Genomic DNA, 113,358 nt, shown 5'->3' with positions numbered 1-113,358 from the left:
GGGGCCGCAGCCCGCGGTGGCCGGGGCTGCCTTGCGGCCGCGCTCCTCGTCCTACCCGCGGAGCGCACACGGAGGAGCTGCTCCCGCTGCCCCGGCGGGACGTTTCTGCCCCGGCTCGGGCGTGTACCGCGGGAAGGACGTGCTCGGCTTGGCTCTAAACCCCGAGCGGCCGCGGCAGCAAGTTGGCAGCTGGTGAGAGAAGGGAAAAAATGTCTCGTTTTCAAGCAGGGTTGATCATCACCGGCAGAGATCAGAGGAGATCGTTTCCCCTGTGGAAAGATCACTCAATTGATCAATATTATTTATCAGGTTCCTAAACCTGTCAATAGGAACGGTGCTTTTTTAACACAGGATGAACGGTGCTTTTTTAACACAAGGACAAAGATAAGGTCTGCAATTCCTTATAACCAACAAGCGCTTAAAGCTGCTCAGTACCTGAGCTGACCTTACTTGTTATAATGCCTGACTTCTGTGCCAAAGTTGGAAACAGTAGCCAGGAATTGAAAACACCAATGGTGAAATACATTTTTGTGAATCAAATTGCAGCCTGAATTGTGGAAAGCATTTAAACTTGCTCACTGTTCAACTTCTTGCAAACACTACTGTGCTGGAAAGGCATGCATGAATAAAACTGGATCTTGCTTTTCTGGCAGGAAAAAAAATACCAGCTCAGTCTTGTGTGAATCAACACAAATGTGGGTCATCAGTCCAAGCTATGAGGACATAGTGATCATCAGAGAGCAGCAGTGGATTCAGCCTTCCTAGAGTTAAACTAAAGTTTAGTTTTAGAGAAGTGGTGTTAGACAGAGGACAACAAAGCATCATTAGCAAAAATGTGAAAATAAAAGCTGCAAAGTTCTCTGAGACAACATAATTAGAAGAAAAAAAAAAAAGAGAGAAAGATTATAGTGGAAGAAAGTGGAAAGTATTTGGAAATGATGTGATTTCAGATGCAAGATGAATAATATAGTTCTCATTCAGTACAGAACAGGATACCTAAAAGAGAGTCCTTAAATACAAGAGCAAAGAAATACTGGAAAAGCAAAATGAAAGAGAAGTAGAGGAAAGCAGACCAAACACTGAAGGGCGAAATAAATCCTGAAGACGTAGTGAATAAAGTGCTGCTATGATAAACAGATACAGAGTCAGCTGTCAAATGATGAATACCTGGGTGGAAATTTCTCAGCAAGAAGTCAGCAAGTTGAAAGCCAAGATAGGAGAAAACTTACAGGGGAAATAGAAGAGCATTTTAGTAAAGTCCTCTTCACTCCAGTCTTAACTCAGTACTGATTCACTGACTTCTGAGCCTAAGGAACTTGCCGCTAAGTGTGCATGTTACTTGCATGTGAAATGCCAAATAATGTTACTCTGTTCGTCACACTATAGGAAAGCACAGAGCATATCTCTATGCATGGACAGATAAGTGACTTAAAGCAGCAGGTAGCTGGAAAAGACAAGAGCTGCCATGGATACTCTTTCTGCTGCTTCTTGCTGCTGTAGTTAATAGCACCCATCCAGAAGAGGTTTATGAACCTTTGATCTGGACTGTACTGATGATATTGCAGCAGGGAATGGTATCTTCAAAAAGCTTTGAACTAAGAGAGACAGTCTTGCCCTGGCAAAACATGGAGGCTCAGCATGTGTTGTGTGAAATTATGTAACTGCATCATCCTGTGGAAGAGTTTTACCAAATTTTGCCAAAAAAAAAGAAAAAAAAAGAAAGGCAAGGCAGTGCAGGAAGGGCAGAGAGGTCAACCTCAAATTCAGAAAACAAGTGAAAAATGCAAATGTAAGAATTTGGCTTTTTCATAGCTTTGATAGTTAATTTCTGCTTTGTTTCCTCAAGTCTCTATGCTAAAACAAAGGTCTGATTTCTTTACAGATAGGTTTTTATTTGTGGGAGACACTGCACTTGTGTGAAATTACTACGGTGAAATTAATAAGGTGCAAGGTTTTATATGGTACTGTAAAATGAGGAATGGACTTAGATTTTTAGAGAAAAAGGTGAAGAGTATGGGACAGGTGCATCATAAATGAGACAGAAGTCCAGTGGAAAACAGATTATGTTCTCATACTTAAAACCAATAAGTTAATCATATACATAAAACCTATTTCTGTGGTTGTCCTGGGGTTATTTGTATCTTCTTTTCAATTAGGTAAGTATTCTATGAAGGCAACCATTTTGATCACTACAAAATGTAAAACATGAGATCAGTTAGACATACTTACATAACTTGGTAGTCCTTATGTTCTTGCACTGGCTGCCAAATACTTTAAACTATAGGAAGCTCATCCAGCAATGAGGTCATTTAAAGATTTAGATAGTCATGATAAAATAACAAGCTCAGTGGTTTAAATCTTCTGTTCACACATTAAATATGACTTAAATCTGTGTCAACAATCATTCAGATTGGATCTGAATGGATTTTCACTGAAAAGGCAAAACATTCTCCACAAATGCAAAGCAAACTTTGTACCAAATTCCCATTGCTTCTCCATTTTCAAGATAGAAGCTACCTGAGTAGTTAAATGATGAGCAGTGAGCAATAAGAACAGATTTCTGTAGAGACTAACTACAGACTGATCTGTAACTACAGAATAACTACTCCGACCAATCTTGTATTTTCTATCTGAGGCAATTGCTCCCTACACTATTTTATTGCCTCACACTCTTGCTTATATTATTACCATAATAATCAGCGAGGCAGGAAAGTGATGTTATTCCTTTTTTCTTTCTTTCTTTTTACAGATGGAAAACTAGGACACAGAAAGAGACTAAGGATTTGGCAAACAAACTGATTACTGTACAGTACATGTAGGTTGTGAACTTTCAGTATTTATTAGCTGTCCATAGGATTTTTACTCATTAGTGAGTGCATGCTAGCTTACCAAGTCTTTTCTCCCTGCTGTGGGGTAAGTATGTGCTGTGCTTACACATAGGAGTTAATATTCTTTATGGATGAGCTCTGCTTTTAAAGCTGTTACATCATTTAGCTATCAGGCATTAATTACACTAACTAATTGAAAGGAATACAGTACTGTTTCAGGAATATTATGGGTTTTTTTGCATACTTTTGTTTGACAAAGAACAGATAGCTGTTTGTTGAACAGCTGTCAGCAGCCAGTTTGCTGTAGGTTCATGTCCTTGCTTCCTCTTCAGTAACTGACTGCCCTGCTTACTAAATGGACTTCTCCTGAAGAAGGGATCCACTGTCTGTTTACTCTAGGCAGAGTTCAGTCTCCTTAAAATTAACCTCCACAGATCAGGAAGACTTCAGCACTAAAAAATAAAAGCTAATGAAAAACTGTGCTGTGCTAAAGGAGAAGTTCAAGCTCTGAGTCCTCAGTTTGGAATACCCTCTGTGAATTTTCTGCTGGATATGGATTTCAGCTTTTTTCCCATTCTAGATATGTGAAAGCACAGGAACTGGCCCCTTCTTTGGATTTCTGGAGCTTACAAAAAGATTGCTACAACCCATGTGCACATAAAACTGTATAGTTAGGTGGGCCTAAGTCAGATGTGACACATATTCATTGTGTAGTCAAATTGTGCATGTAAAGCCTAAGCAAAATGGGTAAATGCACTCAAAGTAGCTGTCTAAAGGATCTGTCTGTCAGATGCATACTTGGATAACTGTCCGGTGCAGCTTGCAGAAGATACCGCTAAGACTGATCTTAAAAGTGCAGCCAATGTTGTCCTGATTGTTATTTAAAGTCCATTAAATCTTTACTATATAAAGTGTCGCATCTTTTTCATACTTTCATCAAAAATGGTGGTTATGATAGCTTTAAAAGAAAATCATGCAAGGTAGTCTTTGTTCAGTATTTCAAATGCTGAGTGAAGGTTTACCTTTTCTGAGGTGAAATCTTGTGCCTTTTCTGTGTTGAACTATACTTTCACCCATATATAGTTTCCTTGAAATAATTTGCTTGGATTGCTGATAAAATAAAATGCTATATGGTTAGGGATAATAAAGTGCAGCCCTGACAAAAAGCTGCTGCAGTGTGACATACGTCAGTGATCACTGAGTAGTTGTTCATATTTGTACATCAAACGTATATTTTAATATAAACAGGTTCAGAGGGGAAAACAACAGCAGAATGGAACAGAGTTTATAGACCAGCTACTAACAGGAGGAAAGAGAAGATCTGCTGCCTAAAAAGGAAAAAAAAAAGTGCTGCATATTCGGGTCCTCAATCAGTGTGAATGGCATTAACAAAGGATTCATCTGCATGGATTAAATGGATTATCACAGCTGCCTGGTGAGTTTTGCAGGGCACTAAAATTTTTAACTACAGTCACTGAGATACATTCTTAGCCATCAGTTTACACCAAAAAACAGCTAAATGATTTGCAGACTGTCGTAAATTTGATAAACATGCAAGGTAGTTTATCTCATTCATTCTTGCTTCTGGGCCTAACAGTTTTACCATTTAAATTTCAGGTATGACATTAATAATAGAAAACAGAAACTTTAGCTCAGTGAATCTGTTTGAAGAGGAGAGATGTTAGTACCTTCTAGTGATAAGATGTTTGGGGAGGAAGAACTAATGACAAACTCAAACCAGAATGTCTGTTCCCAGTAATTTGCAGATGAGGGAGAGTTGTTACAAGGGATGAAGAAAACAACTTTCAAGGCATGAGATGGAAATACTTACCAGCCATGGCAGGAGTTCTTTCTGGAGGAAAGCCAGGCTAAAGAAGATGGGTCACTGCAGTCAGGCGTATTCAAAGATTGTTTTGTGGGCCCAACTCTTTAGTTTTCCTTCTATCAGATCTTTGCGTGCCTTCTGGAACCAGGGTCTTTAAGACTGTGAAATTAAGTTTTTCTACCTGGGAGCCTGGCCTAGCAAACGTACCGTGCTTGAACCAGACACTGATGGATTGCTAGGTAGTCATCAATCATATTAATATGCCTGAACTGTTTCCCGTGTCTTTTTCATGTTTGATTTTTGCAAACCCAGTCTGCTTGTGATTCAGGGATTCCCCAGTATAGCAGCTTTCCATCCTAGTCATCTCCCCAAAGCAGCTGTTCTTGCCTTTTTTTTTTTTTTTTTTCACTTAGCTACTTGCAAGTGTCTTGCCTCTAAAGGTCTTACGATGATTTGAGTACGCAGAGAACATCTGTCTGCATTCAGGAAACAGGGATTTTGAAATAATAGAGGACATTTGACAATCTGGCAAACACGTGCCTGCCATACCTATTTAAAAAAAAAAAAAAAGACTTCAGCCTAGTGCATCAACAACATTATTGAATTTCCATTTAAATTGGCAAGAGTTCCATGAAAAATTGTCATTTTCTTGAATAAAGAATATCTTGCACCTGGCCAGTGTTAACAGTGGAAAAAATATTTATAGCGACTGTCTGCAGGTTCAGGAGGTTAAGAGAAAACATTGCCTCATAAATTAATTACAGTCACACCATGGACCGGTTCTCCATTACTTACTTGAATTGTTCCCAGGTAGCTAAATCCTTTCTACACCACCACACTTGATATATTAAGAAGGGAACTACCAAAATTAGCAAGAACTCAGTGGCTACCAGTCCTTTGACACCAGTAACGCCTGCAGCAATGGAGACTGTTCCTGTCTCAGTTTCTGGGTAATGTGGTCTCAGCTTCAGATACGGGGCTAGTTGGCAGCCCTTAGTGTAGCTGCAGTGCTGTTGCTCCTCATCTCGTGCTATAACTACTGTACCCCACCAATCACTACTTTTTTTTTTTTTTCCTCATTAGTGCATACCTCTCCCTATCTCATTCATTCTAGTTTGCATAGTATTTTTTTATTTGTTAAACTGCAAGCCCACTAAACCAGTTTTTCCAAAGGATGCATTTCCTTTATTTTCCCACTGGGCAGGTTATAATACTGCCAGTAAATCTATCAGGCACAAGGTCATTAACAATAATGCATATGCCAAAATCCAAGAATTTTGCTTATATCTTCTCTATCTTCCCTCTTCCTTTGCTCTGTTTTCATTTAGTTATCTATTTAGAGCCTAGATTCTCTATACAGAAAGCATTAGACTCATTTCTCTATACAGAAAGCATTATTACGTAAAACTGCTCTGGGATCATGCCACTATTCTGAGTGTCAAGATGCTCCCCTTTTCCTTCCCTCACTCCAGCCTTCGTTTTATTATCGCTCTCCTTTTGGGGCTTATGCAGCTCCCCTGCTGTCTGTTGTGGGGCAGATACCTGTCTGGAAGGGTTGCTCTCTGGCCAGTCTTAATTCTGAAACTGGGGTATGTTGTGAGGGGGAAATTACAGAAGGGCTTTTACATAGTCTTAGGCATCCCTGTCTATTTACTGTCAGTTTCACATATCCAAAACCCATAAAATGGTGATGCATAGGCCAACCATTTCTTGATGAAAAGTAGTTCCATTTGTAATTGTACTTGTTTAGCAAGTAAGTCCTGTTTGGACTTATCAGATTATCAGATGTACACTCTCCTCACTTTTCAGAGGATACATTTTTTGAAGGTTGGATACCAAAAGTTTAATGTTAATTTAGTTTTTTCCTCTTTTAAATCAGGTGGCTGCTGATTGTTTTTTCAGCACAAGAAATTGATGGGGTAAGTGATACAGATATTTACTTTGGAGCATTGATAAATGGGATTTACGGTTCAAACAAGTTCAAACATTATATACACCAAAATACTGTATAGTTGTCTAGCAAAACTGTGCTGTTTCAGTATTTCTGCACTTCTTTCATTTCTGTTCTTATTGCTAAGCTACCCATCTCCCATGCCCTACCTATTTCCTAATTAAACCATTTTGTAATCATCATCTTTGGATTCACTTTATTTTTTTTCCCTAACTTTGGCATCTTTCAATATCCTTTCAATAGCTTTATATTAATTGTATATTGTATATACTATATATATTAATTGTATATTTTGCTTATTTTAGCTTTCAAGCCTTTTTAAGTTAAACTTGATCTTAAATATCTCTATACATTCACATTTCTCTGAAGCCACAGTTTCATATATAATGTATTCTCAATATCTACTTCACCTTCCTCCCTATACTGTCCTCCATATTACCTTGATGTTTGCAACACCCTCACTGAAGCGTTGAGACTGTCCTCTTTACTTCTTTCAAATATTGATTAAAAACCTCTTGCCACCCTGCCACCGGCCCCCCACCAAGTCACTCATCCACTCCTTGCGGTGGCCTTACACAGCAAAATGGGTCACAGCTACCAATCTCTCCGCACTTGGCAAGTAGAGGGCTTTTCAAGTAATTTACTTCACCCTCTGCCATTATTTTGCCTCTATGAGCTCCACTAGTCTTTTTATGCAATATTAAATACACACACGATATTCATAAAGAGCACCAGCAGTGTCTGTCCTGTCTCCTACTAATAACTGGCTTACAGAAGAAGCTGAACCTTCATTACTAGAACCCATCTCTCATGCCTTGAACAATGTTAGAAAAGGCTCTTGGGGATTTTTTTGTTGTTGTTCCTCAAGTATTCTCAGCTGCATTATCTATGAAAGTGATAAGCCTGTATTATTTCTAAGGACATTATTTAATTATCTGCAGTTTGATGTTAATATCTTAGAAAAGATTTTAAAAATTGTAAGAAAGAAAAGCCTATGATTTCCCTCAAAGCTATAGAACAAGATTTTTGTCACATTTCAGAAGAGAATGAGCTTGCAAAATCTTTGGTTGTCATTTGATACAGACACTGAGAATCTGCACAAATCATTCCATGTTACATTTGCTAAAAGTTAAAAAACGAGCAATGATAAAGGTGGCATACTTACCTTTTTGAAAATGAGCATACAAGCAGCATACCAAATCTGTACATACATTTTGATAAGTAGTTATAAACAGCAATTTCAAATAACTGTGTGACTCTAGTTGTTACAGCAAATTAATTATAATGGTTGCAGAAGCAGTTTGCTTTAGTGTCTGTTGTGACTACTGTGATATTTGCTTTTTTAGTAGCAATGTCGATGGTGGAATCTGCTTTTTAAAATATTTTTTTTCCTAAAAGAACAAAGAAAAACAACATACCTCTTATTGGAAACTTGCATTCCATTGACATTCCAGTAGAGATAAGATTTTAATAACTAGGTGAGGGACTACTGTCGAGCACATTAATAATGTCATGGGAAATCCAGTATGTGAAAGAGAAGCAGTCAGTGAGAGACCATCATAAACTCTTGTTCTGAGGTTTGGGAGTACTAGATATTCTAAAAATATTGTAGATAGAAAGAACAGAGTTTTCCCTCTTTATCTAATATTTGTTGGTGTCTTTCTCCTTGAGAAATTGAAGAACCTACTGTGTTCTGCTAAACATTAAAACCGGTAACAAAACAATGTTGACCTTGATAAAAATGAAATCTGCATTGAACAACTATTTTCTTGCTATCACTGTTTATTAGTTTGCTGAAATTATTTCTAAATCTTTTAAATTCTTGTCATCCTTTTTAAAACTATTTTGAGCATTTTCACTCTAAATTATATTGGAAAAATAATACAACATTCCAACCTAAAAAAATTTACAAATATATAATGTGTGGATAACTAGTATGTGTTTAACTAGTATGTTACTAGTATGTGTTCCCAATACTAGTCATTGGGAAGTTGAAAAGAGTAATAAAAATGTAAATAACACAGAGAGACAAAATGATTAAGGTTGGAAGGGACCTCCAGAGATCATCTAGTGAAATCCCCCTGTTCCATCAGGGACAAACAGAGCACGGGGCACAGGATCACAGCCAGATGGGTTTGGAAGATCTCCAGAGAAGGAGAATCCACAACCTCCCTGGGCAGCCTGGGCAGAGTGGGAATGGGAACATTGCAGGCGACTTCGGCCACATCCCTCCTGCTGATGCCAAGAGGTGTCCGAGTTGGTGCCCAGGGCTTGGCTGCCGCTGCGTCCGGAAACCCTCTGGCTCAGAGGGGAGCTTAGCAGCTCTCCCTGCCTAGCCCTGGCACACTGAAACCTACCCATGACCTAAGTATTGGTATTTACCTACGATAGACATCCAAAGCTTTGATCTATTTCACCTTTAAAACACAGCAAAATAAATCTACTTAATTTACATTTTCTAGTATTTTAGGTTTTCCTCAGGTATATTTTTTTCCTCTCCTTTCTAATTTGTGAAATAAAATAGTCACTTCCTTGCTATTAAGAGCACAATGAGAAGAAGTTATATTATGATAATAAGTAAATTAGTGGTAGGCAATGCATAACTCCACTATGCACTCCTCCCCTCCCCCCAATTAGTATAACAAGAGTTAAATATAAGGCCTTATTTGCTGAGTAGTCATCCTGACATCTTGATGTGCTGCCTGTTTTACTGTTTATCGCTTTATCTTACTTAATGTCCTAACCTAATGGCAATGGTTATGAGTAATAACAATTTATGAGTAATAACAGTTTCAATTCCAATTTTGTTAAAATATTTCTAGATATCACCTATTTTCATATTTATACTTAAGTGTAATATTTAGCTTCACTAAATGAAACAGTTAATATCTTGCACATCATGCTTTTGCTTATTGTTTCTGTTTTTAAAGAATGTTTATGCTGATAAGATGTCTAGTGAGATTTTTAGTAGTAGTGTTCTATTAATCAAGCATTGAAAAAGTTTCATATGATACTAATAGACAACTTCTAACCCGTTCAACCTAAATAAACATCAGCATAGCAAATAGGGGCTTTCTGGATTGCCACCAAGGATGCTGAGGCACCATCACATTTCACATCTCAGAGAAGCAAAACTTTGAAGATTTGCTGCTTCTTCTGTATCACTAATATGAGCAACAGGCAGATGATGTGTTGTGGTACTGCGATTCACCGTCCCTTGGCCCCGTGGCTTGTGAAACGAAGAGCAAGCTTAGCGTGCGAGCACAGCCTGGAGGCTCCAGTCGTGATCTGTGCTGCTAGAGCTCCTCAGAGCAGGAGAGGTGGGTCTGGGGGCTGCAGAAAAGCACCCTGGCCACCTCCCAGCAGGAGAGGGAGGGCATTTCTTGTGCCCTGTGCTCTCCACTGCCAGACCAGAAGACCTCCTGGAACGTAGCTCTTTGCCTACACTCCTGACATAGCACATACCCACACCACACTCCCAGGTGAGGGTTACAGGCACATGTTGTGAAATAACAAACTGCACAAATCACCACTGTTCCTAGCAGGAGGCAGCAGGTTTGCCAGCTTGAAAGCATGGGCATCACTCCTCTAAGATAATGGTTTTTCTCTCAGATCAAAACTATCCTTTCTTTATTGTGTCGAGGTGCTATACTGTAACCTGAGGATTGCTGCTCAGCCAAGTTTCTTGTGCAGCAGGAAACTGCCCTGTGTCTGTGCAAGGATAACCATATTTTTTATCTTAAATAAAATCATTTTTAGACAGTGTTTGTACAGATCAAAAGCTTTAGGTTGTACCTTATTTCTATGCAAATTAATAGTCTCAATTCTGATATCATTCTGACAGATTCCACAAAGTATGTTTAGTTCTGTGATAGGTTTACTTAAACAACAATTTCTTCCTAGTATTTTACCCTTCCAAGAATACCCAGCAACTTAAAGAAAACTAATGAACTAATGAATAAAGAAAACTTTATCATGTGATAAGGTATTTGCTGTCTGTTGCATATTAATAAATTCATCAACTTTTGATTTTTAGGGCGAATACGCATATATCGACCATTGTGGGGGACAGGATTGTTCAGTTTGTCGGTGCTTTCCAGAAAAAGGATCAAGAGTAAGTGATAAATAGAACCACTGATAACTGTTACTGTAAACACTGCTTTGTACTCATCACTCTTCTTTCAGATCCATATGTCTGGTGACCAAAAATAAGTGAAAATGAATGAGTCTATATATAGCAAGTTAGCATAATTCTGTCATTGCTATTTATCACTGAAATACAGCAATGGTCAAAGTCAAGACCAATTGCAGGCAGGTTTGCTAGTAATTAGGTGTATAATAATCTCTGTTGCTTTCATGTTGTTGTAAAGGAGAAGATTCTCTGAGATTAACCTGGTGGTTAGAGAAAGGTTAAGGTGTATTAAATTAGATATATTAAGATGTATTAAATTAATCTGTTTTAGTTTTCTCCCAATAAAATATTTTTGCTTTTTAGCAGTTTTATGAGAACTTAGGTATTTCCTGTTTTATGTCATTTTGAAACAGCTTATTATTTATTTACTAGCTTAATGCACTAAACAGAAAACAAATCTGAATTGTCATTGCCTTATAAATAATTATCAAGTATGAAATTAAGCTTAGGCACTTCTCTTATAATACACTACAACTAGTTCTGCATATTCCCTGTCTTGATGTTCCCTTGTCCACTTGCAAAAAGTAGATACCATCTCTTGGAAGTGGTGTGTACATTGCTATTTATCGATTTAAATTTGATCCATCTGTAACTTTTTTATGTACTGACAGTTCTTTCTCAAAATATGTGTATCTATATAGTAATAGCAAATTAATTTTGTGTCCTATGAGGAAAGGGGTTATTAGACACCTTAAATGATCAACAAAAAAAAATAAGAAAGTAGTTAGTGGAAGAAATTGCTTTTGTTCAAAGCAGTAATATTAGAGTTTAGGGCTAGAAAATTTAACCACTGGATCAGTATTGAGAAGTTCTGCATGTGTTTGTGTCTAGCCTGAGGAAATGGCCACAGAAGCAGGACACACCTTTTGCCTCCTGTGCCTCTGCTTGCTGCAGTCAGCTGCATGCTTTGCTGTGTCATGATCACTGCCTGGGTGTCCTTGGATACTATCCTAATCCTCCAGGATTATGTCTATATGAAAGTCCCTTGTGGTGTAGAATTTTCATAATACAGGGCCTAGGATGTGTCTATCTGTAACACTGTGTTAACAAAGGGGCATCCCAGGAAAAGTATTTTGGCTAACAGGGTCATAGTGTCTTTCAGCACTACTGAATAGACTGATCTGGATACCAAAAAACCCTAATCTGAAGTGTCATGTAAAAACAACTGACTTTGAAACTGGAGGACAAAAAATGGAAGGTGAAATTTCTCACAAATGTAGTTCTCTTTGTATAGCCTGGAAGTTCTGAACTGCATGCCTATATTCAGTCAATAATTAGTACTCATAGCACTCTGAGCTGTCCTCTCCACCGCAGTTAAACAGAGCTATAGTTTACTACTGAGCTATAGTTTACTATTTACTACATTACTTCCAAAGATTTGGATCCAAGTGCCAGATAGGCATTCTGTAGAATAATAAATATTTTAAAAATAAATTCAGAGCAGTTGAGAACATTTAAATCTGGGAATTGTACTCAGTCCTGAAACAGCACTGAAATAGAAATACACACTGATGGATGCGATATTTTCAATGTAACCTGAATTTATATTCCATACAATTGTTACCATTCATCAAAATGCTAGGGGTAAAAGGACTTATTATCCAGTATATGTAATATGGCTTAAAAAACTTTGCCTCAGATTCTTAGAAATATTTTCAGTATTAATGCATGCCAATGAGTTCTCATACATAGGGATTGATCAACCTTTTCTTTTTGCAGCCTATAACAATGCTCATTTCTGAATTCGGCTGGGATCTGTCTGCACTTTGATACACTAACTTTGCTTCCTAGCTTTTGTGGAGGCTACCCATTACGAAATAAAATACAAGTTTATCTTACTGTTAGCTTTCTAGAACACAAAATAATGTTTTATCTATGTTTTAGTCTGATTTCTGCTGCCAGGCTGGTTCCTCAGAGGTTTCCAGTCTTCTTCAGGCCTCTCTTTGAAGTGCAAGAAATAGATGGACATTGAAAGCCTCTGTCATTGTACAGTGTGCAAGCTTAAAATTTCAGTAAGGTGCAGATTATTAATCTTCTCTGTAAAGAACCTGAGAAGGTGCAGGAGCTGCAGTTGGCAATACTTCGTTGCTCTGTACTTACTTTTAAGTAGTTAGCTAGCTGTCAAAGCAGCATATTTCAACCCATTGCCAGTAGTCACTTCCCCTGCATCCTTCTCAAACTTAGGAAAAGGGAACTTTTAGACAAGTCAGATACCTTTCTGCCTTCTGATAAAACACGGTTTTATAGCTTCATAGTTAGAGAGCACTCATCTGCTGAAGGATTCACTTTGTCAGCAGACTGTGAACTAAGTTTTCTAGTTTCATTTAAGGGATTTTTGTTGACTTACAAAATACTATGACAGGTATTTGATGACACTGCCCTATACAGATTTTAGACTGTTGCCTTTTTAAGCTTTCAGAGGAAACATTGCTCCCTGGAACTTTAACTAAGAAAGTTCACAAGTAATTTATTTTTTCCATGTTTGGAGTAGACTTCCTTAACTTCTGTCCCCTAAAATGGCCAGAGGCTGGATAATAAGAGAATAGGAAGCTAAAGCTGGGCTTGTAAATATTTTTAAGTTTGTGAGTAAGCAGAAGAGCTGTCAGAAGCGTATGTCAGAACAAACTTGGAAGTTTCCATAGGAAAGTAGGACTTCAGGTCTTGCCCCGGTATCTTTGGCATAGTACATAATGAGCTTCCTACACCCCCCTTTTTTTTTTGCATGCAGTTTAAGTATGATTAAAGCTGTGATTACCAGGAAAGCATAAAAATATTGTGCAGCCAACTGTAAATGTAATGGAAATAGAGAGTTTAGGTCTTATTTCTCCATATGAATATCTTTTACAAGGTCAACGTAGGAAATAATTTTTACTGAAAGAGGACAGGATAATTCAGGCTGTAGCTAGAGAAGGGATGATCACTGAAGAGCTGGTAGCCGTAGCTGAATGATGAGAAAGTAGTTGGAAGGAAAGCTGAATGATGAGAAAGTAGGTTGGAAGGAAAGTAGGAACAAATATCTGAACTTCTATTCAGTATTTTGTTTATAACCAAGCATATGTATGCATTGATTGCTATACCTGTTTTTAGAAGAGCTTGTGTACCTGCTTATTTCCCTCACCCTTAGGTAACACTCTTCCATAGAATAAACAGACTTGTATTGGTATTCATTAGCAAGAAACCACTGTCTGAAAAACATCCTCGTGAATATTCGTAGTAGCGTATCCCATTCTAATAGCATTACTGTTAGACATATCACAATAGAAGATCAACTTGTATTTAATTAGCAATACAGCCTTGTTGGAATTGTTTTTGAATTATGCTATTTATCTCATGATTTTATATCAGAATTTGAAGGTACTCTTTCTGCCTTTGAACTTTGTTAAACTGTGTTAAGTCTCTTTGCATGTATTGTGTGCCATTATACATATTAATTTAAGAAGTAGGGAGCAATTAATGAGGAAAAAGTCATAAGTGGGAGTATACAAACCATTGAACATGCTTTGCCAGTTCTGAACAGCTGAGACTTCTTCCTACCCCTTCTCTCCCACTCAAGATGTGTGATGTTTGGAGAGGTAAGGGCAGCCCATTTTATTAAATGAAGAAAAATTCTTTTTATTCTTCCATTTTGCTCTCCTACAGTCCTTGATTTTAATTTCCTTCTGATATTTCGCCCATCTGGTGGTGAAACCTTTCTTATATTTTTGCTCTGTTCTCTAATTCAGTTCCTTGATAACTCCTACAGTGCCTTATCAGAGGCATTCAGAAATGCTTGATGCTCTAACAGAATTTATATAGTTAAAAAGTTTGCAGTTAGCACTAATGGATTATAAACCTGTCCTGTGCCGACCCTAGAGTTTTATCCCATTCAATTCTTTGGCTTTGTTGATAGAGTTAAGTAGATTTAGAAAGCAAGCGTCTATTCATGACCCGACCTGATCTAGCTTCTGCTATGAGATCATGTGAAATGCCTGGACCAAAGTGAACAGCAAATATAACTCAGCAGGACTGATGCTCATTCTTTTGCCTATAAAGTGAACAGCCTGTTTTCACACTAGTTTAAAAATTGTCCTTGATACAATATAAGAGAGAACCTAGCAAACCTATCAAGAAGTTCTTGCATTTGGGGGTATATGAATTACAAGGAATAAACATTCATGCAAGATACTGAATCAATTTTTTTTCCAAACTAAGTTAGAAAGTCAGCCGATGTGTATACATCAGGGTAGTGAGGGAAAAATAGTGAAGTTAAACTCTGTGGTGGGTTGGTCCTTTGACATCCCTGCTCTTACCCCATTCTGATTACAGATCCTGCGCATTAACCGAGTCCAACTTAAAGAACTGTATAAATTCATTTAAGATTCACTAACTGGAAAATTGTGCAAGTTCTGTCCGTTTTCAGGACCAAGAGGCATTTATTGAACCATGCTTATTTCCATGCTAATATGCTATTAAAATGTTTTGTATATAGAACATAAATGTCAATTTGCTATTCATATGAAATATCCAACATTGCATTTGATTTTCCAAACAGCATACTAGGAAGCAAATACATAAAACTCATTTTTGACCACAAAAACACATGTTTTAGCTGAATCTACTATCAGGGGTACAGCTCAAATTTGCTTCCCACTATTTGCTTCATACTCTTGGATCCTTTTTCTGAATTTCTGAAGCTAGTTATACATTTCTGAAGTGTTTCTATCGTATTTCAGAGAGATTAACTGAGAAGCCTGCAACAACAGTCCTAAAGAAACTGGGCCCCTAGGCCTATATCTGAAGCAGAACACAAGTCTACAAATGGCCATTAGACAGTTCTCTGGGTTCAGGAGTTCATTTTTAAACTGGTAGAGATTGAAGCCTCTTTACCTGGATATGGAGTTAGGAACCAGATCACTCTAGTTGTTCACTGTAAAGTTTCTTTGAAGCTGTTGTTTTTCATACATGACCACCCAGAACACCTGTAAATTAGCATTTTTCATATTAGATATGATTCATAATTTCCCAAAAGCTTTATGATAATTTCTTGTTTCGTATTGAAAGATCTTATTTCATATGTTCCTTCCTCAGTAATTTTGCTATATAGTTTTTAAATATAGTAAATGTTTTAAATACAGTAAATATACATAATAATATATAGTTTAAATATAGTAAATATGATTAAATATATGTTAAATATAGTTTTTCCTCAGTTGCTGGAAATTGGCAGCCTTACACACACGGAACAAGACTGAGGGATTACAAAGCTCTACAAAACCAATCATTTTCATAGATCTATGTGACACAAATATTGCCAATCAGTAACTTTTTTTCCCCTCCACACAGAATCAGGAGTAGATTTGATTTTGTTAGTAAATCTGATGTTAATTATTTGTCGTCTAAAATGCTCCATTTGCAGCTCTCTGCTTTCAGCCATTAACAGTTCTTAAGTTTCAGTGCCAAATTCTCACTCGATTTTCTAACACAATAGTGACCCCCACTGGCTTATTGGAAGCTTTTTCTCTTCAACGTTTCACAGAGTTAAAAACAAAACCAAGGACCCTGAAAAAGGCTTTCAGCTCTTCCCTGGGTAAAATTTACAAATAAGGTGCTGATGCAATTCACATGCAGAGGCCAGTCAAGCTTTGAAGCTTACTGTTGCATTTAGCCAACTCAAAAATCTGTCTACAGGAAGAAGTTACATAATATTTAAATGTCATTAAGTGATCTGTTGTTTATGGACATACTGCTCCATATAAATATATGCTATATATTAAAATATATGCTATATATTAAAATAAACTTGTTACCATTTAACTCACAGTCAAAAAAAATAAGAGAATGGGTTTAATGCCAAATAGCTGTATATTTTCTCATCTGTAACTCATGTTCATAAAGTTAATATTTAGAAGATAGTTTTGGGAACATTGACTTAAATTTATTTTGGTCCTAGTCCTCCATAGCTACAGGGAAGGAGGAGCAGACGCCCTCCAGCCTCTGGAAGCTGAGCTTGCGCTCTGGGATAGACTCACTCTTCCCAAAGTGGAGAGGAAGTGGGTGGAGCTAAGAAGAGGAGCAAGTGCTCCCATCCCACTGAGCAAATTACCCCCCAAAATAGGTCTGCAAATGCCTTTGTGTGTTCTCCCCTCTTGCCCCCATATTACTCTGGTTCTTTCCCTTTTTCCTGCTGCCCTGCTAATATAAGGGCAACTCTGGTTGCACACCAATGAAAAAATTCTGCATTCATTCACAATGAGAAAGGGCACTATATTATTCACCTAGAACCCAGTTCTGTGGAGTTGCCAAGTTTTTTCATTTTTGTGTAAATAGAAAGTAAATGCAATTACACATCATTTAAATATTCACATAGACTATAACCTATGGCACTGTTCTAACTGAGAGGAATAGCTGAGCTTCTTTCGACTGCATTAGCACCGAGAAGAGAGTCACGGGATTTAGTCCAGTAACATCAACCAAAACTTCCCACTGATCTGTGAGTTTTTGGACAATTTCCTTCTTTTCCACCTGCCCCCACCCGTCATTTCCAATTTAAGATTCTTTTAAAATATCTGATTTTTAGGTAATTACTACTCATAGCACTCTAAAAATCAGGTGCTCTTAGGTGTCTCGCTTCAGGGCAACCAAAATGAGGAGTCATTCCAAATAACCTTGGCTGTTGGCCCCTCTAAACAGTATTAAATGCTTTGCTGCATGATTATGAAGTATTTGCAATCTTAGTCTTAGGAAGCATGCTTAATTAAAAAAAATACAGTCTTGTTTTGTCTAAAGTCAGTTTCTTAATGCAGGTCAAGCCCAGGAGATGCTAAAAAAACAGACTGTATTCTTCGCATGGGTAGTTCCTGACCTAGACAATTAACAAGGCAGTGAAATCCTAAAGGAATTTATTGGCATCAGATGGTAGAGCAGGCATAATATTCTGTCCATTTTAACTGAGTTAATTTGTCATTTTCACATGAGCATGACTACCTTCATCCTCTTTATTTGGACAGCTGTCCTTTACAGTGGTAGTCACATCGGATGGGCACAAATAATAGATGTGATAATAGATGTTATGACATGGTATCAGTTTGGTCTTTACAAAGTCATTATCAGTCATTATCAGTCTTTGAGCTGAAAGAAAGAGAGACAATCCACCGGCTTCACATGGCATGCTAAAGTTGTATCAGCTGTCAAATCTATTGTGAATTCTGGATTCAGTGAATCTGTTTTTATTTTGACTTCACTACCTCCTATTGAAGACATAACCCTGGAGTCAATTAAATACACAAGGTGGAAACTATCTTAAGACTTTTTATCTACCTAAAGGACCACTTGTCCTGGAGGTGTTCATTGATTAATTGTAGAGGTAGATTGTAGAGATAGACCTCTAATTATAGAGGTAGATTAATTGTAGAGGTAGATTAGAATTCATGCAGCACAAAACTCAGGTTTTGAGTACTGTGAAAAATCAAATGTCTTCAACTGTGTAAAGAATATAACATTATTTGAAAGTTTTCTTTCTACTCTTGAAAGCAGAGCATGCACAATATAAATTAAAAATATGTTACCACCAAAGCTTCATGTCAAGAAAATGCACTGTTGATGCTTAGATATTTGTGAAAAATAGCTAATGCCTTTATTTTTTTTTTCCTCCTCCTGTTTTCTGTGTTTTCTGTAGTAACAGCTAATTCAGTATGAGAAACAGTAGTTCTGGTGGAAATAATGGTTGAAACAGTTGTATTTTACTATGTTATTAGTCTCATTTGTTTTGTTTTCTTATACTCAAAATTAAGCTATCATAAAAATGGTCTATTTTTTCTTTTTTCCTCCCCTCTGATCCATTGAAAAGCTTCACTAGCTGTATTAGGAGTTCTTAGAAGACTAAATAGACTTTTACAACAGGGGTGTGCAAAGCCCTGCTGAAACTCCCATCCACAAGCTGTGGTTGTTCATGGAAGCAAACGTTCAAATTCAGTAACAACACCCAGACTAACTTGGACGTTGTTAAAAGGATTCAGAATCAGCAGAATCTACTGCCACTAGCTGCCAATTTGCATAATATTTTACACTATTCACATTAGAATAACCAGAAAATAATAACTGTTGCTGAAGACAACTTGCTGATTCTGCCCTGGATTTTTTTGCATGACATTCCTGGAGGCAGAATCAATGTTTAAGTGAGAACCAGAAAAGACTGAGTTACACTGGATATATTTCATAGTCCTCTCTAATTATTTGCAAGAGTAGGACTACATGTCCTAGTCCATGGACTAAACTCCTAATGGCTTCAGGGCCATTAGCGATCCAGACATGTCTCCTGTATTGCCTACACCAATAACGTTTCTATACCAAGCATTACAGTGTAATTTACTCCAAGCTATCTCCAAGCTAATTTGACAGAATGAATGATTCATCCCATACCTTTCTTAACTTCATGCTCAAAATATCAAGTACTGTTTTTATCATATTAAAAAAAAAATAGAAAATAAAAAAAGGAAAATTGTAGAATTACAAGAAGACTTAGATAAGTTCAGTCATTTAAAATGTTTACTCTGAGGGTAATCCAGCTTATTGCTTCCAAGTAATTTGACTAGCAAAGCCAACAGTGCTGTCTACAAACCTTTGATTTCTGACATGTTGTTTTTCTTCAACCTATTCATAGAAATGAATGTATTATCCACTATTTTAGTGAATGGAGATAGTCCTGAAAAAATTGGTAGTGCCCTGAGTAGTCTTAGAGCCATGTGCTTTTCTCTGGAAAGCATAGGGCTCAGTTTTGCTCTTTTAGTAAGCTAATTCTGAAGAGGAAAACAAAATGCTCTTCAAATGAAAGACAAAACAAGTTAGGGTGAAACAAATACATAGAAGTGCTAAAAAAAAAAAAAAAAGACTTGTAAATACATAGTATTTGTAGGGTTATTAGTAAAATAAGCCTACAAAATCCTACTAAATAGAAAAATCAGTAAAAAATGATATAATAGAATGGTTGGTATGGTAACGCAAGTACAGATACTCTAGAGTTACATACAGATAAATGAGATTCTGCACCCTCTTTTTAATATATGTAATCCAAGCCATTAGAACTGATACTTTTCATAAACATGCTTGGTCATAACTACCTTTCTTCCTGTTGGAAACTTTGAAACTTTTAAAATGAGGCATTAAAATCTGGGAGAGATGACAGAAGATATTTGAGCTAAAAACTTACAGTATGATTTGAAAGGGTGAACTTTCTCAAATTGTTCTAATGTCTATAAAGCCCTTCTGCCTAAAACGAACCACCACTTCTGTCGTGGCAAAAATGTGAAGTGGTATCCTAGGCTTGCAGAAGGTGCTACTTACCTATGGAAAAACTGCAGGTCTTCCTGGCTCTCCCAAGTATGTATCTCTGAGGTGATGTTGAAGACCTGATTTGTGTGAAAATGAACTACCATTCCAAGGAAGAATGTAGATTAGAAGTTGTGGTCCTGTAATATCTAATGCATGCAACAGACCGCAGTCTGTACAGCAAACTACCTCAGCTCCTGAGTATGTGTGCATCACAAGCCCTCTGTTCTCCCTAGAGTCATCTCCAAAACACTCTGAGATTTACAGCATTATTCACTTTCTTCTTTGGATTCTTTTCAGGGTCAGCCTGGAGAGCTGGGAGCTCAAGGTCCCATTGGATCCTTGGGATCTATAGGACCGGCTGGTCTGCCAGGTGAAAAAGGCCAGAGAGGTGAGACTGGGCAACCTGGGCCAGCTGGAGAAAAAGGTGATAAGGTAGGAAACACCACAGACAGTTCTTTTGGACGCATGCTGTATGCTATAGTAAATAGTGCTAAGTTAAAAAATGAACCTGAATGTTCAAAAAAGCAATTGCCAAACCTTGCTCTTGCTCACATAAAATTGTCACTGAAATCAATTACAGTTTCTTGGAAAAAAAATATGTGGGGGATATACGATCTATTAGAATTGTCTAGAGAATAAATAAAATGAAAGAGATCAGACTCTAATTGGCACACACAGTATCATCCTTACTAAGCTCAGCAAGGGCTGTGGAAGGAACATGGAGCTTGGGAGAAGAGTATGGAGCTTGTAAAGCAGCGCTGTCCACTAAGCAAAATGTGTTTGCCACTTATTCTGTGATGGGAGTATAAGTCCTCACCTTGTATATTAGTACAATACCTCCACTTTGCCCCTGGTGCTTTGCATCTGTTTAAACGGTCAGTGTCTGTCATTCATGAAATGTAAGCCCTTCTGCTCTACTAACAGAAAATGCCCTGCTGGTATTGCCAGAACATGAGCAGAGTTGGGAAATGACCTATATAATTATGTTATAGGTTACAACCCTAAGCTTTGTGTAGTTTTACTGTCTGTAGAAAATGAATTTGAGCCCGAGACTTTGACATTTTACCATGTGTATTTGTATAACAACTGAGTAGTCTCATGCTAAGGCTGTGTACCTTTTGTCAGATATTTACTTCTGATTACAATCCAGAGTTTGATTCATACTGCAAACAAGACTGTTTCTTGCTTCTCGCTAATATACTGTCACATATTACTGCTTTTCATTCTTTTTAAGAGTTAATAGCCTCAACAGCTTTATTTTTCCATGTCACCTATTTTTTAGGGTCCAACAGGAGTCCCGGGATTTCCTGGCTTAAATGGTGTTCCTGTATGTATTGAGTGAACATTGTTTTATAAAAATTTATACAAAAATAAGAGTCTTATAAGACTTTAAAAGAGTGGCCTGTAAAGTCATAGCAACTCCTCTAATAATGTATTCAAAAAATTGGTAGGTATTATACCTATTATTATCATCTACAGCATTATAGAGTTTGCAAAAAAGTAAAATATGGTATTAACAATTGTATTTATTAATAATAATAAACTCTACAAAACCCCTGTAGAGTAAGTAAATCATTTTCATGGAAAGAGTGGTAGTGAAGGCAGCGACTGGCCTAAGTTCATAGAGCACATAAGTGTCAGACCTAGGGTTAAAAATTCTGACAGTATTTTCTCAGGCTCTGTAGCAGGCTGCTTTTTTTAGCCTTAATTCCAAAAATATCCCCAATTGTGTATCACCAACACCAGTAACGCCAACAAGAGCTTTTCAGACAAAAAATACTTTCCTGATGATTTTCCAACAACAACAAAAATTTGGGGGAATTTATTTTTTCCTTACCAAAATTTTAAACTCTGTCATAGTTATATTTTTCACATGGAAAGAACATTCTAAGGGAATTTACCTCACTGTTTCTAGTAAGTAAGGTCTCATTTGCAGTACAATTGAGTATTGGATATCCAGTCTGGATATTGGTTAATTTATGCTAGGTTAAAAAAAAAAAATCAGTTACTCAATTCTGAAATGGACAGTTATGTTTCCCTACAGTCATAGTAAGCTTGATTCAAGCTTTATTCTGTTTTTCATTATTTTGAAAAATACAAGATCCAGATTCTTCACCTCTTTTACACACACACACACACACACACACACACACACAATTTCTCTTGGTCACAACAGAAAACAATTCTAATCTAAAATGTATAAAGTCGGGAAAACTGTGAGATGTCCTCTGTTGCTCTGGTAGAGAATATTTGTCTCTAAACTGTTGAGTAAAAAAGTAGTTCCCTATGTATAATGTTGTAGCTGTAACCAGTATTAAACTGTCTGTCAGGGATTACCAGGAAGCGAAGGACCCCCAGGTAAACGTGGTTTGGATGGCTGCAATGGCTCAAGAGGAGATCCAGGCTTCCCAGGCGAAAATGGATACATTGGACCAAGAGGTCATTATGTATGTTACAAGAATTTTTACTGTTTATTGATGATGTATATATGTATTTCCTCTCCAAAATAACATGCCTTAAAATGAAAGGAGTTTTAATTATGGCACTAGCTTTATGGATGTGGATGCTTGGCTTCATCTGCTCTATGAGGATATTTTTCTCTACTGCACCCTTAAGTTTCATACACCTTTCATTCTCACTAAACCTAAAGGGAATATAGGACGCTTGATAGCTTGATAGCTATAACCTTGAATGTCAAATAAAGTTCTTTTATCCTTAAAGTATATTGGTCTAATTTAAGAGTTAAATTCTGCTTTATTTCCCTACACATAACCATACCAAAGCCAGTAACATTGAGAAGGAATAGCTCAAAACCATTGTACCATTTGAAAAATCTTCAAAGTATTAATAGTAGGGATCTAATAGTAGGGATCCTAGTAGAGGATCCAAGTCCTCTAATCTGAGAGGACTCAGCAGTTAGTTGAAGCCTCAGCAAGTATAAATCTGCAGCAATTGAAGATTTTCAGTGGTAGATAACACAACAGATCAAGAGATCTCCTCCAGACCTGTAGTCTTAAAACTGTAAGTGGCCACGTGCCGCTTCTCGTGTGTACCTGCTCATGGCTGCTGTGTGCATAGCCAGCCTTGCCTGGGTGTTGATCTGAACACAGAGATCTTTCTAGTTAAAATGTTTAAAATTAGCACTTCCATATTGGTCACTTTTCCTGTTAAAATGGGAAGCATTTTAAAATTGTTTAAATATGTACGCTGGCAATCCCTTACTAATGAAGGTAAAAACCACAAAGTAATATCTGCAAATGATAAAAATTGCCATAGCTCCAAAGAAATTGTTCTGTACAATTTCTAGTCTCTAGTCTGTGACTTTTTGCAAAAACAGGTTTTAGTTCTGAATGATTAATATAGCTCATTAGTTGGTTTAGAAGCTTCCCTAAAATTTTCTAAATAAAGAAAAAGAAAAAAAAGCCACCTGTGCAGATTAATGAAAGTCCAATAGGTTTACTAGAAACTAAACAACACAGTTAGGGCTGATTCAGCCCTAGGTAATCAAGAACTGTTCAAAGGGTGAGATAAGATGACATTATCAAAATACAAAATATACCAAAAAAAAAGCATTTCCAGTCTTGGACCTACAATAGTCTATCAAACTCATAACCTGATAAAAAAAAAAAAACATGATAATCTGATGTGTTACACCTCAGAAGGTAACTTCTTTATCCTCCAAAATGGTAAAATAGCTTCTGCTCACTTTTCCTCATTTACTGGATCTTTCAGAATGAAATTAGCCTTTAACTAAAGTAGGCACAGTTACAAAAAAAAAAAAGGAAAGTGAGACACTGGACAAATTATAGCCTAAATCCGCCAACTCCGGGAACATGCTTTTTGGCAGACCTAGAAAAGTGTTTGCAACTTGAAAAGGAATGAAGATGCAATAGGCATGTAGCCTTGCATATCCACACTAAAACTCCAATGCAAATTAATTTAGCTGCCCAGAAAAACAAGACATTGTAACCATATTTGCTCATGTACAAGAATGTCATTCCAACCTCACTCTGCAAATTGCCTGTTTTAAAATCAATTTGTTGCACTAAGTATCAGCTTGACTGTATATTACAGCTAATATATTTTATTTCCTACTTAAAAATTTGTCTCTCATAACTTTATGTAATGCTACATACATACGTCAGCTTTACTTCTGTTATCTTTAACAATCTGAGCATTTACTTCATGGGTAACTGAATAGAACAGGGTTTCTATTTGTAAGACCTTTTAAGTCACGTAGAGGCTAACAAACTGAATCTCCTGAAGAGGTTTGATTATGTAAGAGATGATATGTAAAGTGTGTTTAGAAACATGAGTTAAATAATGCAAAGACAAATACATGTTTTCCTGTGTTGCAGCTGTTTGACCTCTAATGTGTACACAGGCTACTATAGATATATGCAGCTGCAGGCAGCTGCAACTCCCTTCTCCTCATTGTTGCATTCCAGGGGTAAAGACTTTACAGATTTTATTCTGAATCAGGATTTAAACAGTCACCATAAATATCAGCAAAAAAATACATCTTTAAAGGGGTTAAATTCTGTGGATAACAGTACTGAGTTTATTGAAGCCAACAGCTAATTGGCTATAGATTCCAACTAGTTATACTTGCTACACTTGGATTTCTTGCGCATTACCTAGTGATATGTGGACACCAGAAGAACACAACCAAGGGAAGTATCAATAAGTCTCTGCTCTTAGAGACTAGAGCATAATGTTTGACAAGACTTTTTTTTTTTTTTTTTTTTTTTTTTTTCCTCTCCTCTTCCTATTTTTAAAGGGCTATCCGGGACAAAAAGGAGAAAAAGGAAATTCAGTATATCTTTCTCATTTTGGAAAAGGACCTCCTGTGAGTATGTGATTAAAAACTATATATATCTTAAAGAAAAATATATGGCACATTTAAATATTTCCAAAAATAAACTGTTACACTATTGAACTGTTTGATAAAGCTTGCTGTAGTCAAGATTAATGCAAATATACAGCAATATCAGATGGCTTAAGAGCTTAAAAATTATAAAGCTAAAATTAAAAGTCAAACATTATCATCATTAATTTGTTAAACAACTATCATTTCAGGGAGACAGAGGTGATCCTGGACCTCCTGGCATGCCTGTAAGTACAGTTGGCAGGACCCGTACATACATTTTGGATATAATAAAGCAATAGTGGGATTTCTCCGTGCCTTTCTTAAGTAGCAATATTCAAGAGCACAGTACCACAAAAATTCAGTTCCTATAGATTGCCCCCATGGCCAATTCTTTTGCTTAATGAAAACAGCAAAACTGGACATTGCCCACAATGCTGCCCTGTGGTTTGGGCCAAGCAGTGGCAAGGCATTGGGTAGCTGGTACCCCTAATATACTCAGTTTGTCAAATATTTGACTTTTGAAATTCAAGATGCTTTTGAAGAATGTGTTGGCGTCAGTTGGTATCTTTGCAGTCTTCCAAGAACACATAGTATTTTACCATATTTTGGCCATGAAAATATGTCAGGTGTAGGAGAGAGGATTTAATGTGGTTAGTGAGCTCTTTCAGACTTACACTCTTATGGCTCTGGGATTCCCTTTTTAAGTCCTTCATAGAGATATTAATTAATGAGCTCTATCAAGTCCCTACTCTCTAGCACAGTTGCTAAGAAGGTATTCCTAACCAGGTATTTGCTCAGCACATTGGTATTGTATAGTTTTGCATTGCTCAGTATCTGTACAATACCATCCAAAAACTAGTGCCATGAGATTGCAGGAGAGGAATAAACTTCAGAGCCAAGGATACCTGGGTGGAAATAATTCAGGTGTTTTAGAGAAACTACTTTTGTGAAGAAAGGGAAAAGCTTTAGGTATTTTCACAAGCAAGTCTTTTGTTTTGTCATCTTTTTCAGGGACCTAGAGGATCAAGAGGTAGCACAGGCCCACCTGGATACCCAGGCCAACCAGGCTTGCCTGTAAGATCACCACAGTTACATAAGCTCTTATTTTCAGGATATGCATGAATTGTAGTCTACTGCTGTTAGAACCTGTTTTAATGTAAAAAGAGAGTTTTTTTCCTTACCTTGTGAGCTTGGAAGTATGAGAATTGGGGTATCTGTTGTTCTTTCCCATACTTACATGAACGTGTTTGATCCTGGAAGCTGGTGGTGCTCTCTCCTTTATTCCCTTTCCCCAAAGCCATCTTGGGAGACAGGAAAGGGGGGAGCCACAGTTCAGCCCTTCTGAAAGTAGCAACCAGGTGAGGAAAATTACAGGTTGAGAGGTGTATCCCAGGTGGAGATTCTAACTCTGTGTGATGCTGTCAATTAAGTATAATTTTCAAAGTAAAACTGTCTTTTTATATGAGGCATCCTAACTTTTCTTCACTTTCTTTTAAAGGGTGCACCAGGTTTCCCAGGTTTGCCAGGTGAACAGGTAGGAACTATTTTTCCTGAAGTTGTTAGTAAGATAATGTATTAATTCATGCAGATTTTGAAACATCTCTTATGGTTGTTATCAGGTTTTCCCAATTTTTTAAATTAAATTCTATTATCGGGATTTTCTGATTATCTGTAAAACTGTGTGTGTGTTTTCTGTCAACTAGGGAAATCCAGGCATTGGAGTGGATGGACAAAAGGGGGAGCCGGTAAGAAAATAAATGTTATTAAAGCTGTCCTTGCTGTAAAGTTAGAAGCACATCCTAAGAAAATAAGTTGCATTTATTGAAGATCTCTTGAACAGAAGTGCATTCTTGAGTTTTTGTTGAATCAAATATTCACAGGTGTGTGGGTTCCATGTGGATCTTTGGATTTTCTGATCTTGCAGTGATTCTGTAATAACAGGAGAAGCTCGTAGTCATATTTCTTCTCCCTCTCTCCACCTTTGAGCATATTCATGGCTTCCAACAAAGGTCAAATTGCTTTTTGGAATCCGTATAAGTTTATAACATGCATAACTTTCCATGGCAAATCTCCTGTTTACATTCAGGAAGCCATGTGCTCAAAGGCTTAAGGATGGAACATGACAGCAAAGAGAGACAGTCATGTAACTGTCTCACTGTAACTATGACTTCACAGCTCTCATTTATTTCCTTCATGTAATATTATTTTTTAATAATGGGGGAGAATAGAAGTAAATTAGGATTTTCAGCCATGCTCATCTGGGAATAACGCAGAGAAGCTTACAGACCTCAGTAGAAACCCTGGTTTATCTGCATATGTTCAGTGAGTAAAGAAATACATAGTTCTGTAGTACAGTGGGAATAGGTGCTAAGTCTCACTGAATTGCTGCACTGGACAGACCCTTTCTTTCTGCTGTTCCTCTGGTTTCTGCAGGGTGATGTTGGACTTCCTGGACCACCAGGGTCCCCACTGTTAATTGGACCTCCTGGAGCTCAGTTGTTCAAAGGAGAAAAGGTGTTAATGTCTATTTGCCTTTAACTGTACTCAACTTGGCAAGTACAAGTCTGTGATGTAATTTTTGCCATGTGGCCATAAATAGGACATACCTTGCTGTAATAAACCACCACATTCAGTTGCAAACCTGTTCAGCCCCTTCCCACAGGCTCATTGCCTGAGAGATGCCTGTTTATCACAGTAAGGAAAGTTAAATGGCACATAGACAGGTCATGCATATACAAATACACTTAGAGGCTTTTCCTGTACACTTAGGGTCAAAAAGGACTTCCTGGGGTTACAGGATACAGAGGACCACGTGGACCTAAAGTAAGTAATGTGATTATATATATATATATGTATTATATATGTAGATATATATATGTATATATATGTTTTATGCAGCAGTTTTATGTTCCTTGAATAACTAAGCCTATAAGTGGATAATTGAAGAACTGATAAATGAAATAAACCCCAATAAATTAACCTAACAAGTGAGGCAAGTACTATTAATGTAATATATACATAGCCTAACATGCACATAAAATAAGGCTCATAACAGCACTTTACCAATCATTTTGCTTAAACAAAAGCATTACTCATTGCTCATTAAACAAAATGATTACTCATTTTGTTTTGAATGTTTCAGGGTGTATCTGGGAGAGGAGAAAAGGGTGAAAAAGGTGTTCCAGGATTCCTTGGAGTACGGGTAAGAAAGCTGCACAGTAAATTATTTCACAAATTAACTATGATTATTTTAGCAAATATTTGGCAGTTAGATTAAGTTGGTTTAATTTAAAAAAGAAGATTTTTTTTTAAAACAATTTTATCTTACTTTCAGTCTAGAGTATTTACATCTTTCTTGTTCTGGGAGTCACCCCATCCCAGACATAAGCATAAAATCATAGGTATTTTCTGTCTTTGGAAAGACAAAAAATCCATGGGCTTATTCAATAAATATTTAGCATTGCACAAAGCTACTGTGCAATAATGCAGTACTAACACACTAAATTTAATGTATTTGGCACATACTGGTGTCAAGTGTTTGCAGCTGCTTCCACCTGATTTGCATAACAGTGCTCACGTGGAGCAATATGTCTGCTATTATCCTTGGTACAATATAATAAAAAAAATTAAGTGAAGACTTTTTGGCTATAGTTCAAAGTCATGTCCATGCAAAATGATTGGAAATGCTAGCTACTGGGAAATATTATGCCAAGTAATAATTATCTAAGGAATATTAAGTGATCGGCATTTCTAAATATATGTGGTTTTGAATCGTCTTTTACTGCTTTAGTTTTCAATCTGCTTGCTTTTATCAGGGTAGTCCTGGATCTTATGGACCTGCAGGTTTTCCTGGAATAAAGGTAAGAGATAAAGTCCAAGCAGCACTCTGAGCAGTGGCATCAATGAGGTCTGATTTCCTATGGATTTGTGTAGATTTGGAACTTCTTGATGCTTAGTAGCTCTTACTGCATTCCCTCCTTTCTCCTCCACTGTCTGTTGCCACTAAAGTTGTATGAACTCCTTGGCCTTGGAACCTCTGCCCTCTCTGAAATTGGGCTGAGGTTGGCAAGGGAATCCTAAGTTGTGAGCCAAAGGAATAGCAAGTGGAACATGCAGATAGCATGATAAAAAGTTATATACCTTGGCAAGTTTTGTCACTTTGTCTTATGTATGTATTTTGTTTGCCTTTCTGGCTCATTACCAAATCTAATTAAACTAATAGTCACATTATTCATAAATCACATTCATGTGTAGATATTTGCTTCTTGAATTATTCTCCAGATGACTGTATTATTATAGTAACTGTGAATGTTACTACAAGGTGCCAGTATGATAGCATATTGATTTTTTTGTGCAACATTAATGTATTAAGAGATTTACCCAAAGATATTTATGTAATCTTTTCCAGGGAGAACCAGGAGTTGCTGGTTTTCCTGGACAAGTTGGCTATCCAGGCATAAAGGTAAAAAGAACAAACACATACATAGATAGATAGATCTTTTTAGTGTTAATAGTTCCTCCCAAGAGTACTTGCCAATCAGATCATTGCTTTTTCTATAATAATAATTAGTTTTAAGATTTACTGTTTTCATGATAGTCATGGTTACTCAGCATAGTAACAGTAAGTAACTATGGGAGTAAACTTTTCTGTCTAGTGCATATGATGAGAGGGGCAACTCCACATTACTGACCACAGGAGCTGATGGTTCCCCTTTGCCAACAGTTATTTCTGAGTTTATGTAGTCATAGTTGGAAAAAAATCTCCATGGATGTCCATTTTTCTGCCTTTGCCCATTGTCAGCATTATAATAATGCGGGGTCTTTTAGATGCTAATTAGATGTAAATATTGCATGTCTCATTCAATAATAGAAATATCAGTCCAGTCCATTATCCCTCAAAACTGGAATCAAACTGAGTGTTGTGTCATTAATAAATGCTCACTCTGATAAGCATATTATTTTAGTGAGGGACATTGTTTACAAATGTGAGAAAATATGTGGAGAAGGAATATCACAGTGAATAGACAGAACCTCTCTTCAATCCCTGTTCCTTAGCCAACAGCCTCAGAAGCCACAGTAAACGCTGCAATGAGTAAGCAGACAGTAATCAATTATCAGTAGAAACTGCTAAGGAAAAGTACGAATGTTTGCATAAAGATTCAGGAAGATGACACTACATTTGCTTATGCACAGAGCAAAAGAAAAGTAATCAAGCATGCATGCAACTGATTTAGGTTAACTCATGCTTATCTGTCATCATAAAAGTAATTTCCTATTTTTTTATACAACTTTGAAACATAGTTTAAGTTATTTTTGAATTAAAGCATTTACATTTCAATTGTTTTTACTGTAATTGGCCCTGTTTTACAATACTGTGAATGAAATCAGACACAGCAATTGCAAGCTCTGAAATGTCAAGTAGATGTGTATGAATTAGGATATATTACTGTTTTTACTGTACTGTAATTATTTAATTGGATTTGGATTTGTCACATCTTTGTGCCCCCGCTATTGTTGAAAATTTCAGTAACACACTAGCAAAGTGCATGTTTGTATCTGTCTGTAAACTTTATTGTTGGGTTTTTACAGGGGGATCCTGGAGAAAAAGGGCCCCCAGGTCCTCCTGGAACTGTTGGAACTCCACTCTTTCCTGTAAAAGGTTATAGCTAATTGTAATTACTTTTTTTACCATATAGTATACAGGACTTGTTTTGCTAAGGTGTTTGAAAGCGATCATTAGTGATTCACCGGGGATCTTAAAACACTGTCTCCCTAATTGCCACATCCTGCATTTCATTTGAGTCTCACTGACCTTACTGGAGCAATTTTAGACACACACATTTCAGATCAAATATTTGCTTTAAATATCTTTATGCATATATAGTTGCAGCTCAATCTGCAAGGCTGTCTCTAGTTGTTCAGCACATTTAGACCTATGAAAAAGACCCATGTCAGGTAATGGTAGTTTGTGTAGTTCTTGAATTATAATTTCAGATGCATCTTACTTTAAATCTAAGGTGTCAATTGCACATGATATTAAATTCACATATTTTAAAATTCTGTGTAGGTCTACAGGGAGATCCTGGATTTCCAGGTCCCGCTGGTGATATGGGGTCAATTGGACCACCTGGTCCTGCAGGCCCACTAGGAAGACCGGGAGATGATGGCACAAGTAAGAGATGTTGGGATTAAAATGTAAACTATCTACCTGTAGGAAAACTCTTTATTCTAGTCGACAGTGAGTCACTAACAGTAAGGATGTGGACTTTCCAGACAGTTCTATAAAAATGTTAGCTCAGCACTAAATAAGAGCCAAAAAAAAAAAAAAGCCTAAAATAAAACAGTAGGAATTACTAGGAAATGAACAAAAGAGAAAACAGAATGCTACCAACCACTGTGACTCTGTGGTCTGCTGTGCCCAGAAATTCTCTTCTCTGCCTCAAAAAGGTGAAGACCAAGATGACATAGATGATCCAAGGTGTGGACTTTGTTATGTGTAAAGAACAAAAAGATTGGCTAGGGTGTCTGGGAAAAAAAATAAATAAATAATGAACTGAAGTGAGACAGTATTTGAAGGTCCAAAGCAGAATCCTCCTTTTTTTTTTTTTTCCTGGAAATTTTGGAGAAGCTAAAAAGATAGAAATCAAAACTAGAGAAATTATTAAATAAATAAAAATAAACAGAGGAATTTCAAAGGATTTTTGGCCAGTTAAGTCATTGTTATAGAAGCTCTTCTGCAGGATAGTTCTGAATGGCCTACAATTTCCTCATTACTATCTCATAGTAATCCTTGTTATGATGTTGGATGGGTCATATATCATTATTTTCTTTACAGGTCTACCTGGCCTGCCAGGAACAAGTGGGGCACCAGGACCACAAGGTTTTCAAGGTGACCCTGGTTTCCCTGGAACAGGTGAATCAGCCCCAGGAAGACCAGGTTTTCCTGGGCCGCCAGGATTACCAGGACAGCCAGGAAGACCAGGCTTACCTGGGCTACCCAGTAGGTTCATCAGCATCAGCAATTTGTACTGGGAGAACATCATTTTGCACATGAATAGACTCAAGAGTGAAGCACTAACAAAAATGTTCTTCTTTCTCCACCACTTTTGATATAAATAAGCAGGATGTGTACTATAGAAGACATTTTTCTCTGTTAATTATCCGTCAATGTCCATACATAAGATGTCAAGGTTTTCATAGTTTTAGATCCCCACGCTAACAAATATGAAAAATATTTCTTAAAAATACAGCACTTGAATTTAAAAACAGACCTAATTGGAGAAAAGACCAAATCAACATCCTTATTAAAGAAACAAGAGCCCAGAAGTTCAACAATGGGAAAGGAAAAAATGGTAGCAAAGAAAAAGCACTTGTGTGAACATGAGCTCTAGCCAGACTGACTTTTGTATAGTGATATGTAAGCAATGACTTCTAAAGCATTTCATCAGATCTCTAATTACCATGTGAAGATGCCAAAATAAGGGAAAAGAGAACACATGCATTAAGTTGTGAAAACAGTAAGCCTTATTTATATTAGCTGTACAATTTCTGTTTCTTGAAAGGTGTAATTTGTGCTGACAGAGGTATCCCTGGAGAACCTGGAGCAAAAGGTCAGACAGGCCCTCCAGGAAGGAAAGGTGAAAAAGGAGAAAAGGGTAAGTCTGCCTGCATAGCAACATTTTAAATACAAGACCTTAGCCAGACCTATCAGCACCTCAGGTCTAAATGTGCGAGCACAAGTTTATGATAACTTGAAAGATCATGCCTATCAAAAGGGTCTGTAAAGTGACCTGTTCATGTTGTGGTTTCTAAATTAATAGAGTCATCCTGATACTGCAGGTTTTCAACACAGTAAAAGGATACTGACATGCTTCACTTCTGTTGAAGGCCATCATGAAATAAAATAGTCTGAGCACTTACACATACAGAAAAGAAAAAGGCAGTGTTACTAATTTTGCAATTGTTTAAATGCAATTTTGTAACACCCACATAGGAGCTCAAGGCCTCTGCTCATGTAGTCCTGGTCCTCCTGGTGTCCGTGGTATACAAGGACCTCCAGGAACTCAAGGAAAGAAAGGACAAATAGGATACCCTGGAAGATATGGAGAAAAAGGAAGTCCGGGTTTATCTGGTGCAATGGGATCACCGGGGTTCCCTGTGAGTAGTTTTCATGAGAGAAATATTTTGGGGGTAGAGGGTAGGGGAAAGAAACTGCCCTGAAAAATTCTCTCAAAGTTGCATTTACAACTCCTTATTGCATAGTTTTATAGCTTAGTTAGGCTTTTTTTTTCCCTTGCATAAAGGGGAATTTTTATACCAGGCTTTATCTGTGGGGTGGTCAGGATGCTTGGGAAGGCTGGTGTGTGTTCATTTTGTTTTGGTTTCAGCTTTATTTTACTTTTAGCTTTGAATACCCACCATTTTTCATGATAATATTGTTGACACACACATTTCCTCAGTGAAGAGTTTTTTCAGTTATTTCAAAGGAAAAAAAATTCCAGCAAAATGTTATTAAGACAAAGAATTGCATGACATCAGCAGGTCAAGATGGATTTTATGTCGACATCTGGGGGTGGCAGAGGAAGGAAACCTTCATTTTAGTTAGATATTTCAAGCAATTTTCTTTTTTCTTCTCCCTCCTCCTTTTTTTAACATAAATTACTTGAAATATTTAGAGGAGCATCCACAGTCTTAATTACTTTGATGAGGCAGTCCTAATATAGTCTCGCCCTGCCACAGATACTACCTATATGAAAGGCAATGTTATTTTTTTGTGTTGTGTTTGTCCCCTAGCTGTTCCATATTACTTTATAATCCCCTCTTTTTGGTCACTGCTCAATCCAAGTTTGTTCTTCCTGAGGAGCTGTCACTGAGAACAATTCCGTCTCTCTTTATGATACATTTATAAGCAACAAAGCAGAAACGGAATTAAGATTTTTGCCTTTGATTTAGTAGTTTGTAGCAGGAAAATTACTATAACCATCAAAATAAAGACTTGTAAATTTGTGTGACTATCTTTCTTGCTATAGGCTTTTTCACCTACCTCCTGGCACGTCTGTCTGGGGGAAGGCAGCCTCACTGAGCAGTTGTGATGCTTGTTGCTTAGCTCGGTGGCATCAGGGTTGCAATCTGCAAAGGGAAGAGTTTATAAATTGTTTATAGCTTAATTTTCTTGCATTTATAAACTATAGTTGAGCAAGAGTCAATTCCTTCCTGCGTTACTTCATTTTATATAGTTGTATTTCTACGCTTTTAGCAGAGATAAACTGAAAGATAAGGCTCTGTTCACAAATGTCTTTATAGAAGTCAAAAGGGAGAGTGATTCTTTTTTCACTAAATACTGTAGTTGGTATAGTTTTAGAACTAAAGTTAGATATTTAACTCCCATTGTGTATATTGTTTCATTGCTTGAGAGTAACTGACACTTTTTTGTTGTTGTTCAACGGTAAGGGAACACCTGGTTCTGCTGGGCAAGATGGTGAAAAAGGAGAGAAAGGTGACCCAGGAAGAATTAGAATAAAAGGCAAGGCTGCATTTTATCATTAGCCTTTTTGTTTCCTCTCTCATGCCGAGGTAATGAGAACTGCATTGATGTGCTCTTATTAAAAGCATTATTTGCCAAGTTACTGAATCCTAGAAGTCCTGTTTACCCAGACTGCTTTCTTGGTACCATCTCTTTGATCATACTTTTAACTTTGAGACATGAAACAGGTTCAACTACTTGCTGTTAATGGTAACAAATGACTTTTTGTGTCCTGAGTGATAATCAGGATCCTATCAAGGACCATATATCAAAGACGAAACAGAACACAATTCTTGTTGAAGTATGAAGAATTATTATTGTACATGAACACATCTCCTGAAGTGCCATAGCCAGTATTTCGTTTGTTACCTTCATTTAAGCCAGCAGCATTCTCCGTGGGAAAAAATCAAAATCTCTGTGGCCATTCAAATTCCTACCCTATTTCTAAAAAATACTGTGAACCAGGCCTTGAAGAGAAACAGTAGGGCCACGAGTTGCACAAACAAAATTCTTGCAGTTAAATAGATCAAAGACCCTTCACAGACACGCTTATGATTTGCAAAAGCAAAAGAAGCTGAAAACAACAAGTTACAACAATCTGTCGACAAAGCTTAATTAGAAATGCTAAATTAATTGTTGAAACAGAAGAAAGCCTAACTTACTGGTCATAAAACATTAGTTTAGTTTTGGATGCCTGTGTGTGCTTACGGACATTGAAGTGGGGTAAAATATTTGCTATTTGCAAAGTATTTCTTGACACAGCAAAATTAATCTAAATAAATCTAGAGTTTTAATTTGTGCCAAGAACTTTTGATTTATGCAAAAATTACTTTTTCATAAAAAGTAATGGAAGAGCAATGTACACACACAAGCACACATGCCCACAACTTTCAGAACAGTGGTGCAAATGGGCTGTATGGCATGGCTGTATCCTGATTTCAGAGAAATCAAGGATTAAAACATTGTCTGATTTCAGGAGCAAAACATCTCTACTCTCTGCATATTGAAAGAACAGAAGCTGTGTTCTTGTGCCTATAAACAGAGAGACCGAGTTGTTCCCTGAGGTGTCCAACTACATTCTGCCTTCCTAAACCCAAAATACCTCATCAAGTGAATGTGAATTCAAGAACTGAAAATCATTATATACAGATTCAGATGTAATGAATGGTTACCCAGCATTTATATGAGCAGAAAGAAATTTTAAAAAGCTGCTGTAAATATTGTATTTCATTTTACAAATTGTTTTAAGGAATAAAAGGTGAAAGAGGTCCTAGAGGGATTCCAGGATTTCCAGGACAAAGAGGAAATCACGGCAGAGATGGGGAACTAGGATTGCCTGGAGAAAAAGGAGAAAAGGTTTGTTTGACTTTTGGTGACTTTTTTTTCTATTGCTTAAAGGCATAATTTTATTCCATATATGTAGCAGATTAATGCCTTTAATAGTTTTTTTTATGATTCTTTTGATCAAACAAATATTATAGTTATTAATTATTGAAAAATGATTTCCTTATAAATACTACCTTTCATTGTGGGATTTCTGGGTATAATTTCTGCAAATACGGTGTGGATATGGGATGAGACTCTGCCCTATGTTCAATTGCCTTTGAATATTTTAAACTGCTCATGTCACCCATCCATCTACTTAACCTCGTACCATGGTTTCCTGAGATATTTGTATTACACAGCTTTTGATAATCAAGAAGAAAGAAAGAAATCAGGTCTTGTTCCTTCTTATCTACAAACGCTTTTCTTTTAGGGTGACTCGGGAGTACCGCTGCTGGGTGACAAAGGGTTCCCTGGGGTCCCAGGAAGTCCTGGGGTGAAAGGACGTATGGGATTGCCTGGCCTGGGGTTTCCTGGCCCACCAGGAGCCAGAGGAGTGCCTGGAGACTTCGGTGATACTGGTAGTGTTGGGCCACCTGGGCCAAAGGGTCAGAAAGGTAATTCTGAATGTTGACATTAAGAGATAGAGATTAAGAGATGAAATACTTAAGGCACTGTAATAGATCCTACCAAACATTGATTATATGCAGAGGCATTCATTCATTTATAGTGAAAAGCAATTATGGCAAGCTTAGTGGTCATGTGAAACAGGTCCACTGAGAAGTAGAACACTGTCTGGATTTACAGGAAACCCTGGCGGAAATATGAATCTTTAGGGGCTCTGCACCTGTAACTACTGCTTGCACACTGAAGAAAAGAGTATTCCTGTATATAAGAATTCAGAGGGCAAGGCATTTTTGCTGAGGAAGCACTCGTGCTTGTGGCTTAGTCTGCTTATAAATATTCCCTGGTTAAAAACAATTCCAGCCTGATATCAATAAGAATAAGCCAGAAATGTACAGAGAATTGAGATTAAAACATCATTTCTCTTTCTTTCAACACAGCTTATTGTGAAGACAAATTTCTGCTGATACAAAGTAAAAATAAAATCTTTGTCTTTACACAGTTGCAATCAACATCTCAATTCGCTACCAATAATATAAATAAATATGAAAAATATGTTTCAAGATTCTCCACTAAACCTCCACCAGAAATATAGTATGGAAAGGGTGATATGCATAAATAGTCCCTTTTCTTTGCCTGGATACAGGGTTAATTTAACAGAGATATTACAGCAAACGGATTCCATTTACTTACAAATAAAAGTTACCAGTTTCTTTTTTCCCTCTTGCTTCAGGTGAGACAATTTGCATTACTCCACCATCCCCTGGAAGTCCAGGACCCCCAGGTTTTAAAGGTGTTCAAGGTAGGTCTACTGAGGAGCAGATGGGGGAAAATTCTGTTTTTCTTAATTGAAATCAAGTTATAATCACTAACAAAAAAAAAAAGCTATCATAAAAATAAAACATACAGCACACATGTTAGGTTTCAACAGCTATCTCTCTCAAAATGTAAAACTGCAATCTAATACTAATCTAAGCAAAGGCTTGACAGCTTCAGTTTGCATGATCAGAGGGTATGCAGACTGCATACGCAGAAATGATTACATGAAGGTAGCTGCCTGAAACTGCCCTCCTTCAATTTAAATGCAGAGAGAGAGGCTGAAAATAGGCAGACGGTTTGATTCAGGCAGGACCTAGAATGCCTACATCTGGATGCCAGGAAAGAAGTGTTAAGCCAAGATATGCTGCAAGTCTGTAATTTATAGAATGATATTGCTCGTAGCAAATTATACTTGAATGCCAGAATCTAAACATTTATTACCAAGACTTCACCTGTTCAAATTAAATTACAAGAACTGTACCAGGAACTGGACAAATGTTGCTTGTGATCACTTCCAAAACATCTGGAAAAATCTCATGAAAATACAGAGATGCTAATCGGAACAAATAAAGAGGCTGACTGAAGAAACTGACATTTTAAAATGGTGTTACAGAGCTCCTGGATATCAGTATTGCAGGTAGCAGCTAAATCTCATACAGAGATGCCAGAACAGAGATTAGTGTAATGAGTTCAGCAGCACCATTCCAGAGCGAACATATAGCACAGGTATACATAAGAAGTTGAGCTGACAGCTATCATTGCCAGGGTTGATGTTGTTGATATCTGTGATACTAAAATGTCACAATAGATTATTTTTACTAGTTTGCTCTGGAGATTTGCAATCTGCTGTTTAAGGATTAGAATACCAATCCATTTAGTAAAACAGCAGCCACACCTGTCTTCCAAGTACATGTGTTTGCGTATAAATCCTATACTGTGTAGTATGGGATAAAGATGCAATAATGTTTCCCTGGAGGTTTATTAAGTTGTGTATGCTCTGTTTCCAGGACAAAAGGGTTTAAAAGGACTCCCTGGTCATCCTGGACCAAATGGCATTGATGGGCAGAAAGGCCAGCCAGGCAGACCAGGAGCAGGAATCCCTGGGCCACAAGGTGAAACGTGCTTTTCTTTGTCTAAGAGACCTGCTGGTCAGGGTAAAATACACACAGATAGGGTAAGGAGCTATCACGGTAGATTAAAATAGGAATTATGCTACAACTAAAGCTGATGGGTAGAGGAATCTTTACCATTTGCCTTTCTTACCTCTAACAGGTACTTCAGCGACCTAAAATTCAGCGCAGTGGAGAAAATAGTAAAGTGTAAATACATTTGCATTATAAATGGAAAATAATCAGTACTGTTTTAGAAAATAGAACTGGATAAAGAATGACCACACACAAAATAAACACTAGCCCAAGATATTAGCCCAAAGCCAGTTCTCACACAAATGATGTCCTTCATTCCTCATGTATCACTAGCTGTAAATAAGAAATCTAAAATTTATTGTATTATGTTACTTTTCTTTGCAAAGTGATAATTTAGTTCTAGTTAAATTTGCATTATGATGTTCAACACTTCTTTAAAATCCTCTGAATTATGCCCTGTTTGAATTTAAAAATCATACTGACAGGCTTTCGAGGAAAAGCTGGTGATCCTGGTGATGAAGGTGAAAGAGGATCTACAGTTGATGGCAGAAGTGGCCCTCCAGGTCCACCTGGCCTAGATGGTCAGAAGGGCGTTCCAGGTGATACTACATATGGTCCTCCAGGAATCCCAGGCTACAGAGGACCGCCAGGACCGCCTGGCACTCAAGGAACAAGGGGTGATCCAGGCGTTCCTGGGCTTCAAGGTATGAACAAAGACCAGTGCTGGTTCTGGTGTAGCTACCATGACATGGATCCATGAAGGTTACTGAAGATAGGCCACGTTCTCACATTTGCATTCTTACAGCTGAGCAGCCACTGTGGCAGATCAGCACTGGAGGATGCAAATGCCTTTCCCCAATCCTTACTGTTATTTGACTCTTAGGCGGCCATCTCTGATTAGAGTCTTATGCTCTGCTTAACACATTCACCAACTGCCTACTCTGAAAAGACCAAAAAAAAAAAAAAAAAGAAGCAAGCAGCAAAAGGAGGGAGAACACTTACAGAGAGACGGATGATTTGTTTGCCCAGAGTTACAGTATTCTCCTCATCTGTGTTTCCACAGCACCAGGTCCTTTCTGGTTCACAGCAGATATTCCTGATTCCTTCTGTAGACCCTCCTTTTATGTCAACACACATGCCCTTCTGCGCAGAGAACCCCTGTAGAACTGAATCCATCTCTCTGTGGCTGGTCCATACCTGTGAACCCCTTCCATTCTGTTCTCCCACACATCAGAAACAGCTTGTGTCTCATGCCATAAACCTTCCTCACCACTAGATGAGAGCTGAATTGGTATTTGTTCTATTAGAGCAGCAGCATTCTCCACAACGGTTAATTCTAAATTGCAGAAAAGCATCAGTTTTTGCAACTTGGACAAAAACTTGAGGTTAAGTAAAATACTCCAATAACCAAATATTGCACTTCTGAATTACAATTAGGAATTCTGAGGGGTGGTGAGTAATGAAAGGAAAACCTTTTGCAATGTTTTTTGTTTCCAGGGCAACCTGGCACTCCAGGATTTCCAGGAGCCAAAGGTTTTAGAGGCCCAGAAGGCGGTATAGGAGTACCAGGCTGCCCAGGCTTCCCTGGTCTACCATGTGACAGGGGTTTGCCAGGGCCACCAGGACTCAGAGGTGTCACAGGCCGACCAGGAGCTCAAGGTAGACAACATCTTTAGGTTGCCTCACACTAAGCTTTGCATATTTTCATATCTTCTCCAACAAACACTTTTGTGTGTGTGTGTGTGTGTGTGTGCGCAACTAGCATGACAAATATAATTTCTGTAGTTGGTATAGACAGGGACTGTTCCTTAGTAGGAAGCTCCTTTTTACCCAGGGAATATATAATATGCCTCTCAGATTTTGTCCAACTTACCTTCCCCTAAATGCTGTTCTTTAACTGGCCAAATCACAATGTGTTTGCTATGGAATAATAAAAAGAAGAGCAAAATACCTCTTACAGTGTTGTCCTGACTAACTTAACTTAGTTCCTGACATTACTCCAAAATCTCATCTTCCTTATTCTTTAGCTTAAGTATGATTAAGTATGGTTTCCTTTAAGGATATAAGGAAAGCAGGAAAAAAGTGTTTAATTAAAAGTACTTTTGAATTAAAAATTAGGATCACTTTAATTTTAAAGTTAGGATTTTTCACAGAAGCTTACACTGATATTTCACTCATTACAGAAAACAAAATACTCCAGATAAAAATCTAGACAGAACCAAGATTCCTGTCCAGAATGGTGGCAGAGCTTTTAAGTTGTTTTGCCATGATTGATGATCTTTAAGTTCACACCAAAATCTACCATTTTTTACTTTCTAAAAGCAATTGCTGAGCCTTTTTTTCCTGCTTGTATATACTACACGCAGAGCAGAATAAACTATTCTTTTTTTCCCTCAGGCTTACAAGGCTTCAAAGGTCAGAGAGGAGACAGAGGCCTTGCAGGACCACCTGGGCTGAAAGGTCTCAAAGGCTCTCCTGGCTCCCCAGGGGCGCCAGGTCCTCCAGGCTCCCGCGGAGTTCCGGGATCTCCTGGGGATAGGGGAGTGCCTGGTTTCCCAGGCCCTACAGGTATGCCGAGCACCTTGCAAAGCAGCAGGTCTGTAACATACCGTCTTGTAGGAGTCTTCCATCATCAATTAGCTTTCTTGATTTCCTAAGGAGTTTTTTCTAAACACTACTTTTTGCTTTATACTCTTTCTTAGAGTATGAGAACAGACTGAATATGTAAACAAATGATTTAATATTACCAGGAAGCAAAGGGATTCGAGGACCTCAAGGATTCCCAGGACTCCCAGGAACACAAGGGCCAATGGGAATCTCTGGTTTAAAAGGGGAAGGAGGAGAAATGGGTCTACCTGGACCTGTTGGAGAATGTGGGGATTTGGGAATAAAAGGTATGTAAAAACCTCTTCACTCTCTAATTTCATTACAACTGTGGTTGGTATATCTTTACATGTTCTTGTTACAACAGTATATTCTTTTCCATTTCCAGATATACCAAATCCAGTTCTCTCACTTTTGATTATGTAATGAAAATTCACTAAGAAAAATGTATTCCACTCAGATCAATAGATGCATTTACTGCTGTAGATCAAACCAGTTCAGAGAAACCTTGACCTGTGTCCTGTACACATCTGAAACAAGATTTTTATGTTTTCTGTATTACCTGTGCAATTCACTGTATAAAACATACAGAAAATATCTTCTTTAAATATTAATATGGAGAGGAGAATAACCATTTTGAGGGTATAGTCATTCAAAATCACAGACTGCACAGTGGACAGTGCAGTTGCCCTCTGTCTAGTCAGACAGGGAATGATTCTGATGTAGCATAGGCTTGGTTACTATTGATTTATATAAAAAGCAAGAGAAGAAACAGTGGTGCCAGCAGTGAACCTGCTGAAACAGCTAGTATCTGCTGAAGACTTTCTCTGTGAAGAAAGCCTTCAACTAAAATTACCTTTCAAGATATCTTGGTCATCAAGGATTTACTTGTATTCAAAGGTGAAAGAGGACCACCAGGAGACAGTGGCTGCATTACCATTCGACTTGAGAAGGGACAAAAGGGGGAACCAGGGCTTCCTGGAGAACATGGCCTTAGAGGTGAAAGAGGTAAGACCATAAAACAGATCTGCACACAGGTACTCATTCCTCCAATTGAGTAAAAAAGGCTTTTTTAGGTTTGGACTCACAGTATCATCTAGCTACCCTGCTGCATCTGTAGAGTATTAAGCTATATGCATGGCTAGTTTCTTTGAGCAGTTACTAAGGCAATTACAAAGTGTGAATGCACAGCCATGCTCCAAATCAGCATCAAATGACAGCTTGAGTAAACTGGTCATCTTGCAATTAACTTCAGGTGAAAAAGGCAACATCGGTTCCAGAGGCATCCCGGGATTTCCAGGGAAGCATGGTCTCCCAGGACTGCCAGGTGACCATGGTGACACTGGACTGATGGGATTTCCAGGACCACGAGGGTTTCCAGGACCAAAAGGCTTTCAAGGAATTATGGGTTTTCAAGGACAACCAGGTGACCAGGTAAATTGAAAGTGAAAATAAAAGACTCTAGACTTTGCAGCTACATCTCTCCTGACTCTAAAACATAAGGCACAGAGTATTTATTTTGTACTTACCCATTGGACCTTTCCCCTGAGAAAAGAGCATCAATCTCATAATATGAAAAGTCAGTTCCTTAGTGCAGCACTTCAATGCCTGGAGTTCTTTTAGCAAGGAAATTGTAGGCAATGCCAAGGAAGGGTCTCTTGCCCCTCTCCTAGATGCATGTTATCTTGCTATGTTGCCACTTGGTGGAACTCCAGGCTGCATTTTACTATTAAGAGAATTAACATGATTCTAAAGAAAAGATTGACAGGTTACTTAGTGGTTACTACCACAAGACAGCAGCAGCCTCAGGCTGAAGTTTATATGGCTGCTGCCTCATGTCTGAGAGAGCAGCCAAGATGCTGGCTGAGGGTCTTCTGTGCCCGCACCGACAGCTTGCGCTCAACACAACAAAGGCAGACACTGCTGCTCAAAAACAAACACACTAAAGCAAACGTACATCACGTAGGATGCAGGCTGGCTACCACTGATATTATTGTTTGTATAAAATATAATGTTTGGTACATTTTCGTAGTACCTTTTAAATCAAATTATTCAAGCCCATTGTACAAAATTTAAAAATTTCAAGCCAATATTAGCAAAAACTATAAAAACACAAAAATGATTAGAAAATATAATCTAGAAGTTCTTGGAAGCATTAATGATCAATGTTTGACCAGTAACAAAGACAGCTTGCTTTTCTGTTGAGTTTAAGATATAGTCTTACTACTCAGATTGGTTGCTAAGTCATCTTTTTTACCACTGTGAGAGAATCAAATGCTCTTACAGATAATTCCTGTCACATATTATATGTCTTACATGAAACATTTTATTTTGTATTTAAATAAATCAGGGTGATGTTGGCTTACCAGGAATCCCTGGAAATCCAGGACTGACTGGCCCAAAAGGACCTAAAGGTAATAATGTAGATGTGCTTTTGAAAAAGAGTAGTATTATTAGGATGTATATATTTCAATACATGGTGTGCACTCACTATACAAAAGAAAATGGGACAGAAGTGAACATAATTTAAATGGGAATGTCATTAAAAAAATCTATCTACCCAAAGGCAAAATTTGAATTTAATGATACCACATCTTAAAATACTTTAGAAGAATTTTTGTCAAATTTCATGGAATTTTAAAATTTAACCAAATCCAGAAAAAGTACCTACTTAACCTACTCGTAATACATCTTTTAAATCTGTCAAATCCAGTGAAGGAAGACTTCATTATCTATGGCATTTTACAGACATATGAAGTTTTAAAAACAATAAGTAACACTTTATAATTACTTTTATAATGTTGTAGGCTATCATATTTAAATACTTGAAAATTCAGTAATTTTTTTTAAAAGAAAGGGAAGAATTTGTATTATCCATGCATCCAATGCTATTGAGCCGAAAAACTGAATTTCTACTTATATGCTTCTCGCATGTGTTGAGATCACTCTGAGAACTTGTGTAATATTTAGATTTTAAATATTGATGTTTAAACAATGTAAAATGTCACCTATGTTATTCTAAATTTCCTTGGAGCCTAATTTTATTCTTAAAAAATAATTAAGTTAAATCAACATCTCGGGGTGAAAAAAAAAGGAAAGCGACTAGAGAAATTCTCTCAGTTACATTTTCGCTTTCCTCAAAAATACATCACCTTCTCAGCAAGGCAATGTATTTCTATGAAAAAAAAAGTAAAAACCATACTCAATATAAGGGAAAGTTTATGAGATGGATTTAAAACAAACTTGCTAAAAAAAATCCTTAAATCAAGGAGGAAATAACTAAAAAAAAAAATGGAGAGTGGCAGGGTAGATGATCTCCAGTGCTACTTGGACGTCGTTATTTCCTCTTACCTTCACGGTAACATCAGACAAAAAAAGCTCGAGACAGCACAAGTAGGTAGGAAAGATCAGACATTTATACAGACAAGGTAAAGCAAAATTCCTTGGAATTATTGAGTCTGTTAAATAGGATTTCCAGGAGAGCCAGAAGGAGGTTAACTGGCTTAAAGCCCCAGATGTCCCTTAAAAGTTCTACATTAATTTGACTCATACTGTACTCATCTTGCATATCCTTCCAAACCTACCTCTTTGGAGTTCTATGCTTTATTAAAATGCTTTATTAAAAGGGAATTTGTGTAACATCTTTCAGTGTATTCAGTATATGCTACCAATACTAGAAAAGTTACCATAATTGTTGAGGTTCTTGGTACATTGTATCACACAAAGCAAATATCCCAGTGCATGTGGGAAATGTGCCTTGATGCTGGCAGGAATCTAAATAAACCAAGTTAGTACTTCAAGGCAGCCTGAACTGGCAGATAATTTCCATGCGCCAAAGCACTTGGCATTTTCTGTTCTCTCAGTCCATTTTATAGAATCGTCTTCTCACTGTTAGTATTTGTGAGGCAATTTTGCAGTCCTACAAAACTCTCCAGTTTGAGTTTTGTAGGTGAAAAGAACATTTATATCAAATGAAATTCATCCTACCTTAACAGGTGAGAAAGGTGATCCAACTGTTCTGCTTGGCACACGGGGTCAAAAAGGGCCTCCAGGAGATCCAGGATTACCAGGTACCTCTGCACTACTCAGAAGAGGATTGGACAGAACTGGACATAAGCACATTTCTAGCAGCTTTGCTGGTGTGTGGGAGGGGTTGGGAAGGAGCTCTGCTTCCTACCTATTGAGCTGTCTTTTTGATTGTTACAAACCAAGGGGCTGGAGAGGTATCACCATGAAATAATGGTGGTGTGAACATGGGAGAGAGAGTCTACTATAGTTTAATACACCTGTGAACATACTGAAAGCTGCCAGGAGAACAAGTGGCTTGCCTGTATCTTGCTAGCCATTTATACGCTTTATTTAGAGATATCACCAGAGAGAACGGGAGGTTCAGTGCTAACAATGCATGCAGGTATTTATCGAAAACAGAATTGTTTTTCTATTCAAGTAAAACCTTACTGTAGTTTTATATTTTTAAATATGGAATGAGGAATGAGTAACTTATTAAATGAGAAACTGCAATTTTTTTTCCTCTATAAGGACTCTGTGGATTCCCAGGAGAGAAAGGGTCATCAGGTATCCACGGGCAACCTGGAAGACCAGGACTCAAGGGGCAACCTGGATACCCAGGAATACCTGGATTTCCAGGTAAGGCAATGCCAAAGTTTAAAAACACCTTGTCATGTAGCAGTTCAAGAGATGGAACAGGCCAATGCAGCAGAGGATGCACCTCTGTGGAGGAGACTATTTTAGTATACACAGATAATATCCACATAGAATCTGTTCCAGGCTTCTCAGAGGAAGTCAGTCAGTCAGACATTTCCATGCACTTTCAGGTACCTGTGAATAACAGTGGTTTTGGATAGAATGGAAACAAAATCAACAGTTTTGCATAGTAAAGATTTTTTTTCCTCCTCAGGTGCTATGGGCCCCCAGGGATTGCCAGGAGAACCGGGAGAAAGAGGGAAACATGGATTTTCAGGACCTCCAGGATTGCAAGGATTAGCTGGTCCTCAAGGAAGAAAGGGTAAGAACCAGAGTGGAATAACAGCATCAAATATTAGTGTCCTTTTAGCACTGAAAATAGAAAAGAGCCTTCAAACATGCTTAACAGGAGCATGATTTTGATTCCGTATTCCATATACACACATATAAAAAGTTAGGCCAGTTCCTAGCATCTTTGAAAATCCCACTCAAGTAACAAAAATACCCCCTTCCCAAATTATGCTACAGTCTAAAGTGAGTAAGAAGTATAACCATACTGATGGCAGAAGTGAAGCAGAGAAAACAGCTTTTTTTTTCCCTCTCTGTAATAATTCATATTTTTTCACTTGAATTTCAATTATGCTATTTTACCTTTTGACCATGAAGTGCCACTGTTACTCTACAAAAACAGCAGGCTGCCATGGACAGTTTTAATGCTGAAAAAACATAGTGTCTTCAAACATTGGAAACATCTCAAACTGTTTTATGAAATTGTGATCATAAAAATAACATTCTCTTGACAAAAGGGAAAGAGAGATTTGCTGGATTGTATGTCGAAACTTTTCCCCAAAATCGCACTTTCCACAGTGGTTGTTATGTCTAGATTGAACAGTGGTTAACGTTTACAGTTGTTTGTCAAGACTATATCATCCTAAGTATAGACAATGTTAATAATGAAATTAAAAGTTACATTTTATAAATATTGTGAGAGTTGCCTCATAACCTGTTTCTGAGTAAAATCAGTAATAGTAATGATCCATATAAAGATATCACAGTAGTGTAACGCTTGGGTTGTTTTTCAGTTTCAGCCCAAGGGAAGGTTTCTAACAGGCTACTGGAAAAACTGAATGAAAAATGAAAACCATTTATGACTGCTTCTAGAAAAATACTGGGGTACTAGTTTAAACTGTCATATATATTCCTTGCTGGTGCATAATCTGAAAGACAGTTGTTCATTGTCTTGACAATATTGGTTTCTGCACTGAAAACAAGAAAAGCATCACACTCCAGAAAACTTTTTAATAGCAGATGGATCCTTTCCATCTTGTTATGAGCAGCCAGACACTTATCTCTTAAGTTACACAGAAATTATCCCTAGTCCTGCAGAGGAAACAATAAGTTAACATGTAGTCTGTAGAAAAGAAATGTCAGTTTCAAATGGAAATTTATTAGAAACCAAGTTGCCTGCTAAAGCGTAGACCCTTTAATTGCCCCCATAGTTGAAAAAAAGGCAGAGAACCTTTGAAATTCTACCCAATGATAGCAACTAAGTGGAATTATTTTTTTGTAGAATATGGTTCTGCATTATTTTTAATAAGTGGCATTAGAAATGAAATGGTTAACTGCTTGTTTATTGCTAAGGATACAACCTTATTAGTCTGATTTCTTTTCATACACATTACATCTCTCACACCTGAAGAATGTTTAGATCAAAAAACTAAATAACATCTACAAAAGAACAATCACATTTTTTTATTACAGAGATAATTTTACTACTTAAGGGCTCAGACTGACAGGCCTTACTTGTGTGAATAACTCTTGACGAAGCGAACAGTAAGATCCGCAGATTTACTGGTGTGAGCAAAACATGAGTTCGTCTGTAAAACACGAAAACCGCGGTTCACATATAGGTCAGCCAATTCAGCTGTACCTAGCAGTATGAAACTATAACAGTCCAAAATCTACAATTACAAGTGTTGATGTTATAATGAATTGTTGGCGAATGTGACAGAAATTCCCTGGAAAGTTGGTAAACCAGACCATCAGTCTTGACCAAATATGCTAAACATCCAGAAAGTTTTAAATGGTGAACCGGGTGCCAAAAATCATTAGAGTCCATAATAATTTAAAAAAAATACTACTGTTAAATTCCCCAAATTGGCATGCAGCTATTTTATAAACTTGAAAAAGGGAACATCCCCAAAGTACAAACAGTCTATGAAAAGTAGGATTGAAAGTCAGAACAAATATCTTGAAAAGTTAAAGAGCAGTGAATCAAGGGTGCAACAGATAGTACCAGCTGGATTATTAGCTTTCTGTATGATAAGCAGGATTCCTTACACAGTAGAGTATATTACCAAGGTCTTGCAAGTTCTCAAACAATTTCCAAGATTGAATTATTTCCAGGCATGTATCTACCAATTTCCTTTTGTTAACTAAGAAAGTTCCACAGTTTCTGAAACAAAACCATTGGGTTGTTATTTCGTGTGTCTGTTAAAGAACTTTATAGTTACCTTTTATATTTCCTTTCTCAGATGACTGCATCTTTGACTTTCAAATTTGTCTGTCAATTATTTGATGAAGGGCATTCCTGTTGCTGGTTTTTGCAACAGTTTGTACCTACCAAATGTGATTTGCTTATAAATTAAGAGAGAAAAAGATACATGTATGTATTCTTATATGTTTAAATCTTACCTGATTTCTGTGCTGGATATATAGCAGGTTTTTATCATGCAGGACACACTGGGATCAAGCACAGAAACTGGCACAGATATCTCCTCTAGGCTGGAAGGCCCAATAGGGCAGAGGAAAGCAACAGTAGTGAAAGGACAGGAACAGACACTAACACTAGTGTTGAACATCTCGAAGATCAAAGGTCTACTACATTCTTTTCCTCTCCAGAGCAAGAGGCATCTCGAGTCTATTCCTCTGTCTGAAATCTCTCACTGTTGCCAAGTCTTCCATCAATTATGTCAAATCTATCCCAACCAGAGGCAGTTACATCCTTAGCTCAAGAAACACACCCCAGAATTGCACTCCTGTTTCTGCAATGTCCAACTGACAGGGTTTTACCTCTCCCCCTGTTCTAAACACCAACATCTTAAAATAGGAAAAGCAAGCTACATTACAAGAACTTTAAATAGGTTTCAGTATTAAGCAGCTTTAAGTTAGGATGTATAAGAAGTAGGAGCATTGTGACATAATTCATTTATTTCTCCCAAAACAATAACGTAGTAACAACTGAAATTATTCAGATTTTGTCTTTACTGTAAGGTTTTTTTTAATACATCTTGTAAATTACTGATTTTCATTGGCATTTGTGCAAAATAATACTTAACTTTTTCTAACCAAAGAAGGGCCAGAATATAGGTATTATTTTCAATGAAATATGAGTAAACTTTGAATTGTCTACAAAAACTTTGTGCTGGTAAGTGTACAGAATTGCTGCAGGATGCTGGGGATGCGAAACACCAGTCTCCTTTATCAGATCTGCAAGGACAGGAGGGAAAACAGGAGCCAGGTGTGTGTGCAAGGCGCCCGAGCCCGGGGAGCCGCCGTGCGGAAGCTCCATCACGGTTGCGGTCCCTGGCGGCAGCTCTGCGCCCCGGCGCTCGGGCTGCGCCCCGGGTTTCCTGAGCACTTGCTCCGAGCAGGCGGCCGCGCTCGCCTCCAGCTGCAGCCAGGCTCGCCTCCAGCCGCAGCCGGGGCTCCGGGCACGGGCAGGTAGCTCAGGCTAAGCTGCTTGCTGTTAGCTACGGGATTCGAGCGCGTGTTTCCTAATCGCTTGGATGTGAAAGGATATTATGGCTGCTATTTTCATATCTCCTTCACACTTCCCTTTCCAAGAAGACTGCACTCAATTACAGTGTGGTCTCCTCTTCTCTTGCCAGTATGAATCAAATTCAGCAACTATTCTATCTTGATCCAGAATGCTGTCAGCAACAACGACATGATTTTTAATTTTGACTGTTTAAAGCATTTTTGTGGCATTCATGTTGTGGCCTGTAATGACTCTCAGGTCTTCCTGGACTGCCTGGACTAGATGGCTTGGATGGACTGAAAGGTCAAAAGGGTTCCCCAGGAGCTCCAGGTAAAGAATGAAAATAGTCATGTGGAGCAAAAAATGTCTTAAATGACTGAATATGCAAGGAATGATGCATGTTACTGTATTTTTTGCCTTGCTCAGAAGAGCAGGCAAAACTTACAAATAAGTTTTGTAAGGATAAACTTACAAATAGGATAAACTTACAAATAGAGGATAAACTTACAAATAGAACGTAAAGTAATAACCTCGTAACACATCTGCAGTTAGTTGTGGAAAAAACTTCAAAACTTACATTTCTCATGTAGTTTTGTTGGAAACTTTCAGAGCTGTTTGTACAATGAAAATATTCAATGCAGATGATTCAAAGTAAAGCCAAGTCTACAGAGTTTTTTTTAATATGTAAGAAACTAACAAATTAAAAGGAGACTTACAAAAATCCCAGCTCCATTAATGTCAATGGGAATTGTGCCATACACTTCAGAGGAACCTGGATTTCACTTATACTAGTCTATTTGCAACTTTCAAAAGGAACTGCTGAAGCAGTATTAAAATCAGTGCCCACCATCTATCTAGATATTACAAATTATGCTGATAAAAGAAGACATTTAGGACCCTGAATCAGTTTACATTTCAAATTATAGACAATAATACTATATAAAATAACCCTTGAAGGAACAAGGTGAATAAGTAAGGGCCAGATTCAACAAAGCTCTATCCAGCTTCCAAGTGAGAACCAGAAAAATAATGCTAAGCAGCCCTTGCTAAGGAAAAACATCTGCAGCTGATGTTTCTGCTCTGCACATCTGTAATTGTAGTTGCTATAGACTAAATGTATAATAATGTTTTCCTATAAAGGTCCAAGCGAAATAGGGACCTCAGGATACTTGGGAGACCGTGGGCCAAAAGGAGACAGAGGTGAACCTGGATGGCCTGGTATTTCTATTCCTGGTCCCCCTGGAGAAAGGGGCTTCCCCGGATTCCCAGGTAAGAAAGGCTTTCTCCTCATCACGTCCTGCAGCCTGTGATATGAAGCAGGCTCTTCCCCAGGAACATGCACACAGGACATTCCCTCACCAAGAAAACCATTTCCACTGCCACACAACAGCACTTTCTTACCAGTTACACATATCCCAATATTTATTATGCTTACAGGACAGGTAGCAATGAGAAATGAAGGCTTGGGACAGACTCAGGCTACTGCTTAGAGCTGCCTCTTGGGCAATTCCTAAAGAAAAAATGTGCAGGAGAATTTGTAGTCACAGAAATACAGTAACTCTGTCAACTGCCTGGATGTAAATGAAAGATGCAACTATATTAGAAGATGGTTATGATTAAGAGCTTTGGTGATGAAGGAATTGCTCAGAAGTAGGAAGAAGCAAATGTTTGCAAAAGAGCTATGAAGAAGTGGTACAAGATGTAGAGGAAAAAAAGAATCTGACAACAACAAATCTGAAAAGATCACAGGGCTCATCAAAGCAAACTACCTGACACAAATTCCAATGAGGTGAATAAATGCAAGACCAACTCACAATCAGTTGTTTTCTCAATTCAGAGAGTTACCTGCCTTCATGAACTGAGGAAGACAACAGAATGATGCTGTTGACTAAAAAGAGAAGTTTAATTCTAAGATTTATTAATACTGCATGATATGGGATGGTCAGGGCCTCCTACGGCATACTGTAGGCAGCTTTGACAAATTAGGGAAAATTCACTAGAAACTAAATAGAAGAATGGAATTGAAAACAAGCTCAAACAAATTAGAAAAGATAATAGAAAAGAGATGTCAGGGTATTGAAAGGGGTTGAATACACGCAGGATACAACCTTCCTGTATTCAAAAGCATTATACAGGATGGTTCCTACATGTCATGCAAAGTGACACTTAATTGTCTTTGTAAATAAATAAATAAATCACACATTAAACCTTAATCATCAGACTTTAAACATTAGAAGAATACATCTAGGGTTAGTAACTTAATCTTGTTTGCTATTAGTTTTTAGAAAAAAGCTAAACTCCTTTTTTTTGGGAGCGGGGCAGAAACAGACATGAATACTTAGTGACCTTAGGGTCACTACTAGTCTTGCATTTTTACGATTTCGGTGACTGTTAGAACTCAAGGGTAGAGCATTACCTCTGGTAATGGTGCCCGTGTGTGACAATGCATTTTTATAACACCTTTGATGTAAGTAGATTTTATAGAAAGGAATTAAAAATTTTAGAAGGTAATAAGTATTTTCAGTTCTACAAAGCTGAAGTCTTAATTAGCTTAATCACTAGCATATTCAGTATAAAACTGATAGAATGTCCATGTCTTCACATTTCAGACACATTTCACTTTTATTTCTGTAATCTAAAATATAAACAGACTGAAAACTCAGCACATTTCTTATGTGATCTGATAGGTAGAAGAGGACCTGTTGGACCTGCTGGACCTATGGGAAGATCTCCTGATAGTGCACCTCCTGGTCTTCCAGGTGACCAAGGACCACCTGGTTTAGATGGCATCAGAGGTATTAAAAACAAAAATATCAAATGTGAGCCGTGGTGCTATTAGGAGATACTGGGTTGTTGCCTGTGAAACAACATCCAAAAGTTCATAGGGTGCAAAGAAATAAATCAAAGCCTCTGTGATTGAGCAGAGAAGGAAGCAGTGGGTAGGTCACTGGAGCAAGAATAAAATACTGATCTCCAGATTCGGCTTTTTCACCTGTTTGGTGGTTTCTGTGCAAGTTCCCTTGCTATAGCATATCTCCATTTTCCCACAGCTATAATGGAAATAAGGTTCCTCGTGTCTCTTCCCAGTAAGAAGGATCAAACACATTTTCCAGAGTTTGCATGGACATTTTCTTCTGGTTCCTCTCTACAGTTTTACCTGCAGTTGGTAGTAAATCTAGAAAAGGCTCCCTGATCTAAATGCAGCCCTGGGAGGTATAAAGCCCTAACACTTCTGTGAACATTTATATAGAGCGTGCTTTAGACCCTGCTCCAGCTTTTCTGACCTTTTTACCTCAGGCAGTTATCTGACCCCGTCCTTGCCTGATGAAAACATTTGCTTTCTGTTGGGAAACAGGGGATGGAGATTGGAAGGGTCTACACTATTGTTATAAACAGGCAGAAATAGTGTTTCAGTAAAGGTAACATGGACCTGCTGCTTCCTCCTTGTGCAGAATCTATGTAATTTTAGGAGCTATTCCCCTGACTTCCTTTTTTCAATGCCTTAGAGAAAGACTAAAGCTAATATTTCCAAAAAAGTGCAAGTGCTATATCATATCTCAATGAAAAAACATCAGTGGAACATGTCTATTTTAGATGTTTATGCTTTGTGCATTTTTTCAGAATAAAATGGTTTTACTGTAGGTCATCCAGGGAATCCTGGCCCTCCTGGAGAGACGATCTTTGTGCGAGGAGATCCAGGTGACATTGGCATTCGAGGGGCACCAGGGATCCCTGGACAGCGAGGGCAACAAGGAGCCAAAGGCCTTCCAGGGAGCCACGGAAGAAGAGGCCCAAAGGGTATGATGTGAAGCTTTTACCTGGCTGGTGTGAGCCAGCAACTGATCCACACGCACAAGGACTGCAGTGGGCAAGTCTGCTGCAGCTGCATAGAACGAGGCACCTCACAGCTGTGCGCTCTCATCTGCAGAGAACTAGGGCTGGGGGAGAACCACCAGATCCACACATACTGGTTCCAACGTCTTGTTGGGACTCCCCCACCAACCTGACATTCTGAAGCAAAATGTGACTCTCTCTGCATGGATTTTGAGAAACCATGGAAGCTGCAGATGGGTAGGAGCTAACATGGAGTCAACACACCCACACTGGGAATGGCTGTTGGCTTTCAACAGGTTCCTTATTTTGGAAGCAGGGATCTAAATTCTATGCTTCCTCCACAGATTGTAGAGGAGATGTTTCTACACAAGTCCTTTCTCTTCTCTACAAAAGGAAAAGTTCCAAATATTAAGTTCAAGAGTAGGGAGAAAAGACAAAAGTTTTCTGAGACAAGGGAGTTGAGCAGTCCCAAGTATGTGTTACTCAGGCAGCCGCTCTTATTCCTGTGTTCACCTTGGAATGTGAACCCATGGAACTGCACAGCTGTTTTCTTTCCAGGTCCTATGGGAATCCCTGGCCCACATGGTCCACCTGGTGCTACAGGACAAACTGGAGATCAAGGTTTTCAAGGAAAACCTGGTCCTCCAGGTCCTTCAGGTACTTCTGAAGCTGTTGCTGTTTGTCATTCATTTATGACTGATCTCTGTATTTATATATAAAATTTTCTTATTCATATTTACTTGAATATAGAATATTTAAACAACCTCAGAAAAAACCCAAATCTATTTTTCCTATGAGCTTGGAAAAAGTTCCTGAAATGTCTTTTTTTTTTTTCCTCAAATTGATTTCATCTCATGATTTCAGTTCTCATTCCTTTCTTTTTTCTAATTTACATGCCTGAAACATGTTGCTGCCGGCACCACAATGACTGCAATCTGCTTTCCATTTTTCAAATCTTTCAGGTTTTATAGGTAAGTTGATGTTTATTGATTATTGTTTTTATCGGGGCTTCCTTTTGTTTGGATACACTCCATTCTAATTAGGTCTTAGCTAGGCTGCTAGGAATAGGATATTGCCACAACAGTGCAATTCTATTAAGATTTTTCACATAAACTGCTTGCATATTCAAGCTGAGCATTATCATACTGGTGCTGCATAGGAATGCTTATGCTAAGATGCCACTTAATTATAATTTTCTTCAGAGATATATAAAATACTTTTGCTTGACATTATCACTATTTTGTTTTCACTTATCTCAGCAGATACTATCTAGTAAGAAACCTATCCAGAGTTTGAATCCTACATAGGATTAGTACAATGCTTAATTCTTAATGTGATTAAACTGATCTGATTTTGATTTTGTTCCAAAATGCAAATAGCCAATAACTTTTAGTAACTTTTAATACAGAGAGAATGTCCACTTTTTTTGAGTGTTGTAGGACAGAAGAGCTAGCATTAATCATAATCAGTTTGGGGCACATTGGCACAGAATACAGAATAGAGACAGTGCACAACAAACACTTGAAAAAACATCAGCTAGCACACGCTTATGAGGACATGCCTGCCATCCCGTTAAATGCTGTTCTTAAATACTGACAGTGGAGTTAGAGAATGAGACATAATTAAGTTTTTAAATAGTTCACTTCAAAATGTACACTTGAATACCAACATCAGCTAATAATTATGCTGATTTTTTCTCATGGGATATATGTTTATTTATTTTTTTTTTTTTATCTGATTTGTTTCCTATTACACATTCCAGGTGATCCTGGTGAACCGGGAAAAATAGATGACTCCTGCCCTACAATCCCAGGGCCTCCTGGAGAAGCAGGTCAAAGAGGAGATGATGGTTCTATAGGATTACCAGGGCCAGTAGGACACCCTGGACCCCAAGGTAAGCTTATGTTTTGAAAGCTTGGCTTCTTTTCCATTTTTTATCTTGTCTCATTTTCCTTAAGCATTTTTTAGAGGTTTCCAGAAATAAGTGCTCTGTTATCCTACTTCTACCTCTGAACTACCACTGCAGTCACAAAGAATGATAATAAGCTATAAACGCATTACAGAAAAAAAAGTTCCTTAAGTGTAATTTCTCAGTCGTCTTGGTTTTGCTGACTGGCCCACTGCATGCTGTGTGTGGACAATGTAAATGATGACAACTATGAATAGTAAATGCAGCCCCATGAAAGAAGAGGATGCACTTTGTATTTATCTAGGAAGGAAAGGTGAAGAGGGGTCATGTGGCCTGCCGGGGCAGGACGGCTCACCTGGGCCCCCCGGACCTCCAGGGGACCAAGGGAGCACAGGGGAACAAGGATACACTGGGCCACAAGGTAAGAGTGCATTTTTCCCTGCCTGTTTACCCCTGGGGGATGGAATAAGCATATACTGTGATTTCTTCCTTTTCAAGATAAACTTACTGATGCTTCTGCGTAGTGTTGGCTGCAGTTCAGAACGCCTTCAGCTCACTCAGCAAGACTTGCTGCTCTCAATAAGCCCAAACAAAAGGCATAGACTAGACTGAGAAGGGCACTGCTTTTCTGTACAGCTAAACCAAGGTTCAGCAGGAGAGTGGAGCCTGCAAGACCAGGGAGAAGGGACTTTGTTCACCCATGAGCAATATTCACACAGCAACCCAGTCACGCGGCTCTGAGGGGACATGTAGCTGGTGCAGAGGCCACCTTTGCTCTCCACTCCCCCCATTCACCCCAGGTCTCTCCCTGGCCTCAGTACCAGACCATTCCTTTTTCCCCTTCAGCTCAAGCACTGGTAGCAACGCTTGTGGATTGCTAGCAAGTAAAAAGGCCTCAGCTCAAGAAAAATCTCAATATACGTTATTAACAAGAAAGCCAAGTCCAGATAGCAATGTCATCCTATGGAACAAGTCCATAAAATTATTGCCCACCAAAGATCTTTTTTTTTTCATGGGCAAAAATCCATGCAGCACAGGACAGAGGCAGGACAAGAAAAGCCAACGTCAAAGCATCCAGCAGCAATTTACTTCAGTTCTCTCCAATAATAACTGGATAACGTGACTCCTCTGCTACCTTTATTGCCATATGAAGCTGTATTATATTCAGTCACAAACCCCTTACTGAACAGTAAATAGAGTAAAAGGTAAAAGCTCCAACTGGTTAAGTGTTCGTGCAAGCAACCTTGTTTTACCTTGTCTCCTATGCATCAGGTGCACCCGGCCAGACTGGTATCCCAGGACCACCAGGCCCTCAAGTTAGATTCGAAAGTGGATTCTTGCTTGTTCTTCACAGTCAGTCAGACAGAGAACCACTCTGTCCACAGGGGATGCCAAAATTATGGACTGGCTATAGCCTGTTGTACCTGGAAGGACAAGAGAAAGCTCATAATCAAGACCTTGGTATGTACTGCACTACAGAGCAGTCACTTGCCAGTTTAGATCTAATGCGATGTGCTTTATATACAATAAAAAACAAGCCCAATGGGAACACACATTTAAGAATTATCATCATTTACTTTCTGCAGACTCCATACTGATTGTCAAGTTGTTTTCTATACTGCTTATAATGAATTTATAATGAAGCTGGGTCCACTCTGGTGCCTTGGGCCATGTGTACCCATCTTGAATAAAGTTAGCTGCCTGAATACATGGCCAGAACTGCAGACTTAAAAATTGAACGGCTGCAAATTGCACACAAGAAAATTCTTGAATTTTTGTCCTCTTTTTATGCAAGAGGCACGTAAGTCCTTTAGGATCACAGATGAAGAAGCTAATAATCTGGAAAAAAAAGAAATTTTAAAAAGAACTTACTAAAAGTAATAAAAAATAGATATTTTTAGTATACCAATGTTGGTTTGAAATGTTTTCACTATTACATGTTTGGCATTCCCCAGGATAGCTAAATTTAGTAACTTCAGGCCTTACAGGAACAGTGAAAATAAGAGCCAAGTAAAATAAAATCCTTCGTCCCTGTGACCAAAATGTGTTCTTTTTGCAGGCCTATTCCTTACTAAGGCTATTTTAGATGCTTTCTTATTCTTGGAATGGGGCATTATCTGTGATAAGCAAAACTCTCTTTAGTGTAGGAGTCTTATATGTCTTTACAGGACACTAAGGTTTTGGGGCATTCAGAAATAATTGATCAATCATGAAGTTCCAGGTAGAATATACTTTCAGTGATTATGGTAACTTAACTGAAAGATCATTATGAAATTGTTCCAGACTCAATTCTGGAAGCACTTGAACCTGATATATGCAGTAGACGCTCCTGCTAGTGTCTGCCTGATGAATATGTTGCCCGATGGGCTCCTCTGCGACGAGTTTCAGTCCTTTTACTTCAGTTTGAGAGTCCATGAAACCAGGAAGGCAACCACCTGGAAGGCAACAGCTGATGAGATTTCTTCCCAAGTCATCAGTCACAACAGCTTGTCACGCTTCACAAAAATGATCTATTTTAGCAATGCTGGCACTTGGCTTCTCACTGCTCATAGGGAGAGTGTAAATAGCTAATCTCCTTTTTAACCAGCTGCCACTTCTTGCCTAATTATTTTTTCAGTGTTGTCACAGTTAAATCTGTTATCATAACAGTTCCCCGTGGTGACAAACTGCATCATGTTTAAATACTGGACTGTGACATGCTGAAATGTTATTGGTCAAAGAAAGACATTGATTAGTTAAAAAAAGTTTCTACTTGTAATATTATTAGTCATTTTGGTAGGGAGATTTAAGAGCTGTGAATTATGTGGTGTCTCAAGTTATACAGTTTTGCAACAACATTGGCCAAAATACGGCTTTGAACTTACCTGAAAAAAATGGAGTAATTTTCATCATTTGTTAATATTTTTAGGTCTAGCTGGATCTTGTCTTCCTATATTTAGTACCATGCCTTTTGCTTACTGTAATATCAACCAAGTTTGTTATTACGCCAGTCGAAATGATAAGTCTTACTGGTTGTCAAGCGCTGCTCCCTTGCCGATGACGCCGCTGTCTGAGGAGGAGATCAAGCCCTACATAAGCAGGTGTGCGGTGTGCGAGGCGCCGGCGCAGGCCGTCGCAGTCCACAGCCAAGACCAGTCAATTCCTCCCTGCCCACTCAACTGGAGGAGTCTTTGGATAGGATATTCTTTTTTGATGGTAAGAGCAAATCAAAAGCAAAAGCAATAAAACCCCCCAAATACATTAACATCATTTTCCTGTTTTTCACATGCAATGATCAAGAGTTTTTTTCCTGTTGTTCTTTGCAGCACACTGGATCCGGTGATCAGGGAGGTGGACAGTCCCTTATGTCACCTGGAAGTTGCCTAGAAGACTTCAGATCTGCACCATTCATTGAATGCCAGGGTCAGCGGGGAACGTGTCAGTTTTTTGCTAACGAGTACAGTTTCTGGCTGATAACAGTGATGCCCGAATTGCAGTTTGCATCAGCCCCTTTGTCGGGAACTCTCAAAGAAGGACAAGAGCAGAGGAAAAAAATCAGTAGGTGCCAGGTGTGCCTTAAGCACGGCTAAGAGTCAGGACAAAACTGAGCAGTGTAGGCAAGAGCAGCACACTAAAGGTTAAACATTACTTGATATTGGAATACATGAATGGAAGGTCCACGTTTCTGTTTTGTTTGTATTGATATACAGCACTGAAAGATGCATCTATTAACTTTTATCCACCCATATGCACATCTTTGGATACTAAAAGCTACTGTAAACCACCTGAGACAAGGAAAAAAAAATCTGTCACACTTGAGCTCACTACTGTAATATACAGGCAACAGGAAGACTTTGGAGTCTTGAATAAATTGTTCTGGATAACCTAGAAATACATAGCATGATTATGCAAGACAATTGATTTCCTGTCAGAAGGAGTATTTAGAACAGGAGGAGTGTGTACTTTATAAGGCATATTATAAACAATACCTCTCAAAGATATGCAAGTAGACAGTGCCTTCTCAGAAGCACAGAATAGCTGGAGTTGGCAGGGAGCTCTGAAGATAATCTGGTCCTACCTTCCTGCTTAAGGAGGGACAACGCCCTCAGGTTGTCCAGGACTGCATCCAGTCAAATCCTGAATATCTGCAAGGATGGAAACTCTACAACAACTTGCAAGAGCACTCAAACGGCCTCCTCATGAAGAAGTGTTTTCTTATGCTCAAATGGAGTTGCCTGTATTTCAGTTTGTGACTCCCGTCTGTTCTCCTGCCATTGGCATCACTGAGGAACCACCTGCCCAGTTGTCTACTCCCTCCTAGGAGATATTTATAAACTTTGATAAGATCCCCTCCTTCTCTTCTCCAGGCTCTTCCCAGCTCTCTCAGCATTCGCTTATATGAGAGATGCTCCAGGCCTTAATCATCTTCATAGCCTATTATGGACCCATTCCAGTAATTGCACGTTTCTCTTGTACTGAGGAGCCCATGAATGGACACGGCACTCCAGATGTGGCCTTACTTAGCAGTGCTGAACAGAGAAGCCATCTCCTCAACCTGCCTGCAGTTCTCTTCCTAAGGCCCAAGAGACTGTTGGCCTTTTTTGCCAAAGGGCACAGTTCTGGTTTGTGTTCCACTTGGTGTCCATCAGAAACCTCAGGTCCTTCTCTGAGCTGCTTTCCAGATGGTCATCTCCCAGTGTGGGAGGGTGCTGCACTGTCCCAGGTCCTTCCTAGGGGCAGAACTTGGTGCTTCCCCTTGTTCAACTTGGTAGGTTTCCTCTCTGCCAATTTCTGCAGCCTGTTGAGGTTCCTGCATGTAGCAGCACAACCAGGTGGAGGATCAGCCACTCCGCCCGGTGTTGTATCAGCTATGAACTTGCTGAACCTGCCTTCAGTACCATCATCCAGGTCTCTGAGAAGGAGGTTATACAGTACTGGCCCCAGTATCGACACCTGCTAGTGACTGGCCTCCAGCTGCACTCCCAGATGCTGATCACAGCCCTCTGAGCTGGGCCCTTCAGCCAGTTTTCTGTAGAGGGGCTGCATGGCCCCTTTATTCTCTGCCTCCGCGTGTGTCCGTCTATCAGCTCCATCATCAGTCTGTCTACAAAGATGTTATAGGAGACACTGTAAAAAAAAAGCTTCACTAGAGATAAAAGACTTAAAGCACTGTAGCTTGAATTCCCAAAGTAAGCACTGTAGCTTGAATTCCCAAGGTAAACGAAGTTGCCCACTCTGTTTCTGTGGGAGAGGCAAAAATGTAATTTTACGGAGAACACATGCTTGCACATAATAAAAATCAAATGCTGTTTCACAACTGCAGTACAGAACAAACTGGAAAAGAACTGTTAATTGAGCTTTTATAAGCAACAAAAAATTGCAAAAACATTAGGAACAGATTGTTATAAGAGAATAAAATTAACTGAGATAATGAAGCCTTAAAAAAAGCTATATTTATATTTGCATTTAATTTTTTCAGAGCAGTTAAATGAAATTGTTAAGTTCTAGTCCAAAGCAGATGCCAATGTTAATTAAAAAGAAATAGTAGCATGGTGATAAAATGGGTGATTTCATCTGCATGATGCATAAAAAAATTTGAACAATCGCCTAACCTTGAAACAAATAAATTTTGTTCATTTTTGTTTGTTTGAAAATACACCAACAAAGGAAGGTGAACCTTCACCTTGCAGCGCCTTATGGAATCTTAGCTCTGGAGTGATTTTGATATTTTATTATTGATAGTGTTTATTGTTAAAAAGTTTAGACGCTAAAGCACCACCTTTTGTAAAAGCTGAACGCATCTGTATGTTCTTCATTGAGCTGTTAAGGAACAAGAGCAGTACCTGGGCATTTGAATCACAGTGAAACTACTGAAAAAACACACACATTGATTGCAGATGGAGAATTCATTGTGTGCAGAAGGGCCACAGATGCTCTTTCTACTCCTTAAATAAGGGATATTTTACTAGAATAGAATAAAGTGTCTTTCCGGTACTTTTGTGCTACAGGATTTTTTTTTTTTTCTTTTGATGAGCAAAGTCATTTTCAAGCAGCCCAAGAACCACATCTGTAAATCGTAATTCAAGAAAAACTCCTTGTAAAGCTAGCATGAGCACACAAGGTGAGCTGGCAGTTTGAAAGCTAGATCCAGAGCCTGAAGCAGCAGGAAAGGAAGATACCACAATCCCAGCTAGAGGCGGCCAGGATGCGCCGGTCCCTTCGCATGCAGACGCTTCAGGCGGCGTCACCTTGGAGTGACCAAGCAGCCCTCCCTGACCCAGGGGCCACCTGGGGCTCTGCTCTCCCAGCTGGGAAGCAGCCAAGAGCCCAAGGGCCCAGTGTGTCCCTGGGGTGCAGCCGGGTCCCTGCCCGTCTCCAGCAGCTCCGTGTTGGTGGAGCTGCTCTCGGCTCGCACACAGCCACAGCTCCACGTGCTCCTTCCTCCAGGTCTGGCAGGATACACAGTTCTTGAGCAGGGATTAATCGCTGCATGAAAGAGTTTAATACATCCTGCCCCAGACAGCATCCCCCTCACACAAGAGACTCCGGCTTGCTGGTTGTTGAAAGGTGCAGAGCTGTGAGAGGACAGCAACTCGTAACGGGGAGTCCGTCCCATGCCTTAGTTACCTACTCCTTAAGCCGTGAAAAAGGCTTTTCCAAAAAGGCCACAGTTGATATTTTCTGAAACGCAATTGGTTTCAGTTTATATTGAGCAGAAGTTGGAGACTGCATTTTCTTTAGATGACACTCCTGCTTCCTCAGTGGATTTGGGCAATTCCTTGCTAAGGTCCCATAAAGGACCATTTCCTAAGAGTGCTCGCCAGCCTCGTTCTCCTTTGCAGACTCTGCTCAGGCTTCCATTTCAGACCCCCTCTAGCAGTGCTGATGCTCTCACAGCTGACTGCATTATGGACACTTAAATAATAATTACATCCTTATAGACTCTGGCGCTAAAAGCTTTGTCTCAGTGTGACAAATTAAAGACAAGTAAGATGCAATAAAACGGGATTTGGGAGTTGAGTTTCTATTCAGAAAAAAAAAATCTTCTAATACCCATAAAAATCTACAAAGAAACAAAGAAATCATCTAAAATAATCTAAAGCCTCTTCTTAGAACTGTATAATCTTGCATTTGCTTTAAAATATGATGTAAAAGAATTGTGTTTTCTGGTATTTTGGTGCACACCTCTTGCAACAGTGCCAAGAATGGTTTACTAAGGTTCATAAAAACATACTATCTAGGAGGTATTTTTAGGCTGTCATTGATACCCTGGGTTATGTAGTAAATATGCCAGTTTGTTTCATGCTTCAGCAGAATCATTCTAAAATATTGCACTCATTAGAAAAAGTTGTAGGTAAATTACTTAATATGATAAGGCAAGCACGACATGGACCAAATTAAAAAGCAACATGTGCTTTAGTTCTGTAATCACTGGTGCAGTGATTGTAAGCAAAAAATAGGCGAGTTATTCATACTGGACTTAGTTATGAAATTATGTATAAAAAAGACTGCTTATAAGAGTTAAAAGAAAAAGTGACATAGAAATCTTTGGAATAAAGTTAAAATCCAAACATTCAGCTTGCTAAAAGAAAATTCTGCTAAACAGAAAAGCCAGATCTGACCACAAAAAATAGTCCTGTATTGGGCTCTGTGTGTCCCTCTTTGGCAGTTCTGCATGAGAAAGACAGCGGTTTCTTTTTGTTTAAGAGAAAATTAGAATTTCTCACAGGTAGAGAACAATTAAATTCTGATGGGACTTGAAGCCATCTACATTACAAACAGCTACTCTGAAGCACCTGCAGCCTCCACATATTTTATCTTTAAAATGCTAAGGCAAATTAGTCCTTTCAAATACTTTAATTTCATTGTGTTTAATTAGAATGCATGTAAAAAGTGAAACATGCAGTAAGTGCTACTATTATTTTATATTTTGGCCATTGAAAGAGCTGTACATATATATCTCTGCATATATAGCATGTACTTCCTGATGATAAAGCACAGAAATTGAAAATTTTACGTACTCTGCCTAAAGAAACATTTTATCATTTTGACACATTGGAAGTGAAATACGTCAATGACCATTCATCCTATATTCTGCTAGTTACAGTGACATAATCAGGTTAAAAATACGTACTTCTATATGCTGGAAGCTCACCTGTATTTCAGGTCCATGCATCAAGTAAACCATACGAACAGCCTGTTCTTAATACGGTCGGACGCGTCAGCTCGAAGCAGCAGCGCCCCTGTTGCGCCGGTGCTCCTGGCAGCACCGGCCCGGCCCGTGCAGGCGCCTCAGGGCTGCGCTGAGCGGCCGGCCTCTAGAGCCGAGGCTGCTCCAGCACAAACCCCCTTTGCCGATTTGTTGTTAAGGCTGGATGCAACAAGAGGGGCAGCTTTGGCCCTCACACATCAACTATTTCAAAACTTGTATTGGAAGCTGCCAGAAATATTTTTCTATATAAATGTTTGAAAATATGAAACTTTTCATAGTGATGGAAACGAAAGGAATCCTACTAGCACCAATTGAAGCACTTTTTAAATTAAGGTTAAATTTGGCTCCTTAAAAACATGATTGACCTGTTCTTTAGCCAACAGAATATACAACAGCATCCTCAGATGCAGAACAGCACATCTAACACTTACAATGCAAATGAAAGAATACTAGTCAAAAAGATAATTCCCTACTTATTTGCATTGTACAGATTTAATGGATGTTCCTTAACTTCTAAACTGGGCACAGAAAAACCTGCATAAATTGCTGGATTCACAGCAGTGAAGTGCCCACCAACAGCTCTTAAAGGATCCTTGTGAAGAGTTGCAAAATTCAGTATAACACTAAACCCAAACCACTCAACTAAGGCAAGAGCAAGCAAACAGTAGATCTTCAACAGCTCCTAACAGATACTGGTCCAAGCGCCTCTTAAAAGAGGGAGAGGAAATTCCAGAACATCCTTAACTTGTTTCAAGGACTCATTACCTGCATGGCTTAAATCCCTTTGCTTATATTTGTTTTGCTACACTGGAAACTAACCCAATTCCTTTACTCCAAGTATGCAGTAGAAAACAAACATCCAAGCTATACAAATGTGCACAGTAAACTGTCTTTCTGCAGTCTTCTTACTCACTGGAAAAGTAACTGGATATGAGTAAATATTACAAGGCAAGGCAAAATTTACACCTCCAAAAGATTAATTTTCCCTTAGAGTCATATCTACAAGTAAAAGCTGAAAGCAGTCAATATTTGCTTACCTTCTGAAATCTTAAAACGAATAAGACAAATTAACCTTACGACATTTTTTTTTAAACTTAGAATAAAGTGGAAAATGCTTAAATAATCCAAGGTGAATGTATTAGTGCAACCTCAGGGCAACAATTATTTGTTCACTGAAAGTATTCTGCTTTTATGTAGCAGTTTACTCCGCTATCACGATAAATGCAGTCATCTTAGCAGCTCCCACAGCAGTACCATCGTGGAAATAACATCAAGCAAAAAATTTTCACGTCACTTTTATGTTTTTCTAGAGAAAATTGTGTTCTGCAAAAAACATCTCCTCACATCAGGTTCTTCTTGCAAGATTAGCCAGAAGCATCAGATAAACCTCAGTGAAAACAGAAACAAAAGAAACAAACAAACTCACCTGATTTCAGCAGGCTCTGCCCGGGGTGCGAGGGCGCTGCTCGCTCCGCACACCCATGGCAGTCCAACTGCGGGAGCAGTTAACGGGGAATACAGGGAAGCCAGGAGGCTGTTCTGTTTTCCTCCTCTGCACACTCCCCCAGGAGCCACAGTGCCTATGTGTCAGTATCTAGCAACCAACTGCTTTTGGTAAAGGGCAAATCCCCCTTGAACCATGTGGACTCTTATAAAATAAATAATGATTCACTAATCATGGAGTGAGAAGTGATGAACTGCAACACCCACTCCCTGTCACATCACAAAAGCAGAGAAGCCCTTTGGAAGCTGTACTTACCCTATTCTGCCAAGTCCTTCAGTCAAGTTTCTTTTGTGATCTTCAGGCACAAGATGATCTCTTTCCCTCCCTCCCCACCCCGCCTCATTTGGTCAGGATCACTCTATGGACAGTGCTCTTGTAGGTTTGCTCTGTTGTCTCCAACTCAAGTTCATTAATTATATAAAACTAAATCATCTGCCACAGACTTAATTAGGGATGTGAGATTTCTTACCTAGCACCTGATCACAAAGGGCAGAGGAAGCACTAAACATTCACAAGATATCACAGCTCCTGAGAAAAAAGGAATCAAATTTCAAATACGAAACATTTATACAGGACTACATTTTTTTCCTTGAAAAATCCTTATTTTATGTAGACTAAGCCACTAAAGAGGATGACAGAATAGTGTGATATAATGTTTATGTTAGGTTTATGTAAACTGCCTGAATTTTTATCCCTGAGGAAGTAGAACAAACCATATGTTAGAAATTCATCTGACATTTGCACCTACCATCATCAGACATCTGAAACAAGTGCGTGGTGGTGGGGAGTGCTAAAGGATGCATCCATATTCTGTAAGGAAAAAACAGGATAAACTGCTACTAAAGAATCATTCTATTAATAAACTTTCCAAAATACTATAAATAACAGAACTTCTTCCCAACAACTCAATCACAGAAGGCAAAGGAGCAAAATTAGACCCAACATAAGTTATGTGCCCCCACAGTGTTACAAATTTCTAATAATATTGTAATTCAAAATGCATGCTTTATTAACCACCATAATGAAAAACAGATCATTTGGAAATATGAAAAATATTTATTTCAATTTCATGTAGAAAAAAGTGAAAACAGCTAAACAACTTATTACTGACAAATTTCATCAATATTTAGTGGCAAGTGCTTGACAAAATATGAATAAAGAGGGGAACTCGAACACAGGCGCTCTACATAAGGAGAAAGTGGAGTTAAACAGACCAAGTAAGGCACATGGAAACTTCCCAGCAGAGCACTGTGATGAGTTTGGGGCACCCGCGCTGTTCCTTCCTCATTTACAAAGTTATTGCACATTAAGCCAAACATTCAAAGCCTATGCAATTTTTTTCAATACCTAATTAGAGACATTATAAGAAATTAGAAAAAGTGACCTACTAGAAGATATGAATATCCGCCACTGTATTCTGTGGCTATGGCATATATTGTTATATTTCATAAAACAGCCAAGAGAAGACAAACAACCATCTCTGGTCTCTAAATACTACGAGCCTCAAACAATCAACTACTAAGGTACTTAAGTACTAAAATAAGTACTACAGGCCTCAGCAGTACTAACAGTGCTCTTGCGCTCCCTTGGTAAGCACAACAAAGTCACATCACAGCCTGTCTTTTGGCTCTCAGGACCTTGAAGGGCTCAAACCCTATGTTATCCTGTGCTGCTTCTGGGCACAAAATCAGCACAAGGTCTAAGGCAATGGTGGAAGTGGCCATGGCACAGAAGAGAGAACAGTCCTTGCACAACACAACTCAATGGAGGAGGACAGGTCTCCAGACTTCATAAAGCACAGATCACTGATTACACAAACCTGAAAAAATGCTTTAAAATTATTCATGCTAGCATGCTACTAAATTAGCGCTGAAGATTCCAGCAATTCCGTGCCCAAAGACAATAACCAAATTCTTCTTGTGCGACTGTATCTCTTCAGGACGGAAAAGAGTTATAGAAGACGTCCCCAGTCTCAGGAGAAATTCTCCCATTGCAGAAAAGAGTTTGGGGGGGGGAAAAACAAAAAAAAAAAATCACAGTTTTCAAAATGATACTGGAACAAACAAACACTCCGTTTGTTAATGTTACTAACTGGACAGATACCCTCAGCCTTGGTTCTGACTTGTGAGATTAACCGAGAGCTGGTCCGAGGGCAGCCTGCACGGAGAGAGGGTGCAGAGCGCCCGCCTGGGATGGTGGGCGCAGGGACCCGCCGGGGGGTGGCTGAGCTCCTGAGCCCCGAGCAGGGTGCGCAGAGAAACCCCTGCCTGGAAACAGAGCTTTCACGGCTCCTGCATTCAGGCGAGATCTCCACAAGTCTGCTACCTCTTACACCTCCTACTAGACGTCAAATGAGATACATACATACATCCGCACACACACAGAGAAACAGTGAGATTTCTAAAGCTGCATGAACATGTACATGATACAGTTTCCAAAGTCTGCAGGATACACAGCCTCTTAGTAAAGAGATAGATGATTTTAAGAAGTATAAATACATTTTTACATTGTATAACTATCACCCTTTTCGTAGAAGTTCTAAGAAAGTTATTTTAACTCTTATAAAGGAAGGTATTTTTTGATTTAAACAAAGAATGGCTTTAGGAACTTAGTGATAACTCAGCTTTATCACACACAATCTCTAGATGAAAATGACAGGATCTAAGGAAGACTGCAATATTCAAGGTTATATTAAATAACTTCTAAAGATAACAATAACTGCATTTTTCTTTCTCTGCACAGCTTAAGACTGCTAGGGAGCTCAAGTTTATAGGCTGCTATCAATGCAGTCTTTTAAAATGACATCTCGCATGTCAATCTCAAAGCAGTAAGTCATCAGAAGTCAAATATAACTACTTTGTGATGGATGAAGGAACCCTGACTCAGAATGTGAGCAGTAAAAAAGCCAAGGAATTCTTCCAGCTACACAAAAGAGAGCGCAAGAGAGCGAAGGAGCACGCGCAAAACCTCCTGTCCACCTAGCAGCCTCCTCCTAAATTCTCCCATGCATCAAGACTGAAAAAAAAAGATCACAGTTTCAGTCCTCCCATCTCACACTTCTGATGCAAGTTCCAATTGAGTCTAAACTCTTCAAAACCTCGGCATGTTTTGCAGTTTTGCAACGAGTAGTATACAAATGATTACAAATGAATAATCCTACAAATATTTTGGTAATTCTGAAGGGCACTTTGCAATTTACATCAACACCTGCTAATTTCACCGTCTCTCAAACCTAAGTAGTCTTTGCCTTCTCATTTCTTCTTCTGAAAGCTGCTCAGGTGGAAACCAAAAGCCATAGGGTCGTCGCACGTTATCTTGTGTCGCTCCACCAAAATCTGCAAGACACAATGAAAAACAATTGCTATTTTGTTCTTTAATATGGGCAAATTCACATATCACCAAAACATGCCAACACAGAGGCTAACAGAGTTGCATGTTTCCAACTCCAGTTGTTTAGGACAATCACAGTCAATAGCCTCTGCTCTTAAAAAGACAACCCCCTCAAAACAAACAAGCAAAATAAGTCAAGTAGATATTTCTTTAGAAGTTCACATTTTTCACAATCCCTGCTTCATACACTCCAGCTGAAATATGTCCTCAGTAGTTTCTCCTGGCAAAATAAGCTCTTAAATTAGCTGTTAGCATGTCCAACATGTGGTGACCCATACCAGATGTACATAAAATGCCTTTTTAGTTGACAGCAAGCAATTAAGAAATAAACTACACGTGGCACTTCAGCTGGAGAGAATCTGTAAGGAAAAGAATCTGAGCAGAAATAGCACACAGCAAGGCTGACTGTTCTGTCCTAGGTGCTCTCTCCTGGCACTACGAGAGAGAAAAAGAACAAACTACTCCAGCAATTGTGAATCCAGAATTCACATCTAAGGCAGAGCAGAGGCTGTGGTTTTTCACAGCCTCAGCCTCCTATATCCCAGGGGGACTCGGGAGACAAAGATGAGAGGCTGCCTCCAGAACTTGTGTGCAATATTAAGGATAAATAAACTAGTTTTAACAATATCATGATGGACTCTAGTATCTTGCATTTCTTAAACATGCATTCAGGACCTTACTTCAGTTAGCAATACGAATTTGGAAACAGAAAGCAAGTATCACACTATTCTGTTCATTTTCAAGAGAAACTTTAATTGCAGCTGTGTCCTGCATCAGAAATTTCACTCAACGAGGTAAGGCCCATTTATGTCACACCACCAGTGAAAGTCCTGTTTCCAAACAGCCCTGTTACTTTCCCTTTCAGTTACAAGGGTCTCTACTCACAGCGTACTCACCAACAAATGCAAGTTTCTGTAAAAACACTAGAACATGCCTGCCACAATTTCTTCTTTACTTGCCAAGAACTAAAACGCTTGGAAAACATTTCGAGATACATAGCTGCTTAGACACTAGTAGGTGACAGTATTAACCTGAGCATTTATCAAATGAGACACATCATTTAAGAGGATTTTTTCAAAATCACATTAGCACAAGGGAAGTGAATTTAATGTGCATTTGGTATTTTATCTTCAGCTTGCTCCTGTGTTTCAACTGCCTAAATGCAAAACTGAAACGCATGCAAGTTGCTCCTCGAAGCTCTGAAAATGCCATGCCACTAATGTGACCAACACTGCAAAAGCCCTGGATATTCTCAGCACCTCTTGCCCTACCTGCATGCACAGTTTTCCATTGCAGAACAGCATGCAACAGTAAGATGCCTGGTATGTGTAAGCAAAGTAGAAAGTTTTAGAAAATTGCTCCATTATATATTGACCTAGTAAGAAAAGGCTCTCAATGTATTTTTAAAAGCTTTTTGGTGATCTTCAAGAAGTGGTATTTGCACATCAAAATATATGGAAAATGAAGAACTGTCTGAATGCAAGGGTTTGAATATATGTATTTATATATTGATGTATGTATTTAAATAATCCTCTTACCCAAAATAGTTCCCTGACATCTTTCATTTTTAATATAACAAAAATGTTAATAAAACAATATAATTTAACAAAATATGCAGAAATAGTAATTTGACACAATCACTTTCTATGCAGAAAAAGACACAATCTTTTCAGCACCACAGGAAGAAAGAAATAGAGAGAGAATGAGTCAGGGAAAATAGCTCCTCCATATCTGAGGGACACTAAAATATGTAAAACTGAAGGCAGTTATCAAACAGGAGGAGCTCCCAGCGCAGATTCTCAGAGGCCACAGCACCGCACCGCCTCAGCACCACAGTCTGCCTCTAGAAAGGCCGGACTCACAAGCAAGTAATCCCAGTCCCAAAAGCCATGTCAGACATGGAGGAAAAACTGTACGGGCATGACTTGATCCCATCTAGGCTTGGACCTCATCTTTTTCAAATAGCTCCAAAATTTGAAATGTCGTTTTGGGAGACTAGCAGAAAACAGTAAACTACCCTGTAAACCAAAGCTAGAGAGCTTCATGCAGCAAACTGCTTTAAACCCCTAGGAGAGGGCTCTGGGGAACAATTTAATAGCCAATACTGTAACTTATAACTATAAGCTCGCAGGGGAAGGCGCCCGTGGCTGGGCTGCCTCCGGTGACACAGCTCCAGCACCCAGCAGATGGCACCGGAGTCGCACGGGCCACCACGGAAATTAGGACGAGCTCCAGCCACCGAGGCATTCCGCGCTGTAAGCAGAATTAGGGTTATTTTGAAGCAGATGGGCTCTACGGAAGCTGCTGCACTGAATATTAGAGAGTTGTTTATTGTCTGGCTGGTCTGAAACCCAGGGATTACTTGCCAGCATCTAGCAGTTTCTCTGTCACATCAGTTTCATCAAAAGGAAAGCAGAGTAAAAACCACTGGAATAGACAGATGGGTATGTAGACAGCTAAGATTTTTAGATAGATACTTTTTTTTTTGGTAATAAGTTCTGAACTTGGGACTGGATTAAGTTTGCTATTATGTACAATATTTATAGCAGAATATTTGTTCTGAATAACCAACAGCTGAATAGCCAACATATTAATGCTGCAGCTGAAGAGCTACACATCCTGCGTCTATAAAACAAGCCACTAACTTGCTTTTCTTGATATGAAGTAGAATGTGTCTAATTTTTAGCATAAACATCCTCCACACAAGGCTGTCCTTGGCCGCATGCTGCACTCTCTCTCAGGCTTTTTATTCTAATAGCAATCAGCTCAAGGCTTTTTTCCCTAGATTTTTTTTCACACATTCTCAGCATATCAAGTACTAAAATACAGTTACTTGGTGCATGGCCTAGAAAAAAAGAAAGAGGTGACAACTAAGAATATCAGCAGAAACAATTCACCACTTGTCTGGTGGAAATAGCAAACCTCTAAAGGTGAAGAAAGTCACTTGATACTTGAGAAGGTACAGAGAAATATTTTCCCCTAAAAGCACACATTTGGAAACATGACATCTAATGAGTCAGTGAAGATTTTGCTTCTGACTTCTGTGACCTCTTCCTCAAAAAATGTCTCCACCATCTAGAAATCGCAACAGCAAGTTCTACAGAAGGAAGCAATGTGCTAATATGCAAGTGCTAGACATTATTTTTATTCATTCACAAAGCTACAATATATATGTAACATTTAATTTAGGTCCTACTGAAGTTTGATTCTTAAAAACTCATACCTTCCTATTTAATTCCTTAACTGTAAACCACAACTAACATTTGCACGTAACATCTTTTGGATATCATTTATGAATCTGAGGCTGTAACAATTCAAGGCAAACATTGTGAATGGACAAATCTACTAAGATTCACTTGCATTCAACTGTCCTTCACTAACAAAACAGGAAAAGCTGTGCGCAGGATGAAGACTTACAAGAGACTATCTTTAATGTATATGAATCTACCTTCATTGTCCCAAGCACTTCTTTTATACTAGTTATAGCAGACTTAAATACATATATTTATCTTTGAAATAATTCTACCGCCAAATAACAAGCTCAATAAAACTGTAGGAACTGTGTGGTCAAATCCTGTATCCATGTAAGAAACTATATGGGCTCAAAAGCAGAGCGTTTGAGTTTCTCTCCTCCTGTTAAAACCAATGAAAGGTTAAACACTTCGTAAATCAACATTCCGGTTTCTACCATGAGACTTCATTAGCTGTAGTAACTACCTAACACGCAAATTTTCCCATGATGAAGAACTACAACAGCTCTTATTCCTGTGTGTGTCCAGAGGTAGCCTCCAAGCCTGTGCCATCTCCAGGTGCTCTATTTGTAGAAGCACAAGATTTCTGCAGCACCGCACAGGAGTGCTCTTGCACACAAGAGCACACGCCCCTGGCTTACACTTCTGTGCAGCTAAAGGAATAGCTTGCAGCTCCTGTCCCTCTGAAGATGACTTACATAGTCACTCCAGTCACCTTGTATAGTGTGTCTCCAGTCACCCTTCAAACCTTTCTTCTAGGAAATACAGAGCAGACAGTCTCCGCATCTGTACTCTCAGGTAACTTGCTTGTGGTTCCCAGAAAGAAGGTTACTTTTCCCCTTCTTTATAAAAGTGAATATCAGAAGTTTCATATGGGAAGAGAAAGTACTAACGAGATACAGTGCTAGTTTAACCACATCTGTTCATGAACTGCAAGGTAAACACCGCTATGCATCCCCTTCCAGGGCTCTGAGGAGTTTAAACAAGAGCAGACATCACAGTCAGGACCATCTTGCATTACTTCCAACTATAATTAAAATATGTAATTGCTGCTATGATGTCTAGTGAATTCTTTGCACAAAGGATCAAATCTGTCTGTAATTCAGGTTTGCTAAATGTATCTGCAACTGCATTAGCAAAAATCTGCTTGAACTAATAGAACTAAGACTTTTTGATCAGAGCTGGATCCCATTCAGCTGCTTTCAGGGCAGGCAGAGCTTGCTCGTATCTGCCCATAAGACTGCACAAATTAGATTGAATATGAAAAACAGAATGGTCCCATGTATTCTTATGGTGGATAACCTACTACCGCTGAAGACAATAGCAAGGAAACAAAGAATTATGGAAGTGCAAATGATGGGCAATCTTCAGAATTAATCTAACCAAAAAATCTAGAGTTAAAATAATTCAAACAATGGATAAATCCAAGGTTAAGAATATTCATCGACCCTAGTATGGAGATGATTGTTAACAATTTTAGTTTACTACAAAAATGTTCGTGATATTTTAATAAGTGTAAAAATCACATTTAGAAGAACAGTTCATGCTTACTTGGTGTGTTTCTGCATGCCTAGCAGAGGCATAACAATAAAGAAACTCCAAACAAAATCCACTTCCGAATGCCAAAAATAAGAAACCCAGATGGATAGATGGAAACACTAAGGCAGACTGGAGCCTCTCCACAGCAACTACCACTTTCTCCAGGGTGCGGGTGAGTGCTTTTATGTAGCCCACACACAGCTTCTTCTAATTATGCCCACAGCTGTTAAGCAGAACTGCCTGTTCTGCAGCAAGGTGACCCTGCCAAACCCACTGTGGAAGGAACATTCATTCCTTAAAAAAAAAAAAAAAAAAAAAAAAAAAAAAAAAAAAAAAAAAAAAAAAAAGTCAAGTTACTGAGGGGGAAAAAAACCCTTTTGAATTAGCAGCCTGATCCAGAGACCACTGAAGTCAATGAAAAGATTCCTATTTGCATCACTGAATCTTGGATCAAAATACCAAGAACAGATTCTATCTCCATATGCAAACCATGTTTTTCTAATACATCTAGTGTGCATGTAAAAAACATTTCTAGCTGCAAAGGTATGTTTTAAACTTTTAAAGTGTTTTCTTCCTATTTTCACTTTCTATGGCAGCTGAAACTTTCGCAGGAAGGAAATCATCCAAAAAAGCTACAGTGGCAAAACCTTCAAAAATGTTGGCACATTTCAGAAGTGACAGTGGAAAAAAAAATCTGTATAAATTTTAGCATGACAATCTCAATAAATACTTGGTCAGTGTTACATGCTTCTTAAGATACAAACAAAATTAATACTTATTGGAACTCCTATCTGATAAAAATCTTTGCAGCAAAAGATGAACTTCACATCAGAAACAATCAGGATGCAAGAACAAATATGTCAGTCAACTTGTTGTCCAGAGATTACACAAGTTACGCCTCATTCAGGCAGTGTTCTCAAGCATAGATTACACCTACCAAGGGTTTGAAGGAAGGAACTAATGCACTGTAAAAGAGCATCATAACCCCAAGAAGGTTAAATGTCAGCACAGTGCAGTCTCCAGGACAAACCAGGGCAGAAAAAGTACCAGGAGCCAAGAGCAGTGCACCGTAGGCTTAAAAGGTGGCCATGCCAGGGTGCCAACTTGTAGATCTGTAATCAGTCATGGGCTAAATCCTTGTCAGCAGGTGTGTGCCACAACACTTCAGTGTTCCCTGTTTTCTCAGCTTGCACTTTAATAAGTGAAATCATGTCAAAATTCAAGCAGAATGGAGACATATTTAATGGTATCAGTTTTTTTTATCCCTATAATACACAACAACTCAAGAAAGATGCACCAAGCAAGTTCAAAAACTTAGGCAATGTTGTGTGTAGCAACAGGCAGAAGTTACTGTGTCTTTTTTTTCTTCCACGAGGCAGACATGGTGAACGCCGAATCCCTTTCACCTGCATAAGCAACTTTAAAAAGTTCCTGGTAATGATCTTTTAACAGAAAACAGTGCTGTAATAAATTTGAACCAGTTTTATTCCATATGCAAAGTGTGCTTAAAAGACAAGAGGAAGCAGGTGGCACAGGGTGCTCTCAGTAATGGTCAGGAGAAGGCAAAGCAGGAAAGGCAGAAGATGATGCAGGCTACTGAAGCTCATAGCAGCAGTTAGCACATCTGCTAGACTGTGGGTTCATCCATCAAAAGCTTTCCCTGAAAACCTCTCCTCCAGACACCTGAGGAAACGTCCTCCAAGCTCTACACTCCAGGGAAAGTTGGGCCTCCCCAAAGCAGCCAACTTTTACAGCACGAGTTCACACATATTAATAGCCCTAAAGGCAGAAGAACTGAAAACAATGGGCAGCACTGAGGATGATGGGAAGGATCAGTGCAAATAAAGGAGTAACTAATTTCTCCTGACTGTATTCATCCTACAGAAATCCTTATACAATCTGAAACCTTAAATATAACACCAACACTGAACAAAACTGAATCAAGTGCCTTGAAGTCTCTCTTCAAATCAAGCACAATTGCCTGAAACTGCTTCTCATAGCTGCATTTTAGTATATGAATCAAGTGGACATTGCTGTAATAAAGTTAAAAAAATAAACAAAACACAACAAAATACTCAAATAGAGCACATTTTTTGTTAACTTAGAGACTGGGGAAGATAAATTTAAAACTAGTATTTTCAAAACACTAATCTAGATGAGGCAGTGTCTTTTTAATGGCCAAGTGGGGGCAAAGCTTAGAGGACACCTACTTCAGCATTTCCAAAAGAGACATCTAGAACATATTTTTTGATTTAAGATTCCTACATGACCTATGCAGGGAACACAGCTTGCTTGCATATAAAAGCAAAGGTCTGGCATCAAAGCACCTGCCCACCCGCCCTAACTTCCTAAACTTCTGCTCCTGTGGCAGAAATAATTGAACAAGGTACAAAAAGAAGCATCTAAGTTGTCAATTTTTAGTCCAATATATTAAGGCAAACTTAAATGAAAATAGCTTCAGAAAACCAAGATTAGCAACTGCTTCAGTCTGAAGTTAGCCTATTCCAGGTGTCGTTGGAGATTTAATACCACAATTTCACTGCTTTTCAAAAATATTCTCTATAACATAGTATTTCCTAGGTCACATTCTACTTTTTTTTTTTTAAAGGTATGCCTTGCTAACACCTTTTTTGAGAAGGTGAACATTAGGACTCAAGTCAGCTGTTTCAAGAAAAGGCACAGTGTCAGGTTCTTACTGAGGAACATTAAGATATCAGATAACTAGCTAATAATTCTAGTGCTATTTTAACCCTGCAACTATTGGCATTTTCATTGATTCACTAAGAGCATCTAATGGGTTTAAAAGAGCAGTTTATGAAGTAGAAAATTAAATGTGACACAGGTAAAATCAAAGATGATATACATTGCTGAGAGAGAAAGAAAAAAAGATCAAAGAAAAGGCTAACTGATACCGAGTATCAAATTCAATTTATCTACCAGATTAGTGAGTCAAGGAAGTAGAAATACAACAGACCAGAATCTACACTTCAAATAATACTGAAGTAACCGGTTGAATATAATCAAAGACAGGATAAAATACAGAGTGTAGTTTTCAAATGGAACAATAGGGTATTGTTTATCTGTATGTTTTATGCATATAGAAAAGCAATACATTGAAAGCAGAAACTTGCAATAAAGTCTGAATTGGGAAGATATGCTGTTTTCTTATACCTCGAGGAAAAAACAATATGACTACCATAATTTTAAGCATTTATTCTGTTACATATTTAGATTTGGATTTTTATACTTTATTTTAAATTTCTATTAGTTTTTTTTGTATAAAACAGAGAAAGAAAGCAAAAAAAAATTATGCATGTTTTAAGAAATTTGTTTTCAATTTTGGACAAAAGCAGGTACCAGGTAACTCCGTACTCTATCATCAGTTGATTCTTTTAATAATGTAGCAGGATAGCAACACTGTGAACTATAAAATAGCTCAAAATTCTAAGTCTGCAATGGTGTATTTTGTGGCATGAAGACAGATAGAAGCTAAATTATCTGAAAGATCACGGTGACAAAAGGCAGAAAAGCAGAAAATTCACCTTTTTCCTTGAGTCCCCCTAAATAGATAGTTCTGTTTCACAATAGATGAAAAACTTAATGAACAAAAAGCTGTATTTACTTTAAAAACGTATTAGTCACTTTTGCAACAATCCAACAAAACCTTCCTCTACCTCAATATTGTTTCAACCACTACCTTTTGGAAACTAAGTCTAGGCAACTTGTTCTGTGTTATGAAAACCAGAAAGGAGAGGCAGCAATGATGGGTCAAGATATTCATTTTCATATTTTGCCTGCTATATCTCTAACAGCCAAAAAATAGTAGTGTGAGTTAGTTTTTGGGTAGAGATTTATGAATGGTGCATTGAAATGGAAAGACTGGCAGTTATGAGTAGGGGCATTGCTATCTCTTCTCCCTGATGCTTCTTCCTTGCACTCAGGAAAGTTAAAAAATGAAAAAAGGCAAGTGACATTGCTAACTATATCTAGTTAAGTTATATTCATTAAGATTAATTGTTATAGCTTTAACAAAATGAAAAGAAACAGCCTTTGGCCAAATTCCCAATAGAATTCATATTGGCATGCAAGAGTTTTTTTTTTTTTTATTTTATTCTGTTTTATTTATTCTTTCCAGTCTTGACACTAGAGAATGTATACTAATTTTTGCCCTTTTAATTCACATAAATATATTTATGTGAATTAAAGATTTGTAGGACATCACGGTGCTCTAATAACATACTGTTAAAGTTCCAACAGGTTTTCCCTAAGTCTTCAGAATCTGAGATGTATTTTCTATAAAGTATTTTTCCCCCTTTTGAATTCACTTATGTCAAGAAAAGATAAAATATATCCCAATGAGTAATATTAAACCAACTATTAAATTTCAAACTCAATAATTTTCAGTTCTTAATATTTTTATTTTTTCAGGCCCCTTAGCTAAAATTCAGAGTATAAACTATTTCTGAGGTGAAAAAAGACAATATGAAGAATAAGAAGCCAGTACACTATTCCTCAGTGAAACATGTAAAAAAATAGGCAGAGATAGTTTTAGGATTGGAAACATACCATTTTTTTCTATTATACTGTTTCATGTTACTGTTTATGGTATAAGACATGCTGGTGCAGTAGCTTAATTTATTTAGGTTTTTTTTTTTTAAACTATAAAAGCATTTCTGTGTAGTAATAACAATGTAAGCAAGCAACTTTGAATAACTGCATTTTTCCCAAACAGAACAATACTGCATCCTTACATTGCATTCTGAAAAATTTTACCAGGAAATTTTCCTCAATTTTTTTTCTGAAGAGAAAAAAGTCAAAATATTGGAAATAAATAATGAACAATGCATTTTCTTTTTAACTACCTTCTCACTAGTAAAAAATATAAAATGCCATGTGATTCCTACCTCTCTCATTAAGACTGTTTAGCACTGCCCTTTCAAGCTGTTCCTCTTCAGTAAGTCCACCTGTATAAACATCATAGTTCCTCCGTGTGCTGTACTCATAACCTGGACGATCGTAATACTCTAAAATGGAAATAAACAAACTGCTGTTACTCACTGGCACATGGTGAAACAAGATATTATCCTCATATTAGTTTTCTTTCATGAATTATTTTATTTTAATTTTGGAAGGAAACCAAGTTAGAAGTTCCAAATATATATGACAATTTTCTAATTTACAAAACCAATCCAGTGGAGCAATAAACAGAAAGGTAGACCAAGCACCTTACATCATTTTTTCAATTATCTACATAAAAAACTATGTAAAAACTTATACAGGTCTTTCAACACTAGTAAAAGTGGACTCAATGCTTTTTAAAGTGGAAATAAGCTTTTAGTTAACTAAGGGCACTTACGTGAGTAGTGGTCTCTCTGATGAGCAGGGTAAGTGGATGGAGAAAATACACCTAAAAGAAGAATTATGCATGCATTAAAATAATCAAATTGTCCATTTAAAAAGAGAAAACAATTTAAAGTATTGTTTCTTTCAGAATGTTTGACATGACACAAATATGAAGCCACGGACATCTGCAGACTTATTTTCCCATTGGTGAGTGTACTTAACATTGGCAAGCTATTATTTGGCTCCAGACTTACTATTAGCATGCAATGATAAAGCAATATATCCATGCAGAGTAGAAAAATACAAAACACCCTAAAAACCATTCTCTAGAACATAACTGATTTTTTTTCTGAAAAAGTTGTACATTGAGAAAATGAAAGACTATAATAACACTACAATCTTCTTGTCCTGCTGCACGATGGAAAAGCCTTTTCCAAAAGATAGGAGATTCCACTAAAATGGAAAGCAACAGTGGAAAGCAGCACAAAGTAACCTAGTGACATACTGTGCTCTAGTATATTTACATGCATGCACAGCACTTTGTTAACAAAGTTACATATTTCAATCCCATTTTACCTGAACTCTATCTGTACTTTAAACATACATGGCAGGACTTTTTCCTCCAAGCGCAGAGCCCTAGCGAGCACACTTACTGGTTATCATTCACATTAAAGCAAACTTTCCTATTGCATTCTGTTTAATAAAAACATATCCTCAATCACCTATATGCCTGAATTTTTCTATATTAGATTTACTCTATTTTAAAAATAAAATGTTTTTTATACAGATTTCACAAATGGAACCAGTTACATACCTGCACAGGCTTTCATGATCCTTTTCAGAGGTCCCACAGTATACATCAGTCCAACAAGAATCCCTGCCAAATGCCCAGCAAAAGAAGTCCTAGGAGAAAGGAAAAAAATGTGAGCAATAGAAAGGTGACCGCAAATTTTGTTGTATACCAGAAACTTCCTGAGTTGGACTGAGACCAGGCATAGAGAAAGAACTTGTCTGCCAAGACAGTGGGGAATTCAAAGGTTCATTAATTTCTGCCCTGACATACAGGTTTGCTGACTTCTAATTTTAAAGCATCAGTTATTTGAATTGAATCCACCTGAGCAGTTTTTCTTTGAAACCCTCTTTGCACATTTTAGCATGCTTATCTTGAGGAAAAGAATCAAGGAGATCCACCTCTAGGCTGCATCTGAGAACTGCAGCTCCACTACATTAAAGTCTGAGACATGAAGTTAATCTTACAGTTAACTTTACTTCAGTGTTTCTTATGGAAGTTATTTCATTTTGCTATTTCTTTCTTCCTAGAAATATCTAACATGGTCAGAACAATGTGGGCTAAAGTGCCAAGTTTTCCTTCTCTGACTTCTCTAAAAGCAGTGGGAATACACAGTTACAGAAAAGTATTCAGATAGCCTCAAGAAGCTGAAAACTAATGAGAACAGAATTTTAACTGTCAAAAGGACAGAATATTGCTCACCTAGAAGCATCTAAATGCTTTAAACTGCTTCTCTATTATGAGGTTTAAAAGAACTAAGCACTAGAGACGCTAATACACTTTTTAATATTTTCTAGCATACGTGATCATAAATAACTTAAGTCTACTGGATTTTTACCTGCTGTAAAAATTCAAATAATCCTTTTTTCCTCCCCTACTTAATAAGGCAGAAATAAAACCCTTCTCTAAATAAAGACTGGATCTAAATATGACTTTTAAACACATTCTGGTCAGAAATCCAAAATAGCCACACAGATATGGTCATGATGCAACATATACTCATGTCAATACAACTTACAAATGTCATTGGTAGAACATGTGCCACTAGAGGGAGATGAAAATCAAGTCTAAATTCAGCCTTTTCATATCTACTAAACCATGCTCTGGGACTCTGCTGTGTAAAACTGCAGTTCTCTTCTACAAGTTACCAGCAAATTTTATGAGACAAGTAAATGGTGGTAAAAGTTATAGGCAAAAACCATGTGGTAAAATAAACTATAAGGAATTATTTTCAGATTCCTTGTTCCAAAAAATACATCTTTACCTACTTTGAAAAGTGTGATATCTATCACAGAAAATATTAACTATTTTTAAAAGCATTACTCCAAAAAAAATCCCAAACATGAGACTGATTTACCTATACTCCTGGAAACATTTTACAAAACATTTATGCTCATTTGGACTTAGTTGAGCCTATTACTCTTCCTCAAAATGCAAAAAGCAAGGTCTCTTGACCTTGGTTATAATACATTGAAAAAAATACCAAATACAACATAAACAGAAACATTCAATTTTAAGAGGTCTTCAGCAAAACAGTAATTTCTATTTCACAACTATCAAACAGTTTAGCATTATAGGTGTCCAAGCTATACTGCCAAGCAAGCAATAGATATCTGCTATTTTTTAAAAAAGTTATATTCAAAGAAGAGAAATTAACAATTAAAATCTCTAAATAGGATATTCAAAGTGAAAAATAAGATTCAGCTACACAGCCACACTGATACAATACTACTGACATGCACAAAATGAGTATATTTGATAAGCCATATTACACTTTCCCCATATGTTGATACAGCTCCTACTCCAATGCTCTGCTAGAGAGCACACATTCACTAAACAGATCAGTAATAACAAAGCAACACAGCGCAAGAATCTAGAGCTATTCATTTTGAAAAATGATAAACAGTGAGACAATGAAATGAAATTCATGTGTTTATTTATACACACAGTTAATTTCCAAATTAAATCAAGCAGGTAGTCACCTACAATTTACACCCTTTGCCATAAAATTAAATCTTGCTTGGAAAGTAGGCAATGTAGTTAATTTACCAGTGCTGAACACCCTCTCTGAACACAAATTAGAACAAATTAAGTGATCACATAAGGGGAAGAAAAGAACAAGCAAAACACAGAAACAACATAGAATCCATTTTAACCAGACCTAGTAAGTTTCCTAATTCCAGGTATTTTACAATAAATTGGGAACTGAGCAAAAAAGTACATCTTTTTCTAACCAGTTGTGTGATGCAACCCATCCTCTTGCACCCCATTCTGGATTCCTTTGAGAATAGCGGGTTCAAAGTCTGGCTAAAAGCAAGGCAAGTGGCATCTGCAGTATCACTCCAAGCCACAATCCTTTTCCAGCGTCACAGGAAGGAACTGAGTTGGTTTGCCCTGATCTTCTTGAAATATCTTTCAGCTGCCTACTACACTTCAGCTGCTCCATAGAACACAGAGAAACAAGCAGCTCATCTTGTCTACAACTCCTGGGCTCCCTCCACAAGCACCATCACTTGCCCTTTGCAAATTACCAGAACTGATTTGCTTCAGTTTCCAGAAATAACTCATGAACAGTTTCAGGATCCCTCCAGCACGCTCTAAATAGTTAGTTCTTAGGCACATTTACTAGCTCCAGCCACTGTAACATGATCTCCCTGCTTGCTTATTCTGTAAATCTGTTATCAAATGAGAAGTGTTTATTTGACAATATTCTCCTGATGAACTGCAATGACCTAATGATTTCTAAGAAACATGAGTGGTATTAAAGAACACTAGTGCAGTGAAGATAAAGACTTGTTTCTCAACAATACATTAAAATTACTGATCTGGTCCTGCAACTAACAAACACAGGGCTTAAAACTTAAAGATACATGAATTTGATCTGCTCTTCAACTCTTATCACCAGATCAAAGGATGGCTTAAAACTAAACCAAGAAATGTGAAGGACATATGCTCAAGTGTCTCCAAGCCCAAATTACACTGCTGTTGGGGCTTTCGTTACTGTGACACTATGGCAAAAACAAGCTAGAACTTCAGGTAAGGGATGTCAGAAAATCTTTAGTCAAATCGACAGAAGCGTTTGTCAAGCAAGAATACGCCAATTCATTGATTCAAACAGCTGTAACAGTCAAGATGTTACAGCAGAAAGACCATTTGTATTTTCCCTCGGTGCAACTTGCTGATTTAAAATCCATCAATTTTACCCATATCAACACGGCAGGACAACTCATCAATAAAACTCTTCGACAGTAAATATGATGGATAACCAATGATGATCAGTGATCTCTCTAAACATTAAACAATGAGCATTTTAAAAGCAGACTAAGTAGGAAAACAGATGCATAACAGAAGGTCCCACAAGGAAAGTCTTCAAACTAAAAAAATCTATCTACACCAGAGACTGAACCAGGGTTGGGACTGGGAAGACAGAGTGTGAGGATATCAAAATTCAGAACCAGGTTTGTCAGAATATGTTTATGTAAATAACTTGTATATGAAAATCTCAGCATTCCTACTGCTGACGTTTGATGCTTTGACTACTTTTTGTTCAGATATTTTGAGATCCTGTGAATTTGTGGAACTCAAGTGAAATGAACGAACTGATTTTCATTATTGATACACTAAGTTGTAAGGCTGACATCGCAATTTCCTCCCATTTTGGAAGGTGAGGGGTGGAAGGAACTTAAACGCAATTTTAAATTTCCACATAACATAAGCATAAATGAGAAAAAAACCAGAAATCTAGTAAAAACCTAAATTTCTCCCAGCACATAAAATTTTAGTACCCTCAGTATTAGTTTTGAATCCTTCATTGCTTATGGATTCTCAGATGATCTTGTGATACAAATATCTTCCAAGGCAGGCCCAAGCTGAAGCTATGTCCTTCTAACTAAACAGAATTCTGCCCTAGTTATCCACCTCTCACCTACGCAAAGCTGCCTTATGCAATCTGACCTACAAAGTAACACCACTTAATCTGACACTTCAAATACTACAACATGCCCTGAGCAGGGAGATGAACATGCAACAGCATTGCTCGTAGTTTTGCAATGGCTATGGTTCATTTGGAAGCAGTTACTGATCAAACACAGTGTTCTGGGACATGAACTTCTAGAAACTACTCCTTGTTTTCTATCATGCACCTTATCATTTAAGTGCTGTGAAATTGCCCTTTAATATCAGGATAGCATGCAACAGTCCAGAGGTTCTTTAGACCAAGGAGCAATGTAAGCTCCCACTCAAACTGTGAAAGTTATTGACATTATTTCTACATCTTCCAAACAAGTCTTATCCCATCAATAACGTTAATGCAGTAATATAACTAAAACAAAAAACAACACGCAATCACTAACCACGTTTTTTCCATGAATTGCATATGGTACAAGATGAACATATGAGGTTTCATTACATAATATTCTTTCACAACTCACTAATAGAAAATGAACAGGGGTATTAAACACACTGACAAACAACTATCCTCAGCTAAAGTGACAGTTTATGTTTTGCAAAAGAATGCATATAATGCCGAAAACTTTGGTTTCATGCATGCAGTGATATCACATAAAAGACCTCTCAAGCTCATTGTGTACTTTGTACTGCAGTTCTTTTATTTAATTTGGGATTCTTGCTGTATTCAGTCAGGTAGTAAGTCATGAAAACAGCATGAATAGCATTTAGAATAGCTAATAATTGAATTTTCTCTTCTCCCTTTCCTGGAAAAAGAAATTTTTCATCTATTTTCATCATCACCTGTCTGAGACATGGTAACATGTCTGTAAATTATGGTTTGACAAAGTAATAAAGTTACCAAACCTACAAACTAAGTTTGGTGGTTTGATTTCACATCCATTCTCCAATACAGCTGACAGTTATAAAATATTATAACAAATATTGCCTTGCATTTAGAATTCCAAAAATCAGTTGCCAAAGAAAAGGAAGGCACTAATCTGAGGGGACTGGGGGAATTGTGCTGGCAGAACCGAGCACCAAGGAATACTGAACGGTGTACTCGCAGTAGTGCAAGGCAGCGAATTTTAGGGAAGAAAAAAAACAAAAGTAGCAGGACCTGCAGAACAGTTGTTTCTTATGCTAGAGGAGTGATTGGAACAAATGGAAAATTGGGACTATGAGAGAAATACAAAGTAAACAGTGGAAAACTGTTTTGTTAATTATGGTCTTTGCCATCAGTTTCAGACTACGGTAAATCTCAGGTTAGCCTGTTTTGCTGAAGGCATGTGTCCCTTTGCCCAGGAGCCCTTGTTATTTTTCAGTTAAAAAAAAAAAAAGCAACCTGTATCCTCAACGCTTAGCCTCAACAATCATTTTGGAGAGCAGGCACACACTACTCATACCTCAAAATAAGTTTTCAAACAACTTCAGATACCCTAAACCCTTTCTATCTTTGAAGTATTAAATGCACTTACCCTGGGGAAACTAAATGAATTGCCACCAACTCCACCCAGCAAGCATATTTATTAGATATCTGCATTCCAAGGACACTGCTGAATCTTCCTGGATTGTAATGATTGTTAAGAACTTTCAGAGCAAACAAGACTCCTGCAAACAAAAGAACAGATCACATGGAGAGAAGTGTTTGAGTCCAAGTAATAAAGAAATAAAAATGACTCTAAAACAACTAAAACTGTAGAACCATGCAGTTTCACAACACCAGGAAGCATACTGTTACATGCCAGAACAGTCCTAAGCTGCTTTCCAGTGATATTTTTCAATGCCTTTTAAAAACACCTTACAACTTAGAACTGGCTATATCAACAAATACGTAAGTTACTTTTTCATATATGCATTCACTACAGCTATTGAGGTATTCAAAATAATACAAGCAATTTTAAAATGGAAAGTCCAGCTGTAGCAACGAACAAAATCATTAAGTATCAGAAAACGTTGTGTGAATTGAGAAAAGCCATGACTGAAAACAAGTCAAAGTGATGCATTAGTGCTGAGTCTACTGAAGAGCAGACTCCAGAATTCTGAATTAATGGAAAATCACCTTACATACACTCCAGAATCATTGTCTTTCTGCAAAGAAAAGAAAAACCACATAAATTACCTTTAATCACAATAAATAACCATTTGTTACTAATTGAATACAACTGTTCTTACATGTAAGCAATAGCTGATATGACAGAATGAGTTCACAGATTTTACTTGAACTTTGAAAATGTTTTTGAAAAAGTTCCCCTCAGGAGGAAACTGGAAACGATTGCTTGGAAAAAAATCTGCAAAACTGAAATTAAAAGATTTGATTCAGGAAAAACAGCTCAATGGACCATGATACAGATATATTAACTAAAAATATGGAAAAGGTTTCCTGCCCACCCTCTCAACTTCCAACACCATAGAAAACTCGGGAGCTGGCAAATTCCTTAACATACACAGCAATGGAGAGATTCTATGATCATCCCTAATCTTAAGTGTGCTTAAATAAATACTCCCTTACACAAACTTCTGTTATTTGTTACTGATAATATTGTACTTGGATTAGAAATTACAAATTTTAATAGAGGAAAGAAATACTGAATTTCTCAATTGTTATTTAGCAATTGCCTCTACCAATCGATCCTTGGCTCACCACAACCTTGTACACTGAATTTCAAATATTTTAGGTGCAACTGTCACTGCGACCATTTAGGCTAGGTGTTCCAACAGGTCTCCCTGGGAAACAAACAGATCTACTTCATTCAACTGTAAAAACAAGAAAAAAGTATCCAAGTATCTTTAGGCTCTTGAAAGCTGGAAAAGTACATGGTTCATAAAGACAGATGCAGACTGACTCTCAAAAGGAGGAGTTATCACCAGGAAAACACTCATTTTTACTTCTTCAACAGCTGTTCTATAGGTATATTACTCTCTGCAACTCAAGAGGAATGATTACATGGGAGGATATTGGAGGTTCATAAAGACCAGCTATGGATATTAGTTCTGTTGAAGTTGCCTTAATCTACTGCTTGAATGTTCTGATACACATACACACAGGTTGCAGCCTAACTTATTTCCAAGCTTGGAGCATTCAGATGCGCCTGGATGAATACATTTTCTACATTCACCAAGTATGACTATATAGTACCTATAAATATTTATTTTACCTAAGTAAACTGCATCAACTACATGTCTTACCTGAAAAACCCACAGCACAAATCATTTTATATGTAGGGTCACCCAGAAGTTCTGCAAGTGCATATTCCAGTGCCATATAAACAACTCCAATGAGCACTGAGAATACTGCAATTATATACGCAAGCCAAGCGCTTCCAAGCTTTCTTTCCAACATTATCCCCTTCCAAAGCATGGAAACCATGTTAAAGTATAAATGCCAGTCATCTGCATGGTGGATAGGAGAAAGCAGCAATCGCCACCAATTCTTCCTGTAGAAGCTTTCATTTACACTGATACACACTTCAGATAGCGGTCCCAGGGGATTCAGAAAGAGAATAATATTCAGTGCCAGTGTCCCAAGTGTAACAGGAGGAATGTTCTGAAAACCAACTCGAGAAATTTCATAGAACAGCAAAAGCAATCCCGCACTGATTCCTCTCTGCCTTCGCTGCATTGTCACTTCTTACTCAAAGAAACTTGATGATTATTTCTAGTCTTCTTTTTGAATTCAAAACCATCTAAGTTTGGGAAAATCTGAAAGAAAATAATAAAGACATGGTTATATACACATATTCTTTAATAATGATTAATAATAGGGACATTTTCAAATTCAGCAATACTTTTTTTAACCATAATTAAAAGTTTGCTAAACATCTGAGACAGTTTGCTAAACTTAATAAACATTCGACATATCCATCTTTCTTAATCAGAATAAAAACTGAATTAGAAGATTATTGCAATTCTTAAATTTGTATGATACAAATAAAAGATTTATACAGAATAATGCATATTCTGCACAAATATAGATCTTTATACATAAAAGATTATGCACATAGGAAAAGGAACCCTCATGTGGTGTGTGTCTGTACAGCAATCAGGCTACAGGGATGAATGGGAATGCTTCACCAGGATTACAGCAATGCTATGTGTTATAAGCCATTCTGATTATTGGAAGCAAACAAAAATGTCTGCCAAGACACATTATGTATTCCATTAGAAAGGAGAAAAAAAACAAAAAAAAAAAAGGAAACAAACTAGTTATCTGAGAACCTGCTGGAATGCAATTCACTTTAACCATATAGTGCTTTCAACTGTCTGTACATTCTTCCTCAGCCTCTACTCTATTTATTAAAAGTCTAATGAGATTTGAAACAATGAAGCACTTATTCCATTTTCTTTTAAAAAACTTGCCACGTGCTTCAAAATGTACAAGTTTCCAGAACAGACTTGAAACAAACATTTGTCTTGCATCTAGGCTGCCACGTGTCCACATTTTTTGTCACCTACTCAAGATAAATGTCTGAACTAAACATTCTTGGAATTTGTTTGTTTTGTGCTGACCAACTGCAAAGCATTTAAACTTTTGTTTTTACTGTGACAACCCCTTTCGCTTGCTTGGCAACCATAAAATGCTACGGCTTCATATTACTGACAGATCATGTAATAAAGTAAATATTTTAGTAAACATCAGTTAAAATGAAACATTATACTGTCTATTCCTATACCTATAATTTGAAGAGTCCCCAGGTACCCTTGTTCTCCTCAAAATGGACAGAACAACTGAGAGTCTGGACATACAGTTTTGATTCATGCCTTTGTGATTCTAAATAGAACCCACCACTCTTCACCTCAAAACCAAAACAAAAACATACAGTCTGACACTGACCTGCATTTTATGAATAGAGAGAGAAATACAATGTTTCCTTTCCCTCCTTCCTGAATGTAGCCATGATGTGTAAGTTCTCCTTCTATCCCTATGGCAGATTCTGATCTTCAGAAGATCTGTCATCAATTTTCAATACAGAACTGCCAGGAATTTAGTAAGTTGCCTTGTAAAAATAATGTGCAAGAGCAGCACCTTAGCATTACAGAATCCTGCTAAGAAAGGTAAAATCCTCAGTATTCTGTTAAATTCAGCTGAGGAGCCTGCCTTACAAGGGAATCTCCCCAAGGCCCCTGCAAACTTCACTGCGGTTCACACTGTAGAGTGGCCATAAATGATCCAGTCTCCTTTCAGGTGAAAGTAACCTGGGAATCAGCCTTCCAGCTCCCATACAGCCATCTCCATCGGAGCATTTTACCAGAGGGGATTTACCATCAGCTCCAGGTGCTGTGGAAGCAATGCTGTTTCTTAGGACTTAAGGACCGCTTAGACAAGCAGACTGACCTCTCCTGGAATTTGACATTTTAGGTTGAGTCTCCCTACAGCATTGCTTGCTCAGTGTTATAGCAGCTGATTCGGTAATTTTAAGACTTGAAGTCAGAAATGAACGTCAGGTAGGAATGAAAGCAGAGGGATATAGTGATCTTGAGCACCTTTGAAGGAAAATGGCAACAGAGATAACGTCTGAAGTTCAGGCACCAGCTGGACTCGTGGCTCGTACTACCTGTTACAGGCAAGTCACAAATTAGCCATCACACTATGGTGGCTTCTAAGTGGCCAGAATCTGATCATAACTCACAACCCCAAGTCACAAGAAGGAAGTGATAAAAGCAGAAAGAACAAAATCAAACCCGCTTTCCATTCCTGCAACTGCAATAGGAGAAAGATTATTTGCTCTAATAAAGACTTCAAAACCTCTTTGGTTTGTGAAAGTTCAAATAATAACTAGTTACAATGTGGTCTTGGAAAATATTCTGAGTATCTCTGTGAAGTGACTAATTTGCCACTGAACTCATTCCTCCCTGATCTTCAGTCTATTACCTTTGATAGGTAACAGCTGCAGATGTAGGTACTTTATCCATATGCCTCAGCCGGGGTCTCATACGTTTGAAAGGATTTACTGGCAATACAAAATACTAACAACCTTCCTCTCTCCTCCTCCTGAGCGAGGCATCACACTAGTCTTTCACAGGGCAATATAAACCAGCTCTAAATAATACAAAGCCCTCTCCTGAGGGAAACTTACTCTGTTCAAGTAGCTGATTATAAATAACACATGTCTGCTACAATTGCCAAATCAGTAAGTTATTTTAGCCCAGAGAAGGCATTAAGAGCAGGAATAAAAATTTAAATCTTTATATCTCAACAACTCTGCTTAAAAAATATTCAGTTTTTCTTTATTAGAAAAGTCTCTGTAGGTCCTGTATAGACCCTCTACAATAGCAGCATGTTACTATTAGTTTTGCCACTTAAAATGAAAAAGATTAAAAGCAACACACACTTTTCTCGGCACATGTAGATTCATATGCCACGTATGGTCGAACAGATAAAGCACTTCCAATCCAGCTAGTGCCCCTATCTCTTTTCTTAACGTGCAAGAAACAGCGCTCCAAGGAGGCGGCGCCAGCGAGCAGCAGCTGGGAGCCGGGCGGCGGCCGGGGGCACCGCCGGAGCGCGCGCCCCGCTGCGGCACCTGCTCCCCAGCGCACCGACCTGCCCGCGGGCCGGGCGGCGACGCCCGCAGCGCCGCCTGCGTCACGCCGCGCTTCCAGGAAGCCTCGTGTTCTGCCTGCCCAGAAGAGCAGAGCCAGCGCGCTACCAGCCGCCCCCAGGCACCCCCGCCCGCCCGCGCGCGCGGCGGTTGGCGGCTCCAACGGTTCCAACGGCTGCAGCAGAAGCACCGCGCGCGCCCCCTCCCTCCCCTCCCCGCCCCGCCACTCACGTTCTCCAGCGCACGCGCGCGCGCAAGAGCCGGGGCTTTGGCGCCGCCGCACGTGACCAATGGCCAATCAGCGGCGAGGGAGGAGAAAGCCTCGGAGAACCCCCCCCCCCCCGCGCGCGTGCGCAGTGCTCGCGATCTTGGCCGGGAGGGGGGAGGCGCCATCTTGTGAGTTGCGCATGTCTGCGTTGCGCAGTGCGGGACACGGCGAGGCTGTGACCGTGAATGGCGGCGGCGCTGGGGAAAGAGGCGCAGAGACCCCGAGGAGCCGCCGCTGGCTCCTCCGCGAGCCGCTCGTAGTGGGAGGAGGCCCCCGGGGTGCGGGCCGCTGCCCCGGCTCAAGAGCCTCCGCACGGTCTTTAATTCCTGTCCACGAACGCAGTGGGCTACAGAGGACTTTGACTTCTGCATAGCGAAATCTGATATTTTTTTTTCATCGTTTAAGAGACAAAATAAGCAGAAAATGAAGTTTTGTATTCCAACTATGAATTAAAAGGATGGAAATTACCATGTTTTGAATGCTCATTAAGTAACTGCAAGGTTCTAGTAAAATTGCTACCAGTTTTAATGCTGTCTGTAAAACCTTGTTTCCTGCATTTTCACCTGATTTTGGAGCCAATACATTGTGAAAGGCACCTACTTTGCAGTCAGAAGGTTTTGAAATGTGTTTATTTCAGTAACCTGTGTGAAAACAGCACTCAGTGCTATAATTTGACATTAAAAGGCACAACTGGATTCCTTGTGAAAATCTTTAACCACAGATGCAAAATAGTAACTATTTCTGTAAATTTAATAGTTGAGCTGCTTTAATTTTTCCAAACATTAAAGGCAATTAGACAAACATAGTAGTTTCATCAGTTTATGGAGTCACACCAGTCACTGGTGTGTTACATATTTATTCCTCAAATTTGACACAGATATCTGGACTGCAAGGTTTTATTAATACTCAGTTGGGAATAAACAGAGCAAATTATAAATGCCTAAAATAATAGGCTATCACAGAAACGTTGGCAAGCTGATGGTGCAAATATGTGACTAGAAATGGATCATAAATAAAAGCCATAGCCAAGGCTACATGTTAAATGGCCCTATTTTGCCATCATTCATGTGGCACTTAGGTTTCATAGAACATTTTGGCAAGTCATGCAAGTATGTCATAGAATTTATATGAAAATGGTATTCTGCCCTTCCAAAAACAGCACCGAGCTCGGCAGACTGGCAGGCATGAAAGGGGCTGAATTCCTAGAAATAGGGTGGAGATCAAGTTAAAGGAGCCGGCTTTGCCAAGACAAGCAACTTCAGTATAGTTTTCTCTTCCAAAAACGAACAGAAGCCAAAAGGGGAGGGCAGATTCAGTGTATGCCACGAGTTAGGCACGTTATCTTAAACCCTTTAGTTTTGGCACATTTAGATCTTTTACCTCAGCTATTGTTAATGATAATAATTCACAGAAATCACAGGACATGACAGCTATAAATGCCTAGACTGTTAGATTTTCTAACACACCAATTTTTAAAAATAATTGGCAGCATTTTCTATAATAGTGTACTCCTATTCTGATACAATCATAATTCCATTCCATATTTTTTAACAAAGCAATAATTTTGCCTCAGCACAGTTCCAGATCTTATTTTTGTATGTACAGCTCTGGAAGCTGTGTTCTCTTAGGGGACCTAGAAGGTCTGGATTTCGTTCCTAGTTTCCTTCCTATGTGAACCTGAGCAAAAATTCAATTTCGGTCTTTTCAGGTCCATATTGATAAGGCAGGTGTAATAGAAGTCACAGGAAGCTAAATGAATGATCAGATTATGTGACAAATGGGCCAGATAGGTAGATAGAGGGTTTTTCAAAAAAGATCTGTGTTCATAACATTTTTTTCTCACTCAAATGTGGATGTGATACTCCTTTAAGATCTTAAAATGTATTAATATCTGTTGTACAAAACTTTTTTTAAAAGCAAAAGAAAAAAAAAGATATTCTGGATTACTTAATATAAATAACTGGTTAGGAAAAAAAAAAAAAGAAAATTGATCTTTTTCCTTAATTTCATCCACCTTGTAGATTGCTTTGATGTTTTTCCTAAAGAGTTTGTTTTGCTTATCAAGAAAATGGAATAAAGTGTGAAACACTGAATGACAACTTTCTGATGGAAAACTGAAATATATGGCTGACATTTATTTCTAGAGCCTTGCTCATGGTAAAGTCCCATATGTGAAATTACACAGTCCTTAACATAAAAGATGTTTTGGGGTAAGGACAGTAACTTAGGCTGAAGAGCTTGCACACAGAAAGTTATGTGTGTTCAAACCAGAAACTCTCCATTTCCAGTGAAGTAACTGCAAACAGTATAGGTTCTGTTTCCTATTTATGACTGACTCGATTGGAGATTTCAATACTTTGAAAGAAAATAAGGAAGAAATAAACAAAAACATTATTATCATAAGCCATGTACACTTAGGACAAGAGTGACGCATAAAGTTAGCACTGCTTACGCCTTATTGCTAACTATATAAACCATGTAAATATTTATATTACAGCTATTATCACTGTAAACATGCAGCTTAGTCATAGGCTGACCTGTAAGTAAAAAGTGACATTGAAATCTTTCCTTTGCTTAAGAGCACAACATTTAAACAGGTTTTTGGAGTAGTAGAGCAGGTTTCAAAATGGTTACTTCCCCCAGATTTATACTGAGGCTTTTCTACATACATGAAATCATTGGGTAGGAAGAGCTTGCTATAGAAATCATGGATGCAAATTACATCCATATCTGAAGGTTTTTTTTTTTTTTTTTTTAAATTAATGCTGGGAATCTGGTAGCAGCATATATGAAATACTGTTTATATTAACAATCTTGAGGAAACTAGTTACGACTAGCCTAGAAATGTTACAAGTATGTCAAAACATAATAGAGGAACTGTGAAATTTCCTAGACTGCCAGTACATGATGGTGTATATGAATAATAGAGTAAGAAGAAAGAAATAATAATCCAATATTTGATACACAGGATAATTTATGTCTTTGAGAAAATTAACAGAATAAATGACAGTTAAAAGATCCATTTAAATCTGTAACTACTTTATATAAAGCAGTTGTTCCACTCTTACCATTCAGGCTGGGAGCCTGACATAATGCTGCAGAAACTGGAAGGAAGGCACGTGTGACAGATGAATACAAAAATATGATTTGATAACTTTTTTGTTGTTGTATGAATTCAGAGCTTAACCTTCTGGAGCCTTTGATCTGACATTTACTTTGTCTTGTCCGTGCAGCCCACCCATGGCAACCATTCCTTAGCTGGTTTCAGACTTTCTCCAGTTCAACTGCCATCAACATGAGCAAATGGAGAGAAAAACATAGAAGCTTTCCCGTCAGTTTGTAGAGATGAAAAAAACTATATCCTGGAGGACCTTGATCTGATCATGTAGTCTGCCGGAAGGAAAAGAAGAAACATCTGGTGAAAATAAGAGTCTGTTGGCCTGAACATGGGCCAAAAGAAAAACGGACTAACATCAAAAAGATTTCGTAATGCTTGCAGTCAAAGGGGCCTTTGATCGTCTAGTCACCTCTTTCTTATCCAGATACTCCTACACTGCACTGAGTGACTTCTGTTGAAACAAAGCATTTTCATCCTCAAAAGCCTGAGGATGTTGTATGTCACCAGTAGAGAACAAAATACACCAAAGCAGGCTGTTAAGGAACTGAACTTGTGAAATATGCTGCAAATATGCTCCACTGAACTAAAAAAAAAAAACAGCAAAATTATCAAAATCACACAGAATATAATTTGAAGTTATTGGTCAAAGCACACCATCATATAAAAATGTTTTGATTATAGAGCTATAGTATTATACAGTAACCTGCTACAACCTAAAATGGATTTTAAAATGTCTATATGCAAACACTGATCTTTGTTTTGCTTGACCACAGGAATGTTAAATAATCCTTACCAAAATAGTCTCAAAGTTGTTAACATAATAATACTGTACACAGAAATTATTCCCTTGAATACCACTCTTTTTTTTCAGTAGCAACATAATTTACATCTCATCATTCACAGTTTACACAAATCACGAAGTTAAAGTATATTTTGCTGCTGGCAGAGCGTTTTTGTTAATCCTGTAGCTGTAAAAATTCTGTGATGATTTCCCATTTCTATAAAATGTGCGTATAATGTTTCTTTTATGAAAACATGTTTTTGATCCAAATCCTTACGAACTTTTCCCTGCCTTGTAGCGAGGACGGATGAGCAACGCGGCGCCGTCTCGGGTGCTCTGCTGACCAGCAAAGCTGCCGGGGCTGGCGGAGCAGTTTGCGCCCCAGGGACAAGAAATGTCCATTTGCGGAGCGCTCGGGCTCTCAGCTCTCAAAGTTGGGCTAATCCGGAAGCAATGCTGACAGGCTTTATCTGCCAGTGCTTGTTAAGAAGGATTTATTGAAGATAGTAAAGGAATTCCTCTAAAAATTACAATAACAGACTTCTGGAAGTCTTCTCTTACTCTTGATTTTGCAACGGATGGATGATAATGCAAAAACATGCAGCAACGTTTTTGTCTTCTTGTATCAACCTTGTCTCTTCAACAGGCACATTGATCAACTTGAGTCTGTAGGGTGTCCCCTAAAGGGGAACAGGCAGAGCTGAGGATGGGGAGCATTTGGAAGAATGATTCTAAGAGTTTATTTTATGAGTCAGTGCCTTTATTTTTGTTCTTGTACAAGGAGAGAAGCTGCGTTTCCCATGGAAGCCTGTATCCCAAGGGAAGCCCCCATAGCCCCGGGGAAGGGATTGCCCGGCCTTGGTCCGTGCCTGGTGCCCCACGCAGGTCCCCACCAACAGCAGCCCACCTGGTGCCCCGGCATCCGCTACAGGCAGTTCTGTCAAGAGTGGTTCAGCTGTGTTCAAACCTTCTGGATTCAAACTTGCATCCTTCAAATTTACCTTAGCTTCTTGAGTTGGCAGTGGAATAGGACAGAAATAGGTGCTAATGACAAAAAGAGCCTTAATAGAGAAAAAAATTACTGTCACATAGGTTGTTCCGGTGTAAGAAAGTTGCAAATATGATACTCTAAACAATCACTCTTAAAGTGGCATTTGAAATCAGTAAGCACTAGCAAGAGTTCTCAGAGAACATGATTTTCATCTCTCTTACTGTTTTTTTTTCCCTGTTTTTCTGTTTATACTGCCTTTAAAACATTCACATGAAAATGAAAACTTGCTGTAGAGAGAAATGCAAATGAAGGGAGGATTGAACCGGCTTTACATTAAGCATTTTTTAACATAGCCAATATAAAAATTATAATCAAGTTATGCAAAAGTATTGAAGAACATAAGGAAATCTGAGAGCTGTATGTATCTGTAGATAGTGGGTAGGTGGTATCCAGCTCAGATTCTGCTCATCTAAAGGTATTTACTCTAACTTGTCCAAACAGAGTTTTCAGGTAGATGTCATACAGTTTATTTGATCAGGAAGTATAGCTGGGAATTACATACAAGCTTTCAGGCACACAAAATGTTCCTGAGATCTGAAAAGGAAGCAGCAGACTTCAAAGGTAAATACAAATGGAGGGCAATTTTTCTTCATTAGCTGTGGAGCATACTGGAAGTTACACAGCAGCCGAGCGGTAATAGCTGGTGCGTCTGGCTGGATGGTTTGTTTCCTGCATATTCATCAGGAATCAGCATCACTGTTGAGCCTGATTCCAGGCAGCAACTTTCATGTCTGCCCTGGTTTAGAGGTAGCGCTGCTGTAGCCCCTGTAGATGCTGATCTGCTAAGGATACCAGTGCAAGCATGCAGGTAGAGGAGGGATCTTTTATCAGACTGCGTAGATGGCACCCTCCTTAACATCTGAAATAGAGGTGGGAGATGCCTCCATGCTCTACTGGGACTCTCCTGGTGATGTGTTGCCTTGGGATACTGTGCCCTGGTGATAAGTGGTCCACTCAGAAGCAGAGTCAATCTGCAAATAGCTGCAGTGGCTTCAGAGGTGACTGTCTTCCTCCTGCTGCTTGTTTGCTCTCCCTGGAGATGACTGCTCTCTGATCATTACTGACAGGGGTAGGTGCTTAGAAACATCTCTAGGTCAGAGTGGGGATGAGGATGGCAAGATCCCTGTTGTCCCCTACATATACTCCAAGTAGGCAGTGCAGCTCAGAGCCAAAACAGGTAGTACCTGTCCCTCTAAAGCATCCTCAAAGCGAGAATCTCACTTCAAAGGCTCTCTCTGGAAGAGAGGGCTGTCCGGGCAGAGCTGCGAGCGGCCTGGAAAGGGATGACGCCGGAGCTCAGGTTTCTGCATGGGTGTTCACACAAACCTTCCAGGAGTTGAGCAGGCTGCTGGGGAACTTCCAGCTCTGTAGGTGGAAGGGCAAGTTCTGCAGCCAGTGAAAGGAACCCACCCACTTCCCAAAAAGTCAGAGATGAATTCCCTAAGGCATTTCCCTGGAGACTTCCTCCTCCTCTACTGAAAAATACACGGGAGTGTATTTGCAGCCTTCCTTTCACTGGCTGAATAATACATACTATCTTGCTATTACCTGTCACATTTATTTTGATTATTCAGTTTTTTCTTTTATTTTGATTTGTGTCCAATGATGTTGAAAAATACATATTTTAATTACTTTCCATGCTTCCTTTACTGGCTTTCTATCTGTAAAAATAATGGTTTTTGGCAGCTTTTTGGCTTTTGGCGTCATAAAGTCCCTAGATCAATTACAACAAGGTGACTCAGCATCTGCACAGCCACTTGTGAAGATTTCAGCCAGGGCTTCACTTGATTAATGAGTGTTGGCCTTTTCTTTAGATAAATTCATGCTGGATTTTGCCCAAGGGCTACAGAATGGGCACTCTAGGGAATTCAGTAGAAGCTTGTACTTGAAATGACTTTTCTTTCAGATATGTTTACTTAATGATTGCTTGCTTGGAGATAAAACCCACGATAAGGGAAAAAAGCCCGTCAAAAACCTAGAGAACTGTGTTCATTAGAATTTTTTTCCAGAGTTTACGTATAAGAGCCCGTTCTCTCTGAGCAGAAAGATTATCCAGCAACCCCTGCACTGGGCCAAGTCCTCTGAAGTAGCCGAGAACTCCGAGGACATTGCCTTGCACGTGTGTGGTGCCCCCAGCAGCAGCGAGGGACATCAGTGTTTCAGTGACCTCTGCCACTTGGCAGGAAACAGCAGCCTCCTGCCCTTGCCAGGGAGGACTGGTGTGTCCACCTTTCCCAGGCACCAAGGTGGCCGAGGAGTCTGTACAACACCAATCTGCTCCTTGTGCTGCCTCCTCCTGCAGGCAGCTGGGTCAGGGCTTGGGGACTTTGTTGTAAAAACACACACATGCTTTTGGTGCCAAACTCTCGGGTGTTTCTTTTCCACACAGCAGGTCAAGCAAATGTAAGTAGGAGACCTCAGACAGCCTTGAAAGCACCAGGTTGGAAATGGGAAGCAGGGAGAGAGAAGAGTAAGCAAGAATGTAAGGAAGATGGGAGGGAGTCAAGGACTGTGATTGAACTCGACACTCAGGACATCAGGTCTCTTTTTCCGCTTTCACAGAATCTCTACTTGTGCATAAAAAGCTTTACAACTGTTCGGAGGCAGCTTTAGATTGTGGGGCTCAAATATGTAGCAAAAAAAAAAAAAAATCCAAGTGCAAAATCTATCATTTTTGGATGCTTAACTTCTATTGGTTAACTTCTCTGCCTGAGAAAGAAGGGTTTCTCTGAAGGAATCCTTTGAAACTCTGCAAATCTCATGTTCAATTTGCAAAAAAGAGAGGAAACGGGAATGGATGTGTGCACAGATAAAGTGGATAATGAAGAAAGCAGAAATGAAGAAAGCAACAGGAAACAGAACACAGTGTATGTGCTTTAGAGTACCTGTCAATCTAAAGTAATATTATAAGTAAACAGAACCTTTTTAATTTGTGAAAATTAATCCTTTTCAGGACTGAATTAGCTAAAGCATATCCCCATGAAATAACCTTCATTACATAAATCAATGCACTGATGGATTACCAAGTTTTCAGCCAAAAAAATTGCACCACCATAGGTGTGAAGTTCCCTGATCACCTAATAAATTGATAACTTGGAAGCCTAGTTGTGACAACTTAAATGTCATCACTATTAAACAAGTTGCCAAAATGCAAATAACCATCCTAAGTCATTAAAATGTAATTATAAAGGACAGCTGGGTCTACTATCGATCTGGGCTATGGGGACTCATAATGGGGAAAAATATGGAACTTTCACAGAACCAAAATAAGACTCTGTAGGCGCCAACCAGGGCTGACATGGGAAGCGAGCAAAGAGAACACGTACTTTGTGCATATCCAGTTACTGCTGCTCATGGAAGGCTTCAATTACTGATACAGACTTGGAATAAATGCTGCTAGCCTGACATTCAACAAATGTCTTGACCTAATCTCTGACGTATATGAAAAGCACTTTGTTTATAAACAAGGTAGGCTCAGCTAACAGGAGAGGCAGATAGACTGCATAGCAGTTCAGATCTAGCAGAAATGGCAATGGAATAGAGACTAAATTTGCTCTAATGTAGAATGCTGGCACAGGTTTTGTCTAAGCCTTGTTTTGAGAGCCAGGAAGACTTTAAGTGATAAAGAGGGCTTGAATTTTGGCTGGGACTATTAATAAAGGCAAAAGTAACTGAATAAGGCTTTACAGAAATGTGATATGTGAAAGCTGTTTTTCAATCATGCTGATAACTCTAAGCTGTTACACTATCTTCCATATTTATATTTTACTTAGTATTTATTATTTAGATTTGGGAAGATTTTTGGACAGAAGGTGCTACTGATAAGAACAACATCTACTGGGAAACAGGAAAGATGACTTATTGGGTAAAGCACCAGTCTAAAAGCTTCAATGTATGTGTATAATAGTTAAGTATAAATAGACAGAGTCATGAAAAGCTGTGGGCATGTGAAAGGAAAACTGAGAAAAGTGAACACAGCTACCACCACAGTGCATTGGACAAAATATGGATGCATCTATAGCACCTTTTAATATGCTTGTCAATAGGTTACCTAAACATTTATGTGATAATATTCTAAGAAATTCTAAGCGACCAACCTAGAAGAATACTTTATAGATTAGAGACATCTGAGTAAAAAGACCTAGAAAAGTGAACTTCTAACAGATAGTATTAGTACTATTTGTGTTTTCTCTTATGTATTTGATTGTACAGGAATTATGGCTTTATTCCATAATGCCACTGGCATTTGTTGTTTCTGCAAGTATCTGCACTTCAAGGAGTTGTATTTTCCTGCAAGGTATTTCATGTGGCCAAACCAATTTTCTCTATTAATTCATTCTGGCCATGCACATGCCAAAGTACTGCCCATACATTCCAAAACTTGAGGAAAGATGCTAGACACGAAGTAGAAATCTGCTAATTTGAATGAATACTGATGGAATACAGAAAGGTGATGTAGCGTTAGAAAGTTGGTCTTGCCTTTAGATTATAGGCCCACTTATCCCATATACTTCTGGAGTTGACTCCATATCAGAGAAATATTTGATAAAGCCACGTTACTGCAAAGCTACGTGCATTGCAACTTGTTCGTTCTCTCCCTGTATATTTTGGAAAACAGTAACTCTTCAAGGGTTGTATTTCAGACAGCCTGAAATAAAGGACACAAGAAGGATGAGCAAGGAATGATGGAGGAAATGGCAAGAAGGAAGAATGCACCACAAGGAAGCCAGAGGAGCAAGGCAGGAGCTTCACAGGGCTCCAAGCAAGGAAAGATTGTTTGCACTACTAATTTCCTTCCTTTTTATCCTTGCAGATGACATAATAACTTCGTGTAGTATTGTAATTATCTTACCATTTGTAATTTTATTTGTTATGAACAAAGTCATTTGGCATGGAGCTTAGAGTCATTTAAGATGAGGAACAGTTTCTCATGAAGACGCTGTTTTCTGATGCAAATCGGAAGCCCAGTTGAAAGACATATTTCTCTTTTCCATGCAGAAAGATACATAGAATTTGTCCTCATTTTCAAGAAATGTGGACTGCCCTACTCAAGGACATAAAGAAGCCTGAGCCTATCGACAACAGAAATAGGACACTACCCTGCCAAATATAGGGGAATGAATAAAGTGAAAGACAATAAAAGTCGGTAAAGTGGGAAATCTCATGCAGGGTGAATGATTTCCTATATAGCATAAGCAAAATTTGCTGCTGTTTCAGTTCCACACGGCTACACTGAGGATGAATAAAATTTTAGTCATGAACACGTTACAAAAAGCACTCAAATCCATAGGTGGATCACAGTGGTGCATGGATGTGATATGGTTTTTTTGAAAAAGGAAAATACAATTAAACTTATTTCTATAATTTTCCTTAGTAGCTTCCCTGCATAAGATGACAATTTACTCCTGACTTAGAAAAATCAAACAACATGTTAGAATCTCACATACACTAAAGACATCTTTAAAATAAGTTAACAAAGCTGAAGCTACATGGTATTTATCATTGCACAGTGAGAGTCAGCAAGATGATATTGTAAAATATCCTTAGTAATAGTCAGTTAAAAAGTCTGCAGGGGATAAGGTCAAAGAAAGGTTAGCAGCTGACATCAAACCAGGAGCCAGATGTGCTGACCCTTAATCGTAGGCTTTGTGCACTGCAAATCAGCATAACATTATTGAATTCACCTTTAGATTAAGGTTTGACATATACAAGCCCATATGCAAGTTAATGGCTGTGTCGCCCTCTTAATTATGCGAGCTTTGATAAGCGATCAGCGAGGTGACCCCTGCAACCGGCAGTCTGCAAGGTCCTTAACCATTTGCATGTTCAACCAACAGAAAGTGGTGCTCCCCATTTAGTCAATACTGGACCATTAATTGCGGTATACAAATTACAGCCTGGAAACAGTAATCAGCAGAAAGGTTTTTTTTTTTTTTTTTTTTGCGCTCTTTAGCTCAGCACTATGTTATATTGAAAGCCACCTACCCATGTACTGACACAAAATCTTTGGCTTTGTAGAGAAAACAATTTTTTTTAGGGACAGCAGTTCCAATGAAAGCCTAGGGATTACTCTGTGGACTAAAATTAAGCATTATTAGAGAAGGATTTTGAAGAATTTAAAGTCTTGGAAAAATATGTTTAAGTTCCACAAAAGTTTGGAGAAGCCGAATTTAAGGTTATGAATGGAAACCCTAGCGCTTCCTCATTGCTCATACATGATCTTGCAGTCTTAGATCATGCGATCACTTTGTAAAGAACTGTTGCATTACAACTGAGGTGAAAAGGAGGTTCACATAGTGCAATTTCTGAGCTTAATAAATATTTTTGCTTTCTTAATGAAAAGATTGAGACATTGACACACTGTTACCATTCTTCAATGGACATGCTTCCAACTTGCTCATTACATGACTCAAACTGTGGAGTAATTAGTGATGGTAAGGTCACTGACAACAGACCTGGCTCATCTGCCAAACACCATTGACCTCTGAACTAAAAATACATTTACTGTATATTGCAGCACAATAAAAAACAGACTGATCGCTGATTCCACTGACACTACTTCTGTTTCACACATTGTGGAAAGGATTTGGCCAGGAACAGGTCAGTGGTGCCATGTCCTCTGCCCTCATCACTGTGCAGTCTGATCTCTGTGCTGAACAGGGCAGGCATGATGAGGAGATGGTGCATTTCACAGTTCTGACCCTCCTCACAGTGCTATCGCATATTCCTTCTGTGAAAGGCCTGCCAGTGTCTATAATGACCTGGAAGCCCACACAAAATGTTATTATCACAGCTGACATGCATAGTACCCATGTTCTGAGGTGACTGAAGCCACAGAACCTTAATAGTCTGATTTTTGGCCTGCTCCCCACAAGAGCAGGCATATGCATGGGCAGTTTTTGCATACCTAGTATTAGTGTCTATCTCCTAGATTCTTCACCTCTTCTACTTTACTTGGTATTTTATCCTTTGTTCTTATTAGCTGTTGCTATGGGAAAGTACAGCTGAAGAAAAAATGTTTTAGTATTTACATTTGCATTTGTGATATCTCTAATTTCTTCGATGACAAGATCCAAGACAGCAGTTAATGGTGGTATTTTTTTCTTTTCCCTTCTCACAAGCCTCATTTAGGAGGCTGGTCACTATCATTTCTGGGGAATGCAACTATTAAGAGACACTGCCATCACAGATCAAAATATCTCCAGTTCCCCCAACAAGCCTCTGACTTGGAGGAAGGCTTTGCACTTTAAGCAGGTCTATTCCACTTGCAAGTCTCAAATCTTAAAATGTAATTAGGTATTTCACTTATGTAACTGCTGCCAGTGTCATCAGAGCGAGCAGGTTCAGCTGACAGGGAAGACAAACTACATCTTGGCTTTTAGAGTCCACTCCAATCATCACAGAAAGGAATTAAAGATAATTCTTTCCAAAAACCAAAACAAGCTTATGGCTCATGGGTGAAACTGTACTTTGCTGTAGCATTTATACACAAGACCTTGGTGCCTATATCTAAAGACACTCCACGCTGTTCAGCAAGCTAGACCTATCTATTTTTTAATTAGCACTCTAATGTAACAAAGAAACCAGAAAACCTACAGTAGCTTAATTAAGATGAAATGAAGACATTTGAAGTTAGTTAAATATGAAAGTGCATTTCATAATGAGAACAAATTCCTCTGGGATATTATTTTTTTATATTAATTTTCCCACTACAGGGACAGCTTTGGACTGGAGGCTGGAAACAAGAACTGTATACTTCTGCTGAAAGGCTCCCTATAGAGATAATTACTAAGGGCAACATTTTAACTTATCTTTAGTTCCAGACTTAGCCCTTTGAGATGATGAGGGTAAAGCAGACCTCTCCATTAACTTTTCTCAGGTTGTTCTGCAGACTCAGGAAGACATTATTTATATTCTGTTCATGTATTTGAGTTGACCTTTATTGTTATGAGGATAGAAACAGCTGTTTTAGAAAACAGAAGCTGAGATTATTAATCACTATTCTATAAGAAGGAATTCATTTAGTAAAAAACTCCATTGCTACAGAATCATGCAATAACAAGAACCTTGCTGATAGCTTGGCTAAATTGAGGGTTTCATTGTGTTTAGATGTCAGTCTCACATCTATCATCACTACTAAATAATTTTTAAAGGATTAAAAAGCCCAAGAGGTATCCAGCCCCCACATGACATTCACAATTCATTTGTTCCTGTGTTCTAGGTACTATTTTTAGAAACAGAAGAAACAGACAAATCAGTTATCAACTACATTCATGTGTATGGCTTAATCCTACAAAAGCAGGGAAGAAGTAAGGCAACTGCAGTCGGTGCATTAATCAGAATATTCTTAGCAGGATGTTCAGGTTTTATTTTTGGTAAAAATATTCAAAGTGGAAGGTTGTGTGATCTTTAAGATTTCTCCCTGAGACAGCAAGCAGAGGAACTAAAAATTCACACAGGAGACGGGTGTCTGGAGGCAGCCTCTATGTATACTGACAGTAACAACCCTGAAAATGATAAATGCAAAATATACTGAAAACAAATTTCATCTTACTTTACAGTTTCAATAATAGATTTATACATGTAACAGATGAGCTGACAATAAATACAAATGCATCCACACAGCTGGGTAAATTTAAATTACTCAAGCAGAGGGAGATCGTGGGTGGAGAAATAAGGGAAGCTGCTCTATATCCGTGTGAAATCTGACCCTTGAAATAAGCGTTTCCAAAGAAAAGGCAACCAGGAGTGGTATTCCTCCTGAAGTAGCCTCACACAGGAAAAAATATTTCAAGTGAACAATCCTCAGCCCTGTGGTATGCAACTCAAATCTTGAGTTCTGGAGCCTTAGCTCTGGCTTTCTTTATACACAAGGTGCAAAGTGAAGAACACAGTCCTGCCATGCCACACACCAGGCTCTGAGCAGCACATCTCCCAATGACACTGCAGCTGCGTGAAGGGAATCCTGGAAATCAAACAAGTGCAAGCAACCTATTATACCTGCCTCCCCACCACACTTTACTATATATCAACTACTCTTCTACAGTTGAGCTCTGCTGGTTCCTTTCATCCTGCTGAAATCCATCAGTTGACAGCTATTTTCTCCTCATCCATGTATTAAAAGCAGAGACAAAAATGCACACATTATTTGCTTCTAGAACCACTGTGGATTTCTTACATCTCTGGTTGCAAACACCTGCTTCAGTGTAAATGCCAGCATGTAAATGTGTAAGGTGACCGGGGTAAAGGCATAGCAGGTTATGGATATCTGTGAACTACTAGTAATCCCCAATAATGCTGTTTAAAAAAAAAAAAAAACACAAAAAACACACCCCCCAAGCATGTAATACATAGTAAGAGGGGAGCATATCTATATAAATTGAGTAAAAAATCCTCAAGAATGAATGTACTGACATTGCTGGAGAAGCTTGCAGAGGATAATAACCATGGAGACCTCCTGTTTGTCAGCATAGACTGTTAATGGGTTGAAGTTGCTGCAGCAATGTGCATGCCAAAGAGGTGCAAAAATTTTTTTAGCACTAGAGAATCATCTCAAAAAGAGCAACATTTTGGAGTAACATGGTATGATATTTATAGCATACGCGTAATAATATTGTTTAATAGTTGTGTTTGTGTGAATAAAAAGTAGATGCAGGCACTCTTAATTGCAACAGAAACTTTCTCTGTTCCACCTTTGAAATTAATGAAAATTAGGCACCCACACTTCTTTAAAGGCCTGGTTTTTGTTGTGTAAAGCTAACTGAAAAACTTCGTCTTGATTTAAGGGGATAGATTTGTCATCTTGATTTCTTATTTAATGGAAAGAGATGGAGTCCCTGCTCTGTTGTTACTATATAGTCAGGTATTAGGTATTAGGACAACAAGTAGTTTTCTTTAAAATTCTAGCATATACACTAAAGAAACCAGATGCCATCTAATTTAGATAATTTGGCTCAATTTTTTTAGAAAAGCAACTGCTGTTGACAATAATAGCAGCTAGTCAGACTTTCTGGTTTTTAATTGTAGCCTAGGGTTTGTCAAGATGAAAGTCTTCAGACGAACACAGATCATCGCTCAGGAAAGAAAGCAAGACTTTGAGAACTTTGAGCACAGCCCATTTCTCCTAATCCTATAATTTTAGGGAGGCTATACAAGCTGCACATAACATGATTTAGTTACCAGTAAAACAGCCATCAGTAGTAAAAAAAATTAAACTCTCAAGTGAGCATCTGATTCATAATGTGCTTGTCTTACAGTTAATTGTCTCTCTTTTTGTCTCATTCTACTCCCAAAAGACTATCTTTAATTTAATTAATAGAGCTTTTCCAGATAAACACATGTCCATAAATTACTACTTCCTTTTCTTTCTATATATACACACACACACACTACATTTTCCTTTCTGCTGGGATATTTTCACTGTAAACAGAAACAGAATTTATATTGGCCCTGAGATGAAGAATAACTTGGATCTGCTCAGTTTACTAACGAAAGCATAAGAATGGATATACAAGAAAATATTTTTTCTATAAAATGAGCTCAATAATTGTTTCCTGGCTAGATGAATACTTAACTTGTATTACAGGCTGTTTCCTATTCCTTTCTCTTGTTTCTGATAATCAGAAAGAAATTTATATTTCTCCATTATTAAGCCCCTCAAAATCTCTAAAGGCAGTTTTTTGAAAGGAAATTCCAGAATTTCTTAAATAGGAATTCTGTAAAGCAACTGGTAGAAACAAATTATCACAGCCCTGTTTGACAGATTTATTTAGGAATAAACATAGATCCTGGTTTGGTATACAAGATTAAGCTTGTAGGGTTCATTATTTGCTCATAAATAACAAAAGATAGAACCTTGGGGATTTTTTATGCTTCTCCTAAAGCCATCCCTAATTCAAACCATCTCAAATGTAGGATTCCAATTAAAAAAAAGCTATTATTTTATCATATTTTTTTCCCCCAAACCTGGTTTTGTAATCACTTAAACACATAATAAACCCACTCTGAAACTATTCAAATATTTCATCAATGTAGCCTATGTTCACTCTTTCAATGAATTTTGAAATAGCTTAGAAATTTTTGCCTACCACATAACTGTTGGTTTCTAGATCATGTTAGATGATTTCGTTTGAATTATTTTTCTACTGAGCTTGTCTTCATACCTAGTGGGGCTTTTTCTGCAGACTGAAGCCAGGTGGACATGCCCATTTCTTGGAATATAATCCATATTGCTTGGCATTCTTGAAGTCAAACCCACAGAGCCCAGTGCTTCACACCCAATAAACTATTGCTTGACCTTGAACTGGATCCATATTCCTAGCTGTCAATACCTGTCTTTAGGGGTGACCAGTCTGAAATACCTAATGTGTGGGAGTCAAGAGAGTCAGTGTACATGAGCAGGGCCATTTTAGGTGCTTAGAATATCCAAAATGTTTGCACAAGAGAATATTCCTTCTAGAGACCAACTATTAATTAAATTTGTCCCTATTTAAGCAATAATGACAGTAATGGTGTTCCAAGTAACTAGCAGTTATGCACTTTTGTTAGACAAAAAACAGTTTCTTCAGAGAGGTTCCGCAAAATGACTCTTCTGTTTTAGCATGTGTCATTTAAGTGGCAATTACTGTGGTAATGTTTTAAATGTGTATCATGCCTTTCATTCTGTGCAGCAAACCTGTACTTTCACAGAAGTAAGAGTTGAGGGAAACTAATGGGTTTTGACTAGACTATTCAAAATAGGCTAGAAGAGGAAACATTTGAATAATGGCAGTAACAAAAAAATGTGGTTTGGCTTATTATTTCATACAGACAAAACACAAAACAATTGAACAGATTTTTTCTAAGATTTTGTCTAAGATCTCCTAAGCAATTTATTTCTTTTTTTTGTCAGTCAAGAAAATTTTGAGCCTTTAATGTACTGAGAAAATTATCCAAGATAACAAGAAAACAGAAGCTTAAATCTTCCAATCTCTTCCTTTGTCTGATAAAAGGTATAAAATTTCATCTATGCTTATTCATCAGTGGGCATAAGAAATTAATATTTATAAATGCTTGACCTGTTGCGCCCAAATCTCCCCCCCCCCCCAAAAAAAAAAAGATGAACTCCTGGCAACCAGATCAAACTAAAATTAGAGGTATAGTAATCAGCATGTTTAAGCATGCTTATACCTTATTGTTACGATTGAAGTTTAAAAAGAGTTCCCTGAAACAATTGCAGCTAATGATATGTCCTTGAATCAGTAGAGGAACATCTAGAACTCAAGGGAAAAACAGACTGTTGATGACAACTTCTGTCTGAACATTTTACCATGTGGTTTGTTGAACAACAAAGCAGGGCCTCCTTACAGGATTAATGGTGAAAAACCCTTCGCAGAAACCTGTGAGTAGTAAGAGGCAACAAGTGTGCCCAGTTAAGATGACTGACTTGAATCCACTTAAGACTGTCCCAAAAAGGCAGTTTCCTATGGAAGGTAGTATAATTACATTTTATGGGGTTTTGACTCACACTAAAGGAGGGTGTTTTTTGCATAGAAGGTGAAAGGAAATACAGTGTATAAATAATGAATTTACTACATCCCTGCTGGCCTACAAGCACATGGATATTTTCTGGGTCTCATCCCAGAAAGTGCTCAGAAGGCATAGGTTAGGAGAAGGAGGGGATTCTAAGGAACTTATCTAATTTGTATTTTGAGTCATTCCCTTCTCAACAGCTCTTTTAAAAAGTCACTGAATTCTTTACTGCATTAGCTTGGAAGAATATTTGGCAGGTTAGTAAATGCCTCTCTTTTGATAATGTGGAATTAATATCACTGTTTACAACTGAATGTGTTCCCTCATCTTCATTGCTTAACCCTGTGTAGTGCTCTCACCCTGGAGACCACTCTGAGTCTGGCCTTGATGCTACCTCTCTTTGGCCTTACCAGTGTGTCCACAGGATTACTACAACACATCCTGTTAAGCCTGGACTTTGTAAACTCAAATCCTGTTAGTCTCCCAAAACCTTCTGAAAGTTGGAATTCATTGACTCTTTTATGACATGAAAGCTTTATATAAACCAAAGAAATAATATGGATTTAACAGTACGTAGATTCCAAAAGCTACCAATGAAATACAATGGTGCTACATTACCAATGTGAGCTCAAAAGATACTACATGCAGCCTCATGTTGTAATTAACAACTGTAAATCCATTAAGATTTGCATTTGAGCATGTTGTCATCCTTACTGTCTAGGAAGTAAAGATCAGTAGATTACCCTTCCTCACAAAAAAAGAAGCTGAAGCATTTGGCATAGTATGAATATTTAAATTGCAATAAATAGCAATAGATTGCTAATTCCCTTTGAGCATATCATGAATATGAATTGTCACTGAATTTTTAAGAGTCCGAAGTCAAGTTCTGCAGTCACATTCAACTGAGGGCACTATTTTGTAGATGCAAATAAATGTGAATCAAATAATGGCTCACAACCAAGTGGTTCTTGCATGTCATCACCGCACAGAAGACAAAATGTATTCTCTTTCTCTGCAATCAAAGCTGAAGAAACACTGCTTATCAAGTCAGCACAGCCTCAACAATGGATTCAATCAGGGACTGTGTGAAGGGGCATCAGTGAGCTCTGCTGATAGGCTCAAACAAAACACCTACAAAATTAATCTTAAGAGCATAAGCAAGTCAGTGCTGCATCACACCAAGGTCCAGCTAGAGCACTATTCTGATACAGAAAGCCAACAGCAGATGCTTAGCAGAGCATATAAGAGTAGGGGACGTAAACAGTAATATTTAACCCAGAATACTGTCCCATTTTCCACAGATCTGTACCTCATACACTTCCTGAGCCAGATGTGATATCCCTGTATTTCATGGGAGGGTTTTTCTCCCCAAGTATTTATCCATTCACTGACAAGTCACAGCATCCTGTGGAAATGATTGCAGTTTCACTGACATCATCTGAAAAAGTGGCTTTGTATTTGTTTTCAACCTTCTACTTTCATCTAATGGTTTTTATCTTCTGTTTTGGAAAAAAAAAAATCAATCCTTTTCCACCTTCCCCATGCCAGTAAGTGATTTTTCCAGATATCTGTCATCTCCCTTTTTAGTCATTCTTTTTCCAGGCTCAAAAAGATATATATTAACCTGTTAGCTCAGTCTGAACTATCTTTGGCCATCTACACTCTTTATGTTTTCTGATTCCTTTATATTGCTTTTGAGACCAAGGAGTAGAATTTCACAAAGGCATAGGGAAAGTACACAACAGATCTATGAAGTTACAAGATTCTGTTCTTTCGTTTTCTTTCTTCTCTTTTACATGACAATTTCCAATATTCTATTTGCTTCTTTGACTGCTGAAGAATATTGAGCTGATGTAGTCATAAAATTGCCTCTTACTATTCCAAGAACCTGTTCATAAGTAGTTGTAATTAGGTCAGATCCTGCCACTGAATATGTCAGGTTAGAATTGTTTTTTTTTTCCTATGTGCATTTAGATTTAGCATTTTTTTACTCAGCATCAAATAGTATCATAAGGCTTCTCTCCAATTCTAAGCCTTTTGTAGTTCTTTAAAAGAATAGTAGACAACAAAAGTATTTTCCACTTGCAATTAGCAGGTAAGTCATGGGTAAGTTTGATCCCATAACATAAGCAAAAAGTTTAAGGAACCCAGAGTCACAGCAGAGCCTGTAAAATGAATCCCTACCTTCCCATAGAAATAAAAAAGAGCTATTTTTTCTTACTATCAGCAGCCATAACCTAGGTGTTCTTTAGATAACCTCAACTGCTAAACTCTTTGAAAAACACAACATTCCTTTAGAAAATAACACTTATTCTCATGCTCTATTAGCCTGTTTTCAGTCCTTCATTCCTGATTAACATAGCTGAAAAATCATTGGGAATCAAACTCCAACAGCACATCTTGCTTTTGACCATCCTGGAATTAGAGTGACCAATGTTCATTAAGAGATGAAATTAAGCTGAATCTAGACAAGACTGAGTTTTAACTGCTTTTATCTGTCAGCTATAAGCAAAATTTGTATCTGCCTCTCATTTCCATACCTCTGTATACCTTCATAGCTGTAAAACAACTGTGGACTTATGAAACTGTTTTCCTCAGTCAGAAACTGTTTGAGACCATTGCTTTTAGCAGTACACAGAATAAAAGTGTTATAAAACAAATAAATGATTTTGTAACTTCAGTATCACTTATGAAAGCAATATTCCAGGAAATTTTGTCTGCAGAAAAGGAAACAAAATTAAAACAAAAGAAATATCTGTAAAACATGGAGACCTTACCAGAAAGTACTGCAAGGAGAAAAATCTAAAGAGCACAGATGCAGAGACAAAGATTGATTGGTGTAGTCTGGGAACTACCCAAAAACATTCCTTACTTTTGTGTTGGCCTAGTAGCACTCTTGGGAGGTATTCTCAAAGAAGTAGCAGCAATGTTCTCTTTCCTCATTTATTTGAGCAGAGATATAGGAAGGTATCTAGGGAAACAAAGAAGAAAAAAAAATTCTATAAATTCTTATTAAGTCTAATGCTTTTTAAATAGAAGAGATAGTTACCTGATTTTTATTGCACAATTTAAACATATTATTAAAATACATACTCTACTTACATGCTCCTATAAGTAAAACTGCTTTACACATAAGGTGGATAACCCACAGCTAACAAGCCATAGAAACAATCCTGGTAAAGAAGGTATAGACACGATGACTGAGGCTTTTCTAGTCCTCATTATTGTGATTTTTGTCAACTACAGCTGCGAGCAATCAGATAAGCTTACTGTTCTTAATGCAATGCATTTGGAGGGCTCGTTAGTCATTCTATAAATGTTCTGCATGGGGCTTGACGAGATATTGTAAGAAGTTGAATATGTAGGCTCTGCTGCTTTGGATTTCTGTTATTGTCATGATGTAAGTCTGGAAGATGATTATGAGATGATGAACAGACCTTCTTTTAACAGAAAACAGTCAGGTAAGCAAGGTTAGTAAAAAAAAAAAAAAGTGAGCAAAGTGTGGAAAAAATGTAGAGAAAAGATGTGAATAAATAGAAAGAAAGTAATAGGAGTGGGTGAAAGCAAAGGAAAACTCAGCCTATGACATTCACCTGAAAACCTTTGGTTTTCTCTCACTGCATTAAGGATGTATTTAGTCTGAAGTCCTACTTTCACTCCATTATTTCATTCAAATGCAAGAAAGACAATAAGCAATGAGCTAGAAAAATACTTTATAAAAGGCCTTTATTTTTTGCAGCAGGCTGCGAATGTATATGTGCAGAGCTAAAGCCAGCTTCAAAAGAAGCAAGTCCTCACTGTAATTTGGAGCAGCGCTGTATCCTTAATTACTTTGGATGCCTGTAGTGGCTTCCCTGAGACGCCGTCCCACCAGCCCAGCACTACAAAAAGCACCGGCTTTGACTAGCTCACAGACCTGACCTGTCTGCTCCGCCAGGTTTGGTAGTAACAGGACAGAAACTAATTGTCTTGAACAGATTATGCCACAAGGGATTGCCCTTTGCTAAGTTCAGCTTCAGCCACTTAGTCAGATAAAGGTATGGGAACTTGAGTCCTTATCTGATCTATTATACTCCTTTCCCTCCTCTACATCAAATAAAAATTATCTCCAAAAGAAAAGTTAATTCTAATATTTTCTAAGATGTGTGATCTGAGCACAAGCGTGAAGGGTACTGAACAACCTTGGCTTTGTAGAATTTGGGGTCTGGGCAGAGATACTAAACTGGGGCCCTCCATTTCATTCCTTTTTTCTGAAGTTCTCCCCAGAAAGATACAGCAATAGCTGTGGATATTTACACAAGGAATGAAACGTCTTGATTTACTGCTAGGATCTTCTAGTATGTAAACCCCTCTGCAATTAATTGCACAGCCTGAATTTTCAATAGCTCACTGTCAAAGCACGAGGATTTTTTAAATAGAAAAAGCAGGGGTACATTCTTCGTTGTATTGCTGCTTATGTATCATATGGAGAAGTACATTATTTGGAGGCTTAATAACTTTGGAAACAAAACTAAAAGTACAAGAAAACTATTCCAGTATGTATTTTGTATTATTTAAACCACACATCCCCAAAATAATTTTGAAAATATGCTGTAAGTGTTACTTGCTGCCTGTTAGTGCTGCTGGATGAAGGACGTAAATCCATATGCAAAGTTTGAAAAGACTTTTGGGACCCTTACTGACTCCTCTAGAAAGGCACATTTAGAAGAATTGAATTTAATTGTCTGCCAAGTCAGTCATGTTGTTATTGAAAAGAATGCACCCAAGGTGAATAGAGCGTATTTAAGCACACTGTCTGCCCACATACCGTTGATAAGGCTGCCTTTGCCTCGATGCCCACTTCGCGATTGCTCCTGCGCAACATGCAGCACATGGTGGTTGGGCATGCCAATGTAGCACTTGCCAAATGCATCAGGATCTTTTGAATGGAAAACATGTAAGTACAAGATAATATTTGTTATTAATATACGCTACATGCGCAGTGTTTGTTCCCATGCCCCTGGGGAGACAGGGACAGAAGGTTTGGGAGCTATTAGATTATAATGCAGGTTATTATTATAATATAGATTTTCATGAGCCTTCCTTCTAACTCCTTGCTTCTTGCCAGCTAGACTCTGCTCCTACACTGCAATCATCCTCATGTGTTTGGTAAACACCTCCGAGCATTGCTGTATCTTGTGTTGTTCCCTGCAGGATAAAAGGGATGGTGGCTCGCGGTGCCGCCGCTTGCCCTGACTTGTGGTCTCAAGCAATTGCACAACCAGGATCTACCTGCGATCACGCTCTGCGACTCGGAGGCATTTTTAAAAGCCTCAGATTTATTTGTTCTGCTGGGACCTATGTAAACATAAACAGGAGCGCCCCTTTGGGTGACATTCCAGAGGCCCGGCGGTGTTTGCACGCTTTCATCTCCGAGCAGGTGACGCCTGCAGCCCGCTCCTTAACCGCGGTGCCTAAATACGTATGCGCGGGGCGGCAGGAGAAGGATTCGCACAGCGAGGGACACGATGGAGGCTGAGCGGGCTTGCTCTGACAGTGCGGGGGCAGAACACGCGGTGCTGGCGGCGCGGCCGCCCCTCTCGCGGGGCTGCAAGGAGGCGGCCGGGCCGCGCGGAGCCGCCCCGCAGATGGCGGCATTGAGCAGGCAATCCCGGCGCCGCAGCGGGGCCTGCGCGGCGCCGCGTCCCGCCCCGCGCGCTGCAGAGCGCCTGCAACGTCCAGCTCGGCTGCGGGGGGAGCGCGGGAAGCGCTCGCGCTGCGCGGGGAATCGGATCGCCTCGAGTCCCGCGCGGGGGCCACGTGGCGGCGGCTCCGCGCGGGCTGTGGCCGCGGCGGGGCGGGCAGCCGCCTCACTGCGGCGGCCCCGGCGGCGGGGATAAATAACGCGGCGCTCAATGGCGGCGACGCCTCCTTACTAC

General features: G+C 38.4%; 2 protein-coding genes and 2 long non-coding RNA genes across 7 annotated transcripts; 2 read left to right on the top strand and 2 right to left on the bottom strand.

Moving 5' to 3' along the window:
- The first annotated feature begins 2,753 nt into the window (after positions 1-2,753).
- On the top strand, positions 2,754-59,553 carry COL4A4 (collagen type IV alpha 4 chain). Of its 3 annotated transcripts, none has more exons than XM_026040105.1 (48): positions 2,754-2,815; positions 4,077-4,263; positions 6,533-6,572; positions 10,641-10,718; positions 20,400-20,534; positions 21,385-21,429; positions 22,433-22,549; positions 24,883-24,951; positions 25,182-25,217; positions 25,984-26,046; positions 26,471-26,506; positions 26,676-26,717; positions 27,406-27,486; positions 27,742-27,795; positions 28,115-28,174; positions 28,788-28,832; positions 29,381-29,434; positions 30,562-30,631; positions 31,040-31,144; positions 31,808-31,972; positions 32,535-32,627; positions 32,966-33,129; positions 34,423-34,495; positions 35,745-35,851; positions 36,252-36,435; positions 37,176-37,244; positions 38,269-38,373; positions 38,892-39,110; positions 39,904-40,065; positions 40,804-40,974; positions 41,157-41,300; positions 41,911-42,018; positions 42,266-42,444; positions 43,361-43,424; positions 45,006-45,080; positions 45,550-45,657; positions 45,929-46,036; positions 49,733-49,804; positions 50,615-50,743; positions 52,162-52,269; positions 53,117-53,272; positions 53,867-53,965; positions 54,271-54,279; positions 55,071-55,202; positions 55,522-55,638; positions 56,490-56,678; positions 58,126-58,412; positions 58,523-59,553. In XM_026040105.1, exons 2-48 carry the CDS (start codon positions 4,208-4,210, stop codon positions 58,784-58,786), a joined length of 5,046 nt encoding a protein of 1,681 aa, XP_025895890.1. In that variant the 5' UTR covers positions 2,754-2,815; positions 4,077-4,207; the 3' UTR covers positions 58,787-59,553. The 3 variants fall into 3 exon arrangements, with proteins under 3 accessions (XP_025895890.1, XP_025895891.1, XP_025895892.1); XM_026040106.1 differs by lacking the exon at positions 2,754-2,815 and adding an exon at positions 2,891-2,913; XM_026040107.1 differs by lacking the exons at positions 2,754-2,815; positions 4,077-4,263; positions 6,533-6,572; ... (3 more) ...; positions 22,433-22,549; positions 25,984-26,046 and having other exon boundaries at positions 24,945-24,951; positions 25,182-25,191; positions 26,499-26,506.
- Positions 59,554-67,225: 7,672 nt separating this feature from the next.
- Positions 67,226-89,966, bottom strand: RHBDD1 (rhomboid domain containing 1). 2 transcript variants are annotated; one of them, XM_026040131.1, is made up of 7 exons: positions 89,944-89,966; positions 86,360-86,872; positions 84,649-84,781; positions 79,250-79,338; positions 78,449-78,499; positions 77,997-78,116; positions 67,226-68,247 (listed from the first exon to the last, which is right to left on the bottom strand). In XM_026040131.1, the coding sequence occupies exons 2-7, from the start codon at positions 86,790-86,792 to the stop codon at positions 68,129-68,131; spliced, it is 945 nt and encodes a 314-aa protein (XP_025895916.1). In that variant the 5' UTR covers positions 86,793-86,872; positions 89,944-89,966; the 3' UTR covers positions 67,226-68,128. The 2 variants fall into 2 exon arrangements, with proteins under 2 accessions (XP_025895916.1, XP_025895917.1); XM_026040132.1 differs by lacking the exon at positions 89,944-89,966 and adding an exon at positions 89,503-89,608.
- Positions 89,967-103,732: 13,766 nt separating this feature from the next.
- LOC112947928 lies at positions 103,733-110,611 on the bottom strand. The gene is made up of 3 exons (XR_003249505.1): positions 110,543-110,611; positions 110,313-110,411; positions 103,733-103,895 (listed from the first exon to the last, which is right to left on the bottom strand). It is a non-coding gene; the product is annotated as an uncharacterized LOC112947928 (long non-coding RNA).
- Positions 110,612-110,802: 191 nt separating this feature from the next.
- On the top strand, positions 110,803-112,865 carry LOC112947955. The gene is made up of 3 exons (XR_003249513.1): positions 110,803-110,901; positions 111,180-111,477; positions 112,634-112,865. It is a non-coding gene; the product is annotated as an uncharacterized LOC112947955 (long non-coding RNA).
- The last annotated feature ends 493 nt before the right edge of the window (positions 112,866-113,358 follow it).

This window comes from Nothoprocta perdicaria, unplaced genomic scaffold (genome assembly GCF_003342845.1).
Source record: "Nothoprocta perdicaria isolate Ctin4 unplaced genomic scaffold, notPer1 scaffold_25, whole genome shotgun sequence".
NCBI classification, from domain to species: Eukaryota; Metazoa; Chordata; class Aves; order Tinamiformes; family Tinamidae; genus Nothoprocta; species Nothoprocta perdicaria.
This window is presented reverse-complemented; position numbering and strand designations above follow the sequence as displayed.

Excerpts from the sequence above, each read along its gene's own strand:
- RHBDD1 (XM_026040131.1), bottom strand. The coding sequence starts at position 86,792 with ATGCAGCGAAGGCAGAGAGGAATCAGTGCGGGATTGCTTTTGCTGTTC. Across the intron at positions 84,782-86,359 it reads TTGTGCTGTGGGTTTTTCAG|GAGTCTTGTTTGCTCTGAAA; the intron begins GTAAGACATGTA and ends TTTTGTTTGCAG. Across the intron at positions 78,117-78,448 it reads TCAGAGAGACCACTACTCAC|AGTATTACGATCGTCCAGGT; the intron begins GTAAGTGCCCTT and ends TTTCCATTTTAG.
- COL4A4 (XM_026040105.1), top strand. The coding sequence starts at position 4,208 with ATGGCATTAACAAAGGATTCATCTGCATGGATTAAATGGATTATCACA. Across the intron at positions 31,973-32,534 it reads AGGCTTACCTGGGCTACCCA|GTGTAATTTGTGCTGACAGA; the intron begins GTAGGTTCATCA and ends GTTTCTTGAAAG. Across the intron at positions 37,245-38,268 it reads AGGTTTTAAAGGTGTTCAAG|GACAAAAGGGTTTAAAAGGA; the intron begins GTAGGTCTACTG and ends CTCTGTTTCCAG.